The sequence below is a fragment of the Pholcus phalangioides genome, unplaced genomic scaffold (genome assembly GCF_987345545.1).
Source record: "Pholcus phalangioides strain wild (caught in Gottingen) unplaced genomic scaffold, Ppha-v1.0 ptg000013l_1, whole genome shotgun sequence".
NCBI classification, from domain to species: domain Eukaryota; kingdom Metazoa; phylum Arthropoda; class Arachnida; order Araneae; family Pholcidae; genus Pholcus; species Pholcus phalangioides.
This window is the reverse complement of record NW_028301606.1, coordinates 25,948,360-26,067,441: the sequence shown is the minus strand read 5'-3', so window position 1 is coordinate 26,067,441 and position 119,082 is coordinate 25,948,360. Positions and strand designations below refer to the sequence as shown.

Here is a 119,082-nt window from a genome sequence, read left to right as displayed (position 1 = left end):
TGATACGTCTAGATACGACTCTGACAGGTGACAGGTACGTAAGCATCCTGTCTGATCACCTGCACCCATTCATGTCCATTGTGCATTCCGACGGACTTGGACAATTTCAGCAGGACAATGCGACACCCCACACGTCCAAAATTGCTACAAAGTGGCTCCAGGAACACTCTTCTGACTTTAGACACTTCCGCTGGCCACCAAAATCCCCAGACATGAACATTATTGAACATATCTGGGATGCCTTGCAACGTGCTGTTCAGAAGAGATCTCCACCCCCTCTTACTCCTACGGATTTATGGACAGTGCTGCAGGATTCATGGTGTCAATTACCTCCAGCACTACTTCAGACATTAGTCGAGTCCATGCCACGTCGTGTTGCGGCACTTCTGCGGGCTCGCGGGGGCCCTACACGATATTAGGCAGGTGAACCAGTTTTTTTTGGCTCTTCAGTGTATATAAAAAGAAAAATACATTATATTGGGGGGAAGGAATCACTAAAAACGGTCTATAGGAATAACGGGAAGGTAAAAAAAAACAACTTCCGTTTATAAAATGAAGTTCCGCTTACAATGAAGTTTCGCGATGATGAGGAAAGAAATAAAAAAAAGACCGGGAGATCTGGTGTGAATGTCTTCCATTTACGTTTGGACAAGATATCTCGTGCCTGATCCTAAACTGGTTTTGGGGCTGTGATTCCCAACCATTGTGTCATGGTACTTTTTGGTGTCATTTATTGAATTATAATCTCAATCCACAGAGTGCCACAAACAGAAAAGAAGTTTGGGATTCCCGGGTTTAATCAAACTCGGTTATAACTCCCTCGGTTATTGCGACACCTCGTGTATAACGTCAATACGCGTTGATCAGATTCCCATACGCATAATGTTAACGAACTAACTTCGCTTTAAACTCAACGAAATGCAACGAATTCGGATGTAACGAAACTTTTACTGCTCTTTATGAAACTTGGATCATCAATTCGGAAAAGTACAGGACATTGCCAATTCTTCCTAAAAAAATGCTGTCTTAACCCTTTAAACCGCATTGACGAGATATCGAGCATCGTTAAAGGCCCTTTATTTTAGTATTGACAAACCCAGATATTTTTTAAAGTTGATTTCTCAATGAAACACTTTGCCCTATACCCCCCCCCCCCTAGTTTGCACCTGCTGAAAATCAGAAGAAAGCCTTCTTCATAAAAAAAAAAGATATGGCATTATGCGTAGGTTTAGTGATATTTGCTGTGCTGCTGAAAGGGTTGAATTCAAGCCTTTCTGCTCATTAATCATTTTTGTCGCACCACAGCCATTTTCTGCTGACGAGGGCTAATTGGACCGGGACTTACAATTTATTGCTGATTCCGAACAGTAACCTTTTTTTATGGTTGGTGTGCTAACCCCTCAATGTAGGACTCCCTGCGGTAGCAAGTTTTTTCGGCGGTCACGTCACCATTTCTGTTGTACCCCTATGTCAGGAAAGTTTTCTGAAAAGAACGAACTGGGTATCGAACTCGCGACACCTCTAAACATCCTTTGGTACTTTAGGAGAGTATCTTATCGACCTCGGCTACCTTGCTCCTTAAGCCTTTCTTCAGCAAAAGCACTGAAAGAACCTGCATTAAATTCGGAAACATTTGATAACAAAGATAAGTAGTAATCATGGGTCCCACATCCTGTAGCGGAGCCCCTAGGCTGGGATCTTTTGCGCGCCCCTCGGTCAGACTTTTAACTGGCCTCTTCTGTAGTTAATTTATAGCATGAAAAAGCAAAAAAATGATGATAATCGTCCCGGGTCCCAGGACTAGAGCCCTGTTAGCCCCCCTCTATGTGGGGGCCATGGTAGTAATTTATTTTCGTTAAGTTATGCGAATACTGCATACGTACTTGAAATTTCTTTGAAGATGATGAATACGAGATTTTGCGTCGTTCAAAAAACGGAACATTTTTATATTAAAAAAAAAAAGTAAAAAAAAAGAAAGCTTTGACTGTTTAAAATTTCGAAAAATACAAATACATAAGAAAGTTTTTTATACAAATACATAAGAAAGTTTTTTATACAAATACAAATACAACGCCACAACAGGCAAATTGCCCAACGAGGTGGCTGACTTAAGAACATCATGGATCCCCGAGCCATTTTTTGGAGGCTGTACCTACTACTGCTACACCACACATGCACGATATGGGACTATACGAGGTATAGTCCCATAAAATACGTCATATGGTCACTGCAATATACGGTGGATAGTGTTTATAATTTTAAGTAAATTTATTTCTTCGTATATGCTCAATATCGACTCATAAATATCAATTTTAAATCCTATTATCACTAATTAATTGATGTTTAATGGAAAAATATAATCAATTAGATGCTGCTATCGGGAGTGGGTAGAAATTCAACGAATCAAATACGCAAGCAAAGCCCATAATAAGGCTGAATGCAATACTAATACGACACCTATGAATATTGAAAGCTTTTCTTTGACGTTTCCAAAAACTTTTCGGAAGTGTTTACATCAACGTATTTGCATAATTCGTTCGTCAGTCAGTTTTTCAACTTCTGAACAAATAATAACAGTAATCGCGGACGAGAAGGCCATCGTTGACCATGCGCGCAATTCCATAAAATAACTGGTACCAGATTTTATACTGTATTATGCCTTTTTTTTTGTATTTTGTTTCGACAGTGCAGCGGGATGGAGAGAGATAGAGAGAGTCTCTCACCTTTTCCTTCCCTCTGTGGTTTCAGGTACATGTAAGCAAAAGCTATTCTGAAGGTCGACGTGATAACAATTGTCAATGTCAGAAATGCCGCACACCTATGAAGCATAATTCATGTTGAGTGGTGGTGGAGCAATTTCGTTCGTGCAGTGGCCTTCCAGAGACTGGCTTCACGGCAATAGCATGAATCCTTTCCTTCTATGCTTTTTTGAGGAAATCGTGAGGATCGTCTCTTTCTTTGTGTTTTGTGATGCATCTCTTTCATTGTCTTATTTTTTAACGATTGTTTTCTTTTCTTTTCCGCTATGGCTTCCTATGTCAGCTTCTAAGCCTATAAAATACTCGTTTCCATTTCCCTCTTAAATTTTACTGAAGGAAAAAAAATCGCATCACCAGGTTCATTTCGTTCCATATAGGGTGTTGAAATTTCCGGTCGTTTCCACGAAACACGGAGGAAATAAACATCCAACATTACATTAGGTTTTGCGTCTCTTTCATTTATACGTATGAAAATACATATTTTTGTTTACTCTGATGGTGTCGGATATTAATATCCTTTTGCGTTCCAAAATAACAGAATATTTTGAATGATAAAATCGTTGATGCACACATTCCTGATATTGGACGACGTATTTGAAAGAAAAAGAAAGAAACACAATTTCAATATTTTTTCGATGACAGCACCGACAACACGGTCTCAAAACAAATCCAATTTATTTTTCCCAAAAACGTTTCCGGAAATTTTTCCTTTATTTAGCTTCCAAAATATTTAATTTACTACCTCAGATAATAGTTGAACAATCTTCATGTACATCTTTTTTTTAATATAAATTTGAAGTCATGGTTGTTTACTCAAGAAAATTTAAATTATTTGTTTGATATTGTAATGTAATCTTCTCCCTGCATGATCAAAGAAGACTACATTACAATATTATCAAACATTACATTATAATATACTAGCTATAATACCCGGCGTTGCCCGGGTTTTCTTCAATGAGGCTTTATGGATCACGTGATATCTTCCTTTTTCTTTGAGGGACATGCAAACCGTGTCTTAAGTTAACCAATATGGCGACTTCCTGCGCGACTCATGAAATAAACAAATCTAAATTTAAAGAAACATGGAAATGAATATCCCCCTTTTTTTTGATGGGTATTTCGATTCCCTCCCCCTGAACTTCAAGTTATCCATCTGCCTGTTTCAGCTTCCAAAAATGCTAAATTAAAGCTGTGGAATTTTTTCGATGCACTTTTTACGGGCCCATAATTAATTTTAAAATATCCTAACCTACATGGATTTATGCAGTTGAATATCAAAAGACAATCCGGAGACATTAATTTTCATGTTTGAGAAGATGTAAATAAAAAGTTGAAATCAATGTTATTGCATGAATACCCAACTCAAAAGTAGGTCCGGGGCTAATTACTTCATATTTAATCTCCTGGGCTTCATATATATCTCTAAGCGAACTCATATTTCAAAAATCGAGAATTCTATACAATTTTTAAAATTGTTGATGTGACAGAAAACCCCACCAAATTTCCGCATTTATACAGTAGAATCGGCAATTATAACACTGATTTCTATGAGGATCCCCCTTTTCCTGACCCTCAAAGCGATGCTGGTGATGATTATGACGTCTATTCAAAAAGCCTCATTACTGAGAGTGTTGAAAATGTGGCAAACCATTATGAAGGCATAAACACATCTGAAACGAATTGCTAGGGAACCACGGTAACCAAAGTAAACGTTCGGAAATTGATTGTTGACGCCCAAAAACCATTGTTGCCCGACAGTTTTTCGCCCGTTTGGAGCATTTGCCCTGCTCTGACGAAATTTTAAAGTAGCCTATCGTTCAAGTCAGGTCCCATTTGGTATATATGCAAAATTTGACGACGATCCATCTAAAATTGTAGATTTGTATAGAGACCACACACACACACAGAAAGTCAATTTTATATATATAGATATCAAACATTACATTATAATATATATCACAATTACATATATATCACAATTACATATATATCACAATTACATATATATCACAATTACATATATATCACAACCATTATAACATATATATCACAACCATTATAACATATATATCACAACCATTATAACATATATATCACAACCATTATAACATATATATCACAACCATTATAACATATATATCAAACATTACATTACAATTACTTTACATTCAAGCATACACAGCTAAATGACGATTATTTTCTTTCAAACCTATAAACTCCATTCCTGTTTACCTTCGGCATTATTATTTCGTTGTTATATATACTGTATATGTGCTAATTTCTTTTTTTTTTCTCTCATTATTTGTATCCACAATAATACTTTTTCGGGGCTCACAAGCTAGCTTAGCCCCACAGAGTAAGAATAATAATTTATATCTTTAGTCTATGCTTAGCCCCAAAATGTTTAGTATCTGTGTTTCAACTGACTAAATAAAGTTATATTATTTTCTCTTCATCAGCGGGCCGTCTTAAGAGCATCATGGGGCCCCCGGGCCAAGTGGTTTTTCTGAGGCCCTACCTGATAAATTCTAGAAAATTTCAACCGGATCTCATTTTTGTGAGGCCCTTTTTCTCTTGAGGCCCCCCGGACCGTGCCCGGGTGGGCCCATGCGTTAAGACGGCACTGCTCTTCATAGGCGTCGAAAGTGTTTCAGATCTGCGGGTGCCCACAGTGAAATTTAAGCAAGAAATTGTGATTTCTAGTTCAATTCTGTGGGTGCTCGAGCATCCACAGCACCCTTAGCTCCAACACCACTGCTTCTCTTAATCAGGACCGTCTTAACCACTTCGCTCAGAAACGATTGGCAAGAAATTCGGATGATCTCTGTTTGACGAATCGGCGATAAATACAAGTTTTGATTAAATTGTTCTAACGCAATAGCATGCTAGAAAAAAGAAAACAGAAAAAGTTGAACAGTAGAAAAAACAAACAAACAAATGAAAGAAAAACAGTATATTACTATACTCTCTCTCTTATCTGTAAGTATTACGGATAAGTGATAGTAGGTATGGAGTATATTTCTCTTTTCACCCTCACCTACCTGTTTCTTTTCCTCCTATGTACATGTATATAGTAGAAGCTATTTAACCTTAGAATAGAAGCTTTTTACCTCCTCATAACGGAGATGACAACAACTTCTTTTTCATAGGATTGCAACAAAGTTTCGTGGTGGTGAGGAGGAGAGAGGAAAGAAAACAGAGAGATTTATTCCGCTGGCATTTGGACGCAATATTACGTTCTTGATCGTAAAGTGGTTAAACAATAAGTACTTTAACAAGGAAAGCCCTTTATACAGTGGAACCGCGTTCATACCAATTACATGACTTTCACATTTATACGACATTTGACATCGGTCGCAATTGGTTCACATACATTTTGATGTTAAAGTATTTCATTAATTCGACGTAAAACCTCAAATATTCGACGTTTTCACTAACACTCAGACTCCAAATCTTAAAACAAAACACATTCGTATCCATCAAATGCACGAAGTTTTTGTAGACAAGAATTGTTCTTGTATATTGTCACCGCAAAAACCAAAAAATTTAGGGTGATTGCTGAAATATACGAGAAGTGACATTGAATGGCTGATGACTATTTTAGAGTGCACACTTAAGTGATTTGTTTATTTCTTGTTACTGAGAATATGCAGATGTGGTGAGCCCCAAATAAACGGGTTTCAATTGTTTGAAAGAGTCGACCATACGTCCTTTCATAATTTTTTCTCTCCCAATTCTTTCAGCATTATCCTGGGTAGGGGGTGAGAAAGAAAGTATTTCGAGATTACAGAGCGAGGTCAGCCAATAAGAGACACATACTTTACACACACACAGTGGCGGATCATGATTTTGGGAGGCCCCAGGCGCAACCTGATCTGGAGGCCCCCCCTATCACGGGCGGATTAAAGGTAGGGGCTGTCAACCCCCCCCCTTCCCCCCCGAGAGCAGAAAAATTAAATGGAAAAAAAAAATGTTTTCTACGTTTTTGACTGAGTAACAAACCAAGAAAATAAATTTGCTTAAAAAAGGGGGAAAATTCAGAATTTTTTCCAAAAAAAATCAGAACCGTCCTGAAAAATTGAACACATGGTCACAACCACCGCCCCCACCCACAAATTTGCGTTTATCCACCACTGCACCCTTTTGGCCCTAATAAGAACGAGATGGTTCACTAAAATGAACAATATTATGAAAATCATAACTTTTTTTTTATTTTTGCATCACCAAAACCATGAACACAAAAATAAGATAAGGAAATATAATGATATTCTCTGGTACTAGATGAAAAATAATCACACTCCCATTAAAAAAAAAATCACAGTAAAATTCTGCATCATATTTTTAGTAATCTAAGATGTCCGTCCTGGTGCCTTCAGCCACACGGCAAAAATGGAGATCCGTCATAGTTTTAGTAATTTAATATTACTGATTAATAAAGATTTGATAATATCTCAAATATAATATATTTATGACATGAATGTCGCTCTCCACTTGTTAATACAAGATATACGGAAGACTGGATGTTGTGAAGATATTTATTATTTGAGATGTTAATTTTTTAAGGAAGGAAAAAACTCATCTCTGCCTCTACCGGGAGTCGTAGGGACCCGGGTTCGACTCCCGGTAGAGGCAGAGATGAGTTTTTTCCTTCCTTAAAAAATTAACATCTCAAATAATAAATATCTTCACAACATCCAGTCTTCCGTATATCTTGTATAATATATTTGATTTGATATAAAGATACTGATAATATTTAATAGAAAAACATTTCTTCAATAGAGGGAATAGAGGGAAGAAATTATATCAGAGTAAATATAAGAATTATATTTTTAATGGAAGAAATTAGTTCAGAATGAATTAAATTTAATGAAAGAAATTATTTCAGAATGAATTAAAATTATTGTCAATGAAAGAAATTATTTAAAAAAATTTTTTTAGAAATTATTATTTTTTATTTGTTTATTCTATTTTATTTTTACTATTATTATATTATTATTATTTTCTCTTTCAGCCACCTCGTTGGGCACTCTGCCTGTTGTGACCTTTGCCTTTGTATTATTTGTATTCAGAGTGAATAAAAATCTTCTATATTATGCCCCCCCCCCGTTTCGTTTAATAACGAAAAATGCCACAGTATAACATTGTGGCCCGCGTACTTTATAAAATGTTTCAATATGGCCTGCTATGCCTCAAAGGTTGAAGACCCCTGCAGTAGACTCTCGCTAATCCGGTACGTATGCCGTATCCACGGTGTGCCAGATTTTACCGAAATTGCTGGATTAACTTTGAAGAAACCCATTGAAATAATATATGAAATTTCGTGCAAAGACATAGTCAGGACTTGATCAGCAATTAAGAAATATTAGAACGTGTTAAGGGGTTAGGGCATCAGGAGAAAAGTGACACCACACCACCTAAATATCCTGGACTACTGGACGTGCTGGATTAGAGCACGATCGAATTCTCGAGAGACTACTGTAGTTGAATTGAAATGCTCAAATAAAAATTTATCAGATAATTTATATATTTTTAGTTTTGCTTACCGTTATTTTTGGAGATTCTGCCATCTAAATCCTAAAGGAAATCTTGAGGATCGGCATGAAATTTTTTTTCATTACAATAACACACATTACAATTACATTAACAATAAACACTTTTCGGTCTGACACAAAGATGTTGTCTACCCAAGCCTCCTTGATCAATCCAAAAATGTAGCTCTTTTTTTTTAGAAAGAAGGAAAAGAAACCCCCTTGATTTTTTTCAGCCGGGGAGGGAGTGTTAAAAGAGAAACAGAAAAATCACGTGATTCAGAATGCATGTCATTCAGCATTCATTTCAAACCCCACTTTTTTTTTGTCATATGGTCGTATGGTTCCAGTCATAGATTGCAAATGTATATGTTGTTTGAACCAGCTTATAGTATTTCATTCAAACAAGTGGGAGACAAAATCACAATAAGAGCTCTACTACATTCATTTTAATTAGTACGAGTGTCTCTTCCTGTCGATGTCGCCGCTTGCCGATAGCCATCTTGTCATCCATTATACTGTATACAAAAGCTTACACCAAAGCTGTCGTATTATTGGCGCCCATAAGCATAAAAGCATTTAATACTGTGGAATGAGACATCTGTTTATGCCTTCACTCCAATTTTCATTTCGGACAGACATTAGGACCTGCTGTTCTCACCCCTCCTCCTGCTTGTGCGCTTAGGGAAATACTGTTTGAAAATGACCCTCCCTGAATGATCGCTTTACAATGTCTCTTCTTTCTTTGTCGGGGAAGAACTGGCCCTTGAGAGCTGCGTCTTGTAAATTGTTATAGGTACAGTATACATTAAAAAAAAAAATTACGGTTAAAAAAAAAAAGGGAGAGCAGATACTGTACTTAGTTCAAGAGATTTGTTGATGCGCATGTAAATTCATATGTAGGATGAAGCACACAACTATTTGGAGGCCCCCCGCTCTGCCGAGGCCCCAGGCGCGCGCCTCATGCGCCTGTGCGGTAATCCGCCACTGCACACACATACACTATACTGAACCAGTTCTTTCTATCATTTCTAGTTGAATTTTCTTGAAAACTATTGCAAAGCAGAGAAATAAAACTAAAGATCAAGCTTCTAGTTGCAGATCATCTGTTGCCAAAAAAAATGAGAATGCAAGATTGGAAATTTTCCCATGCAAAGGTAATATTCTGGCCCCACATCCAGGAGTAGGGCCCTAGGCTGGGTTTTTTCGTGGGCCCCCCTGGTCATACTTCTCACGGGCCTTTCTGTAGTTCATGTATAGCGTGAAAAACCAAAAAATTATGAGAATTCTCCCGAGCCCCAGAGCTAGAGCCCTGTCAACCCCGGCCTTGTGGGAGGCCCATGGCTATATCCAGAAATATTGATACGAAAGAAACAGGGTGGGGGGGGGGGAGGTGTAAAATTATGGTTGAAGCACTTCCCGTCTATATTAAATTGAATGTCGAAAGCGGAAGGTGCTGGCGAGTTCATTGCAGGTCCGTAACAAAGGATATCACTAATAATTCATCCACTGAAAATTCTGTAATTTCATAACAGTGGTTTTTGTGCTCCCCCCTCTAAAATTCGCCGCCTCTTTAAGCTTTCGCGCAGGGCAGTTGTTCCCTTTGCCTCATTCCCTCTAGATTTGGCCCTGGTGCATTGCACTCTATCTTTGTATGTTCGTGAAAGGGTTGGCTCAGCCCCTCCCCTCCGAACCCGCTGACGGTTTTATGGTGATCAGCTTAAGTTGATTTTCGTGTGGTTAACGTCATCCCATCGTACCTTCGCCCACGTGAGTGGTTGTGTATAAACGTATTTACCCTAATGTATTTATGCTGTCAGAGTTGTGCGTGTTTCATGTTTTTGCTGGTGCTAGTACTAAGCGGGGACGGCTATGGCTGTAGTTATGGAGAGGCTGCAATTTCTCTAGTCAGCGCACCACACTAGTGATGTGGTATTAAAATGAAAGTAATGTTGTGTCTCTGGTGCAAGGGGCAATTGCCCCAGGCAGGAAACTTTAAGTGGGGGGGGGGGAATATTTCAAGAAGGAACGAAAACACCGTTGTGTTATAATGGAGCTTCACATTGGTGGTGGTGACAAAATCACGTTTGCCCTCTCCCTTCCCGCACTCACAAAAATCTTATTACGCCTCTACTCTGATAAAATCTCTTCTCTAGATTTATCTCGTATTTATCATTTTCGTGAAATACATTTTGGCTCATCGCTTTTAACAGTAGTACGTTGTGTTACTCAATTAAGGGATATGGACTTGTCCTACATCATTTAATTAAGTGGCCTGCGACCTGTTTGAAAAAAGTAAAGTGGTCCACACACTTCTAAAAGTTGAGCACCCTTGGTCTCTAGCCTAGGTCACTTAAAGTGATCTGTAAATGTGCCGTTTACCACTTCAGTGATTTGGAACAGCACAGTAAGTCACTTGAGTTATCTGTAAATGTGTTGTGAGACACTTTAGCGATCTGCAAACGAACCACGGAGCACTTCAGTGATCTGCAAACGAGCCACGGAGCACTTCAGTGATCTCGAGCAGCACCACAGGTCACTAAAGTGATTTTTAAATGTGTCGTCAGCAGCTTGAGGGATCTGTAACTGTGCCGCGGGTCACTTAAGTGATCTGTTTATACGCCGCTTAGTTCTTTTTTTTTTTTTACAAAATTATCATTTCAGATCTCGGGCTACATCAGATGGCCTACATTTGGCCCTCGGACAATGAGTTGAACATTTACACGGGATTGGGTAAAGAGCGGCAAAATTTGTGTAGTACACAGATGGCAAATCCATAAATCTGGCTCTGCCTTAATTTCTCACCATCTAAAATGTTTCAATGGTTTTAGTGACTCAATATCAATTAAAAAAAAAATTTTTTTTGATGACAATCCATTATATTCCCCATTTTTCTCCATTAAATATGGTCAGTAGACTCAGGACGAGAATTTCATGCCACAAAAAAAAAAAAAAAAAATCGTCTGCTCTTTCGCATGCGTACCGAAACCAACGCCTAGTAGAAGATAACAACTACTCCCGCAAGGAAGCGAGCAAGGACTTCTGTGTATGATTCAATCAACAAATATGGAGTCGAGTGTTGAGATCGCGCCTCTCAGGGGTCTGCACGATTTCCTGTTGGAATCGGCTCGATTCCAGCTCCCGAATTTCAGGGATCCGGAAAAGTGGAGCAACCGCGTCTTCAACAATCTGCTCTACTACCAAACCAATTATTACCTGATGTCTGTGATCGTGTTTTTGATCGTTGGGTATGTTACCTCCTTTGTATGTATGTATATATGACCATGGGTCTTCATTCAGGACCGTAACTAGATACTTTGTCACCCGGGGCAAGCACACATTTTGTCGACTCCGGGCCAATTAAAAAGTGAAATCGGCGACCCCTCTGGTCCAACGCACGGGGTACCGGAACCGCCTGCTCCCCCTCCCCTGGCTGCAATCTTGCATACACGGATTGTGAGGAAGGGGGCCGAGTTGGGGGGGGGGCCCTCCTAAGAGCCAAAACATGAGAGAAAAATGTATCAAATACGGGACAACTCAACGGACCAATCGCCCCTCCCAACACATTGCGCTGGATCCGCACCTGCCTCAGCTTCATTTGATGTTCAATATGTTTTCCTTGGCTACATTTGCAGCCAGATAAATCCGCCTTCACTCACAGAGCTGATGGTATCTACCTTTACTACATTCATACGTACCTGAAGATGACTGCCTCTGCTTCATTCGAGGCTGCAGGTTTCTGCCTCTGCTTTATTTGCAGCTGAATATGTGTATATGGGATCTGCCTTGGCTACATTCGCAGCTGATGATGCCTGCCTTTGTTTCATTCGCAGCTGATGATGTCTTCCTTTGTTCCATTTGCAGCTAAAGGTACCTGCCTCATCTTCAATTGCAGCTGGAGACGTCTGCTCTGCTCCGTTTAAATCTGAAGATGTCTGTCTTCACTCCATTCACAGCTGGAGATGTCTACCTTGGCTACATTTGCAGCTGAAGGTATGTCGTCACTTCATTCTAGGCTGAAGATGTCCACCTCAGCTTCATTTTTAGCTGGAGATATCGCCTCTGCTTTATTTACAGCTTATAGCGTCTGACTCCGCTCCATTTGTGGCAAAAAATGTTTGCCTAGCCTTCATTTGCGCAGATGTCTGCCTCAGCTCTAGAGGGTGAAGGGGGCAATCACCCCTCCCAAGAGCCAAAAAATAGGGGGGGGGGGGAATCTGTCCCATAAAATACAGGACGATTCAATGAACCTAAACAACAAATTGCCCTAGATCTGTGCCTGCGATCTTCATTCATACCTTTGAATAATTTTTTTTCTTTTTAAATATTATTAGATATGTTATTAAAACATTCCACAATTGTAGTTTTTTTCCTCAATCCTACAGGTTTATGAATCCAGCAAAGATGCTATGTGGAGTCGTGGCTATGGGTGCTGCCCTGGCTTTATTCTGTTACGTCACCAACTCGAAAAGGGCTGCCACGAAATTCAAGAGAGATCATCCTGTTATAAGCTTGCTCCTCATATTTGGAGGTAAAATAAATGTTTTTTTTTTTTTTTTAAATCGATCTTCAATCATTTTTTTTCATTTAGACATCTTGCATTTAGTGAAAATATTTAAATAATTTAATGTGTAGGTATATTGTAGTTTGTTTTGTTATATTGATAGGTTTCTTGTAGATGTTTCAGTCCAAAGTCTGATGTCTAGCATTTTCGTTCATGAGCAGAGATACAAGGAGAAGGGGGGGAGAGTCATGACGACAGGGTTTCAACTAAGGAAGGGCGCAGGGAGGGGGATCTGGTGCCCCAGACATTATATCAGGAAGGATGCTGAGTTTACTGGGTTGTTTTTTAATTACAGGAAGAAAGTTGCCGAACTAAATATTGGCACAGATCCAGGGCGATGTCAAGAGGATCGACTGATTGAATATGTTTGATCATTCCATATTTTAAAGGATAGACAAAGTTCCTTATATTATTCAACTCTTGAAGGTATTGGATGAATGCCCTGCCTCTGAGTGAAAACAAATATGTTCAGCTGCAAATGAAGTGGAGGCAGGTATCTCCAGGTTATAGGTGGAGATAAACATAAAAGGCTAGAGGGGGGGGGGGACGATAATGAAAGCTTGGGGGGCATGATGATGCCAATTCATATATATACACACATACTGGCTTGGTTTTTGATGCTGGTGGGCTCATACTGATATCCCGGGAGGGACAGAGCCTGGGTTGCGTCTGGTCAGTCGGTGGGCTCATACTCCCCAAATCGGGGGGAAGCTTGAGATAGGCCTACCTGCTCCATTTAAAGCTTAAGGAAACATCTTCGTAGACATCATAGTCTCCCAGCCACTGATATTATAGGTTTTTTCCGAATTAGAATTTATATTTTATACATGCAAATATCCCCTTTGGCACTGCAGAGTCTCACACTTTTATGGAAGAGTAGATGACTTTGCTTGATAATACTAAAAAAATCGTCAACAAATAAGGCAAATACCAGCTAATACTACAAAATTTCTAATGCATTTCGACACGCTATGGGCATAGTCTTCATAGGATAAAGAGTATCATGCTGACCGAGTTTCCCACTTGGATTGAGTACCAAATCTTCAATTTCAGTTGCTCAGCGAAATGGAAAAACTATATGTCTGTTCAAGTCAAACGTTGCAGCAAGAATGAAGCGAAGCATGTAAGTCTTTTGTAACAACCTGATTGGCTGCTCGCAAAATGGAGCTATTCGAATGGTCTATTCGAATTTTCTTTAAATTCCCACTTGTAATGAATTTAAGCCGTGGTGCTTCAATCGGTGGTGTGTGAGTTATTGTCATTTACTAATTTATTTTTGAAGGCCCGGATGTATGTGCCTTTGTAGAAGTCTACATCTGAAAACTCTCACTTCCTGAAATTTGAATCTATGGCCCTCTTACTAGCAGTGAGCGGCAATGGTTGATTTTTCACATTCTTGATTTTTAACACAGCGAACATGTTCATTTAACATGGAAACCTATGGACAAATACGGAGACCCATGAAAACTAGATTAAGTGAACATGCTTGCCATGTTGAAATTCAAGAATGTGAAAAATCACTGCTCGCTGTCCTCTGAAGACGACACCCATATCGTGTTGAAATGCATTAGGAATTTTATAGTATTTCCTGGTATTTGCCGTTATATATTCGTATGTATATACGTTATATTCGTATATTCGTATATTCGTATGTATATTCGCCTGTATATTCGTTGACAATTTTTTTGAGTCTCATTTTTATTCTTATCTGTGCTTCATTGAAATTCTGAATTTCAAGTTCAGTACCCAATTCTGTTAAGAAAAAAAATTATTTTGTTTCACTTTTTTTATTATTGATAGCTGGATACTTTGTGGTCTACATGTTCAGCTGTGTATTGGTGTTTGCTTTAGGAGTCATGTTACCCATAAGTTGTAAGTATCTTCGTGTGATTATGATGATAACACTGCTCAACACTGATTTTGTTCTCAAAGATATTTCAGTGATTTTACGATGATTTTGGGGCATTGATTTTTGTTCTGGTTTTTGAGATAAAGTGAAAATTAAATTTCAATGGTAATACAAATCACAATTGTTGAGAGTATTCATTATCTCAAAAAACTAGAGCCAAAATTCGGCAAATCCAACACCAGTTTTGAAATCAGCATCTCCGATATACCCTAAAACCATTAAAATTTAATTAATAACATGAATTTTTTTTTTACCATTGTATTCATTTATTCATATTCATTATGTATGTAGGATTAAAAATTTTCAATATCATACAGGTTTATGCATAAACAACTGGTTTTCCTCACTGGCACTAGTTCTACTAATTTCCTTGCAGCAGGGGGGGGGGTTCTCAACCTGTGCTCCACAGAGCCCCTAGGGTTCTCTGTGCACTTCCCAGGGCCTCTGTGGCAGTCCCAGGACAATAAATTAGACAATTCAATAAATAAAAGAAAAATTGATCTACGGAGCTCCACCATGGAAATTATAGACTTATAAAGGGTCCTACATTGATCCTCTGATTAATTGTTCATTCAGAACCCTGTATAATTAAATGCTTCATGTATGGATGTAAGTTTATCTTGAAATAACTTTTTGCATTTGTCAGTTTGAAATCCCATGACCTTCAAAACTGATTTCATTATGTGAATCCTCTGCCATCATGGGCAAATCTTAATGGAATCTCTATACAGTGGAACCTGTCAATAACGGACATTATAGAGTAGTGTTTCTCAATCACCAGTCAAACTTAGCCATGAGTGATATGCTGTTTCATTTTTTGTATTTACTCCCCGTTAATTGCATGTATGACTGAGCCTTTCTCTTGCAAAAACAAATAAACTGGGCCGTGGACTTCGAAAGATTGAAAAGCACTGCTACATAACCAAAGTTTTTGTCCGTTAACAGAGATTGGCCATGAATTAATATATAGAGGAAGTACATTGCTGTCCTGTTTCACAGACTTCATAAGTGTCTGGTAACATTAGTCTGTTCCTGTTAACGGACACCTCCTGCTAACAGGGAGTATTCAATATGGAGGGTCCACTGCATAAGGCTAAGAACATAGTGGAAACGGTGAGCAAAGCGACGAATGAGAAGGAAGAGAAGCAACACAAGAATATAGCCACAAGCAAGGAACATAGTACACATAGTGGGGGCATTTCATGTAGCAGAGAGTATCAAATAGAAACTTGCAATCAGCTTGATTTTTTACATTAAAGAATGTTTAAAATTTCATAATTGTAAAAATCATTGCTCAGACAACAGTTTAGAAATAATAGTGTTGTGTGAATATCACTATTTTTAAATATGAACTACGGAAATATTCCTCATATTTTGATCGCTTTCCTCCCTACATCTTTTCCTGCTGCGCTTGAGTGCAATCACTTCTCGAAAGAACAATATTTTCTACTAAATTTATGAGTAAAAAGTTGAAAAAATATCAAGTTTATCAACGCCTCCCCCCACCGTTTAAATTTGTATTATTAGCATAGGTGGGAGGGTAGAAATGGAAATCCCCCCTAATAGCTTTATTTATAGAAATATTTGTTGGTTTCATTGTTTCATTTTTTTTACACAAGAAACTCAATTGACACCCAAAAATCCAGCATAAAAAACATTTGGTACGCTTCCAGTATGGAAATATTGACGGTACACAGAAAATAAACAAACAAATAAAACTTGCCAATTTTTCCCCAGAAACATACATGATTTTTAATTCAGACTACTCAAATACATTTACCCACATACAGTGCATGATAAATTAGCTTAAAACTCAAAATATAAATCATTTTCGGTTTTGTTAAACACGTGCACACGAAAAAAGTTTGACGGGAAACATATGAAAATTATATTTGGTACTTGCTGTTTTCATTTGGTCATCCACACCATTTTGAAGTACGTCAAGAACTTTAACATCAACGATTCTGGTAACATTTTTGACCTCACTACTGCTTTTTAACAGGGAAAACAAGCCCTTCGACGGCTATTTTGAAGCTACATGCAAGCGAGCAGAGCGGCGAAAACAAAATATCTTGAATGCGCTGCTATTATCACTTGTGGCGGAATTCCCACTCTGCTGCGGTGTGCTCCACTATATGCAGGCGCATTGGAATCAGTGTGTTTGATTTCGCTGCTGGGATCTCTTCTCCCATCGTTACTTTGCTCTTCATTTCACTATGTGTTCAACCTTAAAGTTCTCAAGGAGCCAGAGCAAGTGATCATTACAGTGATACTTCAGCCAATGCAGATAATTTGTCCCAGAATTCCATTTATTAGCTGAAAGCTGATATTTCTAGGTTTCGATAGAAACGCTTTAAAATTTTCCTTAAAAAATTAAGGAGCTTGTACTTTTTTTTAAGTTCTTCCAGGGCAAGACATTACATTGAACAGTCTAGCCATGTTTCCCATTTGCATTTATTTTCTATTAGCTTAATCTTTCATTTTACATGAAATGAAAATGAAAGAATAAAGGTTCAAAAAAGGTTAATTGAGGTTCAAAACATGTCTGAAAGAGATGTAGAAATGCGTTTAGAAAGTGATTTTGAGGCAGGCATGAATTAATCGGGATCAAGTGATAGTAATTCTGATGATCCCACATGGTCTAGTGTAGGTTGGACAAATCACAAAAAAATCTAGTCACCAGAAAAAATTTTTAGGTGTGAAAAAAAAAATTTTACCCGAAGAGAAAGGTCCAAAATAATGCTTCTTTTGAATTTTTCAGGGCATAGTGATCCTCTTTCATGTTGGCAGATATGCTGCTATAAATTTCAAACATTTTGTGCTGCTGAAATTCAGCCTGAAATTTAGTAACCGCATAAAAAAAATTTTGGGCGTCAATAACAATTTATTTAGTTGTCAATAGTGACTTGGCACCTGAGATTTGTCCAGCCCTGGTCTAGTGGTAAAGAGGCCTGGCTCTCTTACCCAGGGATAGAATCTGGGTTTGATTCCTGGCATGAAGATAATTTTCCAGAGTGATGTAGTGGTAAGATGCTAGTCTGCCACCATGAAGGTTGCAGGTTTAATTGTGGAGAAGAACATAAATAACAAGTTCTTTTCCCTAACGAGCCTGAGGGGACCATCGATAGATGGTGCCTCCATTTCCTACCTTACTCGTTCAGTAGTAAATTGTTGTATGGTGATATTACCAGAGTTGGTGTGTGGCGTGAAATAGTAGTTATTCTGATGATGATTGGAGTGAAAATTTAGCTCACAGTACAGCTGTGTTATGTTGGCATGTGCAACCTTATTACCATAAAAATGCTGATTAGCCAAAGATGAAAAAAAAAAACCAAAGCTCAAATAACCACGGAAAAAAACTTTGTTAGCCGAGAATTTTTAAGCAGAAAGCAAAGGCATTCTTTAGCCAAGGTATCACTCTACTGAGTTCCCATCAACCTGGGAATTAAGAGAAATGAAAAATAGTTAAGGGAAATGTAAAATATTGAGCAAAAGTGTATATTTGGCAAAATATGTAAATATTTGATGAAAGATGAAAATTCTCCGCAGAAAAAAATAGAAACATGATCAACATTTTAGAAATTCAAGCTTTTGAATTATATTTCTTTCTTCAGGTATTTTAGTCAGGGAAATTCAGAGAAATACTTAAGCAGATTTTGCTGGGAACCCTGCATTACAAGTGCTTCATTATTAAGATAGGATCTAACTTTTAATGGTCATTATTGCTATAGTAAATCTTCTGGGCCAAAGAGTAATATTGTATCGTTATCGATAGTATTGTCATCTGGACATTCCAACTGTGTGTAAAAATAGGTTCATAACAAAAAAATTCAGTTAGTGGTGTTACTGAAGTGCTATAGAATTGTCAAATACTTACAATTTTGGGAAAGGGCTCATAAAATTTTTATCTATATGAATTTCAAGCTGCATTTTAACTTTGTTAAAGACCCAGGTTCTCTTAATACTGGTTTCAAAGAGCCAGGAGAGTTTAGACAGGGCAGGAGCAGGGCTGTCTTAAGAGCATTATGGGCCGGGCCAAGTGATTTTTCTGAGGCCATCCCTGGCAAATATACTCTCACTCTTGAAAATTTCAAACAGATCCTGCTTTTATGAGGCACCTCTTCTCTTGAGGCCCCCAGGCAGTGCTCGGGTGGGCCCATGCGTTAAGACGGCACTGGGCAGGAGTCTTGCATGCATGGCTAGTGGGCTACATTTGGCCCTCAGGGCATTTTTGCTGTGGCCTCATTTTCAGAAAATCAGAAAATGGTTGAAAACATTGAAAAGCGATTAGTTCTAGATTAAATGAAAGAAATAATTTCAGAGTTGATGAAGGAAATAATTTCAGAGTTGATGAAGGAAATAAATGTAGAATAGATGAAGGTAATTTTAGAATAAATGTAAGAAATAATTACAGAATTTATGAAAATTCAGAATTCCTGAAAAAAAAATTTTTTTTGAAACAAATGATTTCAGAAATAGTGAAAAAAAAAACAACTTATAAATCTGAAAGAAATAATTTTGTAATTTCTGATAGAAATTATTTCACAATCAATAAAAGAATAATTGCATGATTATTAAAAGAAATGATTTCAAGATACATCAAGAAAGAAAATAATTTTAGAATTACCAAAATAAATAATTAAAGAATTGTTTTAGGTTTTAAATTAAAATTAATCTCAGAATTTTAATTTAATCAGTAACTAATCAAAAACTTTTCCTGAATTAGTGAGAAAATATTTTAAAAATTAATTAAAATTTTGATAATTAATAAAAGTAATAATTTCAGAAAAAAATATTAATTTTATCAATTATTTTTGTCCCTGTTTAACTCGGGGGTGGGGGGACATCCCGTTGGCCTCTTCTTTTAATATGGCACTAAGTTAAATGAATTGGTGTGCCAGCGAGCTTTGTGGAAAGTTTCAATTTTGCCTGCCGTGTCTGAAAGGTTGAATACCTCTGGAATAGTGTGACTGGTACAGTAAAGCATTTTGACTGTTATAATTGTTGTCTGTGACTTATAGTCAGTATATTATTAAGCTGTAATTCAAGAGACTTGTTTATTTCAATTATCTTGTTTTTCAATTTTTTTTTCTTTCAGTGATGTTTATTCACGCATCACTCAGATTGCGAAACGTAAAGAACAAGCTTACAAACAAGATAGAGCAAGTCGGTTTGAAGAAGACTCCCATGGGGATGTTCTTGGAAGCCCTAGGGCAAGAAAACTTCCAGTTCTCTTAAATACCTCTTCCAGTCCCTTTTCTTCCCCCCATCTTTGTGTATGATTCTTGTCTCCCCTCTCTAAGATGCTGTCAGTAACGAATTGTGTCCTTTCTTTTCGCTTACCTTACTTTATTTTTTTCTAGCATGTCACCATGAACTCAGCAGCCTGTTTTGCTATTTTCTATTCAAATGATGATGCTGCGATGGGATGGGTGCTTCGAAACATGTGCATTGTTTTTTCATTTCTTGACATCTTCATTCGACTTGAGATCTGTGTTAAACTAGAACTTACTAAAAAACGAATACATTTTTTGTTTCATGCTTTCCTCTGCTGTTTCCGACTTGTATCTACGCTGTCATCTTATAAGATATGCTTGCATATATATTTATTTTATTGCATTTCAACATATTTCGGGTGACCATGAGTATTCATTATGGATTTGAAAGAAAAAACTGTTTTGAAATACTATAAGATTTGATCAAATTTTGTTTTATTAACTGATAAAGATTTGCATCTACACCATGCGTACTAATTTGTTCCAGACTCTGTTACGAAGCCATGCTGTAAGTGATCTCAGCAATGAGATAAGTACAGTGACGAAGAGTTCTGGCATTCATTCTTGAGTGATTTGCTAATCTTGTCTAGTGTGAACAGGATAATAGGTTGCAATGATTTATGAGATAGGTAACAATACTGGTAATCGCAAGATTTTATCTGGTAGGTACATCAAAAGACGTTCACCACGCCTCTGAATCTTGTACGGTGTACAGCAGGGCTTCACAAATCCCAGTAGACAGGTCATCACGAGTACTCAAAAAGCAGCATTAGTGCTTAAAATTTTCTCTGGGGAATTACTTAATCAGAAGTCAAGCACAGCAAAAAATTTATGAAAAACATTATTATGGACCGCTTTCCTCAGAAATAAGTGTTACTGGCACCTAAATTTGTTCTTGATTTGTCAAGATCTGGTGAAAGGGAGTAGTGATGCAGTGGCAATCAGTTCATTCATAGGTAGGGGAAAAAAAGCTAGGCATGGTTATTCATTATCCTCTCTTTCCTTTTCCTCTGGGAACTCTAGTACTCACTGTGTAGATGACCCATTATACTAGTTTTGTTATGCATAAATTTGTTGTGTGAGCTGTGTAAAGCTAAGAGATTCATCAAAATGAAAAAGGATCAAGCATCTCATACAATATCAAACTTTTTCACTATCTTGACAATTTTTTTATATAACATGAAACAACTGTCAGCTTCGTAATGATCATAAAATAATCATGCCATGGTCACCTGTTTCAAGACTAAATGGTTATGGGTTGTTAGTCGCCTAGTCAGAGTAGATAACTGTAGCAGTATTTAATGCATTGACTAATTGAACTATGTTACAAATTTTTTAAATTCAGTATCAGTGTTTCAATGTTGAAGATGTTTTTTGTTTCGTTCCTGTGTGCGATTTTATCATGAAGATCTGCTTTGTGTTGCTTATAAGCTTTTATTCTGTTTTTAATTTATCTAGAAGCAAAAAAGAGATGGTTTTTCATTCTGGCACAAATTTTTTTTATACATATACAGTCAAGTCTTCATTTAAAATGAAGTCACTTCGTTCCACAAAAAAAATTTTATTAAGAGGGAATTAATGAAAATGTGAGCCATTACAATAAAATTTTTGTTATGTAGAAGTTGGTTGTGTAGAGACCCTCTGTATATGATGTTCAATGTAAATTATTTGAATGTAGAAAAACTGTTGTACTTCTTGATCAGTGTTGGAAAAAAAAATTGCCCCTTCGAATTTTGCATTCCGATAGGAAGTAAACTCTAAAAATTCTGGATTCGACTAGAGATAAAACCTCATGGCAGAATTATAGTTAGTATGACCATATATATTGTGAGTCTTGCATTAGGTTATTACACCTCATTCATGTTGAACAAGTTTTTTTAATTGGATCCACAGAAACTACTACTTGTGTACCACAGAGTATGCCACGAGGAAGAATCTTATGCACAATATATTACTGTGGTATACCATTAGCATAGTGCAATGTGCACTGCTATTCATTTGAACATTGTGATGATTTTCTGTTTCAGGAACCAATTTTTTGACCGAAAGTTGCTGAATGATCTCATATCTTTCTAGGAGGTTGCATATAAGCTATTGTATTTTTGTTTAACATCTCTTCTGTTGATATTGTTTTTGTGTGTTAAACTAGTGCTTAGATCCTCTGTCCTTATTTATTGGCATATTTTTGTCTTTTTTTTTCGGATCTTCTGATATTTCTTTGATAATCTGTTGACCTGTGTGTTATATTTCATTTTTATGGGAAAACGAGAAGCTGCTTGTTCTGAAAAAATAGTGTGGCTTAGTGCATTTAGTAATAGCAATCTATGAGAGCTTTGAGGTATATGTGCCTCATACTTTTATTGTACCAAGTCTTTTTTGGCAAATACTGAAGAGTTTTGTTTTGGTGTTGTTTACAAGAAAAAAAGGAAAAAAAAGGCACAGATCTAACGACACAGCCCCCCCCCCCTCCACCAAGAACCCAATAATAAAATAATAGGCCTGTCAATTATTTTATGGGATTGCAGTGACTCTTGATACACAATAAGTCACTCTCTACATACCAACCGAGAGCAGTCCAGGTTACATCACCTATTGGTAATATCAGCCTTTGTCCTTGTGTGTGTGTGTGTGTGGGGGGGGGGGGGGGGGCGGGGCGGCTGGACTACCTTTTTCTGTCACATCACGCTGGACCTGGACCAAGTGCAGATGCTACTTGCAGAAACCCACCTTAAATGCTATAATTAGAAGGGGAGTGACATTGGTCAAAGAATCTATACCAAAATCTCAAAAATTAACTGATAAACATTTGATATGTAAATTTGATGCAGGATGTTTCTACGCAACCATCTGACTTTACGAGTACAAAACTGAGTTCAGATTAAGAGCCGAAAGTACACCCTTGACGACCCTCTCCTAGTAATCTCTTGTGAGGAAGAGCAGCTTTTTGGGTTACAGATTCTTGAACATCCATAAAATGATCACAGTGAATGAGTAACCATATTTACTTACGTATAGGACAAGGTTTTTACTCAATTTGCTCTGCTTCAAAAATCTAGGTCATTCTATACGTGCGAGAGAAGGATTCATTGTATTTTTTTGTGATTTTTTTTAAGATCCTGTGAGAGGAAACTACTGACTTACTGCCAAAGATCCTGAAGTGACCTCAACCGGCTGCAGTTGTTACATGATAGTTAGTTGCGGGGAAGAGTATATCTCTAGAGCTGATATCGAAGTCATTTAGAAAATTCTACATTTCAAATGCACTTAATAGATCAGAGCACTATGCATTGTGGAGTGAGAGCGAAAAAGAGGAGAGTTATACTTCAGAGGGAGAGTCTTAATATATGGAAGATGATGGCATTAAAAAAACACAATTGCTTGCCTTAAGATGTGCATTTTATGCTATAATCTGTAAATAAATGAAATGAGGAGTTGCATTAATTAATCTATGTTTCCTTATTTTTTATCTCTAAAATCATATCTCATCCTATATGCGAGTAAATATGGTATCTTTGCTGGATTGTTCTTCGAAAGCGAAGCATTGATTCTTTGTTTGTGGAAAAACCTCCTGATGTGACTTAGTCTTGTAACACACATCCAGATTTGAATTATAGTCTGCTCAGGTATTTCATATGAAGCAATAATAATCGCTTATTCATCGATAATTCTGACCTAATAAATTCATCCCTGTACAGATTAAAAAAAAAATGCCTTCTGCACTGCGTGAAGGTGCGGAAAGAAATTACAAGAGATTTGCGATAGAAGCTTCAAGAAATATGAAAGTGTTTTGTTCTTTTAATCTTTAAAGGGAAATTAAAAGTTATCTTATAAGAATGTTGTAAGAATCTTTTAAATTTATGAGCTGTCAAGGTACAGAGAAATCAATAAAAAATTTTAAAATATGATTTTCTTCCCCTCCTGTAGGTGTTATACTGAAATTCAGTCAGAAAAATTTATGGACGGAATAATGAAACTGAAACAAAAAAGCAGTGCATTGGGAGAGAAATTCATTCAAGATAAGCTAAGCAAGGTTATCAGGGACACTAAAGAGAAGTAGTTTCGCTCTCTCTCTATGTACTGAATATAAATTACCTTACATATGTAGAATATTGAAATTCACCAAAGAATGGGTTTTTTTTTATGAACCGCTGTATTTGATAATTTATTTTTATGTTTGAGATTTCTTCAAATAATTTATTTACTGATAGTTTTTGTTACATTTAATATTTTAGTGGTATTCCATTTCTGTATTTCTGTCATTATCAGCAACTAGAGAAACCCAGCAAGTTTTTACAATTAAGTCTTTCAACCCTTTTTGCATTCTTGTACATATATAATCGCCTTTAATTTATTCTAATTTCTTTTTTACAAGTATGTGTATATGTGTAGTTTTATTTCTTGATGTATTAAATTATTCCAATGAAAGAGTGACTGAAATCAAAACACATTCTTGTTTATTTAATGTTCATGTATAGAGCGATTTTCAACCAGAGCGTCATGAAGATTAGAAAAGTGTGCCTCCTCGCAGTCATTTGTTTTCCGAGGTGTGTGCCTTAATCGTGATGGGGTCTTAGTATGTGGTGTGTATTGTTCTTCCAGTGATCTCTAAATTTTAAAAATAGTTTGGTTCATAGTTGTTAAAAAGCAGAATTAGAGCATAAAAGCTGGCCTTTTGTGCTCGTTTGGAATTTTTTAGTTCATGTTCTGTTTGGTCCTGGAAATCAGTATTTCTACTGAATATGATCGCTGGTCATGTTTCAAACTTGGCATCATCAACTGAGAAGTTATTATCTATAGTGTTCCATACTATACCCTGGTTGGCCCAAATGAAATTTCATATAGGGGCAAAAGTTTTTTTTGATCCAGAAAGTGTTATGAGTTTTGATGTTTTTCTAATGGTTGGCATAAAAAAAACTATAATTCATTTAAATTCATGTGGATGTGGGATTTGATTAATGCATTTAGACAACGCTGTGTGATCTCATTTAATGTAGAAATCTCAGACTCTCTAATGCTCTACAGTTGCAGTACAAGGTGAAATTCACATGGATTTGTGATTAGTTCATGTAGGCAACATTGCAATCTCTTCGCATAGCACAGAAATCTAAGACTAATGCTCTACAAGTGCAGCTAAAAATTCTACAATTTTAACTGCCATTTCGACTAAGCTTTCAAGTGGATTCGTTGATGTGTTTAAAATCTGCTTGCTTCACTAAAATTGGTAGTAGTCCTCTTTAAACTGCAGTGCACATAATGCATCATCCTAAAAATTTTGTACCTTAAGCTTCTTTATTTCCCACAAAAAATGACTCTGTTTTCACCAAAATCCAACTCGTCCAAGAACATACAAACTCTGAAAGCCACAGATTCAAAAAAAAATTTCTGGTTATTGATGCTAGTAATTTTTGATGCACAGTGGTATATTTGGGTCGTATTTTTCTTTATTTCTCCTTCTGTCAATATGGTACCACTATCACTACATATGCTTAACTTCATAGAAACTCTTCAGTAGGTAATTAATTGCATTAGTGATAATTAGAGAGAATTCCCAAATATCGAACTGAAATATGCTAAAGAATTATTATTTGCACTGAATAGTACAATTATTTCTAATAGATAGAATAAACAAAAGTTATTTTCAAAATTATATGAAAAACTTCCAAAATATTAAAAACTGCCAAAAAAATGTTATCTGATATCTTCACTTCCTGGGAATTTTCAAGTAACATTGATATATTTCTTGCATGATAATTTATTCTCAGTAACACGTTGAAAAACGTACAGTTTATAACAGTACCAACAGAAATACAATCATGTTCTTGTTGAAACTTTATGATTCAAATCACACAATTTGATGTCTTTCATACTCATTTAATTTCTGACTCTAGAGCAGTGGTTGCCAACATTTCGTGCTTCAAGTCCTCTTTGGAAATGCATACAAAACTTAATAACTCCTGCAGTGTTTGTCTCAATGAGTTTGGGAATTTTTAAAGCAGAGCTCAACCCTTTTTTTTATACTCACAAGCAAGTAAAAATAGGTAAAAAAAAATATTTTGCAGACCTGCTGAGGTTAAAGGCACAAATAAAACTACTGTAAATGCATTTTACGTTATTAAATGTTTAATTATAAAAATTTCAACTTTCAATCAATCAGTGCAGCCACACACACACACACGCAGGATCTGCTCAATTAGTTCGACTTCTTCGAGCCCTCATTGTACATATTTTGTGGGGAAAAGCCAGCTTTGAAAAAAAAGCATACCTGATTACAGAATGTGCAAAAATGCCAGAAGCAATTGCTTCTACACAAAATTCACTCACATCAAACAAATTTTAATAAACATTCAAAGAGAGAGAATTAATGATATCCTTCAATAATTTAGGATCAGAGACCCATTTGCCCACCTGTTAAGATACTTTGTATAAATCTTCTAAACATGGAAGTGAGACCATGGCCATCTTAAGAGCATCATGGGCCCCCGGGCCAAGTGATTTTTCTGAGGCCCTACCAGATAAATTCTCAAAAATTTCAACCGGTTCTCATTTTTGTGAGGCCCCTGGGCCATGCCCGGGTGGGCCCATGCATTAAAACGGCACTGGGTGAGACTTGGCTACGTCATGTTATGATGGATGATTTCTTTTCTGGAAGGAAAAGCCAAATGTGAAAGCTTAGTTGCTGATGAGTGATTTTCAATGTACATTGCTATATGTAAGATAAAAGGATAAAATCATGCAAAGTAGCAGGCATAGTAAAGTCTCATCTCGAACTTCTGTCAATGGTGGCTCCCTTACCCAATTCATAATTTATCTGTGGCTTCCCAGAATAGTTTGTAGATATTTCCACTTATAAAATAACCTCTCTCTCTTCAGAACATAAATAGGCACACAAATGCATATCTCCAGCTCAGCGGGATGCCCCTGAGGAAGGAGCCCCTAGGAGCCGTGATACACACTTTGCGAAACACTAGCATATAGCTAGTGTAGTGCCTTTCAAAAAATTAATTTAACTTTCTTTCGCTCTTACTAATTATTTTTCAGGTACCTCTCAATGAACCATTACATACCCTCACCCCAGAAGTAATTAAATACAATCGCAGGTTGGAACCACTGATCTAGAGCAATGACAATCTCTCTGCGGTTTGCAGTATGGAAATGCCCTATCTCGAGTCATTTTCCCTTCTTTCCTCTGTAGGACTATACAATCGCGTTTAGCGAACTGTCAAATTGTGTATTTAGTCTGCAATAAAAAAAAATATTATATTGAATAGATTTAAAATCTGTATGTACAGGGATATGTATATATATATTTGTATTTTCAGATCACATTACATAAATAAATTTAATGAAAACTGAGTTATATTCCTTAAAAAACCAATGTTAGTCGGTGGATAATATATTAATGTGTATAATGAATATGTATAGCTAAAGTTGCAAGAAATTGCATTATTCGACACTGTGGCTGTTGTTGCAAATATGTTCATTGTAACAGAGATGTAAGTGGAGTTGCTTTGCATTGATTTAGTTTTCTTGCGCTTTGTTTATTGTAACTATGGTTTTTTTTAAATTTTATTTTGCTATGCATACTTATAAATGCATGGAAACAAGCACAATTATAATTATTGTTGTTTTTTTCCTTGTTGATTATGTTTATGCAGCTAATGGTGCCATTAAAATTTGTCCTGAGAAAAAAAAATGGAATTGTCTTGTTTTCTTCAGAGGATGGTTCAGTCTTAAGATTCCAGCATGATGCCACATGATTGTACAGCGTTACTGGACTCTCATTCTGAAGATCCAGGTTCAAACCCTGTTGATGGCACAGTGGTGGTTGGCTGAAGTTGGTTTTCTGCAGTTTCCCAACTTTGGGTCGGATTTGTCTCCCACAGAGAGTAGGCAGACCTACAGCACAATACAAACATAATGAGAAAATTCAAGCATTTCCATCTTTACTTCAGAAAATTGAAGACAGATGGCAGCACGAACAGGAAACAAACACAAATCGACAACATAAATATTTATGGGCTACACATACACCCAGACCACACATTCCAGCATGTGTTGATTTGATAGAAATTCTGTAGAGGAATGGGTAGGAGGTGCATGTACGATTAAATAGTGGTAGTCTTAAGATTCCCTCTGCAACTTTTCAAAACTGACATGTTCAGTTGTTCTCCTGTGTTGTTCTCTTGGGCTGCGGGGCCTTGAAGTTTACCCATGTGGAATTTTCAGGCTTTAAATTTCTGTACACCTTTGGGAAGGTTCGAAATCATGTTAGTCATGGGCGGAAACTATGTGAAGCTGATTCTTCAGGTTCAGTCCAGTCTTTAGTACCATATTTACTCACATGTAGGATGAGGTATGATTAAAGAGATCAAAATAAGGAAAACTAGATGCATATATTAATCCAACTCCTTATATTTCATTTATCTGCAGATAATACGATTTTTAGGTTGAGACGACATAAATATGCAGGGTAGTTAAGTCCAGGTATAGGAGATTTCTGAATAAATTTTGGTTGGGAGGGAAGCCTCAGAATTTTGTGGTTGCTTCCCCTGGCTTTTACATCACTGTTGGGGAGCTTACGTTGCTTCTTGCGACAGAGCCTGGGTGTCTCGTGGTTTTTCCAGTTCTCCATCACTGTTGGGATCCCTGTATCCAGCCCAGCCCAGCCCCAAAAGTATTGAAAAACGTTCACCAATTCTGAAATTTTATCTCATGAATTCGGGAACTACTCTTATTATGGTTTGATCGATTGTTTTATTAATTATATTTTACTCTCTCTCTCTCTCTTTTATTTTCTCATCATTGAATATGCAAACAATCCAAAATTATCATTTTCAATCAGTCAGAATTATCATTAGTCCTAAAGTTATTTCTTAAATTAATTCCCATTTTGAATAGACTTTTTTTTTTCTGTTTGAATGTTTGCTCGTGCATATAGGATGACCTAGGTTTTTGAAGCAGTGGAAATTGAATAAGACCTTGTCTTATATACACTAGTTAATACTGTGTTATAGCTATCTCAAGCATGTATACGGGAGTGCATTGAGGGAGTATTCCATTATCGGGGTAAATACTAACTTAACTAGAGTAACATTTCTGGATTTTGCTGATAACGAATGGGGGATGTGTCTCTGAAATTTGGTAATAGCCGAATTTGATACCTTTTTTGGTTTAACTTGATGTCTAGTTTTTTTCTTTAAATTTCAAAGTATCCGATTTACTAGAACTGTTATTGTAGTTATTTTTTATGAAATGTTACACCAATTTTAAATTAAATACACCAGCTTCCAAAAGTTGAGCGTACGACAGGTTTTATAACATAACAACTACCACTTTAATCTCGCCTCTCTGGATTGGGACGTCAGTGGAACACAAACACATAGTACTCAAACATACAGTCCCTTCATGTGGAGCAATATTACCCCACCTACAAAGCATTCGCTTCTGTTTAACTTAGCAGCATATGATTTTAAGCCTATCACCAGGGCGATCAGGCAGGTCTGGTGCTCAGGGTGCAGGACTAGAAGGGGGGGGGCGAATGAACCCTTCAACTGCTGCTTCTACATACAAGATGTGCCGAAATTCCAGTTTGCCCCGGGTGATAAAGTATCTATAATTGCGGCCCTGCCTATCACATTGGTGATTGAATAAATGGAGTATTTCCAGGCAGTGCTGCCTCTGCACATGGCAGAGGGGCCTGGCGAAATCAGCATCTGATTGAAATTTTCGATAATTTGCCAGGTGAGAGCCTCAGCAATGCTGTCTTAATGCATGGGCCGACCCGGGGGCCCCAAGAGAAGGGGGGGGGGGGGCTTCACAAAAACAAGAACCAGACCGGTGGAAATTTTCGAAAATTGGCCGTGTAGTGCCTTGCAAAAATCACTTCTCCCAGGGGCCCATCATGCCCTTAAGACGACCCTGGGCCTCAGCACGGCCCATGATGATCTAAGAAGGCTCTGTTGCCAGAGTATTTATGATTGTTAAAATGATGGTGTATATATATCAGGATGTTGAGCTGAATAAAGTCAGAGGATGGATTTTTTCCCCTTATAAAATGAAATAACCAGCTGTCAGATAAGATATAGTGCTTTCTCAATTTTTTTCATAAGTGTTATTTAAATAAAAATCAATGGAAAAGATAATGTTTGCGACACGCGCGTTAGAAATTTTTTCTTTTTGAGAAATGTTTGCAGAAATTTCAATATTTTTATTCCCCCCGTGTTCTGGATAGAAAGGAATTTCAGTCGAATCCCGTTATAACGAACTTCAAGGGACCAGAGAAATCTCTTCGCTATAACGAAATTTCGTCATAAAAGGAATTCCAGGTTTCTCCAGAAATTTGTTTTGCACTGTTCCTATGTATACTTGGGGGAATCTGTTCGTTGAAACAAGATTTTTTCAATATAACGGAGAGAGAATCCAACTATTTTTGTCTTCAACTTTCATTCAACGGAACTAAGTGCACTACAGTTTTATATAGAGTTAACGAGCTGCGGAAATGCGCCCGGCTAGCTCAGTCGGTAGAGCATGGGACTCTTAATCCCAGGGTCGTGGGTTCGAGCCCCACGTTGGGCGGACGTGTTTTTTTTTTCCCCCTTATTCCAAATTAGATTTGCTGACAATTAGATTTGCTTGACAGTTTAGAGCAGTGTTTCCCAAAGTGGGCGATGGAACCAACTAATTTAACAGGATCCTATGGGTTTATTTGAATTGAGGGGCGATGAGAGAAAAAAAAATTTGAAGAAGTGGGCGATGGAACAAAAAGTTTGGGAGACACTGGTTTAGAGCATAGTTTCCCAACCTGTTTTGTCCCATCACCCCCTTCTTCAGAAATTTTTTTCTTCCATCGCCCCCAACACAATCTAACCCATAGGATCCTATACTATACCCATAGCTTCTACTGACCCCTGGAAAATCCCATTGACCCCCCCCCCCCAGGGGGGCGTTAGCGCCCACGTTGGGAATCACTGGTTTATAGCATGGTCTCTCAAACTTTTTGTTCCATCGCCCCCTTCTTCAGAAATTTTTTCCTCTCATCGCCCCCAACTTAAGTAAGCCCATAGGATCCTATGTTGAATAAGTAGGTTCTATCGCCCCCTTGGATCATTCATCGCCCACTTTGGGAAACACTGGTTTAGAGTGTACACTACCAGGGGCGTAGCCAGAAATTTCGTTCGGGGGGGACGACCAAAGTGACAGAACAATGGATTTGGATATCTTTTTCCCTTTTTTCGGTCATTTTCTCACATTTCGGGGGAGGAGGACCAGACCCTCAAGTCCCCCCCTCCCCTCGCTACGCCCTTGTACACTACTGATTCCCTTTCTTCGCTTTCAATGTTTGCATCACAAAGCTCTCAGATTTTGACTCGTACTCTCGATAATACGCATTGGTGAGGAGATCAATAGCAAAAATGAGTGGATCACGTGAAAAAGAATTCCGTAATTATAACATACAGTCGAATCCCGTTATAACGAACTCCAAGAGACCGAGAAATCCATTCGTTATAACGAAATTTCGTTATAAAGGAATTCCAAGTTTTCGCATTGTTCCTATGTAAACTTATTGGGGGGGGGGGAGATTAGAAAGGTGTTCGTTAAAACAAGATTTTCGCTATAACGGTATTCGTTAAAACACGATTCGACCAGCCCCGTCATTTGGGGGAATCGGAGGGGGGGGGGGGGGGTGTTGCAGAAAAAGTTGAAATGATTGCCCTGGATTCGACTGTTTATAGGGTTACTAGACGTCTTCCTTTAATTTCCCCATTTTTTTTGACGTCATTTTAAATGTCCTCCTACGTTCCGGAAAATTCTCCCTTTTGTCCACCTTTTCAGGTCTCCGGAACTTTCTCCTCTCTCTCTCTTCCACTTTAAAACTTATATCTTCATTAACATGAGTGTTTTTTTTTCGTGGGTTTTTACCCCTAAATAATTTGTGCTGGTTTTAACTGGGTTACCAGATTCGAAAACAAAAAGGACGCCTGCACGCACACCTTTAGTGACGAAATTTATTCAAATTTCTATCAATAGGTGGCGCCACCGTTTAGATAAAAACGACTATGGCGATCATTTTTCCCAACTCCGAAACAGAAGTGTTCAGAAACTGAAAAACTCTGGGGCCTTAGACGGCTATCGAATGCGTGTGGGGAAAAAAATATTAATGATGAAGTATGTGGGGGAGGGAAAAACAATTCCGGAAACGTGGAAGGGAGGACAAAAGGACGAATTTTTCTGCGAGGTAGGAGGATGCTTGCAATTACATACATCCAAATGGAAGACGTCTCCCTAAAGCAGGACGGTTGGTAACCCCATTTGTATCCTGCTGTTTTCTTTGTTTCTAGACCACTGAGCTATAAGTAAACTTTACTTATAGCTCAGTGTTTCTAGATAGAAGACTTGACTTGAATGATTAATGTCCTCACGTCTATACCTGCTGGGGCTTTAGGACATTAGATAGAAGAGGTAGCAACCCCCCCCCCTCCCTCCTCCAGTACATGGCATTACCTCCTACAGATACAGGTATCTCTCTGAATTGGAGGTTAACACGGGGCTAACGAGAAATATTTCTCTTTCTGGTTAGCCCCGAGGTTAACATTGCTGACATTAATAAGAGATGTTGCATCAATACGCAAGAAATAGAAGGAAAAGATTTCTGAAAGGAATTCTCTCTTATAATTATGATAACATAATTTGTACTCATGAGAAAGTTCTTATTCTTCATTGCAATAAATAATGAAAAATCGGGTGGGGGGAGGAAAAAAACGAAATATTTCTGCAGAAACAGTCAAGATGGCGAAAATTATGATTTTGTCCTCATATTGCGGGTTGTATGGTCATCATGATAAGACGCAGAGATTCAGTAATGATACACATGCTGCTCTCTAGTGACGGAACACTCAAGCTTCTTGTTTGCCCCACTAGATGGTAGCACGTGTTCAATTTTAATAGCAAACGCGCCAAATTCAAATCGGACAGTTATTCAATAAATCAAAATTTCTCTATTGTTTTTCTTCATTTTTTTTTTGACCAGCATAGTATTATTTCCCCCCGAGGAATATGTGTGTTTCCAGTCAGCATTAGTTCCTCAATAAAATTAAATTTTTGTTTGTAAACATGTGGTCAAAAGAGCAGATCTTTTTACATAGTTTTATTAATTATTTTGTTATATGGGCGATATGAGGACGTTGAAAAAAAAAAATATATAATTCGTATATACATATCCCCAAGCTCCCTGTTTCGATGGCTAGATTCATGTTGGCCTACCTCTTGTTGGGGGGAACGGGATTGTATAACCAGTAAGTAAATAATTTGATTTAATCGATTGAAATCGGAACTATACTCAGGGGGATGTTAAAAATTATTATATTTCTTTAATATTTTCGACTAATGTGTTTCTAATTAGCGTACACGCAAAATAAATACATTTTGGTGAATCAATGACAGTCGACGCTCGTGTTAACGACCCCATTTTCTAGCGACCATTCCATTACAACGACCGGTAGGATAAGTCTCAAGTGTTTTCATAGAACGACTATCATATGTGTTTTACGCTCGATATAACGACTCTACTAATATGACGTTCGTTTTCGATGGGACGTCGGGGGTCGTTATATCGAGCGTCGACTGTATTTCGAAAATTTTTATGTTTGATGAATAATTTATTGAAAAACAACTACAAAACTGAAATATGATCTATATTTGCCCCCTCCCCCCCGCGTTTCCTATTTCGATGAAATCCATTCATAATTTTTATCGTGCCCCCAAAGATACACACAAATATTTACAAGCATGTATTTTAGGATTTGTCGAACGGTATGTGATTGAAAAAAATATATATAAAGACTAAAATAATCGCACCAAACAATTTTTTTCTGGCCTTTTTAACAATTAATTCATATTTTTATCAGTGAAATACTGATGGATTTAAAAATGGATGCACTTAGTTATCTCAAATAGGTCATAAGTAACAAGTGTGTAAAATTTGGAGTAAATAGTTTAAAATGTTAAAAAAATGGTTAAATGGTTTTTTAAATGGTGGAGTAAATGAATGAAATTAGGTTCGCAAGGCACATTTTCAACATGAGTTTGTGGCGGAAAACAATACACGGAGAAAAATAGAAATTGAACATATTATTTCTCGTAGACAAACATAATTTTTTAATTATAAAAATCACACAGTAGCAAAATAACTAACAAACAGATTTTTAATGCGGTTTGTAAACGAATATTTTACGCCAATTTTTCTATTTTTTTTTTTCGTGTTATAAAAAAAACATTTCCTCATTTTCATGATTTAAACGACCCGTATCCTCTCTCGATTGATCTTTTACGCTAAAAATATTGTTACATAAGGTAACCTTCAAGACAAAATGCAATAATTCATTGGCAAATGAATGAACATCTCGATGAAAATTATCGCTTCGATTAAAAAAATGTATTCATATACGGCAGGTGGTGCACAACCTCTGGCCTGCGGGCAAAATGCAGCTTGCAAAGGGGTTCCATCTGGTCCTCGAAAGGTGTTCCGGTAGAAAAGTATCAATGCGCACAACGTGCATGGGCTGACCATATTTTAGTAAAAACGTGGGAAACTGGGATCCATACAGGATATCGAAAATTATTGCATTTGTCAAATGCAAATAAAAGTGTCAATTACAGCTGGAAAAAATACCAAAGAGTTGCCAATCTTAGTCAAAAAATATTGCCAAAGTCATTGTCACAAGTAAAGTTGACATCTATTGCGAAAACTGCTGATAAATAATTTAAATAAATTTAATTAAAAAAAAATATATATATATAATTCAACAAAAAAAAAAAGAACGTATATGTTTGGCAAATGTGTGGAGATGAATATATTTTTATTTGACTATAATTACTTATGATGGTCATGATTATCATGATATAACTTATATGCCATGAAAATTATTTCAATTCTCGATTTCGAAAATTCATGTAAGCCTTGTTCAAAAAAAAAAATAATAAAAAAATGGGGAACATATTATAAGAAAGTTGAGATAAACAAAATTACGGAAATGTCCCGTAAAATACGGTCATATAGTCACGTACTATGTATACAAGTTTCGGCCCGCGAGTGGTAGAAGTACCGCAAATCTGGCCCGCGGACTAAAAAGGTTGTGCATCCCTGATATACAGTAAATATATACATCCATTTCATTTCCCCGTTAAAAAATCTCGCCGCAGAGAGTAACAGGCCTACAACGCTATAATTATTCATTCATTGCACTTCACGATCTATAAGTTGAGGGAAAAAAACTCATAGTTTAAAAAATTGGTTGAAGATGGCAGCACCACACATAACAAGCATTACACGGAAACAAACTTCACGGAAGGTTCATTATACGCACACACACATTCCAACATGTACCAATTCGTTAGAGGTTCCGTAGAGGAATATGGACGAGGTGCATGTCTGGTTTAGTAGTAGTAAATATATACAGGGTGATCATAAAATAGCATAAAATAACTCAGTCCATGTACGTGCCCCCAGCGGCCGCAATGAATGCGGATGAAATCCATGCAGCAGGTTGTCCTGTAAGTGTTAGCACTTCCTTTAACTCATCAACCCTCCGTCGTGGAGGCATTAGTTTAATTTGAAAAAAAAAACCCCTCAAAATGTGTTCCGAAATCACCTTATAACCAGTTTTGAGAGTGAAAATGCAGTGTGTAACAAAATGAAAAAATCTGAATTTTTATACGCCCCCCCCCTTCCCTGTGCGCTAACTTGAAATCAGAAAGTTGTTGCACACTGTCTCTCCCGTGGCCAAAACAAATCCAAGTTTCTAAGTGTAATATACGCTGAGATATTTTGGAATTCGAAAGCGGAGAAAAGTTGGGAAAGGACAGCATAAATGAGGGGAGGGGGAAAGGAGCGTTGTCTGTTAGTTTTTGTTGTTCTTTCATAACTTTTCTCTTAGCCAACATTAGAAACAGAGAATTTTTCCCGTTGGCCTAAAGAGAGACAGGGCAACACCTTTCAAATTGGAAGTTAGAGGATGGGGGAGAACCGTATAAAAATTTAGATTTTTTACTTTGTGACTGCATTTTCATTCTTAAAATTGGTACAGGGTAAGAACGCCTTTTAAGCATTTTTTAATTTGGAATTATATCTCTACGGAGAACAGTTGATGAGATAAAGGCCGCATTAGCATTTACAGGACACCCTGTATGCTAAATGTACACTGTTTCAATGTCATTTATTGTTTTCCACTGTGACGATAACTTTGCAATGCACAAAAGTGGGTGTTGGCAGTTACTCGCATGAGCAAACAGGGCACGTGCCGATGGCCCACAAATTTTCGGGGTCCCCATAATTGCCGTTTGTATTATAGGCACGGGCTTATATCCTCTTCCCCATGCATCTACCTCAAATAACACGAGTTTATAAATGCCGGAAAAATTCATATTTGCCCGGGGCGTGAACTTACGAGAAACAAACCCTAGGTGTTGCCATTTGAATTTTTCGAAAATTTATAGCTGTGACCGAAGCTGTAAGAGCTAGTGTGTTTTGTTTTCTCTTAATCTTTGAAGCACCTATACCGAGGATTTCATTCGCTGATCATTGCGGCCGCTTGGGAAAACGCATATCGGCAGAGTTTTTTTTTGAACACATTGTATATACAGCGAATGGTTTTTTATTTGGTGCCCCACTTTTAAAAGCAAAAGTGCATTCGTATAATTGAACAAATGAGTAGTTATTTTGCCTCAGAGTGAATTAATGTTGTTGTTTTTTTTGTATGAAGAAACATGGGACCTTGAATGTCTGGAATTGCACGTTTCTTATGATGGTGATGACGGCTGGGGTTCAAGGCTGTATTAGAAAGGAATTGAACGTACCCCTTATGATGAAAACCTATGGTGAAATTTTAATAGACAATTTGAAAGTGTTTTAGGAGGATTACATTGCTTGGAACGTTATATCAGATCCGATTCACCGTTGTGGCGATAATTGCTAGTCATGTCAGGTGTTTATCCTAATATCAACTTTTGGATTGATGAGCTTTTATGATTAAATTATAGGGTTGAAGTGTTTCTCAATTTTTTTTCCACGCGAGCCCAGGATGTATATTATGAATCGCTTATAAGGAATACGCGAAACATAATCAGCAATGACGTAAAACCAAATAACTTACATAAAGGCATACTGGCGCGAATCCAGGGTAATGTATCAGGAGGGGCGTTTACCGTGTAGGTTCGTTGTGTGTGTGTGTGTGGATAATCCCGTCTTTTACGGGACAAACGAATTTCCCCCATGTTATTCGCGGCTCTTGGGAAGGGATCGACGCCTGAAGGCATGGCCCTCTTATCCTGGAGCAGGGTCGCCAGGTCAGGCTTTACATGAACCCCCCCCCCTCCACATCCAATGATAGATTTAAAGCGCGACCGAACAAAAATTGACGAGAATCATCCAGGTCTCCAGGCTAGTGCCCTATCAGCCCCACTTTTTTGGGGGGGGGGGCATGCATAAATGAGTAAAAATAAGGAAAAATATCATAGCTTGTATACCTTTGGAGCGTATACTAAAAGCTAGGATTTTTGATGGGGGGGCCCATACTCCAGGATTTTAAATTGGGGAGAGAGAAAACTCCTCATATTAACTTCAAATATTGTGAAAGAAATTCGGAAAAACGGTTAGGTTTTAAATAACTTTTCCAGTTAATGATGTGGTGACAGTTGATAATGTTGTGACGTTGGGCGACACCCGAAAATACATGGCATTTCCTTCGTGCAGGACCGTCTGAACGCATGGACACACCGCGGCACGACCCAGGGGAATCAAACGGAACGTACGTAGGATTGAATTGACCTTTGGAGGGGGCAAGAAAGGTTTGTGGGGGGGGGGGCTGCACGTGACAAATATCCCAACTCTCTAGTGTGGAAGTTTTCGACATTTCAGCGGTCCAGTGTCCATACGGAAATCGCCGGAAAAAGTATAACGTATAACAATATTTTCTTAGTTCAGTTCAGATAATCAGAACAAACTTGGTCTTTTTGTTGAGACGTTCGCCAGTCTAAAGTCCTGGGGGCGATGACACAATCTAATCATGATAATCCCCAAATAGATTATTTATCTCGACCTGATAATTATCGCAACGGCCAATGTCCAAAGGAGTCGCGTGAGTCCATCTTCTGAGACCCCTTTTCAATTCTTCCGTTTAGAACTTACATGCTCAACCCATTGCCCGCGGGACAAATATGGTTCCTCGGAGTCATCCGCAACAAATAACAAAACCATACAATTAGCCTAAGAAATATTACCAAATCACTTCAGTGGCTCGTGGCGCATTTCCAGATCATTTTAGCTGCCCCCGGCACATATCCAGATCACACAAGTGATCCCAAGCACATTTCCAAATCACTTGAGGGACCCGCGGCACGCCTACAGTTCACTCAAGTTGCACGTGATGCATTGGCATATTACCTTAATTGGCTGGCCGGTCGCATTTCCAGATCACTCGATTAGATCGCACCATGCTTACAGCTCAAATAAGTGGCCTGCGACACGTTTACAGTTCACTTAACCCCTCATCTGACTATTTTAAATTATGGCGATTTTGTGATTTATGTCCTGTGATTTATAATTGTGATTTATTTTCCTCAATCACCACCATACTTCGATCATAAATTTTATACTTGTTTACAGGCGATGTGCATAATGGCACCTGCCCATGTATATGTATCTTTTTCAAGCTGAATAAATGGTTAGGTTTCCCCGGAGGCCCCCCGAGTCCCCTGGGATAATATGCTTTCCAGATGATTAATGTGGCCCGCAAATCCAATAAAATGGCCCACACCATCCAAAAGATAAAGCACCCTTTTGCCTTAGCCCCACCTCTCCATTATTTTCATCGAGTACAACTGTTTAACATTTTTAACCGACGAATCACGTCCGCCATTTTGAATAGAGCTCCTTCAACGCTTCCAACCAGAAGTGTTAATTAGTATATTTCCCGCTGTGTGTGTGTGAATAATTTCCCCCCCCCCTCCATTTTTTTTTCAATTTTAAATGAAAGAACTCACACACACACAACACAATAGATTCATTATTTGACGCGCACCTCCTTCTCCATCTGTACTCAGTGCTCAGGTGATGGATAAAGCAGGGATATATATTCCCCCAATTATAATAAAATTTTTTTTGTTCTGTCCATGCTATCATGGACCGCTTGACCTTGGTCAGCTCTCCATAGGAAAGAATAAAGAAAAGACCTATAACCCTATCTTTTCTAGCACACACACACACACACGCAACTTATAATTTACCTGTCGTTAAATTAAGGGTTTTTCGTGGATAATAAAAAGAAAATGAATTTTTCTTTTTTGTTGTGTGTGTGGAAAAATTGTATTATTATAATCATTATCGTAGGAAAGTAACAAAAAAATGACGGCTTGAGATGTTCGGAAGAGTGAGTGCTGTGTGCTAGGCACCCATTGTCTCCCCTCTAACACTTATTACCAACTTAGTGTGTGTTTTCCAAGGACACTTTGGCCCACCACTGGTTAAAAGTGTTCTCTTGTCTTGACGGAATGACACACGAGTCAGAATTTTTAATATCCAACACGTATCGCGAAATGGTTCCAGCTGTATAAAAATTCACGTTATTAGTCACGAAAAGTGAGAATGTTGTCGCATCTAACGTTGGTGTCTCTACGTTGTACTTATCTCTCAAGTGAAGGCTTTATATTGTATTCAGAACTCTCTCTCTTTGCTGTTCACCCAGATGTCTGAATGAATAATTAGACCTGAGTTGTTCTCAAACTTGTGTTACCAACTATTATCTTGCCCAAATGGTGGTTTTTCATTTTAGTCTTATTTTAGGGCTTTGTTTCAGGCTCATTTACGAGTTCACATTAATGAGTTCGCAGGCCCGAGACGCGAATAAATTTTGTGTCTCTTCTTTTGAGCTATTATTTTGTATATTATACGCAGAGGAAGTCGGCGTCCAAACAGCCATATTAGGATGTATAAAAACGCTGAAACATACTTATATGAGAATATGCGCACACCGCGCGAACGGAAATCAACGAAAATTCACTATTAATGAAAGAGATAATTTCCGAATTAATGCAAGATTTATTTTCAGGATTAATACAAAATATAATTTTAAATTCAATAAAAATTTGGAAGAATTTTGACGCATTGAATGAAAAAATATAATTTAAGAATTTATGAGAATTTGAAATTCAAAAGAATTCAGAAACAAAATGAAAGAAATAATTTCGGAATTAATGCAAGAAGTAATTTCGGAATTGATGCAAGAAAAATTTGAGAACGAACGAAAGAATATGGAAGGGTGGAATAATTACAGAATAAACGAGAGATACAATTTCAGAATAAACGACAAAAAATAATTTCAGAATTAATAAAATAAGTAATTTCAGAATTAATAAAATAAATAATTTCAGAATTAATAAAATAAATAATTTCAGAATTAATAAAATAAATAATTTCAGAATTAATAAAATAAATAATTTCAGAATTAATAAAATAAATAATTTCAGACTCTATGAAAATTTCGAAAAATCTTGAAACAGAATGGAGATAATTTTGAAACAGAATGGAGATAATTTTGAAACAGAATGGAGATAATTTGGAAACAGAATGGAGATAATTTGGAAACAGAATGGAGATAATTTGGAAACAGAATGGAGATAATTTGGAAACAGAATGGAGATAATTTGGAAACAATGAAAATTTAATGAAAATTTCGAAGAATCTTGAAACAGAATGAAAATTTCGAAGAATCTTGAAACAGAATGAAAATTTCGAAGAATCTTGAAACAGAATGGAGATAATTTTGAAACAGAATGGAGATAATTTTGAAACAGAATGGAGATAATTTTGAAACAGAATGGAGATAATTTTGAAACAGAATGGAGATAATTTTGAAACAGAATGGAGATAATTTGGAAACAGAATGAAAATTTCGAAGAATCTTGAAACAGAATGAAAATTTTGAAGAATCTTGAAACAGAATGAAAATTTCGAAGAATCTTGAAACAGAATGAAAATTTCGAAGAATCTTGAAACAGAATGAAAATTTCGAAGAATCTTGAAACAGAATGGAGATAATTTTGAAACAGAATGGAGATAATTTTGAAACAGAATGGAGATAACTTTGAAACAGAATGAAAATTTCGAAGAATTCTGAAACAGAATGGAGAAAATAAATTCAGATTCTATCACCGAATTATACAAGAAGTAATTTCGTAATTAATGAAAATTAGTAAGAATTTCGAAATAGCACGAAAGAAATAATTTCCATAATTAACAAGAGAGAAAAAAAACCTTCATAATACTGCCTCCTGCTCGCACCCCTCCCCCCCCGCCCCCAAAAAGGGGGAAAAAAGAAAAAAAAAAAGAAGCATCATATCTTTGCGAGAGGAATTTTGAAAAAAATTTTACCGCAGAGAGAGAGAGATTAAAATCTTCAAAGGAGATATAATAATAACGGGTTTTAAAAAAACGATCACGATATATTCCTAAATGTCTCTATCGGAAATCGAAATTTGATAAGAGTAGGCGTATTTCACCTTGAATAATAATAATAATAAAGAAAAATCACGCAAATTGAGACGTTACCCGTCCGAAGGGGAGATCGATGCCTCAAGAACCACAATGCAGTAATAAATAGCGAGAGGAGAGGAAATCCAATGACGTCAACGTCTGGTGCTCGAAAAAGCACGTCCTTGATGAGCGTTGGTGGTCAACTTTCAGTTGAAAAGACCCAAAAACTATACATTATTCTTCCATTTGAAAGTTTGAATAATTAAAAATGTCTAAGCCATAAAAAAAAAGACCGCGTGTACATCTAGGTTATATAAATTATAGAACACAAAGGAATCTCTAGGGTGACTAATCATTAATATATATGTAAGCGAGTATTGCGTCATTGATAAGTCACAAACAGGGTGACTGATGTCGTATTCATTATTTCAATGCCATGTCGGGTATCTATAATTTTTTTTTTTCGTGTCGTTATCTCAAAAGATAACCTATGAATACATAAATTATTACTGAATAAATTTAAAACTTTAAAGGAAGTCGCAGCTTATATTGAAGTATGTAATATACACAGTCGAGTGAAACTGATGTGGCCGTAGGTTAAAACCCAAAATTCATTTAGAGTGAAAAATAGCTGAAATTTTTTCAAACAAGACTGCATATATATCAATGTAAAAAAACCCTTAAGAATATTTAATGTAAAGGGATAGTTTCAAAACATTAAATATATATAAAAAATATTTCAAAAATATTAATGTAAAAAATATTTTTAGAATATTAATGTAAAAAATAGTTTCAGAATAAATGAAAAAAAAAAAAATTAAACCAAAGAAAGAAAATAATGGAATTATATTGAAAATTCAGAATATTTTATTGAAGATTCAGAATCACCGCAAATCCAAAATTTATTTAAAAAATAGCTTCACAGAATTCAGAATTGTAAAAGTACAAATAGTTTCAGAATTGTAAAAGTACAAATAGCCGCTGTGGTGGTCGAGTGGTTATAGTGACGGACTCGCGATGCGAGGATCCGGGTTCGAACCCCACAGCGGTGGTCGGTTTTCTGTGGTTCCCAACTTCAAGGTGCAAATGCGAGCCGATCTCCCCGTTAAAAAGTCTCGCCTCAGAGAGCAACAGTCCTACAACGATAAATCATTCAATCATAACACTTCACTCATAGTTGGAAAAACTGGTGGCAGATGCCAGCACTACACATAACAAGCATTACAGAGAAACAAAAAACTTCACGTCAGGTTTCACTACACGTACACGCACATTCCCGCATGGGTTCCGATTCGTTGGGGGTTCCACGGAGGGAGGGGGGGGGGTGTGGGCGGGGTGCATGTGTGGTGTAGCAGTAGTAGGTAGGCCTCCAAAAAATGGCTCGGGGATCCATGATGTTCTTAAGTCAGTCACCTCGTTGGGCAATTTGCCTGTTGTGGCGTTGTATTAGTTTCAGAATTGTAAAAGTACAAATAGTTTCAGAATTGCTAATAATAGTTTAAGAATTGTTGTAAAAAAAAATGTTTTCACTTTTGATAAAGAAATAATCTCCGATTTATCGAAAATTCAGAAACATCGCATGTTCAAAATGAATGAAAAAAAATGGTTTCAGTGTCAAAATCAGAATTATTGTGAAAAACAGTATAAGTACCGATCCAGAAAGAATCTCGGAATTATCGAAAATTCAGAATTATAGCCAATCCTGATTCTTCCTGAAATTATCAGAAATATCAAGAAACCTCTCAAAATGATCAAGAATCTATTGAAAAAATTTAGAATTCTTCCAAATTCGAAATTACTAAAGTCTTCAATAATTTTGAAGGGTATTCGGTGCCACTTCATAGCTTATGTTCATTCCTCACATGACTGACAAAGTAATTTTGTGCATCCCTTAGTTTATTCGCAAATAATTGCTGTGTATTTTAATAGATACACATATTATACATGCACAAAACCAGGTGGTCACGTTTATGTGACTCATCTGTGTACTTACTATATATTATTGATAACACACTATTAATAGATTAAATGTCACGTGGACTTCCTTAATAGAGTGCATTGATGAGATAAGAGATCTCTATTATACACGGTGTTATTATTATGTTACGCTGCTGTTACACCACTGCTTTTTTTGTTACGGAAAGAATGTGCTCCTCTCCCATTTTGTAGCATCCATCCCTGTGCGGTTGTTATGGAAACTGAACGTCACTGTTTTAAGGCGGGGCCCCCCTTTCTCTCTTTTCCCCTTTAAAAGGAAAAATTGATCGATCACATGATCGAACAGTTTTGCGTGCGTTTGTTTGAAGTAATAAATGATTCCATATAAGCCATACGCAGCTGTTTTAAAGCGATGAATTGCGCACGTGATTACGCATTCACCTATTTTTACTGGATTTTATAGATGAATCAATTTTATATACACATATAAAATCGGTACATTCGATCGGTTAGGACCGGCGTTACCTAACTTGAAAGCCTGGGGGCGGAAATAATCGATGGGCCACATTTGCCGTATGAATAATTATTTGTTTTGCTTAAAAAATAATAGTAATAATATTTTTCATTCTTATTATCAGCGACACCGGCCCCCACAGTACGGCTGAATTACCCTTAGTGGAGAAGGTCCGTGACATGTGTGGGCCATACTGAGGCCCCGCGCTTAGCGAGAGGGGCTCCGTACTCGTTTTGATAGAAATGTAAAACAAAAAAAAAGAATATCAATTATGTATTTCTTGTAAGTAGTAGTAACGCAAACGTGATGCCAGCATAAACTATTAAAATTTAAAAATTAATATATTGAATTATTTGAATTTGTAGGACTGACTCTACCGTGGGGCCCACAAATTTAGAGGAGAGCGGGCACACGAGTGCAGAATTCACGGATGCGACATTTTCCATTTACCAATATTAAACAGCGCTTCTCGAACGCGAAACGTGCACGACTCTGACATTATAAATACGTTACAGCAGGGGATGCACAATCTTTGCAGTCTGTGGGCCACATATACGATACTACGACAGCTCGTGGGCCAGAAACTGATATATATATACAGGATGAATCCGACCTATTCTGCCAAACGGAAGGGGTGGGGTGATGAGTGGATCATAGAACAACCCACCAACCCTGTCCTATCTCGAACCGTTTTAGATTTATGCGTGGAGTCTGAAAAAACTCGGATTTGTGAAGTTTCTGAGATACTTACATGAAAACCAAGCACATTTTGGAAATCACAGAAAAAATCCCTGTAAGGTCACACTAATTTCATTGAAATATCTGGATTTAATTTCGAGCTACAGGCGCTGAAAGATTGGCGAAGTTCAAAATTGAATTGTCGCCAAAATTTTTAATTGCCAATTCCGCAAACACCCTTCTAGCTACACATCCACAGACATATTTTCCAAAAAAAACTTTTTCATTCCACCAGCTTTCGAAAGAGCCAAGAATAAACTAAATTGGCCACCTAGTTCAGGAGAAATTTAGTCGTTTGTTTGCAATACGTCACTGAAATCTGCGTTCGTCGAAGTAATTTTAGTGAGTTTTGGCGACAATTCGATTTTTCATTTCACCGATCTCTCAGCGCTTGTAGCTTACCATCAAATATGGTATCGTGTAGATAGAGTAGTTAAACTTTATAGGTTTTTTTTGGAAAATCAAATTGTCGCCAAAATCTGTAACCACCAATTCAGAATTTTCGTCGAATATCTACTTCGACAAACGCTGATATCAGTGATGCATATATATATTGCAAACAAAAGACTAAATTTCTCCTTGACCAGAGAATCGATATGGTATACTGTAAGCTATGTATTTCGGAAGCTGGTGGAATAGACAAGTTTTTGGCACATTTGACCGATTGTAGCTAGAAGAATGTTCTCGGAATTGGCGATTAAAAATGTTGGCGACAATTCGATTTTGAACTTTGCTAACCTTCAGGAAAATTAAAGCTCGCCACTGAAATCAGATATTTCGATGAAATCAGTGTCACCTCTTATAGCATATTTTCTGTTCATTCCAAATGTGTGCTTAGTTTGCGTATATCTATACGATATACACAAACTCGATCTTTCTAAAACAAATTATGGTTTTTTCAGACTTGACGCATTATTTTTCCATAATCAATTATCCACCATAACTCGAAAACGGTTGAGATAGGACAGGGTTGGTAGGGTATTTCATGATGCACTTTGGCTCGTCTATCATTCCCTTTCGTTTGGCAGAATAGATCGGATTCTCCCTGCAGGTAGTCTATAAACTGATATAGGATAGGTGATCCCGAAGTGGGCAATATCGTTCCCCTGGGGGAAACGTTACGGTGGTGATGATATTTAAGGATATAATAGGGTCCTATAAGATATCTCAAGGAGGGCGATGATAAAAAAAACATTCTGAGCAGCAAAGGTGGCGAACGAAATTTTTTTTGGGAAATTGTGATGTAGGGCATGTTCCAAAATTTCTTTGTTCCCAAACTGTCTGTTCCACCGTTCCCTCCTTCTGAATCTTTTTTCCCTGATCGCCCCAACGCAAGTCAGCGCATAGGATCCTATGTTATACCGCTACTGCTACTCAACTGAACATGTACCTCGTACACATTCCTCTTCGGAATTTCTAACGAATCAGCACGTGCCGGAATGTGTGTTCTGAGTGTATGTGTGGCCCTAACGTATTTATGTTGTCGAGTTACGTTTGTTTCGCGTTCATGCTGCCATCTGGCTTCCATTTTCTGAAGTAAAGATGAAAATGCTTGAATTTTCCTGTGTTACTAGTAATTTCTACATCCTCCAGACCATGCCCCCCCCCCCACATGGGGGGGGGGGGGCTGACAGAGCTCTATCCCTGGCGCCCGGGATGGTTATCATCATTTTTTTTTGCTTTTTCACGCTATAAATTAACTATAGAAGTTGCCCGTTAAAAGTCTGAGCGAGGGGCCCGCAAAAGATCCCAGCCTAGGGGGCCATGCCCCAGACCTTTCTATCGCCTCCCTCCCCCAGGGTACGATATCTCCCATTTCGGGAAACGCTGGTAAAGAACAATTTTTCAAAAAAAAAAAGCCCGTAAAATTTCCAGTACTTTTGGCCACCCCGTTTTTTTTCTCCCGAATTTTTAACAAAGCTCATTCTTAACTGAAATTTTTTGTAATTATTAGGAAGATTATCTCATAACTAATTATAGTCATATAAAATATAGTAAAACTTCTCTTTTGCTGGCAGCAACGAGATAAAATAATTCATCCGTAAAAGAAGGGTGACCGTTGATCAGGGGTTTAAAATGCATACTTTTGCTACCCGCTTCTGAAGGGGGTGACCGTTAGGAGACGGGTTTATTGTTCCCATCTCACGTTATTGTCAAAGTAAACGTTTGCTTCCTGAATTACATTTTAACCCGCTGCGACTTGAAGCAGCGTTCTATTTCCAGCCGTTGCTGATTTTTCAGTTATAAATGGCGATATTTGGCGATGTCCTTTATTTCCCCCCCCCCCCTAATTTTGACGAAGAAATAGGATTAGTTATCGCGCTGTGCGGCGCATTTAGATAGTTTTCTTCACCTTCCGCAGGGCCGGAGATTGTGGACATTGGGGCAACACATACACACACCGGCCTGCACCAATTCGTCAGAAATTCCTCGCAGCTTACGATGCTGCATGTGTGGTAGAGTCCCAGTGCGGGAGACATAAAGCACATGGTTATATTAGATTATATATAAGCGAGGACTAAAATTAATGACTAAAATTATTAGTTAGAAATTTTTTTACCTTAATTCGATTGGGAAAGTCACGCGAACATTGTGTTAAATCGCCATTAAGGTACTTTCGATGATAATACGTTCTTTTTCTCCACCCTAAAAGAACTTATAATGAATGACGGATCGTTTTGCTTGGATAACTCGTCTTTAACGGGATCAGTCGACTGTATCTAGCTTGACGCAGTAAACTACTAAAATGCTGTATAGTCAGTCACGGTTATCATTTCCTCTAGAGACCTTGACCAAATCAGTCATGTTTGTGTCAAATCTCAAATGAGCTGGAAAATCCTAACGAGACATGCTCGAGAAATATTTCCTCTCTTTTGGCAACAAATTTCTGATAAGCGAATATGAATAAAGTATTTACTTTATGGGTTTTTTTCTAGAGTGAGCCTAGGTTTTCCGTAATGGACACATTTCGGAACAAATATTTATAAGAGGAAAAAACTTATCATTTTTTAAGACGGAAAAATCTATAAAATGATGTGTGATTGAAGCCATATTTATGATATACGAATGCAAACAGGGCAGAAACTACATACTTCAGGGCCACTCTGGCCATACGCGGTGCCCGGTGAGAAAATAATAGCGGGGACCAGACGCGTCTTAATAATTTCGGCCCCCCCCAGCCCCGATTTCATACATTCTGTAGGAGTGGGGCGGCGGCATCAGATAATTCATACATTATTGCAAAATATACAGGAATGATAAAAAAATTCATGCAGAAATATAGATACGATTAAATGTAAATAAACAATAGTAATAATAATAATAAAAGTTTTGAATTGAAGAAAATTTGAAATTGAAAGAAATAATTCCAAAACCAATCAAAATTAGGAACTAATGAAAGGAATTGTTTGAGAACTAATGAAAAGTCGGAATCAACAAATTGAAAATAAGAAAATAATTGAAAAAGATATAACTCCAGTACTCACGAAAATTCGGAATAAATGAACGAAATAATTCCATAATTGATGAAAATTAAGAATTTTAAAATATTTACAGAATTGATGTAAACTCTGAGAGAAGTTATGAAAGAAATTATTATTACCGTAAGTGCGGGCCTCGGTGCAACCACACCTGTCACACACCCCTAAGGGAGGCTCCGAGATACAGTCGAATCGCGTTTTAACGAATACCGTTACAGCGAAAGTCTCGTTTTAAAGCGAACACCTTTTCCAATCCCCCACTAAGTTTATATAGAAACAATGCCAAAATATGGAATTCCTTTACAACGAAATTTCGTTGTAGCGAAGTGATTTCTCCGGTTTCTTGGAGTTCATTATAACGGGATTCGACTGTACTTCGTAATCCAGGCAAAGAACTAAATGCATAACAACGCTAACAGAAATTTAAGAATTGCCATTGAATTTCCAAATTGCTTTCAAATCCCAAAAGAATTTTAAGGACATAATGATATACGTACATCGTTCCAGGTCTGGGCTCTTGTATTTGGCGACACCGTGGCCATCTACAATATCAGTCTCTTAACAGGGTCCTGTCCAAGATATCGAAGGAAATCAGTTTCGTGAAGAAAAAAAAGAAGTTTATCGATGATTTCTGAAAATCAATGCATGGACCTCGCTTGAAGTTCTGGCTGGGAGTTCCATTCAAAAATTTACCTGGTGGGGGGGGGGGGTGCATTTGTTAATAAGGAGTAAGACCTATTCCTCCTGGAACATTCTGATATAAGACCACCGATATTTTGCGGTCTAGAATTTTCGCAAATGATAATGGTTCCGCAAACTTTTTACGGTCTAGTGCGACTGCAACCTTCGAACCAGAGAACGATACCACTAATATATTGCGGCCTGTTGCGACTGCAACCTTCGAACCTGATATAAGACAGCTAATATTTTTCCTCTTTTGCACCTGATAACCGTACCGCTAATATTTTGTAGCCTATTGCGGCTGAAATTTCGCGCTTGCTAACGGTACCACTAATATTAATATAATAATTGGTGATGTTTTGGTTGGCTGTTGCCGCTGCAACCTTCGCAGCTGATAACAGTACCCCTAGTATTATGCGGCTTATTTTGCGATTGCATTCTTCGCCTCGATAACTGCACCACCAATATTTCGCGGCCTGTTGCGGCTGCAACCTTCACACCAAATATCGGGACCACTAATATTTTGCAGCTGCAACCTTCGCATCACACAAAATTCCGGCCCCGAATATCAATCATAGAAATTCCAGAGTTATCATTAAATTTTTACAAAATACGGAGAATTTCCTGAATATTACTGATTGTCATCGAAAATTAGACAAATAACACTTGAAATTATAGCCTTGTGTTTATAATCGGATTAGAAAACAACCGCTTCTTCAATAAAAATAATACACAAAACGATACAAAGAGAGAAATCGTTTTTGTTTGTTGTGGGAACATCAACACCTGACGCGAACGAGAGAGAACGCCAATTCCGCATAAAAGATCGCCAAATTTGGCGTGACGCGTTCTATTTACGGTAGCCAAAGACTGGGAGAGGACAGAACGGAAATTTCATGGGCGTTGGACTAGTCCGGTCGAGATATTGTGCTTGTGCTATATCAAAACACCACCGCATAGACACCACTGGCTGGCGGGAATCTCTCTCTCTCTCTCTCCGTATATGTAAAAGATAATATACTCCTCTCCATTCCTCTTTAATTTCTTCCCCTATATAATATCTTGAATAAACCATGGTTGGATGGATCTCCACCATCCATTGAGTTGGGTGGCAAATGAATAGAAGTAGATTGTGAGGTTATCGTACAGGGGTGGGATATCTCTCGAGGGGCAATCTATATCATTATGTGAGTCATGGCATCAGTCCCCTTCATTATTGTATTCAGACCTGCCTAAGAGAAAAGCTTCGTCTATCCAATTGGAAGGTAAGTTTGTATCCATGTCCATTTTATTCATGAATGCTAATTTGTCATACATAAATAAGATTTATATGACACATTTGGTAAATTCTCTTTATATATAATTCGTATTATTTCAATATTTAATAACAGTCAATCCTCTGTTTATGGGACACTCTGTAAGGGACACCTTTAAGGAACAAGAAGTCTGGCGCCATGAGTATCCCTTATTGAGAAATTCTCTGATATGGCCTTTACCGGTTGCGGGTTTCCATAATCTCCCACAAACAGAGATTCAATATAATGGTAACCGATACCATAACTTTCGTCCCCAGAGCGGCCACAAACTGTGGGAATTCCCATAGAATAATGTTTCTCTTCATATCCACATGACCCACAACTCATGTTATATCACTTGGTGTTAGAGCAATGGGCAAAATTTGCCTAGGCTTTTCCCTTACGGGACACCAAATGATGATGATGATGATGATCCCTTATTGAGAAGTTACATTGTACTCCCTCAGTTCAGTGATTTATCAGAGATTTGTTTTTCGCAGTAATTATGAGTGACTTGTCAGGGCCGTTTTGATGAGTTCGAAGTAGTCCCTGGTTCTAAAAAAAAATTTTAAGGGCTTCGTTTGAGGAAAGAGGAAGTGGAGTATTATATAGTCACTATCCAAAAAAAATAGGCATGTTTTCTTATATAGATGTCGCATGTTGAGGACATCTGCACAAAAATATGCTCACATTTAAACAAAAATTAATGAAAAGTCAAGATAATTTTTTTTTTTCAGAATTGATCGAAATTTATAATTCAATGAAAGAAATAATTTCAAAATTTATTAAGGAAACAATTTCAGAGTTTATGAAAGAAAAATTACAGAATCAATGAAAATTCGGAATTTATGAAAATCTTTATAATAGAGTCAATCCCTCGTTTGATTCATGGCCCCGGAATCAGGTCACATTGGCCGAAGACTCTATCGACGACCGTATTATTGAGAAGACTGGTGGAATCTGTACAAAATTTCTAATCAGTATCATGGCAGAGCCGCCCTTAAGGGGTGTGCGGCAGATGCGGTCGCTCCCCTCCCCCTTTGCGGGGCCAGTACTCGCGGTAAGTTAGTGGAGGTTTTTTCCGGAATTATTTCTTTCATTAATTCTAGATTTTCATTGGCGCTGGAATTATTTCTTTCAATTATTTTTAATTCATCACGTCTAAATTATTCATTAGTTTCGGGATTTCTCTGCATCCCTGCACATTCTGAAATAATGGATGCGATTCTCCTCTCCCACAAAATATATAAAATCGGAGAAAAACATTTTTGGTGCTGCGAAACTTTTGAGATGCACCTGGCCCCCCCACGTTTGGTAAGGGCAGCCCTGCTATACCGTACACGGGAGTTTGGGCAGTTGTGAAGAGTCCAGTCCTGAAAAGTATTCAACAGCATTGAAACTGTATATATAGTGGACAATAAAATAATTTTTTGCACCTGGTCGCAAAATGCTAATGATGAAATAATATAATATCAAGATAAGAAATTTAACGTAATATTCTTAAACTTCCGTGGTTGATAATGTTGCATTCATATGTGTAACATGAACGAGAGAAAGAGAAAAAAAGCCCTTTTACATTTAACAGGTTTCTTTCAAAATGATTTCCCAGTTCCCGAATCAGTCATTTTGTAGCCCTCTCTAAACGTGGCTCCCACAAGGAGGAATGCTCTATGACAGAGGTCTTCAACCTTTTTCTAGTCGCGAGCACTACTTGTAACCGAAAGGAAGAGCACCCTTACGGCAAGTTAGACATGCTAATAAGGCGTGGAATCAGGATTATTTCAATCCATCGATGCAATTTGTACAAGGTGTTACTTGCTCGCGAGCATAAAATCGGACACGAGCATAGAGCACTCTGTGTGCTTCAGAGAGTACCGCGGTGCTGGCGAGCAACGGGTTGCAGATGTCTGCTCTATGACAAGGGCTCTATGAGACGTAATACAGAATCAAAATATATTGTATCTTCGACGTTAACTGCTCATAAAAACCCTAGTTTAAAATTCTGTCAATTTGTAACTATGCCATATGGAAGATATGAATTACGCTTTATTTACAAACACATTACATGTCAGAAACTTTTAGCGCTCGCCACTTTCTCGCCCTTTCCCGTCAGGAGATTTAGTAAATTTATAGTGAAAAATAATTAAAATATGTCGGTTATGTGTGTGTGTGTGGGGGGGGGGGTGTCTTTGAATAGAGACCCGGTGTTGATCGGCTTCACTTGTGGGGGCGACGGCGCGCATACAAGCGTTGTTGACATTCGCAAAATGCGGATTCCTTGGTCTTGCTCTGACCGTATAAGTTTCATTTTTGATAAGAATATTAAAGGATACATTTATTAAATTTTTGATAAGCTCCTATTAACCAATCCTGCTGCTTGTGTGATTCTACTTATTGACAATCAGGGTCTCTCAAACTTATTTTCAGACCCCCCCCCCCTTTACGTTTTTTTTTAACAGCCCATTATTATATCATTCTATGTTGTTCCCGCAGCTTCTATCGCCCCTCAGCCTATTCCAACGTTCCGCGCAGGGAGTGACATCCCCCACTGTGTTAAAACTTTGCTTCCAATGAACATCTTGACTATTTTTTATTGCCCATTTACAGACAAAGAGGGGGAGTAGGTGTGTGTGTGTTATTCGAGCCGAGAGATAATTATAGATTAACGTATCCTCCAGGGACAGAAAAATCGATGTCCAGTTCAATGAGATATCAAGATATTTTTAGCAGGTCAATTGCGGCCAATGTCGAATCAAGTGCACTGTTCGAGTTCGTTTTTGTACTTGATTTCTGTTGTTTGATACTTGATTCTGTTTTGTACTTGACGATTGTCAAATATTCATCCCATCAGTGCTGCGATTCATTTTGGCGGTACAATTAAATTAAATGTAGTAATAAGGTGAGTAATAAGGGTAATAATGTAGAATATAAGGCGTGTGATTTCCAACGAGAAGTAGCACACACTTATTTTAGGATCCGCGGAAGTGCCTCTAGTTCCGAAAGGATTGCTGTTAACGAACACGTTTAGGAATCCTAGTTTATTTCCTACCTAGAGCGTTGTTTTTTTGTACGAACCCAAAATGATCATATAGGCCTACAGTGGAATTTGGTTGATTCGAACGCGGTTAATTCGAACTTAGGATAATTCGAACTTTCACAAACTCGTCTTGAGCTTTATATCTAATTTAATGTTAGAATTTCTTGTCTAATTCGAATTCTGTGGTTCCCAACTTCAAGGCGCGAATACGAGCCGATCTCCCCGTCAAAAAGTCTCGCCACAGACAGCAACAGGCCTACAATGTTACAAATATTCAATCATTACACTTCACTCACAATTTGAAGTATAGATGGCAGCACTGAAATACCATACACAACACTAGCTACACACTCAGACTGTTAGGTGTACACACTCACTTTGTTCCAGACTCTGCCCCGAAGCTGGGCTGGAAGAGATCTCGGCAACGGGATAAGTCCGGTGGCGGAGACCCTGGCGTTCATTCATGTCTAATTCGAATATTTTGGATAATTTGAAGGTGGAGAGGGAAAAAAAAAAAGAATCAAAAATGTAGGTATAGTTGGGAAAAATCCACAAGCAAGTCTCAGACTTGCTTCTTTTCACAAATATGTTCAGTTTTCATTATCCAGGACTATTGGCTGCTGACATATTTGTTAAGCAGTTGATCTTTGCAGAAAAGGCGAAAAAATTCTGAATTTAGGAGCAATATGGGTGGTTTTTCAGCTTAACTTCTGGCTCGAACAGCCATTCGAACAGCCTAACATTCTGTCCGCTGAGCAACGTTTAAAGAATTGTCTGGCCAGTCCTACGGATAACTCCAGGCTTTATGACAACTTGCAATAAGAAACGAGCTCTTTTTCCTTTGAAAACGATACCCTCTCTGTATGTCAAAATTTAGTTTACGTCAGAATTTAATTACTCGCGTTGTGGATTTATTGTTTAGTAACTCATTTTAAAAGAAAAATTACTGGTTTTGATGATCGGAAACCTGCAAAACCCCATGATCGTAAAAGGATTATCCGTGCTGAATTAATCAACCAAAATTGTTTTGATGATCAGTGAGCAATTTCAGAAACGACTGACCGTATAGAAAGAATTCAAAATTTTAATTTGTAATATTTTAGTTTTTTTCCCCGATAATTTAATGCCTATTTTAACATTGTTCAGCCGGAATGTATGGAAATTGCGTACCACTTAATATGAATTGCGTTGTTCAACCTCTGAAAACAGATTCCTCTAATACCATACAAATGATTAGCAAAATTTTTTTGAAACAGTTTCGTAACGTAACTGATGATCAGTAACAGCTTCTGTGAATCAGGCTTATGAGCATGGTAAAGAAACTTCACAGTGATGCCGATTCCAGAACGGTGAAATAATGTAGCAACCATGATAAATTGTATCAACCCTACATGAATATTGACGAATAAGCTACAATTTGCAGTCACTCTGAGGGCCGCTGTGGTGGTCGAGTGGTCATAGTGACGGACTCGCATCGCGAGGTCCCGGGTTCGAACGTCACCACAGTGGTGGTCGGCAGAAGTTGGTTTTCTGTGGTTCCCAACTTCGAGGCGCGAATGCGAGCTGTTCCCTTGAGCTTCGAATTGTTTAATCAAGTTCGACTGTATTACACGAAATAAAATGAGTACGTTCCTATATTGGAAAGTATGCACTATTGATAGAAAAATGTTATTTTCTCGGCCCGTGATACATTGGGAAAGAAATTTTTCTGGTTGTTACGCCGATACGAACGTTATTAAGAAGAAATCTTAGATCACAGTTCTTCAACCTTTTTCTAGTCGTGAGCACTGCCAGTACCCACCATCAAAAGAAGATCACCCTTACGGAACAAGTTTGACATGCGAATGCATGAAATCAGGATGATTTCAGCCCTTGAATATGTACAGGGTGTTTAATTAGAACGCTTATCAAGTGTTCGCGAGCACAAAATCGGACGCGAGCATCGAGCACTCTGGGTACTTAAGGGGAGCACCGTGGGGCTTATGAGCACGGGCTGAAGATGCCAAGATGCCTGCTTTAGATAGAGCCTTTAGGAATAAAAGTTAGTTGTCACCTCGCGAAATCGAATCCGGGTCCTCTTGCACACTGTTAAAGTGCGCTGCCTATACACCATAGACGCAGCCTTCCTTTTCTTCCCCCTCATAAACAGACATTAATAGCGTACTGCAGTGAGTGTGGAGACATTGCAGCCTTCATTTAAACTACAGCAAAGCTATCAAATACGTCAAAGATATAATGTATCAGCAATAACAACCGGGAAATATTTCTTTACATACAGCATTGGTCTGTCTTATTCATTATCATGTCATTTATCTTCATTTTTCATGAGACGAAATATCCCCAAAGATTACATTCATAATATAATTGTAGTATTCGGTGCGAGGGATTTCTCATATCCTGGAGCAGAGACATCTGGAGGTTTTGTTCCCAGTAAATTTATAGTGCAAGAATGAAAAAATTCATTCTGTTGACCCTTCCTGGCTGGAACCCCGTCACCCTCTCCCATGTGAAGAACGTGTCCTATGAAACACGATCTATCCGCTTCTTGTTGGGATTTTGCTTTTTTGTGGCATTTGCATTTGTACACTTGTACAACACGAGTGTACGTGAGGTCTGAGAGGGTGTAGCGCGAGGCCAATAACCAATGAAACAGTGAAATTTTTGTTAGTAAATCACAAATGAAACTGTGACCTATTTTTTTAGATTCCTATGAAACTATGAATAAGTCAAGCAGATTTCGACAATGTTTTGCTGTTTACTTCAGGTCTTTTACAGCGCTCTACAAAGTTACTTACCCATATCCGAAATGGACTCAGCTGCCTATACATACATAGGATGAGGAAAGAATTACTGCATGTGGCACGGTTAATTCTATACCATCCACACCGGATACATACAAGATTCTCCCCCATTATACGCCATCGTGGGGAGAATCTTCGCGCGAACTTGTGAACTATTGGTGCAAAGCAGGTCACGTGTTCGTGCCGATTTGATCCAAATTGGCAATAATTCCGGTTTTTTCCCCTTATCATGATCTAAACGAGCTGATAAAAATCGAAAGGGGTTATTGATGCAACTCTAATCACCTCCATAATAACACAATTATGGGATCAATAACCAATGTGTGTGTATTTGATTCCTCCATATCCAATCACAATTTGACACCATATGGCAAGAGCCAAGTAATATATTCGTTACATATTCATTCCTGATATATTCGTAATAAACTCTTCGTGAAGCACGATTTCAATAGCCGTAGATGGATGTCAGATGTTGATGCCATTTAGTGTGATGAAACGGAGTTCAAAGGGCATTAATCTATAGATCGTTGCACATATAATGTTTTTTTTAATGAATATATGCATGGCATACGGTGTATATATATATATATACACACACAGGGGCGGTTACAGAGACTGTCGGGGGAGGGGAGATTTTTTTTCAGGCAGGGGTTTCTTAATCCCAAGGGAGAGCTATATTTTAGAGCAGTGTTTCCCAAAGTGGGCAATATCGCCCTCTGGTGGACGATGGAATGGTCCAGGGGGGGGGTGCGATAGAAGTTACGGATTTAATATAGGATCCTATGGGTTCGGTTGAGTTTGGGGGCGAGGAGAGAAAAAAATTTCTGAAGAAGGGGGCGATGGAACGAAAAGTTTGGGAAACTATATTTTAGAGGGTTTTCTCCGTTTAGGGGGGGTAATTAAATCAATCCCCCCCCCCCCGTGAAACTGCCACTGCATATATAGGGCCGTCCTCACCAGACGTGGGGCTCACTGCGAAAATAATAGTAGGGCCAGCGTTGTCTTCACAATGTCGATCCCTTCCGTGTCGATAAATGCATTAAAATTTTTTTGGACACAAATAAATTGAAAGAAAAACTAAATGATAATTTTCGAATTGCTGGCAATTAGAAACTGAAGAAAAAGTTGACTAATGGAAGAAATAGTTCTACAAGCCACGACTACTTAAAATTATAACCTGATGAAAAACAAATAATTCTATAATTGATGAAAGCTCAAAATTAATGAAAAACAAATAATTCTATAATTGATGAAAGCTCAAAATTAATGAAAAAAAAAATTCAGATTTAATGAAAGAAATAATTTAAAATATTTGGTTAAAAGTTTTCAATAATGCGGGCCCCCCTCTCTCTGATTCTGGGCTCTGGGCCACAACTGGAAACAAAAGTTCGTTTAGTCCAGTGATTCCCAACGTGGGCGTTAACGGCCCCTGGGGGGCGATAGAATGTTCCAGTTGGACGGTAGAAGCTACGGGTATAACATAGCAGTCTAACCCATAACATTCTATGGGTTGGATTGCTTTGGGAGAAAAAATTTCTGAAGAAGGTGGGCGATGGGACAAAAAAGGTTGGGAAACTACGGTTTATATAGTCAGTTCTGAACGAAACAGCAATGTTTATGATTAGGAAAGCAAAAACAGTTAATTTAGCGATTTTTTAACACAGGTATACATTTCCACGCTCCTATTACCGAGGCTCTCCAAGGCGCAGGTTCGGTGCTATCACATCTGTCGCACACTCCTAAGAGCAGCTCTAACATGGTATAGTACGTGATTCTTAACCTTCTTCAGCCGCTCCCCAAAATCAACAATAAGCTCAGTTTTGCGACCCATGGGACTGCTTCTGACGCAATAAGTGCATTTTTATAACACAATGTAAGGGGGATTCGAAAAGTCATCTGGGAAGCCTCTGTAAATCAGGATTTAGATTTTATTGGCGCAAGGACCAATTAGGGTAAGCTGCGATCTGTGAATCCTGTTTGGGCCATCACCTTATAGCTCAAGAGCCCTTAGCTGTAAGTCGATTTGATTCTAACAACCCTTCTCGGAAGCCCCTGCGAATCAAGTTTGGGGTCATGACAAATAAAAAAAATCTCAAGAGCCACGGTTACAACGGTACAAATATTCAATCATCACAAGTCACACATAGTTCGAAAAATAGATAGCAGAGATGGCAACGCTATAACCAGAAGTACACGGAAACGATATTCACGTTAGGTTCACAACACTTACACGCACATTCCAACATGTACCGATTCGTTTGTAATTCCACAAAGGAAATAAACGGGGTGCATATATAGCTGAATGAACGCCAGCGGCTCTGCCACCGGACTTATCCCGTAGCCGAGATCTCTTCCAGCCCAGCTTCGTGGCAGAGTCGGGAGCAAAGTGAGTTCACCTAACAGTCTGAGTGTGTAGCTAGTGTTGTGCTTGATATTTCAGTGCTGCCATCTATACTTCAAATTGTGAGTGAAGTGTAATGATTGCATATTTTTTACGTTGTAGGCCTGTTGCTCTCTGTGGCGAGACTTTTTAACGGGGAGAAGTAGTATATAGCTCCAGAATCCCTGTGTCTGTGACTGGATTCGTACGACCCTTCTTGGAATCTCCTGCGAATCAAATTTGGGTCGGGACCCATAGGTTGAAAACCCCATCGTATAGTCGAATAAGTAGTCGTTGATTGTAAAAATTACCGGACGAACCAGGAAGACAAAACTTGTGATTAAATCTGAACAACATAATGTCATAACGTGCAGCAGGTTATTTGGTAAATAAGTCATTTATCTCTCTTCGCATATAACAGTGTAACGCTAATAATTATTTTGCACGTCACACGTCGAATGATCCGGACGTTTTTGGCCTCGGTGTGCGAGGATAAACGAGAAAGGTATTAATTTACGGAATCGAAGCGGCGTTAAATTTTGAGAGAATTCACTAAACCATGAAACGAGCAGATTCGATGTGTATAATGAATGGTATGTATGTATGTATGTACTCGTTTTTGAAAGCACTGATGCTCGTCGAAATACCGAAACTTTTGACACAATAAATGTGTATATGGTGAGTGACTCCCGAACCGAATAGATATAGCGGCGATTAAAATCGTAAGTGAGAGAACTTTTCACGATCTACTTCTCTCTTTTTACGCAGTGTATCAATGTGTTATTGACGAGTCTTCGGTTGAACGAAGTCGCTTCGGATTGAATTCACGCGATTTTTCGTTATCTCATCGTTATCCCTTTAAGACCCTGCATGCAAAAACGTGTGGGTCACTTTTTTTTTTAACCTCGAGGAGTTAAGCCCTGACTTAAAATATTGTGTAATTTTTAAGCTAGAAATATGGTGAATGTGAACTTTGGGGTCTTTCATAAGAGAGCATCCCTCAAAGTTGAACTTTCAAGGGCGTTTTTTGAGATTGCTTCCTGGGAAAATAGGATTCATTGCATAAAATTTAGAAATAAAATTCTAGAAAAAAAAATTGGGTGAAGTTGATATACCCTGCATCATCTTGGCTAAATAATTTCAGCCTAACAAAGCCTGGTCGGCTGAAGTTGGTTTTCTGTGGTTTCCAACTTCAAGGCGCAAATGCGAGCCGATGTCCCCGTTAAAAAGTCTCGCCACAGAGAGCAACAGGCCTACAACGTTACAAATATTCAATTCACTCACAATTTGAAGTATAGATGGCAGCACTGAAATATCAAACACAACACTAGCTACACACTTAGGCTGTTAGGTGCACCCACTTTGTCCCAGACTCTGCCACGAAGCTGGGCTGGAAGAGATCTCGGCAACGGGATAAGTCCGGTGGCAGAGCCCCTGGCGTTCATTCAGCCTAACAAAGCGAACTATTTCTTCACAAATAAATAAATAAATAAAAATGAAGATTTGATGACATTTATGTTTTTAATGCATTTTTTTGTGAGTATCAAAAATGGAAAAACATCTTGACAGAAAAAAAAATGTTGTGTCTAAAAGGGTTATGTTTGTAAACAGCATACACTGTATATCTTAAATCCGTTTTCCTTTGGGTAGACATCTTTTTTTTCGAATTTCTAGAAAAATACTGGGCAAATCGTTCTGAAAATTCGGTCACGTGAACCCTATGCTTGTACTCGCAATTTCCAGTGAAAATTTAGTGAAAGGGTGAGGTTTTTTTTTTTTTTAAAGAGCATAAGGATCACGTGACCGAAATTTCAGAACGATTTGTCCTGTAGACTTTTGGCAATATATAGTGTATATTCGTATGCGCGCACGAGAATATGAAGCCCAGATAAGAACTTTTTATAATATGTACACAGTTAGCTACAATATAATCATAACATAAACACTACTTCGTCGTGTGGAATGATTTACATCGCGCGTTGTTATTGCTGGAGAAGGTTGCCCTGCGTGGACCCATCACATTTTAATTTGCCAATATTGGCATGAAACTCTCGGTGGGTCATGCCTACCAGTTTAGCCAACAGTCATGACCGGAGATAGACTGGAAGTGCTGGGTTAAGTGGGCAATCATTGACGCTAGCTCCCTCCCCCCTCTTCCTTATGATTCTCCGTATCTTCGTTCCCCCCCCCCCATACCCATATTTTTATAGCCCTACAGTCCCACAGGCCTATAGTCCAATGGGTTGTTGTCAGAACTGCTGGTAGATTGGAATGAATAAGTTGAACACGTTGATTTGTATTGCTCTAAGTGCTTCCCTTTGATGTCTGTTGTAAAAAGTCACACTTCCTCCTTAGACAAGCTTTCTGGGTAAATGCTGAACGGAGCTGCTGCAGAGTTGCCTAATTCATGGTTCATCTGCGGCTTCCCCTGAAAAGTTAGGTAGATATTTCCCCATATAAAAAGAACCGCTTGAAAGCATAAGTAGGCGGCACACGAATCAATATCATCCAGCTCGCCACGTCGCCCTGACAAAGTTTGGCGACGTCCCTTTGAGAAATGCTGCTCTAAGATAGCGTTATTCCGATTCCTTTAATTGTTTGGGTTGCCATAGCTAACCATAATTATTAATGGCCATAATTATCACAAAAAATACCCAATCATGCCTTTTGTTAGGCCAGGTATCTCCAACCGGTTCACGAACCGGCTGGCTGAAGCCTGAATTTCGAACATTGGAAGGGTCAATTTCGCGCTTGGCCGTAACACACACACACAAACACACATGCAGTGTACTATTTAAAGCAGCGGTTCTCAACAGGTGCTCCGTGTGCTCTTCCCATGGGCTCCGTGGCGACTCAAGGAAAATAAATAAGTAAATTTGATAGATAAATGAGAAAAAAAAAAAAGAGGCGTACAGGGTTCCGCCATAAAAATCCTCGAGTCAAACAGGGCTTCGATATAAAAACTATGCACTGAAAAGTCGAAAAAGATTGAGAACCGCTGATTTAAGGTATTATTTTTTTTACCATTGTGTTATTCAGTGACGCACTGCGGCTGCGATCAATTTCACGAAAAGAATTCATTTTTATTTTCCTTGGATAACGTCAAAATAATTGCTGCTGATTTTCGCAATGATAAGGACCCAGACACGTTCACATACACATTAGGAAAAAATCAGGGAGGGTCCAGAAAGAAGAATGATGGTGAATGAATGACGTCGAATGTGATGCCATTTCCGTGATAAATCGGAATTTTTTCCACGTAATGAACGGAGGACTATTGGACGACAATCGCTAATGTCTTTTTCTCCAGACAGCTATCCATCCCTCTTTTCTCGATTTCCCCCTTTACTATACATATATATTCTAAATCAAATAGAACGTATTCGTATGCCTATACCTAGGTTTGAAATTTAAATTCCGGAGTGACGTTCATGCTCATAAGAAAAATGAGCACCTATATGACAATTCTGGCTTATACTCACACACAAAGCACACGCACCAATGGGGTGTATAATTTGGATGCCTGTGTACACATCAATAACTCGTGAGTACTAAAGGTAGGAAAGCCACAAAACCCCCCTAGTGGGTGCTTCCAAGCGCAACGCGGTGCTCACGAGTCATAGTTTAAAGACGTCTGGTTCTCACATCCCGTTTTGTTAAATCATTGATCGATATTTAATTGCATTTATTAAACCACTATTCACTTGATAAAAATGAAGTCAGGGTGTTGTGTATTCATCTAAACTAAAGCAACGGTGTTCAACCTTTAGGAGAGGTCACTTCATTGATTTGAAAACTTGTCGCGAACCATTCAATAAAGTGATCTGGAACAACCCGCAGGTCACTTAAGTGATCTGTAAACGTACCTTTGGCCGCTTGAATGATGTGGAACTGTGCCGCGGTGCTCTAGAAATTTTCAGCGGTGATCTGAAAATATGCCATAGACCTTAAGTGGTCTGAGAGTATGATGCAGCTCAATAGTGTGTATAGACTCATCCGCACGATGTATTTCCGCAAATGGGAATTTGGGGACAGTTCTGCACGGTGCATTTTACTGCAAGTTATCTCAAAATTATCTTTTTTTTGGTCGGGTTTGCAATATTCATCAGAATTTTTGGATTAACCCATGACTACAAATTTGATACTACAGAATATGACTTGTAAATTCATAGTTTCAAGGTTCTTTAGTTGTCAAAGTATGACATATATAGGGTGGGAAAAAAGTCCGTAGAAACTTTAAAAATGAATAAAAACTAAAAAAAAAAAAAACCGAAATAAAAAACGGTTTGTAGGGGTGTTAGCATCGCTAGGTCACGAGAATTTTTTTGACAGGAAAAACTAAAAAAACAACCGATAGGTGGCGCTGGTACGAGCGACTTCGGTGGAAGTATGCAAATGAGACGGCTGTAAGAACTTGCGCTCCTAATCCACAATCAGTTCACCGTTATAAACCGTGCATGTGGACCTGCTACACTCTGCCGTTGCTGGATTTTTGACGCCTGCTATGTGTTATTACCTGTGGTGATGGTCCTGTGGAACACATACTGCTGTAATAAACGATTTGGAGGCAGCCTGTTCGTTATTTGCGTATCTTTTCTTTGACTTGTGTACGTCAGCGCCACCTATCGGCTGTTTCTGTTTAGTTATTATTTTTTTCCCCTTAAAAAAATTCCCGTGACCTAGCGACGCTAACCCTGCAAACCGTTTTTCATTTCGATTATTTTTCCTGTTTTTATGAATTTTTCGTTTCTGCGGACTTTTTGCCCACCCTGTAATTTCAGATGTCTATGAATAGGTCTACCAGACGTCTATATTCAGTCCGAATAAGATCTCGAAGATCTTATCCGTGTCTGGACTGGTCTTAAAACTGAATGAATTGAATGAATTGAATAACTGAATGAACTAATTGAAATTTTCATATTTTTTTAAACATAAAGCAATCGATTTCATATGAAAAAGTTTTTGTTGTGCGTAAAGCAAAAAACAAGTTGTGGCTACACATTAACTGGCCATATGTCCCTTTTTCGATCCCAAGTCGGTGACTTTTTTCCTTGATGCAATTTTGCTTTGATTGTAGATTTGAGGTCATTTTTTGGTTGGTTGTTTTCAACCTGTCGTTTCAACGCAATATGGTCTGCGATAGACCATGGCATCATTTTCAGTCGAAATAGACAATTTCCCGTATATTGGGATCCCAATTTTCCGTATTTTTCCAGAGGCTTTCCGTATTTTACTCTTTGGCGACACACTGACTGGCCGTATGTCCCGTTTTCGATCCCAAATCGATGACCATAGGGTCAGCCTATTCATGATAATGTTACCAGTTATCAGATTTTAAACTTCGAAAAAAAAAAAGTTTTGCATGGCAAATATGTGAGATAATATTCATATTTGTAATCATATAATTTGTAAGATAGGAAAATAGTTTTAGTAATAATTGGGACTTCAAAATAGTCTTGATTGAAAAAGAACGGGACATTCTTATAATGAAAAGTTGGAAGGTCAAAATTACGTGTCATATGGTCATCATAAAGGACTTGCAAACAGAAAAATTTCGTCCAAAAAAATCTCGTATTTCTCTGTGACCTTTAAGTGGAATCTTCCTTTCTCATGCTGGAAATTCAATAAATTCGATTCGCAAACTCATTTCCAAAGTATTTCAGACCCACCACATCAAAAAAAAAACCAATTTCCTTACCATTTCGCGTTATTTACCCAAAAAAAGCAGACTTACCGACTCCTCACATACAAGAAAACTAGAAGAAAACTACCCAAGGATTTCGTCACGGGTTCGGTCACACTCAATTTAACTCCTATTCCTAAGGAACTCACTCGACTTCCAAAAAAATAAGGGCCGTCACAGTTATTAAATGATACAACACCAACAACAAACTGGGGAACGACGAGCAAAACGATTACATATTATTATTCCCCCCGATTAATACGAATCTATTCACTATTTTCAAGGATGTTCACAAATCTTTAATCCTTCTCGGGGAGGAAAAAAAAAAAAACGGTCCGTACCACAATCCACATACATTTATAATCCGAGAAATATACAAACAGCGTCGTATCCATAGGTTCACTCGGCCATATTGTTTCCACGCTCTGTTTACGCAACTGTAATTTTTTTTTTTCCCCGTGGACCCTTATAATAATAATGTTCGGAAAAAAGGATTCCAGTTGTTTTTTTTTTTCCTGTTCATTACCTGTTTGTGTTTGTATGTATTATGTAGCTTTCTTTTATATGTGTTTTTTTTTTCCTCCTCCCCCTCCCGATGTGGAAATTATAACATTGAAGCCATGTTGGAAGTTCGTCGACCCTTATCCTGTCAAACTATGACTCGTTTTTTTATTATTGTTGTTATTACGACGAACAATACAATATGTTCAGACTATTTTTTTTTTTTCAACTAAAAAGGCGAAGTCATTGAAGAAAAAGATGATTATGCTACTAATTTTATTTTATTTTATGTTCCGCTCCATACAGACTTGATGTTAGTTAGTATCTCATAGTGTTCAAAAATGAGAGACATGCCCATTGTAATGTCTTTTTCAAATGTAGGCCTGCTTGGAAAAATTAGGTACTGCTAATTAGATTCACAGATGCGTCTAAGAATGTATATATATATACACACACACACATTTTTATATTTACTGCAGCTGGTTTTCACCGTGTTCACTAGACTGCATAGCGACATCTTTATTCTGTTGATTCGTATCGGTCAAAAACTTTTGGTCAACATACAGCGGCTGTATAAACTCGTGAGCATGTTTCATGTTCTTTCGTTGCGTTTGGGCGTTCGCTCTCCTGTATCGAAGAAGCTGTTGCTCATGGTACCGTGGCTAATTCTGTCTTCTCTGGAATTTCTGAAGTATTGCCATACATCAAAAATGCATATGACGGCTCACTCGAATAAGAATGTTTCTGGGATTTTCCTATCAGTTCGTGGACCCTTTGTTTGTTTTTAAGAAGTTCTCTTGTCTGTGTATTGGGGCTATAATCGATTACGGGAGTATTCTGGAGCATGGGGTTATTAACCTTTTGTTGTGTTTCATAGACCCTTTGAGTCAATGAGACCAAGGCCAGGGCCTTGGGAGTAAGTAAGAAGGCCACAGGCATAAGCGGATACAGGCTCCTCGAACGAGGGGGGGGGGGATGAATCACCGAGTGTGTGTGTGTGTCTGTGTGTAGTGAACGAGATGGGGGCGATTGTTTACCCCCGCCCTTCGGCCTATGCTAATAATACAATTTTTATAATGAACCGGGATGGGGTGTTCCCCTCCCGCCTTCTCCATGTATCCCTCTATGGCTAAAGGGCCCTTTACCGAATAATATTCAGCACACAATAAAAACAATAAAAAACTTATAAAAACAATAAGTTAGTTTTTTTTTCTCATCCAATCTCACGGACCCCCTAAGACCACTCTAAAGATCCCCGGTTAAAAATCACTGTTCTAGAAGCCCGTAGATACTTTGTTTATGTGTTATAAGGTCTTTGACAAAGTATATCGAGGCTATATTCTAGAAGCTTTTAGGTATAATCGATTCCTGGAATATTCTAGAAGCTCGTAGACTTTTTGTTCATGTTTGTGAAGTCCCTTTTTCTATGTATATTGAGGCTGTAATCGATTACTAGAACTTCTAGAAGTCCATGGACACGTCTGTATTTTAAAAGTTCTTTTTTCTCTTTCGTTTATGTATATTCTAGCTATAATCGAAAATAAATCGTTTTAGGGATTTTCTAGAAGTCTTTGTGGATCCCCTTTGTTTTATGTTGAAAGTCTTCCTTTTTTTCATAACTTATTAAGGCTTTCACAAGTCTTTTTAAGGCTGTAATTGTGCAAAAACATTTTTGGAGGCTCATAGAAACATTGTTCATGTTTTCAGAAATTCTTAGTTTATTTTATCCATTCTATAATCGCATAAAATGTTTTGGGTCATAATTTTTGGTACTTTCTGAAAGTCCACTGATCCCGTTTTGGGAAAACTTGGGTGTTGAAATAAAGTTGGAATGATTTGAAATTAGGCGATTCGAAAACAAAAGAGCTTTTGTGAAATATTTCGATTCACTCGAATTCGCCACTGTTGACTGTACGATGGTTTTGAGACAGATCATTATTTTTGGGAGATTCTTCAATGATTCTCTTTTGTATCTGTGTTCAAAGAAAGCATGTGACATGATAAGTGTTTGTGCACCTCTTACGAACACGTGGCTCTGCACTTCACTTCAGTGATCATCCCAGAAAGATAATCACGCACATGGAAGGCACATGCGCGGATTCTTCAGACCTCACGTGTGTTAGAGACGTTTTACAGATTTCTATAGGTGTGGTTCCAAATGCAGAGCTTTTTATTTTTCTTCTTTTGGATACACCCGAGAAAAGGGAGGAAAATATTCCATCAGCACGTAGTTTCACCCGAGAAGATTACAAGAAGCCTCTTATCAGGATCCTAACAGAATCCAGCACTCATCCTCCAGAGGCACTACAAGCATTTCATGGCATGACAAGAATTGAACAGATGCGGTTCGAGGGGTAAGAAAATATACACAGCTTCGGAGAATCTCCCATAGAGGAAGACACCATTAAAAAAAGAGCAATAATAATAACAACAATCACCACAAACAACTTGCTTTGCGTAAGATACCGCCGGAAATCTTCTTTTCCTGGAGTTAAGGCAATCAATGCAAGCTAGGCAATATACGTCATAGCGTTTTCCATCCATCTGTCCTCCAGAACCGTGGGGAAGGCAGGACTATTTTTACTCACCTTAATGGCGAGGTTGGAACAGCACGAAATCTCGCAACAGCCAACCTTTCCTTGCACGAGGAAAACCGAAAAGAAAGAAATAAAACTCACATAGGCAATAAATATATTCCAAGTGTTGGCCACAAATTTTAAACTCTCTTGGAAACCTCCTTGAAGGGCATCTGCAGTTTTCGAAAACAGAAAAAAGTAAAGCTCGAAGCTTCTTGAGAGAGAAATGTTTTTACTCCTTCACCCCCCCCAAAACTTCAAAATAGAAATCTTCCATAAGCAGTGGCGTCTTAACGGGTCTAGCCAATGGAGCAAGAGGCGTAGAGTAAAACTGGGGCATCGATATCATTGAAAATAGATTGTCTTACTGAGTATTGAAAATTTCCGTTAATTTTGTTTTAAGGAGTGCATATAATTTTTGTGTTCGTATTTTTCAGCATTTCTGTACATTCTAAGATAATACTTTTTTTTTTTATCACTATGTTTTTTTTCTTTGGATGCCAACACCCTTCCTCCCAAAACGTTAAGAATACAATCGGAAATCGAAGGACCCAAAGAGTTTTAGGACGCCTGGAGTCCCCAAATTGTTGATATGACTTGTTGTTGAATGAAAAAAAAATATATTGTCCTCTCAAGAAAGTCTGCTGTAAGCAGCGATGCCCTTATTTAGGATCCAGGACCTAAATTGAATAAGGGCCAAACAATTATTGAATCAGGCCGTAGCGTATTTTCTCAGGACCCCGGGGCAGACCCTTGGCGGCACCTTAAAAAGGAAAAATTATGCAAAATAAGTGTGCATTTTTTGTGAGGCCCCCACCCACATTTGGCTCGGGGCCCCGGGGTAGTGCCCCGGTTGCACCAGCCTAGTTACAGCCCTGCATTGAATACATATTTATTCTATGAATTTCCTTTTTTTTTTTCTCTTTTTGTTTTGCTTAGTGCGCTTATTTTTTACGAAAGTGTTTTTCTTGCGTATTTCTGTGCATTACAAGTGCATGCTGACTTCTACAAAAAATTAAACACTGTAAAAAAGTTTGAATTATCCAATTAATCTATCCTGGATCCGTAACTACAAATTGGAACTTAATCATCAACCTCCACATAGGATAATAATTATCACTTACTAAAATTTTACCATCAGTTACGGAACTGTTTCCCGAAGTTTATTAATATATAATTATATTATGCATATGCGGGTGCCCTGTAAGTGCTAATGTGGTCTTTACCTCATCAACCATCAGTCATAGAGGTATAGTTTCAGTTTGAAAAATGCTCGAAAGACGTTCGAAAAATACCCTGTACCAGTTTCGAGAGTGAAAATACAGTGCGTAACAAAATTTAAAAAGCAATCTAAATTTTTACACGGTCTCCCTGTCCTCTAACTTTCATTTAGAAAATTGTCGCCTTGTCTCTCCTGAAGCCCCAAAAAAAAAAAATCCAAGTTTCTAAGCGCAGTTTGCACTGAGATATTTGAATTCAAAAACTGGAGAAAAGTTAGGAAAGAACAGCATAAATGAGGGAAAGGAGCGTTGTCCGTTACCTTTTGCTATTTTTTTTCTTACATGTGTCAGATTTTTGAATTCAAATATCTTACCGAATATTGCACTTGGAAACATGTAAGTTTTCTGTTGGCCTTAGGAAATACAGGGCAACAACTTTCTGATTGGAAGTTAGAGAACAAGGGGACCGTATAAAAATTTACATTTCTTAAATTTTTATTTTGTGAGACACTGTATTTTTGCTTCGGAAACCGGTACAGGGTGATTTCCGAACACATTTCGAAAACTTTTTAAATTGGAATCATACGTCTATGACGGACTGTTGATGAGATAAAGGCCGCATCAGCACTTACACGACCGACACCCTGTATATAATTAGTCTCAGCTGCTTATACATTATTCCACTACTTCTGGAATCAGCATCGCTGCGGAATTTCTTGGCCATGCCCAAAGCCTTATTAACGGAAACAGTTCATGATCATCCGTTAAGAAACCGTTTTCAAAATTTCGCTCATCATTCTATTACGCGATAGTGGAAATATATTTTCATTAACGTATTACGATTTGTACTTTTCGGATACTTTCCATGCTCTTATTGACGGTTTCAATGGTACACCTTAATTTATAGGTTGAACAACATATTCGGTATGAAGTGGTACATATTCTTGTTGCACACCAGCTGAACAAAGTTAAAATGAGTATTATTATCAAAGAAAGAACCTGGAGAAAACAGGCATATGCCCAATTATACAGTGCAGTGAAAATAAAAAAAAGAACATTTTTTCAAAACAGAAATGACAATTTTTTGCCTACTTAATTCTACTTGAATTTGAAAAAATGTTTGGCCTTAAATTGGCAATTCAGCTTGCATTTGAATTTTTTTTTTGTCGATAATTGGCGATAACCCGTATGAGTCGCGATTCCTCGTATTTTCGATGAAGGAAAAATATGGGCATCTTATGCATTTATCATGTCGTTTGTGTTAATAATTATTTTCCGGAACAACTTCCACGGGCCGGATGGAACTTGTTGGCGGGCCGCATTTGGCTCGCTGGCCGTAGTTTGTGCATTCCCTGACATACAGTATACGTAGGCTGATCATATTTTCTGGACGGGAAATTTCTAAATACGGGAAATTGGAATTCTAAATACGGAAAAATACAAGACACCACCAATTTTCACCAAAAATGACGCCAAAACTAAACAAAGTTGCCAAATATTGGTGAAATTACTGATAAATCGCAATGAAGCATTACTGCAAAATTGCAGTGGATTAAACTGAATTCCACGAAAAAAAAAAACGTTCACCAAGACAAATGTGGAAGATTAATATTCTTATTTGTAGTTGTAATTATCATAATATAATTTATAATTTGAAAAATAATTTCAATCTTTGACTTCAATAAAGAATAAAGATTCAAGTAGGCTTCGTGTAAAGAACGGGAAACACCGGCACACTTTTGCCTAAAAAGTGAAGACGGCCAGAAAAACAAAAAAATACCGGGACTGTCCGAGGAAATACGGGACGTATGGTCACCCTAAGTATAAAAGCCTCACATAACCTCTGAAATTTAAAAATCTCTAGTAAAATGGTCTCAAAGTCACAAAAAAAGAGGAATAAATATGTATTTTTTTTAATTAATATCATATGCGTCGTAAACAAATATTTCAAGTGACAAGAGGGTCTTGAAAAGTTGTTATCGCGGTTTTTTTTCATTCCATTTCCCCTTAACGTGGATCATATGGTACAACAACGTCGACAACATCCGTTCAAAAGTGTATTTCTCAGTCAAGGTCGAGATCCTTTTTTTTTGTCTTATAACATTATTCTTTGTCCTCGCGATACTGAAGATGTGTCAACCACTCTCGTAAGGTGTGTGGGTGTGAAAACACTCATAACGCGAAACGATGGTCTTCGCCACAACAGGAAGAACTCTCGTGTGTTTAGTTTTCAGCGTCGCAACGAGGCTGAACTCCTTGAAACAACACTTACTAAAACAAAAAAGAACTCACTCGAGTCTTAATAATAATAATGTACGATAGAAAGAATGTGCGAGGCAGTTGGAGAGTGCATCGAGAGCAGCAGATACACAACACTGAAACTACGCTCATTTTCCGTCTATCACTTCTAGATTGAATTATAGATGGCAGCACATACAAAGCACAATTTTCGACAGTACTTTCATCGCAAAACTTTGCGGCATTAGTTGTTCAGAGGGATTGAGGAAATCACATAATTAATTGTGCATGTGTTTACAGAATCACGCTAAACTATGATCTACCTCTATGGAAATTTACTATACGAGCTTAATTAATTAATTACTTTTACGCTCCTCACTCTAAAAAGAATAGTATGCTTGGAAATGTTTTGTGGTTGCGCAACATGTTTTCGTAGATGCTGCCATCGGTCTTTCAGATCAGCATCTCCACAGAGAGCAAAAATTCCCGCATGGCACAAACTAAAACAATCAGCTAATTTGTCAACTTTCGAATTCGAAAGACAGGTGGCAATAGTTTGACGAGTAACCAATAACAAGCATTCCACAGAAACAAACTTCACGTTATGTTCACAACACATACATACAAATTCCGACCACCACCAGACCAACCGTGACCCCCGCTCTGTCCCCTTAGGGGATATAAGCTGGTCCGTCTCAGTAGACGTGGACCACGGTGGGAAAAATCCAACTACATCCAAGACCAGCAAATCACACACAGCCACAAGCCAACCAGCAGCAGGACCTCCCACAACTTCACCCCCCCCCCCGACACACTGCCCCACTTGTTGTACATGAAATGATATATCAATACAGAGATATGGGAGAACATGGGCAGGTGCAGATACGCACATCGCCTACAGGCCACGAGTGGGGCTCTCGAAACGAAAACTAGTTATACAAGTTATATATTTATACACATATGAGCATATAGACAGCAATGCAATTATGAAAAGATACAAAAGAATTGCTAATGATACATGGTGATCATAGATGCAAGAAATACGACGTACAATATCAAAAATTAAAAGGAAGTCTAAAAAGTCAAAAACATTTGATTTGTGCAAACAAAAATACAAATATAACGAAGGATCGACCGAGCATCAATATACGCCAAAAACTCTGTATACAAAATTCGGTCTAAAATTTGAAAATTACTCTTGCTACATGATCACATTGAAATCACTTTCCACTAAAACTTTGACAAAGGTTACTCGTGATATAACTACAGAAACTGACACAACGGAATGTTTGCAAATTAATGTATCGAAAGATGTTCAGAACACACACACACACCAGAATGATTTCGCAGAACGTTTTAAAGATCGACAAAACGTAAATGTGACACAAAAACTCTGCCTAAGATTCGGTTGACAATTCCGACCAGGGCTGGAAAAATCTCCAAAACTTTACATGCTCGGCCGGGCATGAAGTAATAGCTACCCGAATCAAAATTTTACACTCCCGAAAAATATTCCCACTGGAATTACTTGAAAAGAAATTTAAAAAAAAAATTGATTTATTTGCATAAAAAAGTATCAGAATTCAAATAATTCTTTTAAATCGAAATTTTTGAAGAAAAATACGAATACTCATAAGGATTGTGGTCGCTAATTATAATTTCTTCTGTGTCGAAAAAGGTTTTACTAAAAGTTATACAATTTCCCTCGCTTATAGAAAAGCCGATCATAGAAAATAGCTTATAGAAAACTGATCATATAAAAGATCATACCCGATTTACGGTGCGGGAACATACTTGAGCATGCGTGGATAATGTCGCCAGACTGTGACCGAGAAAACTGTGAAAAATCCTGATCAAAACCGGGACCTAACCCAATTCACCGGAAAAAAAACCGGGACAACTCAAAATAAATTTCAGAGGACATTATAGGGTCAAATCCCCAAAATTCCTTGTACGATTTACATATTTGCAGATAGCTGAAAATTTCCGCTAACCGATAAAAAAAAAATGTTTAAGGAAAATTTCCTAACACTTTGAGTGTTTATATTTTAAATTTATACTTTGCTAATATAAGTACGAGAAACCACTAAAGGCTAGGACTCTTGCTGTCACCCATCGGATGAAAACAAAACTATGTGTTATAATTCTTAAAGCGAAATGATTGTTGTTTTTAAAACGATGTGCAAAATGAAAATTAACACAACATGTAGTATAAAACTGTAATATTTTTATTCTGCATACTGGTGTAAATTTTACGCTCCAAAATACCGTTTACTATGTTTTCTGATATTTACAGAAAAAAAAAATATTCAGCGCCAGACAACGAAACACATTAACTGATATTTTAGCGTATAAACTTTGCATCGGTATGCAACATGCAAACTAACAATATATGGCACTGTGACACGTTCTGTTCGTTTTCATGCTCTGTGAATACTGGTTTTAAATCAACAACCAACTTTAGTTGAAAAATTATAACATAATTTAGTTTTTATTTGATAGGTGACAGCAAAAGTCGCATTGCAACGAGCGAGTGGCATGGTGGTAAGATGCTCGGCTACCACCGTGGATGTTGTGTTTGAACCCTCCGTTGCTGTGTGTTGAGGCTTAAACCGTATTCTAAAAGTAGCTACTTTTTCCAGCCATATTTCTCTCGAATGGTTCGCATCTTTTTTTCTCACAGCTTACTGTATTACCCCCTAATAACTTGCCAAAGCTATCCGTTTACTTGATTTTCACCCGTTCATTTCTTTATAATAGCTGGAGGCTACCAACAGCTCGGTCAGAAGTGGCTCCAGGGGGCGTGATCGCTCCTCCCAAGAGCTGAATAGTACTGACAAAAAAAAATTCGTTCCAAAAATCGTTACGATCTAACGAACCTACACATTAAGTCCACCACCCAGAAATCCCCGCCCAAGCCCCGTTGAAAACTACTCAGCCAAACGTCTCTGATACCAGTAGTAGGAGCTCTAATGTCAGTTTTTTTCTGGGAGCTTCCTGAAGTCAATCTTCGGATATTTTTTAATAATCACTCATCAATAAATCATTGTTTTTTTTTTCCTCCCGATGGAAATAAGTTTCCTCCGACGACATTCAAATTTCCAGACCATATTTTTCATGATAGTTCATTTCTGTAGAATCAGGACCAAAAAAAAAAACCAGCGATTTATACTCGGAGCTGAATTTCGTGACCTTCCGTAAATTACTTTTTTGTGACCTTTCGTATTCCCCCTTCAAAACTAAATCAATGGCAGCACATATCGAAGACCTTTTGGAATAGTAGAGAGAATGTTCATAGTCGTTAATAACAATCCCCTACGAAACTCGTTTATTTCTAAGCCCGACGCGGAGTTTTTAAGCAATTTACTTACATTTTCAATTAACTCTTTCGAAAATTCGCTTTTAAGACTTCAAATGAATTTTAAATGAGGTTAAAAACCATTTTTTTATTTACAATCCGTGACAGACATTATATTCCACATATTGTTTTATTTTCCTGAAGGGAGTGTTGTTTGAATAACGCATTGTTCTACCCATTAATTATGCAGTCACGATATTCAATTTAACAATAATTAGCCATTTTTTTTTGCAAAGTTGAATGCGAAATGGTAGTCACGGTTATGAGAGTACAATTGAAAGAAGGCTACCGTTTATTTAGATTCTTAATATGGCGGTCGTGTGCTTTCGATAACATTAATGTTTCAATGTGATTGATTAATTATTTCTTCTAGAACAAAAATAAAGGTCCATGTCAGTACGAAGGATCGTGGTCTAGTTATTGGGAAAGTTTAGGATTTAATTAGACTGTAGTTACTGATTGTCTAAATGGTTTTTTTTTATGGGGAGAGAGAGTGTCTCGCATTCAAATTAGAATGAAATGTCCGCAAGTTCAAGGATTTATTGAGGAAACATTTTTTTTTTCTTGCCTGCCAGGGTCTTCTGAAGATTTTCGTGACTTTATAAAAATATTCATTCCATATATAAATTGGGAATGGGCCTAATATCGGAGATTAGGAAAGTCTTTCCCATTGAAGTTCTTAAAATTCTCTTCAATGTTACTGCGTTTACACAGAACTTTCAAGTTTTATGGTCATGATCATGCTCCTCGTGGCCTCTTCTATATTGCAATGTGCGATTGAATTTTAATCATCCACAGAAAATATTTTAATTGAAAGAAGACTAGTGAGTGAGTAGTAAATATGCGTACCTTCCTCGGAGGCGCTGCACATCTCCTAGTCAAGGCACGAGAGCTTACAATATTTCTTTTTTATTCATATAGACATTCTATTCCGATAGACATGGTGAATGCCTGTCTCGATTCTAGAACTCTGACAAAACATGCGGATTTTGTATAGTCAGGGCAAGCGTAAATATCTTCGAAACTCTGGATAAGCGTACATATCTTCGAAACTCTGGATAAGCGTGCAAATCTTGGGAACTCTGATTGAGCTTAAGAATTTAAAAACTGTGGGTGAGTGTGCAGATTTTGGAAATTTAGGATAAGCGTACAGACCTTGAGAACTCAGAGGTTTTGAAATTTTGGGTTGCTGTGAAGATGGGTTCCTGTGCCCAGGATGAGGGTGCAGATCACGGAATATCAGGGAAAACGTATAGATTTTGAAAACTTTGATCATGTGTGCAGATATTGCACACTCAGAGAAAGCGTGCAGGAGGGGGTAAACGTATTCGGAGCTCAGGATAAAAAGACCGATCTCCAAAAACTTTATGTAAGAGTGTAGGTTTTGGAAACTCGGAGTAAACATGCAGATTTCAGAAATTCAGAACAAGCGTACAGATCCTGGAAACTCAGGGCGAAAGAATTCAGATCCTAGAAACTCATTGCGAGAATGCAGACCTTAGAAACTCAGGATAAGTGTACAAATCCTATGAACTAAGGTTGAGCGTGCAGATTTTACAAACTAGTGGAAAGTGTGCAGATTTTGAAAACCTAAAGGATAAAAGAGCAGATCTTGGATACTCAGAGAAAACGCGTAGATTCTTTAAAGTTGGAATAAACGTGCAAATCTTGGGACTTCAGGGTAAACGAATAGATCCTAAAAACTCTGTGTAACTTGAAACTCGGGGTAAGCATGCAAGATTTTAAAAATTCGGGAGTAAGCATTCAGATTTTGGGAACTCAGGGCAAAAGTGCAGATCTTAGACACTCAGGAGTAAGCGTGCAGATTTTGGAAACTCGAGGTAAGTGTGCTGATTTTGAAAACCCAGAAAAAAGTGTGCAGATCATGAAATACCAGGGAAAGCGTGTAGCGTGTAGATCTTAAAAAGTTGATGTAAACGTGTAGATCTCATAAACTCAGGGTAAGCCGTAAGCATGCAGATTTTGCAAACAGGTAAAATGAGTAAATTTTAGAAACTCGGGGTGAGCTACTTTACTTTAAAAAAAAATTAAAAACCCCTGGTAACGGAATTTTCGACCCTACCGAGATATGAATGGATCATCCTTCAACGACTGATGGATGATATTTCGCCAGTTGACTACACACTACTAGTTTATAATATTTGGAGCACTCTTGAGGGGGGGGGGGGGGATTGACGAATCCTTCCAGTATCTGGAACAAAAGAGACAAGTTTAATTGGAAGCGTGAAAACCGCTTCAAAAAAAGAAGGGGGTTATCCAAACACTTTCGATAGCCAAATCTGGAACCTTCAGCTGTCAACACCCTGACCTTCAGCAGCTTGTGCTTTTGATATTGTTTATGAAGACCAAATGAAGAAGAACTGACCGTATAAAACATCAAAAAAGAAGACAAAGTATGAAGTTTAAAGTGTTATTTTTTTTTTGTTTTTCGAGTGGCCATAATGAACCGCAAAAAGAACAGAAAATATTCCATTATATACAATTACGTAGTTTTTTCTTTTCGCGCGTCGTGTTGTTGCTAAAATATGTTCAACCTCATCTTATACTCGAACGACCAACACGTTATTTAGTATGAAAGGCATTGATTGTCTTTTGTCTCTCGTTCCTTGTGTGGTCTCTCTCTCTCTCTCTCTTGTTCTGAGAGCGAGAGAGTGGCCTTTTCTTATATTTTCGTAAGAAAAAGGCTTCGTTAAGATTCCATTTATTTATTTTTTCATATGTGTGTGTAAGAAGAAAAGTATATATATATTTTTTTCTCGCGTGTATGATTAATTGATTGATTGATGTGGTCCTCGATCAGTTTATGGGCTTCATGCCAAAGAAAACTCTTCAAAAGTGTTTTCCTGTGGTGCGCTTCTCTCATTTTTTTTTAATATTAAAAGACAAACCACGAGAGAGATCAGTTTCATTTTGAACACTTGTGTGTTGCGGAACGTCATCTGCTGTTGGTGTCGAGTTTCCGATCCAGGTTTCGTTTTCATGTGCTGCGTTCGGGGGTTCGTCGAATACGATGGAAATTTCCTATTTTCGAATATGGTGAGTCCGATTGATATGTTGGTATTTGTTTCTAGTTTGAAAATACGTGCAGTTAAATCAGTACCCAGGAAACATTGATGCTTTCCAGTTTAAAATTGTAGTCATTTCCTTGATGTGCTATAAGCTGAGAAAAAAAGACACTTGCTTGAACTATTGCCACTTGGGGTGACTATTGCTAATTGAAGCTACTACTACTTTTGACCGTACATGCATCTCGTACACATTCCTCTGTGGAATTTCTAACGGATTGGTAAATGCAGGAACTCGTGTTCTTAGTGTATGTGTGTTTCTGACGTATTTATGTTTCCAGAGTTATATGCTTGTTTTGTGTTCTGGTGGTGTTACTACCCATCTTCCAGAAATAAAGTGAAAAGGACAGATGCCGGAGAATTTCCTCATCAAGACTTAAAGCTATATGAACCAAGAGACATAAGCAAAAAAAGATAACTAAACTTTCCACTGACGTAATACTTGAATGACCCCATATTCAATGTTAATGGCAATTGAATGCAGTGTGTGGAGATCTAAGGATACACTCATATTGCCGACTAGCTACTCTCAAATGCATTAACACCTATATGATTGATTATTCAGATATCGGATGGAGGAACGGACCAATAACCTTCATCAAATGCGATATCCAACTGTTCGATTAGACTCGTAGTACGAGTGCCAAAACCATTTTCAACACAAAGTTGACAAAGCCCTGGAATAATCCGCGTTAACGTTGTTTTAGATCTGAATTTTCGATTTGATTTAGCAGAAATGGGACTTGTGAAATATCCATTCTTGCGGACTGGGTAAAAATTCAGGTACACGCGCCGCCATGCGGGAAGCCCAATCAATCACCCCAAGAATGCAATAAACTATTTATCCTTTTGTTGATGACATTAACGTGCGAGCAAAACCAGTACTGAGCTTGGCCCCTGTAGTGGTGGAATTGGTCATAGTGACGGACTCGCACCGCGAGGATCCGGGTTCGAACCCCACCGTCACCACAGTGGTGGTCGGCTGAAGTTGGTTTGCTGCGGTTCCCAACTTCGAGGGGCAAATGCGAGCCGATCTCCCCATTAAAAAGTCACACCACAGACCTACAACGATAAATTAATCAATCATTACACTTCACTCATAGTTAGAAAAAACTGGTGGCATCACACTGCAGATAACAAGCATTACACAGAAACAAACTTCACGTCAGGTTTCATTACACATACACGCACATTCCAACATGTATTAATTTGTTAGAGGTTCCGCAGAGGAATATGGAGAAGGAGCATGTCTTGTTTAGTAGTAGTACTGAGCTCGTGGCCCTAAATCAAGCAGAATGCCTTTAAATTATTGAAAGCTTTCTCTAATTCTGAAATTATTTCTTTAATTAATTCTAGAATTTGTATTTCGTTCATTAATTAAGAAATTATATATTCGTTTCATCACAATTTCCAATTCTTCCATTAATTTTCAATTAATTATTTCACTAATATCCAACTCTGTTTCATTATTTTTACAGTCGGATCCCGTTATAACGAACTCTAAGAGACCGGAGAAATCACTTCGTTATAACAAAATTTCGTTGTATAGAAATCCCAGGTTTTAGCATTACTCCTATGTAAACTGATCTGGGGGATTAGAAAAGTGTTCGTTAAAACGAGATTTTCGCTATAACGGTATTCGTTGAAACGGGATTCGACTGTATTATTATTTCATTAATTTCCAATTATTTCTTTCGTCAGTTCTGGAATTAAGTGTTTGTTTCATTATTTTTCAATTTTATTCATCACTTTCGTTGCTTTTATTAACTCTGAAATTAAGTATTTCTTTCATTAACTTTGAAATTACGTATTTCTTTCATTAACTATGGAATTACGTATTTCTTTCATTAACTCTGAAATTATGTATTTCTTTCATTAACTCTGGAATTTTGACTCTGGGGCCCAACTCAGCCGACGAAATCGTTAAGATGCCCCCTGAAATCAGTAGCGCAACAAAAAGGGTTTATAACCAGATTAAAAATGGATTTATACGACTCCCGTGAGAAGTCTCCTGATCGCGACTAATAGGTTAAGAACCCCTGATTTAATCGAAAATCAAGACTTGAAAAAACAATTGCCAATCTAAGAATCATAGATTTTCGATGTCAGAACTATCATTACCACATGTTTCCTGCCATGTTGGGATCTTCCTCTTGTCAGACAGAACGTCCATTTCATCTTCCATTTGGCTTTCTGCCGAGATAGGGATAAGGAAAAACGACAATTATCTGCGTAACATTTTTATGCGGGGGAGGGGGGGGAGTTTATATGGTATAATTCCTTATACGCATTTAAAGCCATCGGAATATTAGTAGTTAACTCCAAAGCCACCCGTCAGTGTCAATTTCCTGCCGTTACATCGCCATTAACGAAGCGATGCAGTGGAAAATTGCCTTTTTATGAAATGGCAAATACAACACAATGAACGTCTTTCTCATGTCTCTTGGGGGGGGGGGGGAAAGAAGCACTCAAGGAAATTAGGCGAGTGGCCCAAGGAAAGTGCCTCGAGGGGGGGGGACTTTTGATTAGAAATTTTCTTTTGGCTTTCTTTCGTATCATCCTTCATTCCCATTTGCTCATCCTTACTTCCACTCATGCGCGCACAAAAACATTAAGTGGCCATCTTTTTTTTTTTTACCAACCATCAGCAGAGAGCTGAAGAAAAGGTCGATATAATAAAGAAAAAAATAACTCAAAAATATAAGCCGGATAGCGGAAACTAAGCCATATTCATGGATTAGAAAGCTGATCCGGCTGGATGTCTGGTTGAAATGGATACTTTTCTGGTCAATACGCTTATCTACTGAAGGCAGTGGCGTACGCAGTGAGGGACACAGGGGTTCTTTCCCACAGACGACCAAAATATTTTAAAATATCTTTATATATAAATATTTATTCTTAATATAAAATTTGAAAAAAGAAGCATGCGCTGTCTTAATAAATTTCTGTTAACTCAAATGCTTTTTTAAGGTTAGTAACTGAAAATTCTCTGAAAACATACATTCTTTGTGCTCCTTTCAAAGTACCCTCCACTGTACGCCATTGAATGAATTCGATCGACGGAGACTTTCCTATACATAACCTCCTAACTTATATTTCATATTTATGCTATGCTATTGTAAATATGGAAAACCACGTTAAACTGGGACCTCTGCTGTCACCTAGCGAATAAAAACAAAATTATCTGTTGTAATGCTCATACTAAACCAATGAGCAGCATGAAAATGAGCAACACATAGTGTGAAACTACAGAAAAAGTCTCTCCGCAGAGAGCAGACAGGCCTACAACACGACACTGACAAAACATGAAAATTCGAGCATTCCCATCTTTACTTCAGAAAATGGAAGCCAGATGACAGCATGAACACGAAACAAGCGCAACTCGACAACATAAATACGTTAGGGCCAAGCATACACTCAGAACACGCATTCCGGCATGTGCCGATTCGTTAGAAATTCCGTAGAGGAATGTGTACGAAGTGCATGTTCGTTTAAGTAGTAGTAGTATATGAAACTACAAATTTCTTATTTTTCTACTCAATACCGGTATAAAAAAATTCTATGTGCCATGATATGTGTCACTGTATTTTAAAGTTGTCCCCAAAAGCAATTCCTGCAGCAAACATTAGTATACAATAACGGATATTTTGGTACATTAAATTTATACCGGTATGTAGTGGCGAATATTTGCTTCCAGAACACTCTCCATAGGCAGTTGAGGTTCTCCGACCAATGTGTGGCCAGACGGATTGGATGATCGAGAAGTAAGACGGCTGATTTGACTTGATACTGGAAGGTCCTGGTTGCTTTCTTCGACCAATTTACCAATACCTTCCCGCCTCCAACATTTGACGATTATTGCCAATGGTGCGATGGCCACACTACTCACCCATGACCATTCTTGGAAGGTATTGGACCCCTTAGGGACATGAGTGTGGTTTTGCTGTTGCTTCCAGCAAAGTATGTGCAACCATCTACACCACTTGGAGACACCCATGTGCGAGGCGACCACCGATAGACAGCGCCTTCATTTGCAACCTATCTCATTTATGGCAGTAAATTGCAATGCAGCGATATGGCCAGAGTTGGTGTTTGGTGAAGTGTAGCCAAGTATGTGGACCCAGAACATCATTTTGCCTGAGGTAGGGACCATGACGTTTAAACGGCATAGAACTTCCTACAACAGAGAAACTCACTGAACTCTAGCGAAGGGGGTCCAGGTACATATCAACCTAATTCGTAAATTTTTTTTCACTATAAATTAACAAGAATCAATTGAATAAGTAGAAAGGGTCTCACTCCCATATGAGGGTGAGGGGCCTCGAATAAAACGGGGCCGTAAGAAAAGAATATGGTTGAAAAGGGGTCATGGGTAAAAAAGAACCCCCGGCGTACATCATTTGTTAATTGATAACCCTAATAGTATTTTTTTTCTTATTCTGGTCCATTTCTGGTCCTCCGCGCGCGTGTGAACAAATAATAATTTACTACATGGTGTGTCTCTGGGATGTGGGTGTGTATTATTAGGGACCCATATTTATTACTTTTTTTTAGTTTTTCGAGCATTTTCTTCTTCATTTCCTTTCTGGATCGAGGTAATTGCCTGGTGGTGGTCGCTGTATTCTTGGGCGTAAGTACGTATATCCACGCGTGAACATTTCCTCTGCTCTCGTATGGCTGAAAGACTACTCTCATTTCTAGCAGCAGCAGGAGAAAAAAAAACGAGCAACGAGTTCCTCTACCTCATGCTGTTATATATCTGTTTTTGTGTATGTACTTTGCTCTTCCTATTCCTCCGATCCATTTCCCGATATATACAAAGCCCATACATCCACCACATACAAAAAAACAAAAGTCTATTCCCATCCGTTCGGATTCCATCATTCTTCGTTTGGGTATTTCCACTATCGATTTCTGTGTGATGATCATTTCCAACGAAAGAGAGAGAAAGAGAAAAAAAAAGGCATATGGCATTTACGGATGTCTCATTCATACCAATCAGGATTTGTTTGGACAGAAAACGAATGAAGGTCTCTGATGGAAGTAGAATAAGTTGGTGTATTTTGCAGTTTCAAAACCGAAAGTCAGATAAATACAAAATTTTTTGCACTCACTGTTCGAACGATGCTCGCAATGATTCTGCAATAAGTTGCAAAATCAACCGATATCGGCAGCGTTTTGTACTGGCTTTATGTGACCTATATGGGGTCATTCAAGTATTACGTCAGCATCGGGGGGGGGGGGATTTCAGATTTGCTGACTTTTGATGACGGGGAGGTATGAAGGTTGCTTACGCATCAACCACCCCTTTTTGAAGATATGAAATATTCTAAGCGGCTGACGAAATTTTGCTGACGGGGGGGGGGGGGGGGGGTCAGTGTCTTGTTGACTTTTGCCGACAAAGGGGGGAGGTCAAAAATGGCTGAAAATCTGCTTACGTAATACTTGAATGGCCCCCACCTACTTGAATGTTCTTTCACTCTTGCTTTTTTTAGACGTGTCTTTATAGACATCATGAAATTCTTCTCACTCCCCCCCCCCCCCCACTGGTGTGCACGAGAGAGCAGGAACGGTGTGCGGCATACATGTTGAATCCAGGTCCCGCAAGCTAAATGTGGCCCGCTACCACAAACCAAATTTTGTAAAAATAAACGAAGTGTCATATTACCAGATCACTCAACTGACCCGCGGTACATTTCCACTTTAATAAAGTTGTTCGCGGCACATTTCAAGACCATTTCATTGATCCGTTTTGCGTCTTCAGACCAGTGAATAGCCGTATTTAACGTATGATACAGGAATACGGGTAAAATATGACTTTCATCATCCCATTTCTATTTTCTTCAGCTGTGAAAGCGCTATCTATCGGTAAATTTCCAACTAATTTTTTTTTCATAGCAGAATCTTTAAACCCTTCTTTTGAGTAAAAGTAAACGAATTTTGTCATCGGTCGAACATTCCGACTTATTTTACGTCAAACTTGCGCGTTTCCGTGAGCCTAACCAAAACCGTAAATAAGTTCGGCAAAGAGTTTCAAAATTATTAAATGTTATCTCTAAGAAAACGATTCTAGCACACTACGAATCTCATTACAGAGAAATCTCTCCAAGGTCAAAAAAACACTTAAATACTTAAATCTCTCTCTCCTGCCATCTTCTTTTTACGGACCATTTCGCTCCCCTCCATTTTTGTTTTCTTCTCTGGGGACTAAGTAGGGAGCATCAGTAACTACACTTTAAACGAAGATAAATGCCCGCTTGAAAAGCGACAACCGAACGGTGTCCGTTTATTAGAGGAAATTCAATGGACCCGCCGCTTTTCTTTTTTTTTTTGCCCCACAATGCGGAGACGCATCCATCGTCCCGACCTACAAATGCAATTTGAGAGCCCGTGTGTAGTTCAGGAATTTTACTGCAAGAAAAAAAAAAGAATTAAAAAGATAACATTAAAAATACCATAAATGTAGTTTGAATGAGCAAACTTTTTTTTTAAATTATTATCATTCTTAAGTGTAATTCGATACATTCATGCGACGAAGTGAATCTCTATGGCGTAGGATGTTTCATAAGCGGAATCAGCTGTGTTATGTGTCGTTGGAATGGCTACTGGCCAACAACTGGTATAAATCAGCGTCATAAGAGCTCGTAAAAAAATCCTCTTGTCCGAGTTCCCAGCATTGCTGTTACATAATCTTGCAAATTTATTATATCTTATAATACGAAAATCTGCTGTATTCAGCATCAAAGATCGATCTAAAACGCTCCGTGATCCAGTGATCGTCGTGTTCTTGAAGTACATATAAGATACCTACAACAAGCAGGGCTCGATTTCTGAATGACAAGTGCAACATTCACTCTTAAGCCGGGTTTGCACAGGGCAACCTCATGTGGCTTTTCTAATTCCTGATTTTGCACAGGGCAACCTCATGTCAAAGTCGGGCCCTGGCTATAGGAATTTGTCTCATTGAACGCAAACTTTTTTTTAGATCATTCCATGAAAATTTGTTGGTAATCGATGCCATATAAATGCTTTTTTTTTGCCTATTTTCAAACTTTTCTTTGTAAAATTGCTTTTTTGAATTTTTCTTGCCATAAATTAATGTTTCGATATTGTTTTATGCTTCTTCGTGAATTTTAGAGGCCTTGTTCTGTGGTGCTCAGATATTTTCAAATTTGAAATAATTTTAGTTTAAAATCTTCAACCCTTACTACGAATTAAAGGGCCCGGTTTGTTGCATCCGTTATTACATCTGTTGCAAAATGAAAGGGTTTGAATTTTCGTGTTCCTACCGAGATGCCGATTTTTTTTCATTGTAGGTGATGGAGGGAGGACTTCGAAACTTCTCAAATGTTATGTAAGCAATCAGTGATTATATGTACAAATTATTTGCAATTTGGTTGATAAATTGGAACAGCGATCAAAAATTTGTAGATGCATGTGCCAGAGAAGAAATATTTGTGCTAGCGTCCTCTACTGTTAATTTAAAACATTAATTTCCTAATTGATGCATATTATAGAAGAATTTTATATTTCTTTTTTTTTTTTTTAAATTGTCTCAAGTTATTATTTCAATAAAATTTATTATGTTTGAGCTTAATTAAAGAGGAATTTGTTTCAGTCAAATATCGGTTAATTTATTTTATTTTAATTTGGTAGACAGATTTTATTCCACTTCGAGACAGTTTAAATTTCGATTTTGTGCGTGTTGAAATAAATTAGTTTCGTTTTTCAGCGTCATCTATTTTTAACTTTATGTATCATTTTATAATTTCATACGTTTCAACTTTGACAATATTTTGTTTCACTTTCTATCGGTTCTTTCAAACGAGAAATCAATTTCTCATAATAATTCACAAAATAATTGATTATTTTGGCAAGTTGTACCCACTTACAAAATAATGGGATACAGCGAAATATCTGTTAATACAATGTTTCTTCGGCCTTAATTAGCCAGAAGTATTAAAAAAACGTTATAAAAATTTATGTACAGTACATTGCAATGTAGGCGTATTTCGTTGCATTTAATTTTTTTTATGTTTTGAATGCAAGAACCAGTGGAAAAGGGGGGGGGGTGTCAAATATTTTGCCTATGGCAGTGGTCATTCTTTCATTACGTCACATTTCATTTACGGGGGGGCCAAATTAAAAAGACCCATGAAGTCCTCGGGCCACCAATTCATGTAATTTAATGACATATTAATAGAAGGGCACTAATGGGGGCCCTAAGTTAAACAGGGACAAAAATAATTGAAAACTTTTATTTATTTTGAAATTATTTCCTTCTCAATATATCTTGAAATCATTTCTTTCAATAATTATACAATTACACTTTTATTGATTGTGAAATAAATTTTATCAGAGAATACGAAATTATTTCCCTCCTTTATTTATAAATTATGTGTTTTATCAATTCTGCAATTATTTGTTTCAAAAATTCTAAAGTTATTCCTTTCAATAATTCTGAATTTTCACCAATTCTGAAATTATTTGTTTCATTTATTCTGAATTTTCATCATTTGTTCCGGATTTTTTTTTCATTTATTCTAGAGTTATTTATTTTATTTATCCTAGAATTATTTTTCTTTTGTTTATTCTACAACTATTTCTTCCATCAAATCCAAAATTATTCATTTCAACGAATCTGATTATATCTTAATTTAAAAGGTCGTGAAAACGTCAACGTCTTTTGAAACATTTAGGAGAGGGTCCTCAAACTTTCAGACACGGCGGGACCAAATTAAAACTTGAAGCCCGCGGGGCCATCAACTCACGTAATTTAGTGGCATCTAGATAGAATGGGCCAATGCCCCCCCCCCCCAAGTTAAACAGGGACAAAAATAATTGAAGACTTTTATTTAATTTGAAATTATTTCTTTTACTAATTATCAATTTTGATTAGTTCTGAAATAATTTTCCCACTAATTCTGAAAAGGTTTTTGATTACTGATCAAGCCCATTAATTCTGCGATTAATTTAAATCTGAAATTACTTTAAAAATGATTCTTTAATAATTTATTTCGGTAATTCTTAAATTATTTTCCTTCTCAATATGTCTCGATTTGTTTTAAAACCTCCCGAATTATTTCTTGCTTTAATTCTGAGTTTTCAATAATATCGTCGGGCCATGAGAAAAAGCTCCGAGGGCCAAATGTGGCCCACGGACGTTGAAGACTCCTGGCCAAAGGCATGTAAAAATTTTAACCGGGCATATATTTTTTCCCAATCTTCGACGATGCTATTTTCAGAAGTAATGATTTCGTCTTTGGATGATTTTCCACAAAGACTTTCTAACGCTTTTCCTTTAGCGTCATTGTATATCATTTGTTTTCTAAGATTATTTTCTGACTCGCGGGTGGTTATGAACTCGCGGTGGTTAGGTGGTTATTCCTAATTGGAAATTTCTTGTACTATTTTCATCGGCACATGGACATTCTATTTGTATATCTCCAATTAATGCATTCGTTCATTTTGCGATATTTATAAATTAATAATTAAAATAGAGCATCAATGTTTCTCCCCGTGCTTACTAAAGATGAACTCCATATCCACAGAAATGATCATTTTTATAAACGCAGTACTTTGCATTGTATACTCCGAGAAAGTAACAAAAAAATATCTCTGATGAAACTTGTTTTGGTCACTTTGTACCTTTATCAACTGTCGCATATTATAATACATAGTATAAAGAGGGATGAACGACGTTCCGCTTACTGTCCAAGTAAGGGTAATGGAACTTACCCACGTTGTGTCCCAATCCGCTAACAGAATTTAGCCGGAATTTAGATGGAACACACTCGCCTGTGTGTATTCGTTTTTGTGTGTCCCCCCCCCCCTCCCTTAATCCTCAAAAAACCTTATTAAAGAACATTGATTTCCACAGACGCTGAAAAGAGGGACGTTTGAAGGATCGACTGTTTTCATATGACAAACCCTTTCTTTATGCTGGCTTGCGAAGAAACAATATGATCTTTACCTTCAGTGCCAAGGTAGTTACTTGTAACTGGTACATACTGTATATTTCATCACCAAGGAGCTCTCGTAAACTTTTTATTCTATCAACCCTTGCAAAATGATACAAAACCTGAATAAATATTAACCAGTGGTAAAAAATCTGTGAATGGCTATTTGTGATACGTGTTGACTGTTTGATTCTTCTTCAACATTTTTTTTCATCTCTCACACTGTAAACCTTGATTAAGCGGCTTAAGCCGTTATCAGCTCATATATATGCGTAAGATGCGAACAATAAACGGCTAGCACACAATAAAAGAGAGGAATAAAAAGAAGCAGCGTGTGTTTCCCTCTTTTGTATAAAAGCTGATATCGGTTTAATTTTGAGACGCAAATCAGCTGAGCACACATACACATATGCAAACAATGAGCAAAAGATTTATTTCTATTTTGTTTTCCTATCCCGAATACAGGTGGCTACGACAACAAGGTTACGACGACGACGTTTCTGCCGCAATGTCAGATACGAATCATACGCCGCCGGTTCTGAGGCAGATCAGTGCTCAGTTTCTCAAGTGCGGCATATGCCTGGATAGATATAACAGTCCTAAAGTAAGTACACTATTCCGAGTCTTTATATTTGGTCTACCCGAAAGTTCTGAGCGTTTTTGTTACTTTTGAGCAAAAAAAAAATTCAGGAACTTGGCCTTTAAGTTCCAAGTACATTGAATTAATTGGGACCGGGATTCTCGTTCGGACTCCATATTTCATGAAAAATTGATTCATTGATAATTAAATGAATGAATTGCACTGAAGAAAAATTTCAACATGAATAAAAATCAATGATCTGATGATGATAATGATTGACATTGCTTGACTCGGGCCCTGCACCTAGGTCCTGTTGACCCACCCGTAAAAAACACTTAAACTCAGCTCCTGCGTTAAACAACTATTGAGATCCGATAGATCCCGGTGCTTTTTCTTTCGATCTTTTCTTTTCATCAGAAATACAAAAACTATATCGAGAGAAATTGTGGAATTTCCAACAAGTCGAACTAACGATAACTCGAAGTTTTTTTTTGCTTTCCGCTGCACATTCGAGTCATCGAGATCTGACTGTATTTATGTATTTTCATTTGATGAATGACTACAGCCGCAGCAGCTGAAAAATACTCCGGAAAAATATACTGCTGGAAAGTATCCTCAGGACTTTCGGGACTACCTGATTCTCAACTTTTCATACTCGAGTATCCCCTGGAGATGTATAGCAGGTTTAAGCACCTTTCAGAAATGCGTAGACATTCGCTTCCCTTCAAATGCGTAGGAGATTCTCACGCTCCTAAAAATGCGTGTTAGGCATGCTTATGCCTAAAAATGCGTATAATGTACACGCACCTCTTCGAACGCTGAAGAGGCTTGGTATCCCTGTGAACGCGCGTTAGGCCGAACACATAGTGAGGCGACCACGAGGTACGGGAGTGCATAACAGAGACTAGCGACGAAAAAACAATTGTATTATTTTGTTCTATAACTCACATGCTCGAGCAGCGATACAAAGAAGAGAAAGAGGCTACTTACGAGGTGCGCGACTTGAACAATCCGGTTTGTTTTCACCTCGATGTGCTGATTTTCGCTATCTGCTGATTGGTCCGTTACTGCCCCTCTTCTGCGGACGCATCATCATAATCATCGCCACACCCTTACATTTTAAAAACCCCCTCCGGCTATTCGCTCTATCCCCCTTCTTTCTTCTCATCATAATTCTCGAACCGCTTATCTCTCCGCCCCACTATAACCACAGCCTATTAGAAAACGAACATATTGCACGCTGGTTTCCGATTGTGTGAGTCAGCGCCGTCACGGACTGGTTAAAAAACCTGAGAAATTAAAACTTTTAACCAACCAGCAACAGCGCCGACTTGCAGAAACAGAAACCAGCGTGCACTATGTTCGTACCCTTATAGGTGTGCTTACACCTAAAATTCATTTTCGTATCCCTAGAAATTCAGAATAGTCGTTGGAGATCCCTAGGAATGCTGGAGAAATGTGCACGCTTCTAGCCATAAGTAGGAGCCGTCTAAACCCCTGAAAATACGAAAGAAACTTGCGTACTATCTCGTGTATTTTCTTTAACAAATATTCTGCACGATTGTATTACTTTTGCTCGTTTTTACCTCCATGACTGATAATAGTTTTTCGTACCCCATCGAATGCCTTATCACATACCCCAAGCCGCGTACTACAGGCTGGGAGCCACTGACTTAATGGATTAAAACAATATACTAGTACACAAGTTGTGCAACTGCTTCCTTGTCTGAGCTGACGGAGTCTGCCGGTTGTGAATGTGTCTCAGAGAGCGAAATAGACATCCGAACCGAGGAAACAGTCGTTTACGGCTGTTATCGAAATAAACCCTCCAATGTTCGTTGTACTCGAGGAAAGTCTAGGTGAAGAGAGAGAGATATTTTTGGATGACATCCAAGGGTCCTTTTCTTCTCTGTGTGAATACTCTTCCAGTCGGTTTATCAAGAGCGAATAGTGAAGACACACGGGATCTTACCAAGCCTGGAAAACAGTTCCGGATGTTTAGTTGCCCTGAAACCTACTTCAACGTTTCTCTATACAGAGATTACCATTATCATCTACGGTCGAAGGATAGAAAAAAAGAACTGAGAGTGGATGAGAATTAACCTCTGACCCGTAAAAGATCGCCAACTGAAAGCGAGAGGTAATTAAATAACAAGAAGGTGGGTTTCAACACTCTTTTTTAGCTCTTTTTTTATGTGTGTGTCACCTGTGACCTGATATGTCATCATATACATATATCACGTGATCTCCGCATTTTCTCTGTCTGTATCGTATTCTCGCTTTAGTGGGGAACGTTTTGAATTGCGTATGCGTATTAATTCTTTTTCAAGGACTAGTGAATTAGTTCCATTTTCAACTGGAAAAAAAAATTCATGCATCTCTGTTAGTGGATTCCCGCGAAGGGGGATTGGTCAATCAGAATAACCCCCGTCCATATATTTCCTGTGTAAAACCTATAATATATATACACACACACACACACACACACACACACACACTTTTTTGTCTTTTCATGGAATTTGTATGCAGTAAATATGTGACTTTCACCTTTGATGTTAAAATGAATCCTTCCAAGGGTATACTGTTTACGTTCAAGTTCATTGCATAAATTACTATCGAGTTTTAATGGTTATCGGCTACGAATGAAAAAAAATCTTTAAAGATGTTCAGTACAGTGTTATACTACGAGAAATCTGTAGACGATGGACTGGCCACGAAATACGGATACGCGGGCTGACCATATTTCTTTGAGGTGAAAATGGGACATTAAGGTAAAAAAAAATTACCTGTATTTCTACGATCAAAGCAAAACCCCCAACATGCAAGAAGTTACCATCAAGAGTCTATAAAAACTGGACGTACGTCTAATACAGGCATCCTACATATTGGGCACCCGACTTCCCCCATGCGAACAGCTCAGCCTCATGCACATGAATCGATTTAAAATGAGAAAAAATACTTCAGTTGTAACTCGAATAATAACATTGTATGGCAGAAAGCAAAACAAATAGAGCCGTCTCAACGTATGAATAAATCCGGGCATGTCCTGGTGTCCTAAAGTATTCAAGAGTGTAGGGGGGGGGGGTTTCGTGATAATGAGATTTGTTACTATGCTTTCCAACGTGAAGTATGCGGATTAGTAGACAGATAAGAGCTCCAAAACATTACTTCCTCCCCCCCCATCCCAGTGAGGACACAATATTGGTTATTTTTAAGGCACCTACATTGACTGTATGTCCAGTTGATAGTCCCATATTAGAGACGTTTTGCATGTTGAGGTTTCGTTTTGATCGTATTAATGGAGGTAATTTTACTTGCATGACCCGTTTTGAACTCAAAGAAACATGGTCAGCGTGGTGTGCGTATTTCGTGGTTTGGAAATCTAATCATTCTAACGTAGTAGATGTTGCTGAATCTTGTGCACAACAAAATTCTTTCAATTATACTTATTTTCAATAAATTTTTCAAATTTATCAACAGAAACGATTTTTTTTTCTTTTCTTGCTAAGGTCCTGCCATGCCTGCACACTTTCTGTGAGAGCTGCCTGGTCCAGTACACTCCCTCGGAGAGCCTGACCCTGTCTTGCCCGGTGTGCAGACAGCAATCCATTCTCCCTGAGCAAGGAGTCGCCGGGCTTCAGACGAACTTCTTCATCAGGAGCCTGATGGACGTCCTGGATCAGCCTTCGCAGTGCCTTTGCTGTAAGGATAAGGTTCCCGGAGTGTCCAAGTGCTCGGTTTGCGAGAGTTTCCTGTGCGAGCAGTGCTCCCAGCGTCACCTGCAAGACAACGATACGAGCCACCATCGGTTGATGACCCTCAGCGAAATCGCGTTGCTGGAGGAACAAGAAAGGTCGGTGTGTGCTCCCTCCTCCTCCTCCTCCTCATACTTAGTATACGTACCCGAAATTAACCAATTTATTTTCTTTATTGCCATGGAAAGTAACTGCTTCGATTTTTCTTGACATGGGAAACATTTTCTACGTTATTCGTATCCAAAAATAACACTTTAGTTCGCGGAAATTCTGACCTCGCTCTCTCATGAATATTGATTTTCATTGAGCATGCGTTTACTTGTACAGTGATTCTGATAGAAATACCTCTAGTTAAAAATGCATGTGAAACTCACCAATTTTTCAACAAAATTTAAAATAAATTTTTTTAAGTGCATCCAAGGTGGTTCAAAAGCTGGGAACAATTTTTTAAAGATATATTCCAGCAAATAATAATAATGTTAATCATATGGAAACGGAATAAGCACAAACGCGTGTGGTTCAAAGCAAGGGTGCTGAACGTTTAGGAGAGTGCGAGCCACACTTCCTTGATTTCAAAACGTGTCACGGGCCACTTCAGTGATCTGTAAATGTGGCCTGGACAAATGTATTGCCCGACATGCGAGGGGCATGTATAAAAACAAAAAATTTAAACACTCGTTTTTTTCCCCCCCTTGATGTGATGCAAGTGTTCCTACACACATGCTAAAAGTTTTACAGAACTGCTTTCTTTGGGAGCTGTGATACAACAGTATAGTAAATGCATTTTGATCTATTTTTACTATCCTAATATTTAACAACCCGGTGTGGCCATAGCATCCCCCCCCCCACATTTACTGCAACTGAGCCCATAGCCTAGAATCTTTGGTAGAACCAGTGATGTGATTATATAGTCAACGTATTTCGATCTATTTTTACTATCCCAATATTTAGCAGCTCTCGGTGTAGTCATATAGGCACCCTCCTCCCATATACTGCAACTCAGCCCATGGGCTGGAATCTTTGGTGGGACCTCAGGCTAGAATTTTTGCACGGGTCTTGCTCTAAAATTTCTCGGTTCATTTCAACTCTTTAGTGAATTGAACTCCCCCTTCGGTAGGAAAAAAATAATAGTATTCATCCTAGGCTATGGTAGTTAGACGTCCCGGTTTCTAAGAAGAGTCCCTGTATTTGACTAATAAATGTCCCCCCGAAAAAATGCTTTCGGAATATAAAGCTGTTTTTCCCGGTTTTTTCTCCGCAAATCAAAGGTTCAATGAAATCCAATTATTTTCAAGAATATATATATATATAAATGTTTTATTTTGCAGCTTGAAACACTGCAGTACCCACCTTTTTTTGATTCCGAATCGAGAGGATCGGATCAAAAAAACATGGCAGCAAGTTCGGACAGAATATGTATCTTCCACATCAGTGCGGTACTAAATTAGGATTACCCTTACCAGACACAAGAAAATAATTGTAGAGGGTTTTTTGTTTTCTATTAGCTTTCTCGCAACAATATTCTTTGTACAGAAGAGAAATACGCGCAAATGTTGCTTGGAATAGAAAAGTTTTGCTTTAGGATTTCTGTTGTGCCATCTATCAAATAAAAGTAAAACTATCCGTTATGGTCTTTAAGATTGAATGTTTGTTAATGTAAACCAATGTTCAGCATGAAAATAAACAATATGTAATATAAAATTATAAACCTTTTATTTTTATGCTGCATAACGTGTGAAGTTTATGTGCTAGAATACCGGTTAAGATGTTTTTAAGTTTGTTGCTATAAATAATATTTTTATAATTACCAAATATACATAGTAACTGGCATTTTAGCACTTGAAACATCGGTATGCACCATAAAAATAAGAAAATATAGTTTCATGTTGCATATGTTGTTCATTTTCATTCTGCACACCGATTGACATCCAACAATCAATCAAATTTTAACAGACAGTTTTTTGTTTTTTATTGAATAAGTGACAGCAAAAGTCTCGGTTTAACGCGGTTTCTCGTATTTGTAGTAGAAAAGTCGAGTCGAAATATGAGATATAGGCTAATAAGTCAGAAGGTTGTTACACAGGAAATTTTCCACCAGATTTTTTTCCCCATCGGTTCAGAGATGATTCTCTCATTTACGCCAAAATTTCCAGTTTATTTAATTGGTCTGCAAGTAGAAAAAGATTGAAGAAAACACTGAACCGAACCGTATACTAGGCCCAGGCTTTTGGTTCCAATGGATAATTTTTTCCATTGTCCTGCGATTCGATACTATGTATATAATGAACTCACTGAATGCACATTTTTTTCTCAAGATGTCCCGGTTTTTATCAGGATTTATTCGGGTTTATCGGTCGCATGATCTAGCCGCTGTGGTGGTCGAGTGGTCATAGTGACGGATTTGCAGCGCGAGGACCCGGGTTCGAACTCCGCCGTCGCCACAGTGGTGGTCGGCTGAAGTTGGTTTTCTGTGGTTCCCTTCATCGAGGCGCAAATGCGGGATGGTCTCGCCACAGAGGGCAACCGGCCTACAACGATATAATTACTCAATCATTACACGTAACTCATAATTAAAAAAACTGGTGGCAGATGGCGGCACTATATATATATATATAACAAGTATTACACACAGAAACAAACTTTACTTCCGGTTCACCCCAACTACAGGCACATTCCAACATGTACCAATTCTTAGAAATTTCGCAGAGGAATGTGGACAAGGTGCATGTGTGGTTCAGTAGTCCCATGATCTGGCCATCCTATCCCAGGCCTTCGTCGGCCCAAGTCTGGTCCCCTACGTAAATCGGCGGTGGTTTTATTAGCTTGGTGTATTGTAACTTCGTGACTTCTTTTCCGACGCCAACAGCGTGGAAAATTATAATTAACGGTTTGTCTAATTTCAGATTTTTAATTGGTGACCGCATTCCTTTTAAAAAAATTTCGTACTTCAAAATTATATATATATATATATATATATAATTTTGATATTATTTATAGTATTAAATCAATTCATATTATTGAAATAAATTTAAGCAATAAATAATTTGCTATAAATAATTAAACAATAATGATATTTTTCGGGAATGTAAAATGTGGATTCGAGTATCCATTATTTTAAGTGACATGCCCGACGGGGCAGAGATTTGTCCAGATTTGTTGTAAATGTGCCACGGGCCATTCAAGTGCTCTGGAACTGTGTTTCGGATCACTTAAGAGATCCATATAAATGACACTTATTTCATTTTTACAAAATCAGGTTTGAGCTCGCTGGTCCACATCAGCTCCGAGGGCCACAGTTAGCCCATGGGCTTTGTGTTGAGCGTGTGCGATCTAAAGTGAAGTTTTGGTTTAAACCAGAAGAAACAAAAAGGAATAGTTATTTCCACCAGAGAGAGAGAGAGAGAGAGAAGGTGATGCTCTAGCTTTCTTTCTTTTCAACCGACCACAACTCAGTTCTATCGCCATGGGCAATTTACCACCTAGTGAGTTGTGCCGGTAGTGTAATTGTGTGTGTGTGTACACCTAACAGTCTGAGTGCGTATCTAGTGTTGTGTATGATTTTTCAGTGACGCCATCTATATTTCAGAAGTGAAGTGAGTGAAATGTAATGTAATATTTGTACGGTTTGTAGGCCTGTTGCGCTCTGTGGCGAAGTGTTCTAGCTGTCATATATTTTTTTGACAGAATACAACGGTAGACAAAACATTTCTGACAAATGCGCATGCGTTAAGCCTGCAATGGAAATTGTAGAAAATTAAAACTTTCCATTTTTTCCCCCTTTCAGGATATATTTTTTGAAAAAAAACTATCTTTTATGCAGATTAAAAAAAAATTATCTCTTGAATTGTTGGGAGACTCATTATTTCAAATTCATTGTTAAGAAGCTTATTATTTTAAATTCATTGTTAGGAGGAATATTATTTGAAGTTGTTAGAAATCTTACTGTTTAAAATTCATTGTTTGGGAAATTATTGTTCGAAATTCCTTTTAGGGAGCTCGCTATGAAAATTCATTGTTAGTAACTGTATTATTTAAAGTTCTTTATAATTTAGAAAGCGTTTATATTAAAATATATTTATTATTGTAAAAAATGTGATATTTAAAAAATCTCATAATTTAAAATTCATTGTCAAGAAGTTCATTGTTCAAAACCCATTGTTGAGAAGAGCATTATTTGAAAAAGCTCATCATTCAAAATACATTGTTGTAAGGCCCATCATTCAAAATTCCTTGTTAGGGAGTTCTGTGTGAAATTCATTGTTAAGAAACTTGCTGTTAAAATTAATTACAGTATTAGGAAGATTATTGCTCAAAACTAATTGTTAGAAAGATTATTGTTCAAAATTAATTGTTAGGAAAATTATTGTTCAAAATTAATTTTTAGGAAATTAATTGCTTAAACTTTTGTGTTAGGAATCGTATTATGAACTTGCTCTTTATTTCAAATTCATTGTTCGAAATCTTATTCCCAATTTATGATGGTGTTTTATGGGCCGCAGAAATACACTTGGCAACAGATTTTTCTCGATGTTATGCCGATTTCAGTCTTTAAAAAAATAACGCCAACGTCTGCGGGAATCGAACCCGGGTCCTCTCGCACGGGCAAGTGCGCTAACCAATACACCAGAGACACAACTTTTCTTTCTATATAGCACGCATTATTTGCGTGACTTTGACGTGAAATTGACTTTTCTTTCCAAAGATTGAAATCGGCATAAAACATCCAGTAAAATCGATTGCTAAGCAAATGTTTGTTCAAGATTCATTGTTAGGAAGCTAATCATCTAAAATTCATAGTTAAGAGAAGCTTTTTCCAGAGGATCACCCCTTTGAGTATTTTTGAATACGAGTTTCAATGATGAGCATTTTGTATTTTCTGGCAGGTCGAAGACTCACCCCTTGCTCATGTGCCCGAAGCACGACTCGCAAACGCTCAGGTTTTTCTGCTGGACATGCGAGACAGCGATCTGCGTCACGTGCACTGACATCGAGCACTTGGGTCACCTGACCGTTCGGTTGCGAGACGCCATCCAGGACCAGAAGAAGTTCCTGGAAGACCTCCTGGAGAGGGTCTACAGTCAGGTAATGAGCTCCGTTTTAATTCTAGACCAAATCTCTCAAATCACTAATTGAGGGTATGAATACCCTAAAACAGAAGATGCACAACCTTTTCAGTCAGATATATGCAGTATTTCTACCTCTCGTGGGGGGGGGGGGGTAGAAAATTGTACACGAAGTGTGATCATATGACCTGTATTTTAATTATGTTTATGGTCAGCCTAGGCAGTTATCGTGTTGTGTGTATTAATGCTTTTCTACCGGAACAACTTTCGAGGACCGGATGAAACCCCTTGGACTGGCCGCATATGTCCCGCGAGATAAAGGTTGTGCACCCCTTGCCTTAAAATTCTAATTCGTAACTTTCATTCGAACCAATAAAATCGATTGAGATTCCTCTTTTGATTATGACTGTCTCAAGGTTCCGATCCTGAAAGATGCCATCACGGCCGTGTCGGACGTGTCAACGGCACTCACGGGGAACTACGAGGAGGCCGTCCGGAAAGTCAACATGACGTTCGACGTTTTGTCGGACACCATCCAGCTGAGACGGAGTCTCCTTCTAGGCGAGCTGGACGACACGCATGCGGCCAAGAAGCACGTCCTGGATCAACAAAAGCATTTGCTCGAGTACTGCTTGAACACCCTGGGTTCTAGCTGTGAGTTTACGGAGAAGGCTCTCAGGCATGACAACGACACCGAATTCTTGCTCGTCACTAAACAGGTAAATTAACCATTTTGAATCTATATTTATGTAACTGCACGTCAATTGTCAATTAGTGACACGAGGCTCGTAAAATCCGAATGATACATAGGGCACTAGGAATGGCCAATCCTTTTCCAAGGCGTGCGCACAATCAAAATTATTTTTGGTACTCTTGCCATTTTAGGAATTTCAACACGAATCTCAGACCATACGTCGCTACAGCTCGTTTCACATCTGACAATAGCTCTTAGGATAAATAAAACCATGGGCGGAGATACGGGGGGGGGCGTCAATGCCCCCCAGCGTCAAAGTGGTGTCGACTGATCAAATGTATATATGAAATGACATCATCATGATAGTACTCCCCCAGCAATAATGACCGTGCCCCCCAGAATCCCAAGTGAATCTCCGCCTATGAATAAAACGCAATTATTCATTTCTTTACAGACCCTGGTTTTCTAGAGTAATTGAAGAAATAATGGAGTAACATGTCTTGTCAAAATGTCAATCAGATTTTTTCCCTGCATGATGGGCCCCTTAACAACGAAAGCTGAAATTCTTGCCAAAATAAAAATAGTTTTTTTCTGATACTAAAACTTTGCTAGTGTCTTTTCTGCATAGAACCCCTCTCTCTCACACAACACGCACACACGCGCGCGCGCGCGCGCGCTCTCCCCATAAAAACAGCCATCAACCCGATGCAACTTACAAGCCATTTGACTAAAATGGTTAGCTGAACCCAGGGAGATACATTGCACGTGCGCCCAATGTCTCATAAGGGCCGGAGACCGCAGCCTGGGATTTCAAAAGAAGACGTGGATAAGACTTGTGGAGCAAAAAAGAGAAAGGAGTTGGCATTTTGAAGTGGGAAAGAGTCGAGAATGGTCTGAAATACACAATACATTCAAAATATATGCAGCGCCTCCATCTGTGACGGGAAACGAGGAAACAAAACCTTCCTCCACAGTGCTGGTCACATTTACATTTAAAATATTTACATATAGTATTTAAATTAGATAAATTTTCCTTTCTTTATATATTTAAGGAGGATAAGAGGATAAAAAACATATCCACACACACACACAACTCAGCAACATATGGGTGGCTAGATACAATCGGGGGACATCTAGGTACCACATCAAAGAAAGGACATCTACTCACAATTATGTTTCCGATTCCAATTGAAAGTGCATATTAAGCTATACAGATATTTTGCTACGATGAAATACAGTGTTTCTACGAAAATATACATTTTAGCATATAAATATTACTATAATGGCCATACAATTGATAACACGAAAATTCTATTAACACATTTATAGGAATATAATTAATAATATGATAAAATTAGGAATACGAAAGAATATTACTATGAAGGCAACACAATTGGGAATGCACATAAATATTACTATGAGTGTTTTGTGTACAATTAGATGCAGGAATTATGAGCTTTTACGTTTGAACTTCCTTTAAAATTTTGATTATGATGACGTGGAGTGGTTACCTATAATCTATGATTATCCCTTTATTTTTCCCTTCGCAGGTCGCCGAGAAACTGAAAGAATTCGCCGAAATGCAAATACAGGACATGCCGGAGGAGAACGCATACCTCGTGTTCGCCGACGAGAACGTCTTGGCTTCCAGGAACGCCATCCAAAACCTGGGCAGATTGTCGACCTCGAAAGCCGTCGCGTTCGAGACGACAGCGACCGGCGAGGGACTGAAGCACTGCGTCGTCGGAAAACCGGCCCTGGTCAACATCACCGCAAAAGACAGGTTGGGACAAATAGTGACATCGGGAGACGTCGTGTTCGAAGCCGAAATCGTTTCTCCTCAGCTGTCGGTGCCCATCAAACCGGATTTCCTCGACCAAAAGTGCGGAAGTTACGATCTCATCTACACTGTGCCAAAGGAAGGTACCTACACGCTCAGCATCATATTGTTCGGACACCATATAAAAGGCAGTCCGTTCTTCATCAAATCCTACATGGAGGAAGAAAGCTCCTCCAGTGACCTGCCCATTAGTTCCAAGATACCCAGGACGACAGGACTCAGACAGAGATCTTCCAAAAGGCCGCCCAGCTACAGGTCGTCCGGCTCTCAGCGTCGCAGCAACCCCATCGAGGACGATCTCATAGCCAGAATAGGCTGCAGGGGTCGGGCGAAAGGTGAGTTCAGCAATCCGCAAGGTATCTGCTGCACGAGCGGTGGTAAGATAGTCGTTGCGGACAGCAACAACCAGTGCGTCCAAGTGTTCAGCGCCCTGGGTGACTGCAAGCTCAGGTTCGGCATCCGTGGTCGGGGTGCGGGCCAGATGCAGAGGCCGACAGGCGTCAACGTCCTCCCGAACGGGAACATTGTAGTCGCGGATTACGAGAACAAGTGCGTCGGAATATACGACACCAACGGCAAGTTTCTTCACAGGATCGGCCACGGCAAGATGCTTGGTCCCAAAGGGGTGGCGGTCGACAAGAACGGCCACGTGATCGTAGTCGACAATAAGGGCAGCTGCCTACTGGTCTTCCAGGAGAACGGTAATCTTCTGCACAGATTCGGGTCCCGCGGGAGCGGAAACAACAAGTTCGCCGGACCTCATTACGTGGGCGTGAACAGCAAGAATCAGTTGGTGATATCTGATTTCCACAATCATTGCATCAAAGTGTTTGACAGCGACGGGTCTTTCGTGTCGACCTTCGGCACCAACGGCGAAGGGAACGGCCAGTTCAACGCACCTACAGGTGTTGCAGTGGACTCTCAAGACAACATACTCGTCGCTGATTGGGGCAATAGCAGAATTCAGGTAATTCGTCATCTATTTTACCTTTCGTCTCTTTCATTTTACTTTCCTCTCATGCAATACAAGCACAGAATATGGCAGTGGTGTTCTTAACCAGGGGTCCACGGATAACTTGGGATTTTTAGCGAGGTTTTTCGGTAGGGGTAAGACGCCTTCATATACGGGGTATTAAAGGGTTCAAAGATCATTCAAGTATTACGTCAGCATCGGGGGGGGGGGGATTTCGGATTTGCTGACTTTTGATGACAAGGGGGGGAGGGGGTTTGAAAATTGCTTACGTCATCAGCCACCCCTTTTTGAAGATATGACATATTCTAAGCTGCTGACGAAATTTTGCTGACGGGGCAGGGGGGGTCAGTGTTTTGCTGACTTTTGCTGACAAGGGGGGGGGGGTCAAAAATGGCTGAAAATACGCTTACGTAATACTTGAATGGCCCCTAGGGTCCGTGAGCTTTGATGTGAGAGAGATATCAGTTACCTTATTATTTTTTACATTATTATGTGCTGCAGATGCGTTGGAAGTATTCCGAAGCTGTGGGCGCTCATGTTAAGTTTAATAATATAGGAAATTTTTATTTCTTTGAATCAGTTCTGGGAGTGCTCGGCATGGCAGGGCCGTCAATTCAACTTTTCCAGTGGAGGGGGGGGGGGGCAAAGAACATGTACTCAATGTGTATATACCATTTCTTGTGCATTTTCTAAAGCCGGGAGGGGCAACGGCCCCCCCTCCCCCAATTGACGGGCCTGCTGCTCGAGCAGCACCCCGGCTCCGACACCACTTATGTGCTGAACATTCTCTGTGAAGGGGGTCGGTGGGCTTCATCTTACTGGCAGGTGTTCGTATTATTGACACAAAAGGTGGCCGTGGAGCACAAAGGTCAAGAACCCTTGACATTGAGGGCACTATCGAGTCAGAGCCAAAGCGCATTAATCTTTAATATGTGTATTTTCAAAAGCCGGGAGGCCGTTGCCCTCCCCACCTGGCCCCCCAAATGACGGGCCTGCCTCATAGACGGAGATGGACTTAAAGGTCTGGGGGGGGGGGCACTGTCATTGCTGGGAGGGGTGGGGCACGATTATGATGTCAGTTAATATATGCATTAGATCAGTTGACTCCACCTTTGGCACTGGGGGGGGAAGAACGACTGAAAAACGGATGCTCTTAAGACGGCCCTGCGTGTAGTGTCATGTCATCTATTATCGGATTGAACATATGATTTTTACATAGTTTTCTTTTCAAAAATAGATGGCAGCACAATTTCAATCTTGTATTTTGTTCTTGTGTTTGTTCGCAAGTTCTGCATGTTTGCCGATAGATGGCAGAAAGAGTCCACGTTTTTTTTCCCAGACTCGAGATGTGTAAGCTGACTATATTTCCTCGAGATAAATACGGGACATTGGGATTCCAAATACGGGAAAATACGGGACATTGCCAATTATCGCCAAAAAAAAACGCCAAAACCAAACAAAGTTGCCAAATATTGTTGAAATTACGGAAAAATCACAATGGCGGGAAATGATGCATTACTGCAAATTGCATTGGATTAAAATATATTCCACGAAGAAAAAAAACATTAAACAAGGCAAATGTGGGAGATTAATATTCTCATATATAGTTGTAATTATCACAAAATAATTTATTAGTTGAAAGATAATGTCAATCTTTGACTTCAATAAAGAATAAATATTCAAGTAGGCTTCGTGTAAAATACAGGAAAAACCGGGACACTTTTTCCAAAAAGTCGGGACAACCAAAAAAACAGAAAATACCGGGACTGTCCCGGGAAATACGGGACGTATGGTCACCCTGGAGATGGGGAGCGGAGGGTGATCTCACTTGTGAATCGCATGTGTGTAATGTTACCATACTTCCCGTATTTAACGGGACATTCCCATATTTTCATGTAATTTTTTCCGTTCTGATTTTTTGTACAAATGTCCCGTTTTTCATAACGAATTCCGGGATTTGTCCCGGTTGCTCAAGTAGCTCATCTGGCCACCCTTCATTTGTAACCTTCATTGAAATCATACGAAAATATATAATTTTCAGAATTTAATTAAAATACTTTTATACTATATATATTGTTTTATATAATATTGTGTGTACAATTCATATATATTTTTAATATTTCATCAATTCCGATTTGCCGTTATCTTTCCATTTTCGACATCGACAATTTTTGAGCTATTTCAGCAACATTTGGCAACTTTGCCAACGGTTTCCACAGTGTTCCGTATTTTTCTCCATGAAATATGGTCAACAACAGAGGCCCCATGAAGAAAACATTGTGGGGGGGGGGGGCTGAAGGTTGCCAGACGTTCCGTACATACAGGACTTGAGCAGGGCCGTAATGCTCCTTCTCAAGGACCCGGGCATACGCGAAGATAGACTTGGAGGTCTGGGGGGGGGGGGGCACGATGATGATTATGTCAACTCATCTATACGTATATGCATTAGATCATTCGACTTCACCTTTGATGCTGCCCCCGTATCTCCGACCATGGGCCCGGGGCAAAACTTTCCCGTCGGGGTCCCAGTTGAAAGGCTTATTATTAGGAAAAACAAATGTAAACTTTTTTGGGGTCCCACATTCAGCTCGGGGCCCAGGGGGCATGCCCCGGTTGCTCCATCTTAGTTACTGCCCTGGACTCGAACCTGCACACATGAGAGAAGGATTGCATTGCATTGCATATTTATTAATTTTTGGGGGTTGGGGGACTCGCCCCAGGCAAAATTCGTTAGGAAGGGGCTCAAATAACCTCAGCCCTAGGTTCCAGCATCTATTGTCACCATACTTATACAAATATGTATATTTTTTGTAATTACGCATTCTGTAAAGCAGACCAGATTTTCTCGAGGAAAGATACAGGAAATTTGGGTCCCGCGTACGTGAAATATCGCCATTTGTCGCTAAAAATGATGCCAAAGGTTGATGGCTGATGCCATAGCTTTTGACTATGGCAAAAATAACCGAAAAAACGCCATTCGTAGCACTACTGCAAACTGCAGTGAATTAAAATGAATTCTACGAAATAAAACGTGAAAAAAAATATTCACATAGGAGATGAATATTCATCTCTTATGTGAATATTTTTGTAGGTTTTTTAGTCATAATTGCCATAACAAAATTTATGAGTATGGAAAGTAATTTCAATCATTGATTTCCATAAAGAATGAAAATTCAAGTGCTATCTTGAAAATATGGGAGAAAAATAAGACATTTTTGCAAAACGGGGCATTTTAACAAAATGGTGGGGAGGAACAAAGTTACGTGAAAATACAGTGATGTCCCTTAAAATACGGGTCATTATGATCACCGTAGCTGTAACATACGAAATATTTTTTTTTAAGAAATTTCTTTTTTGTTTTTCTGATATGTCTGGGAGATTTTTTTCAAACCATGCCTTCCGCTTTAAAAAAAAAAGAGGAAAACACAAATAATTAGCGTTGAGACAATGGGAAAACCTCCCTTCATTACAAGTCGAGATAATTAAGACATAATTAATCAGCAAGTATGTTTTTTAACACTATTGCAAACGAAGACATTGCTCCCCGAACACATCCCATGAAATTACAATTATTTAGATACTTATTGTGTTAAAGAGGTTAATGGTGAAAATATGCGCACATTTCCGGGAGGCGCCCAAACTAGATAGTGCTATTATTTTTTATTCCTGTGTCATGTTAAAATAATGAATTCGGTATTTTATTTATTTATTTTTGTGAATTTTTGTAATTTTTTCCCGTTCTCTTAGCCTTTAATCAAAATTTGTAGAAGGAACTATTCACTTGAGTGATTTGTTCGTCCCTGGTTTTCATCGAGTTTCTCCCGAATTTTCTTGATTTAAGTTTAAAATAATTGGTTCTCAAAATGTGCGTCGCGGCTTCCAGGGGCGTTGCCAAATTTTGTCGAGGGTGTCGCATTTTCACTTATTTATACGTGTCTCGATTTCTTTTCAAAAATGTTTTCTTTCATTTTTTTCAAGAAAGCCATTTGTGAATTTTTCATTCTTAGGTTATTTTTTTATATATAAATTATTTCATGACTATTATGACTATAAATGTAAATATTCATCTCACAAAATTGTCATGTTTTTTTCCAATGGTTTTTCGTGAAATTCATTTTACTTCACTGCGATTGTGAATCCGCGCGTGTGGTTGTCGCCTTTCATATCCCCACTTATAACATTTTTGAACAATTTTAGTCATAATTGGCAATTTTTATCACGTTTAGCAAAGTATTTTTGGTACGAATCGGCGATATCCTATATTTTCCTCCATGTTTCCAGATCAAATACGGCTACCCGCGTCAGATAAGTATAAAGCAGACTTTTCCCGACAATTAGCTATTTCTATGACCGACGATGGGGCAGCTGGCAAATAACCAGAACTAGATGCTTGGCCAGCTGAGGCAAGCACGAATTTTGGTGCCGTCTTGTAATGTTGAAGGAAAGCTTAAAGGTGAAATTTACAACTTCCCCCCCCCCCATCTCTGATCCGGGGCAGGGCACCAGACTCATCTGCTCTGCCCTAGTTGCGGCCCTGAGTGGGACAAGCGAACCGCTGACGAACGATTGCTAGCCCAAAAGAATGACCTCGGGTATGATTTTTGGAAAATATAGCTACTGATAACTGGCCACCAGAGCAAAAGAGCCGCAGGTAAATGGTCGCTATAGTAAGGGGAGTAGTTGTATGTGCCAAAATTTTGAGAGCCCCAGTTTTAAAACGCTCAATGTTATATGAATAATTCGATGAATCCAAAACGCAGATTTTTTTCATAATTATCATAGTTTTAATAATTATGACTGTAGATCAGCGTTTTTTGCACGGTCTACGAAAAAACGTCTATTAGAATTAATCATGGAATTTATGTATCGTATTAGGTATTCGACAGCAACGGATCCTTCCTGTCTTTCATCAACACAAACGGCGATCCACTCTACGGACCACAGGGTTTGGGACTGACAGCTGATGGATACGTCGTCGTCGCAGACTCCGGAAATCATTGCCTCAAGATCTATAAATACCTGCAGTAGTTTGAATAAAGCCAAGATCTGCAGTCAGTTATACGCATTATATCAGGTATAAACTGTTTTCATTCGTTTTCTTATATTCACTGAGAAACATAACTCCCTCTAGCATCCGTTCAGAAGTCCCTATTTCTCATAATATGAGGAATTAGGGACTTTGGAGACGACTAGATCTGTGCATATTATGTCGTCTCGAACGTACAGGATGGGTGGAAAGTCCATGGTATATTTTAAAATTAATAAAAAATCCCACACATATTATACACAACCAATAGAATTAAAGAAGTGTGGTTTGCATTAACATAGGCGTAGGATGGGCGATGGCATAGTTGGCATTGGTTTTTTTTTTGGTTTTTTTTTGATAAATTGAAAAAAATTGTTAAACTTTTTGCTCACAGATAGCACTGTATTTACCACAATAAACTCGATATAGCACATAAAATGCGACACAGTGCATATTCAAGTACAAATGCAAGGCCACAACAGGCAAAATGTCCAACGAAGGAGGCCTTTCACAAATATGGTTGTCACTTATTTCTAAAATACAACAACCCAATTAAAAATGCAATTATAAAGACTAAAAACTTTATACGCATGATAAAATATGATACATGATGAAATATTCAATGTGTATTGCTATTTGTGCTGTGCATAAACTACAGGATTATCAGAATGAGCGCCCTTTATATAGAGAGAGAGCTCTGGTTTCATCAATTGTTGAAGCTTGTCGAGATTTTTCACGATATAGCGCCATCTCTGAATGATGTTTTAAACTATTTTAAATTTAAAAAAACACTACGCCGTAATATATGTATATCTTTTTTTAAATAATTTTTAAAATGCATTTTATCATTTATTCATTTCATTATCGTTTCTCAGTCACCTCAATGGGCATTTTGCCTGTCGTGGCGTTGTATTTGTATATGAACCACCCTGTATTTTCATTTTGTTTTTGACCACACTGTTCCGTATTATATTTCGAGAAATTAACATAATCCGTTTTTCCCCCTACAGAAGCCAGTGTGAGATTTCCTCAAGCAATTATCGTGCCACAATTACCCGGATGACTGTCTTGAGAAGCGGACGTTGCCAAATCATTTAAATAAATTGGATTCGTATCGTCAATTTTTAATGTAGTTTGGTCTTCAGATGTACAATGCCTGGTCAAAAAAAAAAATGTATTCCCTCTTAAACGTTATTGGCTCGTTTTTAACCCGAATTAAACACTCATTCGTCATGGCATTAATTTCATGTATATATGCAATAGCTCAATACTAATTTTTTAGTCATATTTGCATTAATGTTTCACCAAGATCTTTGGTGGATCTTGGAAGAGTCGAATGACCCCCTCCCCCCCATAAAAAAATGCATGGGCTCTCTGGATATAATTAGGGCTTGGTGGTCGGCAGTCCATTCGAATGAAGACTATAACACATTCTCTTTCAAGAAATTTTTTTCAGTGCAAGACCAGGGTTTTGTATCGCCATTCTAGAACACGAAGCCACCTAGAGTAAAACATTTATTTTTGGCTAAATGTAGTCATTAAATAATTGTCAAACTACAGTTGTCCATATAAATCAACACAAAAATTTATGAAAATTTTGAATGGAATGAAAATTCAGAACTGAAGAAAATTTCAAACTAATGAGAGAAACAATTCCCGAAACAATGAAAACTTCTGAATTGATGAATTAAAAATATTGAAAGAAACAATTCCAGTACCAATAGAAATTCAGAATTTATTATAAAAAAACATTTCTCTAGTATTTGATGAAAATTTAGAAATAACAAAAGAAATAATTCTAAAATTGATTAAAATTCAGAATTAACGGAAGAAAAATTCTAGAGTTAATGCGGGAATTCAGAAAACAAAAGAAAACGAAATAATTACAGAATCGATTAAAAAAATAATTACAGAGTTGATAGAAATTCAGAATTAACAGGGAAAAGAAATTCCAGAACTGATGAAAACTCAGAATTAATGGCAGAGGTAACTTCAGAATTGAAGAAAATTAAAAATTAATTACATTAATTCCTCAAGTTGGTGAGAGTTCAGAGTTAACGGCATAAAAAAAAATTCCAGAATTAATGAAAATTTAGAATTAATGTAAGAAATAATTTAAGAATTGGTGAGAGCCTCCAATAATTTACCCTAAGTGCGGGGTCCCGGTGCGACCATCACTTGTCGCATACCCGTAGGGGCGGCTCTGGTTGTAGACCAGCGAATCATGGCATCACCATTCTAGAACATGTAGTCACTTTCAGTGAATAAAGTATTCATTAGCGGGTAAATGTAGTCATATTACATATGCGCTTAAGTAATTAGCAGACTGCATTTTATTACTGGTTGTCCAGAGAAAACGGAAAGGACTTCAGATCACGGAACACTTATTCCTGAGATTCGCACAATAAGTGCAGTAGACCTTTTTTTTTTGGCCAGGCAGTGTACACATTTCAACACCCCCGTTTCTCTTCATTTTTATCTTATTTTCCATTTATTTTACCAATACCCTTTTATCGATCACATTTCATGGATATTCAATAGCGTCCTATGTGGATATACAGACACAATTATATATGTGCGTACAATACATGGAATTTTTAAACCGATTTGGTTTTCGAACCAGTCAATTTTCTGAACATTACGTAAAATTTTTAGCCTGAATTATTCAAAATTCTACATACATGCTTCGAAAAATATTCACTATGGAGCCATATTGGAAAGGGGGGGATGTGATTGGAATTCAATATTACGAATTATCTCCTGCATCTGTTACGGTTCGCGTTAGAAGTCCAGCTCAGGAAGGGGTTCTTAACCTATGGGTCGTGACCCAAATTTGGGTCCTAGGGACTCCTGAGATGGGTCACACGAATCGACTTACCATCCGGTTATAAATCCATTTGTTGCACCACTAGTTTCTATCTTAACGATTTCACTGGCCTGGGCTCGGACCGAGACAGTTTTTGTGCTCTCTTGAGTCATGATTTTCATGTAAAGTATTTTTTGAAAGAGTTCGGCATCTCCATCATGGCGTGACATTATTATGGCATGCACAGGAATGATGAAAATTATCTAAATATAAAATTATGAACATGTTATGCAAATAATAATGAAAATTCAGACAGAGAATTTGAAATGAAAGAACGCAACATAATTCCAGAATTAATGGAAAATAATTCCAAAATTGATGAAAAATAATTCCAAAATTGATGAAAAATAATTCCAAAATTGATGAAAAATAATTCCAAAATTGATGAAAAATAATTCCAAAATTGATGAAAAATAATTCCAAAAATTCATAAAATAATTCTAAAAATTCTTAAAATAATTCTAAAATAATAAAATAATTCTAAAATAATAAAATAATTCTAAAATAATAAAATAATTCTAAAAATTCTTAAAATAATTCTAAAAATTCTTAAAATAATTCTAAAAATTCTTAAAATGATTCTAAAAATTCTTAAAATAATTCTAAAATTTATAAAAATAATTCTAAAATTTATAAAAATAATTCTAAAATTTATAAAAATAATTCTAAAATTTATAAAAATAATTCTGAAATTAATGAAAAATAATTCTGAAATTAATGAAAAATAATCGGCAATTAGTGAGAAAAAAGATTCCATAATTTATGAAAGATTTAGAGACACCTTTCAGTAACTTGGGGGGGGGGGACCCCCTATTTGATATGGGTCCCTGAGTTCACGCCATGCTGGCCCACCTGCAGAACCATCCGCCATATGGACTGGTTTCACTTCCTTCGAAACTGAACATTTTGTTAAACAGAAGTATTTAACAAGAATTTTTAAATTAAAAATAGGCCGATGGATCGTGAAGATGATCACGTCGTTGGATTGTGAGTCAAGAAATCCTGGACTAGCGTTTGCGCGAAGTGCCCGCAACTGATCGGTCACTTCACAAAGTGATCAGTGTGCGATGTTTGGACAATGTGCGAATTGCCCAAGACGCTAGACTTCAGACTCGGACCGTAACATATTAAACTGATATTATTAAGTCGTTCTGAGTGCTCTAAGCGTTTCTCCAGCAGGTGTTTGAGCCAATGCAATATGTTCAAGAATTGTTCTTTGTATTATTATTTACAGGGTGGCCAAAACAATAGTTCGTAGAAGATTTAAAAATAAATAAAAATCGGAAAAGTAGCAGAAATAAAAAACGGTTTGCAGGGTTAGCATCGCTAGGTCACAGGAATTTTTTTGACAGGAGAAAAAATAACTAAAAAACAGCCGATAGATGGCGCTGGTACGAACGACTTCAGTGGAAATATGCAAATGAGACGGTTATAAGAACTTGCGCTCCTAATTCACAATCAGTTCACCGTTGTATGTGGACCTGCTGCACTCTGCCTTTGCTGGATTTGTGACTCGCCTGCAATGTGTTATCCCCTGTGGTGGTTGGTCATGTGCAACACATACTGCTGCAATAAACGATTTGGAGGCATTCTGTTCGTTATTTGCGTATCTTTTATTTGCCTTGTGTACGTCAGCGCCACCTTTTGGCTGCTTTCTGAGTGAGTTTTTTCCCGTCAAAAACAATTCCCGTGACCTAGCGATGCTAACCCTGCAAACCGTTTTTTATTTCGGTTATTTTTCCGGCGTTTATGAATTGTTCAAGTTCCTACAGACTTTTTGTCCACCCTGTAGATATATATTATACCTCTTTGAACTATTTTATCTGTTTTCCAGCAATTTTAAAAATTCTGTCAGTATATGGAATTCTGCTGGTTTTGAGACACAAGTTCTTTTTAAATGAAGAGTACGGACCCCTTTCCGGAATAATATTCAGCATATTATATACGTGAAATAAACGAGTTGATGATATTTTCAACTTAGCTTATAGTGACCCCCTGAAATCGTTTTAAATATCTGCAAAATGTCTTTGGACCCCTGGTCAAGAACTAATATACAGGGTGTGCATAATTAACGGTAACCTATTTAAAGTTGTCTACAGCCGTAACTATTCATCAGAAAGTAATGGAATTTAGAGAGGAAGTGGGGGGGGGGGGGAAGATGGGAAAAAAACTGATCTACACAAATCAGTTCCGATATTCACCAGAGACGTACGCAGGGAAGGGATGCTCAGGGAACCCGTGCCTCCTCCAAAGCCATCCCAAAAATTAAAATAATATTTCTGTGAAAAATTAAAATATCCAAAAAAATACCCTTTATATATGGCAATATCAACCAATTTCTGTTTTTTTAAATGCTTTTTGAAGGGTGGTAATCTCTCAAAATTTCTCGGGAAAGAAATTTTTTTGCACCCTCCAAAGGTCGATCCTGCGTACGTTCCTGATATTCACCACTAGAGGGTATTTTGTATGCAAAATTATAGTTCACATGCTAACCAACCTGTTTAAGCGTCATGGTAGGGGATATAAATATCCCAAGCATAGCGAAATTTCCATTCTCGTTTCACTAAACAGTTTGACATTGAATTTAGAAAAACTTAGGAGTCTTAAAATGTGCTGGTGGAACTCTTTTACGAAAACAGTGATTTTTCCACCAAAGAATTCTGGTCTTCGAATTTGCTCTTCAAAAATTCCTTCTATTCTATCATTAAGACTTTTCCAAAGTTTTATAATTTTCTGAATGATCTGGGGATTGAGTACATGTGACAGTGAGCGACCTAGTTAGTTAGTAAACGGGTGAGAGTGAGCGACCTAGTTAGTGAGTAAGCGAGTGAGAGTGAGTAAGCGAGTGAGAGTGAGTGACCTAATTAGTGAGTAAGCGAGTGAGAGTGAGCGATCTAGTTGGTGAGGGACAAAGTGTGCGACCTAGTTAGTGAGTGACAAAGTGTGCGACCAGGCAGGACCGTCTTAAGAGCATCATTGGCCCCCGGGCCAAGTGGTTTTCCTGAGGCCCTACTGGTAAATTCTAGAAAAGTTTTACCAGATCTCAATTTTGTGAGGCCCGGATGGGCCCATGCGTTAAGACGTCACTGTGACCAGGTGATTGAATGTCAAAGTGAGCAACTTAGTGAGTTGATGATAAAATGCGACCTAGTAAAAGAATAGCATAGTGGGTGACCTAGTGAGTGAGCGACCTTGAGATCAAGTGAGTAACAGGCCTACTGAGAGAGTGATCGAGTGACATAGTGAGTGACATTGTAAGTTTCCTGCTGAGTAAGAGTGAATTGGTGAGCAAGTGAGTGACCGGGGGAGTAAGTCAGTGACCTAGTGAGTGAGTGATATAAGGAGCAACCTTAGTGAGTGAGTGACAGAGGGAGCGACCCAGTGAGTGATAGAATGAGCTACCTATATAATGATTGAAAGAATGACCTTGTGAGTGAATGAGCGAGAGCGAGTTAGCTCTAGTGACAGGCCGGTTTAGCTCACCCACTCATTCACTTCCTCACGCGATCATCCATTCACTCACGTCGAACTGATGCCGGCAAATTGTTGGTCGGTGAATTTTTCCAGCTGTTAAATGCATGTCGGTGAATTGTTGCCGATGGATTTTCCGGACATATTTTCTGATGGGTAGTGTAAGGCCGTAAGACAGCTCACAAAAAAAGAGGAGCTTCGGTTAAGAGTATAGGCTACTTATACTCTGTTTATTACCTAATTTACGATTAAAAAATATTAAAATTTCTCGTGAAAACGGTAGGACAGGAATATATTGTTTAAAAAAAAAAGGTAAGATTGTGCCTCCTGTAAAACGGAATAGGGCTCTGGTTGCCAAGATATGCAAATTTTCTTAAGATCAAAAGCCACTGCGGCAACTGAAAAAAAAAAAAAAGCACGTGCCCACAAAAAACGCTCAGAACGTCTGGAACGACAAAATAATACATTGAAAAATACAATGTATATATTACTCATTCATTCATTCAAAAAGTGTCAAAATTTCAGTTCTTCCATGAAATATTGATTAATTAGTATTAATTTGCTTTTCACGTCTCAGCTTTCATTTATATTTTGATACTTTACTAACATGTGCTGTATATCGTGAACATAATGAATGTGACGCACGTTTATGGACCCTTCAGTTTTGTTTTCATTATTGCTCATTTGCATTTATTTTCCTGTTGTTTTTCTAGAGCATTTTTTTTTTATGTATTGCGTTTATATTCTTGTAAAATTTTGTAGCTGTTACTTTTGTAAATGTCAAAGAAAATAGAAAATTATTAAATGTATAATTTTTGTTCTGCTTGAAGTCTATATGTGTTATGTTTGGCTATAATTGCCAATTTTACTTGCACTTGACATTTTTTTTTTACAATAATTGACGATATCCCGTATTTTTATGAAGAAAATATGGTCCGCATAGGTATTTATCGTGTTGTGTGTATTGATAATTTTCTACCGGAACACCTTTTGCGGGCCGGATGGAACTTGTTTGGTTGGAGATTATGCATGCTTGTTAAGGATCAATTTATTATTTACTTATTTATTATTGTATTCTATTATTTATATAGACGTTCATCGTCACGTTCATCTCATATATATATATACAAACTTCCTTTCATTATTTACTATAACACTTTTTAATCTTTGGGTTGACAAATTTAAAAATCATACAAATACAAAACACATACATTTCTCTTGCGGTAATTTTAAATGGAGATGGCAGCAGTATTGGAAATGTAGCGAAATTAACTTGCGCTGGTTTCAGACTGATGGTGTCTCTTTTATAACTTCTTGATTTCATCAATCTTCCCATACTGAGATTACTTATTTCACTCACTTTACTCAAGAAATTGAGATGAAGCTCAACAGGACCAATTTGCCAAAGAGAGAGAGATATATAGACTTGGTAAAAGCACTTTTTTACCACAAAATAGCTCACAACGAAGTTCTGGAACTAAGAAAAAGCATACTCAGGACCTTCGTTGAGGTCATGCACGTGCATAGACATAAGATTGCTAGTTGTTTATTGTTATTATCGGGGAATTTTCCCAGTGTGGTTTTTACGTCGGTGATTTTTCTTAACGGTGGATTTTTTTATCGGTGAATTACATGACGGTGAATTTTCCGCAAATCACAATAATGCAAGTAAAACATTAAGAAGTTTTGCCAGACGGTGCAGAAAATCGAAATTCGCTTGTAACGATTTTAGCCGTGTTTGCGAACGGTCGTTATAACGGACTTTAACTATATCGTCCCATTTCTTCGATGATATATGCAGCATTTATCGTTTTGATATTTTCCCCTAAAGGCAGAAAATACTTTCTCAGAATCGTATAATCGATTACGATACGCGGGGGCATTAAAAGCGCTGCTGCTGCTGCAGAGTTAGATCTCTCAACCCCATAAAGTACCAGTCTTACCAGTTTCGACTGGTTTCTATTTCATCCAGAATGTTTACGACATAAAATAAATCAACGACAACGTCTCGAACGTTTAGGAACACCCTGTCAATCGAAATCATAAAAACCTGACGCATAAATGACACAACGGGTCAGGATGTTAAGGAAAAAACTAGCTACCGGCGTGTTTTCGATGCGTCAACTGGAAACGTGCCGCCACGGACATGTGTCGTGTATCGAGCAGCGATATGGGTCATCACATAAAGTTTTATCTCCTCAATGAACGCTCATAAGATTGACGAGAGGTAGAATATTCGATAATTTTCCTACTTTTACTGTTCCAAGGGGAAAAAACCATCGCAATTGAGAAGAGCTAATTAATTAATTAATTATATTTATTAAAAGCTAGTTAATACAATTCATGAGTGGCCGTCTCGATGCATATTCACACCGCAGCAATACCATGCTATCTTGTGTTGTACTAAAGCCCTTGATAAACTTACATTCCAGCATACACATGAAAATGCATAACCACTGTTTGTGCCAGTTAAGCTTATAATTTAATAGTCAAGAAATGTTGCAGGAGTTTATGACTGTAACTATTTAGGAATTGTAATACAGGGTGATCTTAAATGGAGTCTGCAATGAGGAAAAAATAGTTTAAAAAATTAGAATCTTGCAGCAAAATCTTATAAAAACTCTCTCAAAACGCAATTGATAAAAGCTTTATGAAGGACATCTTTTATGCATGGATTTATTCAACAATAAATTATGGAATTTGGTCCTGTGTGGGGTGGGGCATATGATACAAGCATATAAGGATTAAATAGCACTTATAATAGAATGAGAGAGAGATCACTAATAAAACACGAACTAACTCCAACTTTAGTAGAATAGAATGTCGCACTCTAAACAAGACAAATATACATATACAGGGTGCATAGGTAACAGGGCGTATGGCATTTTACTGGCAAACCGTTGATCCTAGAGGTATATTTCCAATTGGAAAAAATATCCAAATCACGTGTAATACGCAAATATGTCATTCATGTTGCAAGGCTTTGCATAGTTATTGAAATAAAAAAGAATTATCTTTTCACACGACACCCTGTGCTCAAAAACCCAATTAGAAAATTGTTGCTTGTCTTATGCCAACAAAAAAATTCTACGTTTCTAAGTGCAATATTCAATGAGATATTTGAATTCGAAAAACGGAGGAAAGTTGGGAAGAAAAAGCATTAAATGCGGGTTAAATTTTTTTACCCACATTTATAATGCTGCTTTTTTTCCCAGTAAGTTTTTTCTTTAGGGAGTCGTCACCCTAATAAGTTGTCACTTCGGTTAAGGCGTCATTTTTCTGTGGTATCGTCCAGCTTTCAAGGTGTCCCATCAAGGCCGCCTACACTCTTCACAGCCAGATTCCTCGCTTGGAATACATAAAAAATGCCCAAAGAACTGTACCTGCACGACCCATAGTTTTCGAGAAAAATGCGAAAAAAAAGTATGACGTCATATCCGGTGCAAGAAAAAAAACTTTATTGGAAACATAAACATCGGTATTTGCATATGTTTACATAGGAAGATGTTCAAAATATTCACCGCACATATGGAGGCATGGAATGACGTTCATGTTTTCAATAAAGTTTTTTTTCCCTTGCACCGGATATGACGTCATAGTTTTCTTTCGCATTATTCCCGAAAACTATGGGTCGTACAGGTACAGTTCTTTGGGCATTTTTTATGTATTCCAAGCGAGGAATCTGGCTGTGCAGAGTTTGGGCGGCCTTGATGGGACACCCTGTATAACAATGTTATTAAACCTTCATTTACCCACTGCTAACTTCGGTTAACTCGTCACTATGGAAAAGTTTATGGGAGATGAACAAATGATTTCTATGGCTCCCTTTAAAGAAAGAACTCGATAAAAGCACTACTATATGTTCAAACGTGACCAAAAAGCTTTATGTGCCAAAATAGAACAGCTCGAATAACGAAAATGACGCTGAGAAAGCATTTGCTGACTAAAATAACAGTTCTCGAAGGAGACTGTTCGAGCTGGATCTGATTTCTGTAAAGACCCCCCACTCTAATTTAGGGTTTCAAATTTAAACAACAAAGATATTTATCTTTGTTGAAAACCAGACACCTTTTCCCAAGTTGAGAAGGCCTCGTAATGTCTGCTTTGCCCTGCCCAGGCCTTCCCCAGAATAAAAATTTGGCCCTATGTTGGAGATTACTTGATGAGCTATTGGTGAAGAATTTTCAAAGCATTAGTATTAAATGTGTCATGTTTGTAAATGAAAAATGGATTTGCATTAATCGTGTTGTAGAGAAACGCTAACTAATCTAACAATTACTCTGATTAGCCTAAATTAAAAAAAAAAAAAAAATACTGATACAAGTGGTAAGCGCGTACCAGTGCATTCTACCATATTTTGAATACTAAAAGCTCAAAAAGATAAAAATATTTCGTTTCCATTTTTCGTTTTTTCTTCATGTAAAATTTTGTTAATATATTGTAATTTTAATTCATATTTTTTGATAAATGTTATATTATTTTAAATTCATACGATTTCCACAGTATTGCACATTAAAACTGACGGCATTTCGCTTAAATCGTCACTCCTCTTAAGCCGTCATAGTTTTCCGATGACGTAAGTGACGACTTCTCGAGTTTTTACTGCATTATTTTATAAAGGGGTGGGGTCCACGGCATCCATTTTATTGGAGATCCATTTATATGGGATCTTCTTAGCCGAAAGGGTTCCGTAGGACACAAAAGGTTAAGAACTTCAAATATAGATGTATATTTTCGAAATTACAACCCGGATATCTGGAAATTTCGTCCATCGAAGACCACGTCCTCTTTCACTTATTTTCGCCCTTTTATTTTATTCATTTCAAACACGAGGCCACGAAAAGGTACTTAAAGAGGCCATAAGTCTACTCCGAATGGTCAGTTATTACACGAGGTCCCATTTTCTTTTCATTTGTCTGCAAAAAAACGGCAATTCACAATTATGTGAATATATTCCTCCTATATACATACGAAGCTTATTTTTTTTCCTATCCCTCTCTGAAATCACGATCACGAACGTCCATCTCTCGCTCTCGCCAAGGTAAATGGGTCGACTCCATACAATCACAAAAAAAAAAAGAAGGGATTCATATTAATATATCGACTTAATTCTACATCAATATCAAGGTCAAACTCGTTTATGGCATCATTATATTATTATTTTTCTTTTACTCATTATCAAAGCAATGGATGCGAGTCTTGGCACGAATCCGATTGGATTCTTAAGAAGCGTACAGCACACACACACACACACGCTGTCAAAATAACAACACTTGGAAACTAGATTAGGACAACCGTGAGAAATAGAGAAGAAACAAATGAATCCCCCCGAAAAGAAAATAAAAACCAAAACAAATATAATCGGTTGTCGCCATTTGACTGATGATGGATGCTCCAGGGTTGTTAGAAATGATTAAAACACCATCGAGACTATATAGACTAGATCGTACAACTCGTTGATTTCCATCACGTTGTTGCCCATAAAGAGGGTTGGGAAAATAATGTTATTTATTCAAAGACACGTAGGATAGCGATCGATATGGAAAATTAATTGACTTATTGGGAAGTTCGAATGAGTTTTTTCAACTCGTCGTGTATTATACAAATAAGAGACTACGTTTAAGAAAGAAAAGCCATTTTTTTTTAAATGTTAATCGTATTCCTATCTTGAATTTAAAAAGAAAAATTAGACCCCATTTCGTGTGAACTTTTATGTTATGATGAACGTTTTTAACCCTTTATTTGGCAGTGATACTCTCAAGCAACACATGGCCTTCTTATATTTTTCAAGTTAAAGGCCTTTTTACATGTTGGGCTCGTTTCGGCATTGATGCTTCTCTAAGCAACTCCTAAACATTCTATTTTCACTTGTGAGATAGATGTTAATAAGGTTTCTATAATTACCGGCAGAATAGGCTCAAAAGATGTCTCCTTAAGCCAAGAACGATTATTGTCCCTTGCGTTTTGGAGAGAAATACCACGTGTTGTGGGGGCATATTGCTGTGTATTCTTCAGCAATGATAGAAAAAGTAAGTTGGCAAACAATAAATGGCATTTCTATGCTATTCAGATCAATGTGAATCATATAAATGCAGTATGTTACTCGAAGTGAAACATCTCATATTTGTTTAAATGTCTAAATACAGACAATAATTTTTTTTTTGTCATGCGATAGTAGCATTCAGGGTGCTTAATATTCGCAAAATTTTTCTCCTCTGGAAATTTCACTGCTTACTAATTAAAGGGGTTGAGAAATCTACTTCAAACTTCGATGTATCAACCGAATTTCGCATAAAGGATAGGACATAAACCAGGGGCGTAGCCAGAAATTTCGTTCTGGGGGGGACCAAATTGATAGAACAATAGATTTAGCCATCTTTTTTTCTTTTTCCGGTCATTTTCTCACATTTCGGAGGGGGGGGGGGGGGGAGGACCAGACTCTCAAGTCGTCGTCCCCCCCCCCCGCTACGCCCTTGACATAAACGATAGGATAATTTTAAACTTTGGAATAGTTCGACAACTGCTTCCAATTGTCACAAAAATTTTCGACAACAGAGGCTATCCGGATTCAAAAAAGAATCGGGATTTTCAGTGTACCCCCTGTATTAGCCGGCATGCCATACAGGATTGCCAGAAAAATCTGCTTGCTTATTGCCCTAACCACAACTCGTGAACAAGTTAATGCATGATGATTCAGAAGTCTGGACCTGTTTTGATAAAGTGTCAGTATAATTCTACAGAACTCTGCTCAAATAATTATACTGGCACTGCTCCGACCTATGCTTCGCCCGTGGTGGTGGAATTATTTTATTGTAACTTCGGATGACCCTCGGATTTAGCAATTGAATAAGGGGAAGTATTTTTAAAAAATGTTGAATTTAGATTTTTTGAAATTTATATATTTTTTCAAACTTTAAAAGTTCATAAAATTCTAACGAATCGTCTGATATTCAAGTTTGAGGTTCATTTTACTAACTTGTCTAGAATTTTTGGTGTAGCAGTTTCTTATTAATCTTACGGATGGACTTAAAAACTGCAATCTGAGAAAACCACGTTCAAAGTGTTTTTTCTTGTATACATATATTTACACTATAATTCATTACTTCTTTCTTTTATATTGAAAGAACAAATTAACCGATCGACGCGAAATTTTTAGTATTTTATTTGTATTCAAATGAAATATTTTTTGAAGGCGTTTTTGAAAATTCGATTTCAGGGAGTCGTGACACCCCTTAAAACCTGGACATCATGAAAAAAAAGAAACTTTCTGAAGTCATTATAGTATCGAATTGTAAGGCATTGTATAAAATTATGTATATGGACTAAAGCCTGGGCCTAGTACTGTTTAGTTCAGTGCTGGACATTTTTTTCATTGCAGACCGCTGAAATTAAATGAACATTTTCGTGAAACGGCATAAATGGGGAAAAAAATGGTTTGCTAACCGGAGAAAAAATATATGTTAGGAGGAAAATTTCCTGACCTTTTCTGACTGATTATATTTCATATCTATAGTTTGTTATTATAAATATACAAGAAACCACGTCAAGTTAGAATATCTGCTGCCACCTATTGAATAATAACGAAACTATCTGTTATAATTCTTAAAATAAAATGATTTTTGGTTTTGAATTAATATGCAGCATGGAAATGAACAATATGTAGCATGAAACACAATTGTTTTTTAAATTTTTATGCTGAATACTGGTATAAACTGTATGCGCCATAATATCGATCACAAGATTTTCAAGTCTCCCGCAATTGACTGACGGG

At 37.9% G+C, this 119,082-nt stretch overlaps 3 protein-coding genes and 1 non-coding gene across 8 annotated transcripts in view; 3 read left to right on the top strand and 1 right to left on the bottom strand.

Annotated features, from left to right (window-relative positions):
* LOC149078865 (U-scoloptoxin(16)-Er12a-like) overlaps positions 1-2,962 on the bottom strand; it is a 7,472-nt gene extending 4,510 nt beyond the window's left edge. The window contains exon 1 of the mRNA XM_089241036.1: positions 2,724-2,962. Within this exon, the coding sequence (XP_089097162.1) occupies positions 2,724-2,829 (106 nt within the window). The 5' untranslated portion in view covers positions 2,830-2,962. The remainder of the gene's footprint in view (positions 1-2,723) is intronic.
* Positions 2,963-11,302: 8,340 nt separating this feature from the next.
* On the top strand, positions 11,303-27,655 carry Jwa (PRA1 family protein Jwa). 3 transcript variants are annotated; one of them, XM_089241033.1, is made up of 5 exons: positions 11,303-11,535; positions 12,673-12,818; positions 14,652-14,723; positions 19,859-19,973; positions 23,961-27,655. In XM_089241033.1, exons 1-5 carry the CDS (start codon positions 11,336-11,338, stop codon positions 24,091-24,093), a joined length of 666 nt encoding a protein of 221 aa, XP_089097159.1. In that variant the 5' UTR covers positions 11,303-11,335; the 3' UTR covers positions 24,094-27,655. The 3 variants fall into 3 exon arrangements, with proteins under 3 accessions (XP_089097159.1, XP_089097161.1, XP_089097160.1); XM_089241035.1 differs by lacking the exon at positions 23,961-27,655 and adding an exon at positions 20,124-22,451; XM_089241034.1 differs by lacking the exon at positions 23,961-27,655 and having other exon boundaries at positions 19,859-20,115.
* A 2,883-nt stretch (positions 27,656-30,538) lies between these two features.
* Positions 30,539-30,611, top strand: TRNAK-CUU (transfer RNA lysine (anticodon CUU)). Its single transcript has one exon. It is a non-coding gene; the product is annotated as a tRNA-Lys (tRNA).
* Positions 30,612-49,789: 19,178 nt separating this feature from the next.
* Positions 49,790-106,906, top strand: LOC149078862 (tripartite motif-containing protein 2-like). 3 transcript variants are annotated; one of them, XM_089241031.1, is made up of 8 exons: positions 49,790-50,174; positions 87,509-87,647; positions 91,133-91,476; positions 96,262-96,460; positions 96,858-97,160; positions 98,686-99,942; positions 104,824-105,022; positions 105,985-106,906. In XM_089241031.1, exons 2-7 carry the CDS (start codon positions 87,552-87,554, stop codon positions 104,974-104,976), a joined length of 2,352 nt encoding a protein of 783 aa, XP_089097157.1. In that variant the 5' UTR covers positions 49,790-50,174; positions 87,509-87,551; the 3' UTR covers positions 104,977-105,022; positions 105,985-106,906. The 3 variants fall into 3 exon arrangements, with proteins under 3 accessions (XP_089097157.1, XP_089097156.1, XP_089097158.1); XM_089241030.1 differs by lacking the exon at positions 49,790-50,174 and adding an exon at positions 76,921-77,055 and having other exon boundaries at positions 105,985-106,216; XM_089241032.1 differs by lacking the exons at positions 49,790-50,174; positions 87,509-87,647 and adding an exon at positions 89,465-89,782 and having other exon boundaries at positions 105,985-106,216.
* Positions 106,907-119,082: the final 12,176 nt, after the last annotated feature.

Excerpts from the sequence above, each read along its gene's own strand:
- Jwa (XM_089241033.1), top strand. The coding sequence starts at position 11,336 with ATGATTCAATCAACAAATATGGAGTCGAGTGTTGAGATCGCGCCTCTC. Across the intron at positions 12,819-14,651 it reads CTTGCTCCTCATATTTGGAG|CTGGATACTTTGTGGTCTAC; the intron begins GTAAAATAAATG and ends TATTATTGATAG. Across the intron at positions 19,974-23,960 it reads ATGTTCTTGGAAGCCCTAGG|GTGTTATACTGAAATTCAGT; the intron begins GCAAGAAAACTT and ends CCCCTCCTGTAG.
- LOC149078862 (XM_089241030.1), top strand. The coding sequence starts at position 77,030 with ATGGAAATTTCCTATTTTCGAATATG. Across the intron at positions 96,461-96,857 it reads TGGAGAGGGTCTACAGTCAG|GTTCCGATCCTGAAAGATGC; the intron begins GTAATGAGCTCC and ends GACTGTCTCAAG. Across the intron at positions 97,161-98,685 it reads TCTTGCTCGTCACTAAACAG|GTCGCCGAGAAACTGAAAGA; the intron begins GTAAATTAACCA and ends TTCCCTTCGCAG.